At 39.0% G+C, this 144,179-nt stretch overlaps 2 long non-coding RNA genes and 1 pseudogene across 6 annotated transcripts; all 3 read right to left on the bottom strand.

The window, feature by feature from the left end:
- Positions 1–46,514: 46,514 nt before the first annotated feature.
- Positions 46,515–62,231, bottom strand: LOC102151540. 4 transcript variants are annotated; one of them, XR_005368637.1, is made up of 6 exons: positions 56,337–62,231; positions 55,761–55,906; positions 51,669–51,748; positions 50,962–51,137; positions 48,955–49,214; positions 46,515–47,815 (listed from the first exon to the last, which is right to left on the bottom strand). It is a non-coding gene; the product is annotated as an uncharacterized LOC102151540 (long non-coding RNA). The 4 variants fall into 4 exon arrangements; XR_005368635.1 differs by having other exon boundaries at positions 55,761–55,884; XR_005368636.1 differs by lacking the exon at positions 51,669–51,748.
- Positions 62,232–81,819: 19,588 nt separating this feature from the next.
- Positions 81,820–123,047, bottom strand: LOC111098549. Of its 2 annotated transcripts, none has more exons than XR_005368638.1 (4): positions 122,862–123,047; positions 94,408–94,529; positions 92,892–92,952; positions 81,820–81,953 (listed from the first exon to the last, which is right to left on the bottom strand). It is a non-coding gene; the product is annotated as an uncharacterized LOC111098549 (long non-coding RNA). The 2 variants fall into 2 exon arrangements; XR_005368639.1 differs by lacking the exon at positions 122,862–123,047 and adding an exon at positions 95,264–95,457.
- Positions 111,262–111,349, bottom strand: LOC119865553 (annotated as a pseudogene).
- Positions 123,048–144,179: the final 21,132 nt, after the last annotated feature.

Raw genomic sequence — 144,179 nt, 5'->3', positions numbered from 1 at the left:
CTGATTTAATGTAGCCATTTAGCTTTCCTCTGATTTCTGTTTGCATTTCTTTCTCTCTCCTTTCAATCTATCGTATTTTTAAATCTAAAGCATATTCCCTATAGACAGCATGTAGTTGAATCATATTTTCAATCTAGTGTATTTGCATTTTCATGGGAGTATTTAATCTTTTCACGTAATGTTAGTATTTATATAGCTTGGTTCATATCTGTCATTTTGTTCTTTTTAATATGTATCAAGGATATGATTTTAAGTTTGATTTAAAGTCCTCTTTTATTATGATTCCTTTTTAGGTAATGTGGAAAGCACAATATGTTTGTGGTCAGGACTTAAGGATTTGGGTCACAGTTTCACATTTTGTTATATTTATGAAGCCTGTCATTTTTTTTCATGTCAAATGGAAGCGGCCATTCTTGCTTTCCTTAAGCCATAGCACTTTTTTGGTGAAGGTGAAATTTGAACATATACCTTAAAGTGTTTCTGTCTGAAAGATGGCTATAACTAAGAAGACCAAGGATTATAGCAAAAGTTAGGAGGTGACACCTTCACTATAACTCCACTCTGATTCTAGCACTTCCTGTGGCCCACCACAACTCTACCCCAGCAGGGTTCACAACCACAGATCAGAGGTTTCTGCATTGTATAAATTTGATTCTGAAACCCCCTCATAGACTTGAGCACTGAGCAAACATATAGTAATTGTCTCCAACTGGACTGTATTGTTGTATCTCATAATATCTCTTGCAGGATTTGAAACCAGGGACTTCAGTTAGCATGAACAAAGGTGACCTAGTGACAGAGGAGAAAAACACATTGGGAATCATTGCTTAAATGAGTTTTTCATTCTAAAGCTCTCTCCTACAATGGGAACTAAGTTCAATATCCCCATTGAAGAAATTTACTTTCTTTTGGCAAAACAAACAAACAAAAATACAAACACTTTCTTTCCCTTGTGACTGGCCTAAGGAATACCTTGGATATAGGCCACTTACTTGAGTTTCAATTTTATCAACTGTAAGTTGTGGAAAGGATGATAGATTCTACTTCATGGTGTCATTTTTGAGATGCATTTTAGAAGACTATATAGAAAGCCGCACATATTTGGTACTCAGTGGAGATTATTTCTCTTACCTATCCACCCCCACCACCACACGCACACCTTCTTGTACTTTGTTACAAAAAAATCCATCTGTGAGGATTCTGTATGATACCTTGCCAGTCATTCATGCCTCAGAATAAGTAAACACAACCCTCATGTCAATAAATGCTTCCTTCAATGTCAAGGGTACTATTAGGATCAAGGATGAAGAAAGAGGCACCTGAGTAGCTCAGTGGTTGACCGTCTGCCTTTGGCTCAGGTCATGATCTTGGGGTCTGGGATCGAGCCCTGTATTGGGCTCCCCACAGGGAGCCTGCTTCTCCCTCGGCCTATGTCTCTGCCTCTCTCTGTGTGTCTGTCATAAATAAACAAACAAACAAATAAATAAATAAAAAAATAAATAAAATCTTAAAAAAAAGATGAAGAGAAATCTTGCACTATAGCATTGGTTGAAATCTCACTGATGAATGGGAATTAGGCAAAAGAGGGAAGGATAACCTACTTTATTTATATAGTGGAAGAGGTGGACACTTGGGGCTGAAAAGAATAAAATTTGAAAAAATTGAGGTATGCCTAAGAATGCCTAAGTAAAAGAATAAAAATAGAGATGAGGAAAATTAGGGTAGATTCCTCTCATACGTAATGACTTCTATTCATAATCTCTTACTCTAGGATTTGCTTTCCCTAGCATGTATTCTCTAACTGACTCTCTTTTATCTAGATCAACCACAAAGAAGGGGTGGGGGATGGAAAGCAAGCTATTTTAAGCCAAAACTCCATTGTATTAAATTTTCTAAAGCAAGGCTTATTCTGAGAAGCATGATTAAGTATTTGCTAGGAATACTTTGGAGGCCTCTACAGGGCAGCCAAGTTGTCAAAATTCTAAAGACACTGCATCATTCTTAGACTGTGACCTTCAAGGAAATTAATTGTCACTCCTGCTCGTCCTTCCTTGAAGATATTCCAAGCCTTCGGGTTTGTGGTGTTTTTGGCAGCATCTACCTAAATTTTTAGACTGTTAAATCTTAGTTGGAAAATGTCAATGTGAAATGAGATTTATGCCAGCTTGTCTAACAGGCCTGACAAGTAATTCAAATATTATTCCAACCTGGATGCTCTCACATCCACCAAGATGAAAATTAAGTACTACATGGGCTCAAAATGAGTATTTCCAAGTCAAAGCCTTCCTCAACTCCTGTTCTCCTTTCCTGTGTTTTTCATGATTTAGTAATAAGCATTCTGCTGAGAGAAAACATTTAAAATTCTAGGTAATGGTGTACATAATGCAAAAACAAAGGAAGAATCATCAAATGTGTCATATCAGTCATTTTAATATTCTTACAATGCTCTTTTTATACTGTTGTTCCCTCCAAAGTTGCAGCAACAATCCCTTAAAAAACAAATTCATGAACTACCTTCTGTGTACCAGTTACTTAGTTCAGTGTTGATGGGACACAAGATAAAAGCAAATTTGATTATTACCTTCAAAATATTGTAAAAAGCAGTTTAAGATAACAATGGAAGACGTGTTAGGGCAATATAGGAGTTAAAAAAAATCCAAGAATTGAGTAGCTCTACCATTCCTGGTTATTCAGAGTTATTTGAAAAGAACTTTTTCAGGCAGCCCGGATGGCTCAATGGTTTAGCGCTGTCTTCGGCCGGGGATGTGATCCTGGAGACCTGGGATTGAGTCCCACGTTGGGCTCCCTGCATGGAGCCTGCTTCTCCCTCTGCCTGTCTCTCTCTCTCTGTCTCTCTCTCTCTCTGTCTCCCCTATATAAAAAAAAAAAAAAAAGGAAAGCAAAAGTCCTCGGTTGGTTAAGCATCTGACTCTTGATCTCAGTTCCTGTCTTGATCTGAGGGCTGTGAGTTTGAGCCCCACAGTGGGCTCCATGCTGGGTGTGGAGTCTACTAGGAAGGAAGGAAGGGAGAGAGAGAGAGAGAGAGAGAGAGAGAGAGAGAGAGAGAAGACTCTACTTAACTATTATGGTTTTTATTTACTAGGTTTAGATTTATAAGAATCCTATTACACAAATTATTGTTATTGTTTGTTTTTTTTCTTTGCTTCGAAAAAATCTCACCCCATTGTCAAGCTAGTTGTATAACCCTGGACAAATCACGGAACCTCAGTTTTTTCATTTATAAAGTGGCAACAATAACACCAACTTTTTAGGATTACTGAGAAACTATTTTCGATAAAATAACATCTGAAAAACTCTTTGCACAGTGATAAGCAAAGAGCAAGGACTCAGTTGCATCAAGGCTGACTGTAGGGCCTTGATGTTTGCATTTGTGGTCTTAATCACTATGTTTTTATTAAGAGGGTAAAAAATGTAAACAATTTTAATTAATTGTTCCCTTTAAAAGTTTCTCCATTCAGCTCAACAAAGGTAACTGTAATAGTTATTACTATTATTCTATTCAACTTTGGGGTATGGCTGTATAAGCAAAAGAGGTATGTAACATTTCTATATGCAAACATTCAGTGGTTGATACTTGAACTTGAAACTTCAGCCTATGCCTCTCAGCTGAAGTGCTTGTGGAAGTGTGGCTTGATGTGGAGATTCAGTGCTGAGCCCTAACATGAAAAGCAGCTACCCTAGAGAGAGGCTCAAACTTCTAACACACTTTGTACAAGTAAGAAATAAACCTTTGTTGTTTTAATTAAGACACTGAGATTATCATAATAAACCTCAAAAAAAATATTGCTGGTAGCTTCACATTTGTAATCAATTTTCAGACAAGATTAATAAGATTAATATAATGTTTTTTAATAAGGGACTTCATGCTCAAGCTAAATAAAGGGAAAATATCTGGGTGCTATGTGGAGAAATACATTACTTTCCCAAGCATGAAAATATCTGACTAAAATCTCAAATAGTGAACATCAATCATTTGAATTCTATAATGAAATGCAAGCTCCTGTTCTGATTTCAGAATTTGGATTTTGCTCATTGTGTAGATATGAAGCCTAAAGAAAAAAAATTGGCTTGCGACACCCCATTCTTGCCAACAATGCCATCTGGCTTGGTAAAATTAATTCTCGGGTGAGAAACTCATGGAATTTCCAAGATAAACTTCTTGGAAACTTTTGGCAACCAGGAAGTATCCTTGGCCAGAACTCAAAGATCTGAGAAACTACTCTCAAACAGCGTAACTTTCAAAGTCAATGCTATGGGCTAGCTTTGTGGCTTGGTCAAATCACTCCTCACTTGGTCAAACCACTCCTCACTGGGTTTTAGTTTCCCAGTCACAAGATGGAACTGTTGGATTAATAATACTCAAGTTCTCGCCTAATCATATTAATCTATAACTTGTAGTTTAAAAAGAGAGAATAAAATATAAACCTCTATCCCCATAAGTTAGAACTCATTACTCTGGAGAAGCTAATTCATGTGATGAAATCTGAAACTATTCCTAACCAATCACAAAGAAGTAGTATGGATTTCCATTATAGCATATCAAGTAAAAATATGAAAATATACCTTAAATCAGACCATCTTCTTCATTGTATATCCATGGAAAATGGTGTCCAGCATACATAGTAGGTGCTCAAAAATTATTTACTGAATTGATGGATGGGTTGATTAATCTGTGGATGCTTAAATGGGATGGGTCAGTGATGAAGAAGTTCTTCTGCATTTTTGGTCTTATGTATGTATAATTTACTTTATAAAATGCTATTTGTGAGGAAAGATGTTGTGGGTCTAAACCGTAAAATGCTTGAACAAGTGGTTTGCAAAATAGAATAGTCAAGAGACCTCACTTGCAGAGCTGGCATCATCATTAGTGATGTAACCGCTTCACCACTGAACCTCAATGTTCTCATCTATAAAATGGCTATTAAAAATTTATCATGTCTTCTCAGTAAAAGTTGATGTGAAAATAGAGTGGGATGAGATATGAAAAGGCTTTGAAAAATTAAAGTAGGTGGCATTAAAATTGGTAACCAGGCAATGAAAAACAGCTCATATTTGTGGGAGTAGGAGGCCATTCTCAGAGGCAATGACCCCAAGTGCTTTCCGTGGGGGCTGGAAATCTTCATTTGGTTCTTTTGGTTCCTTGGAATTTGCTTTTTGTTGAGACTCCTAGGCTTTCTGTTCTTCTTTTAGCAAAACTGCCTTTCAGAATATCCCTGGCCTTAACATAGACATCAGATGCTACTTCTACTAACATTTTTTTCTATCTTGAAATTCTTTGGTCAGATTGCTTTCTTTTCCCAAACTCTAGATGTCAGTGTGTCCCCAGGCCCACTCTATGGGCTTTTTCTTGAGTATGCTCAGTCCAGAACTGTGACTTCAGTCAGCCCATCATCCCTAAAGGTCCATCTTTACCTGGCCCTGAAATCTAGACTCATTTCTACCCGCTTGCTCAACATTTCCAGGTGTATCTCTAATAGGCATCTTAAATTGAACCAACTCTCAACCCCATCTGCAGCCCCCATATCTTTTCTCATCTCTGCAAAAGGCACCAAAATCCCAATATCTAAGGCCCAAAACTTTGAAGTCATCTTCAGTGTTTATTTTTCTCTCCCATTCCACCTCTAATCTAGCCATGAAATGTTGTCTGTTTGCTCACCCTCTCTATCACCTCTTCTTAACCTAACAGGTCTCTCTGCTTACACTTTTACCTCACTACCAGAATATTTTTCACACAATGGACAGATGAATATTTTAATGATGTAAGCCAGATCAAAACATCTGACCCAGCTCAGCATCCTCCAAATAACTTCCCATCGGACTTAGGACTAAAACCTAAAGTACTCAAAGTAAACTAAAGATCCTTCACCATTGCCAGGTGGCCAATGCCCTGAAGCCTCAATAGCCTCCTGGTCAATATTTTAACATGCCAAGTCTCCTCTCACTTGGGGATTTTGTACACACTATCCCTCTGTCTGTGGTGCTTTTTCTCCAACATTATAGTTCACTCTCTTACTCCTTTAGGAGTTTCTCAGAAGTCAACACTTTGGAGAATCCTTTTCTGACTATCATCTTTGAGCTTCCCTTTCCTAGCTATCTTTATCTCTTTACCCTGCTTTATTTTTCTTCACTGTACTATCACTACTGATTTTCCTTTTTGCTTCTTTTTTCAGATGGTTTGTTTTTTTCTTCAAGTATGTATTGCATACAGATTTGCTTTTGTATAAAGAAATAAAGATAAGCTCTAAGAAGTCAAAATAATTGAGATCTGGTCTACCTTCTCTGAGGCGCATTTGCAAAGAGATGAAGTTTAGAAAATGAGCAAGAAGAATAAGACCTGCAGGCTCATAATTACCTCTTCTTGAATTAGAAAACCTGAGACATCGCATAAAGGAGCTTAGAATTTCAGAACTGGAAGGAGCCCTAGTTAATATGTATGTATGTGGAGAAAGAGAGGAGCCCAATTCTAACATTTTACAGAGAAAAAGTCTTAGAGGTGGAGGAGAGGAAAAGGAGTCTTATCCGATATCATTCAGTAAGCCAGAAACAGTATGGTGTTGGGGGAGGGGTCTCTTGATGTTCTATCATATTGGGGAAAGGTGCTACACAGTTGAATATCATTATAACTAAAGTTTCAAGCAACAATGGAAGGTCACCACAGTTCTGGAAGGAAGGGAAAGGAAAGATGTCAATATAAGAATACTTTTCAGCTAGAATTGAGCTATGCTATATGGCTAATTCTAAAAAACAATGTTTATCATATCTCAAAATACCACCCAGATTCTGGTATTACTATTTCATGGTTAGACTGAATTCTAGAGTGAATGACATCATTCTAGAAATGTCAGAAAGTTAAAACAAATCTGGATTTGATTTTATTCCATTTCCTTTCAGTCTGAAATCCTTGCCTAGTTTAATCAGAAATGGCAACCACACAAAAAAAGTCATTGATCACGTCAGATTTTTTTAAGCAATTTTTTGAGTCTGAATTATAACACAATGGGTCTTTAATCTTCTGCAAAATGGCCATTGCATCTGCTAAATACTACATAAAGCAATGTTATTAAAAATTAATAAGGTTTGTAATTTAGCTGGTATTGCCATTAATACTCATATTTCTTATGTTCATATCATTCTTCTAATTCCATTAGACCTTCTTTGCATAGCCATGTTTAGCCTACTCTTCTGTCATTTATATTTTTAATTTGTGAGTTACATCATATATTTCAACTGGAGAGAATGCAATGTGACAACATAAAATTCCAGTCAATGATAGTCAGTAGGATTTGTTCCTTTTATTAGCACTTGTAGAAAGATTCTGACTCCATTTTGATGCTCAATCACTGATAGCTTATAAGCCCAACTTCTTTTTTCCTTCTGCCCCACATCTGGTCAAACTGATAAGAAAGCCTCATTCTCCTTCCTTTGGCATGGGTGGAAAATTCAAGCAGTTCAGGCCTGCATATGGGGGCCTTTACTTCTACCCTCTCCACCACCACTGCCCTCCCCACCACCAATATCATAAAAACCCCAAGCCAGCCTTTGTTCCATTCTATTGCAAGCCAGCTTTGAACCAGCTTGGGCAGCTTGGCCTGCTCTCCCCAGAAAATCTCATTACATGAGTAATAAACAATTGTCTACCCACTAGGGTCATATGCAATATGATCATTCTCAACTTCTGATCCAATTTTAGGTAGAGGTCCTTTATTATGTAGGGTGACTACAACAATACTTCATGTGACATTCTAGAGGTTGCTTAACAATTATGTAGAGAAATTACCTAAAGTGAAGAGGAAAAGATATCCATTGGTCTATATCATTTTACTAAAGAAATAAAACTGTTTATCATGTTAGATTGAAATTTGCCACAGCAACCTTTCAATTTTATTGGCAATTATTTGCAAAGAAGTAAAGTAGATCGGGTGATCTAGATTTTCCTTTTCCTGAATATAAGGAAGGCTTAAGTAATTGACAATAATAAATTTTGTTACGACAGTTGTTTAAAACTTAGATAATCAAATTCTAATGAACACATCTATAGAATAAGAAATGGTACTTATTTAATAAGGTTATACTTTGGTAGCCTAAAATAACCTTTGTGTTTAATATTTAACAAAGATGCTCAAGGAGAACTTAGTGGTGGGAGTAGTTTAAGGTGGAATAGGACTAGTGGTGAGTAGTTTAAGGTGAAATAGGACTTTCTCCATAGGAAGTTTGTTTTTTCCAGGCAGATGAAACCAAGGATAAATAAATTTTCTCCACATGTTAAAGTACTTGACATAATAGAATCATTTTCTGCCAAGATTTTATGCTACTTTCAACCTATGATTTGTACAATAAAATAAGTTATCTAAAATTATATAATTTGCTTATTTATTTACTGATTTATTTTTTTAATTCTCATGTTATAACTGAGTTGACAGTAGTTCTCAGATGTAGCATATACTTTTTGTTGCTGTAAGATCTTTCTTTCTTTTTTCTTTCTTTCTTTTTCTTATGTTACTGTTTCTCTCCATGTTAAGGTTGCCAGATAAAATACAGGATGCTACTTACATTCAAACTGGGTGTTGGCAAATTGAACTCTAATAAAAAAATATACCAAAAAAAAAAGAGCCTATATATTCCAAAAAAAAAAAAACCCCCAAAATTTAAGATAAATAACACATTTTTTTTCAGGATACATATTTAGTATAGGTATGCCCCAGGCAACATTTGGGTCTCAAAACAAACCATTACTGCTGCTTTTCTACATAGGTTCCTTCAGGCTGTCCAGAGATGGAAGAGTGACCCTTCCAAAGGTCTTTTTAATTCTATATTCATTGAATATAGTAATTAACTATTATTTGTCTTTTTTATCTGAAATTCAAATGTAACTGGATGCCCTATACTTTGATTTGTTAAATCTGGCAACCCTACTACCTATCCCCCAAATTCAGTTCACATTGTTATAAATACATAGTCTTGTGTATCTAATATGTATCCTAAATATATATATTAATATAAGTATATATATTTAAGGTTTTATTTAAATATATATTTACTTTATATATATTTATTTTATTTAAGTATATATATACTTTAAGTAATATATATATATATATACATGTATTTATATTTAAGTTTTTATTTAAATTCTAGTTAGTTGGGGCATCTGGATGGGTCAACGGTTGAGCATCTGCCTTTGGCTCAGGTCGTGATCCCCAGGTCCTGGGATTGAGTTCCACATGGGGATCTCACGGGGAGCCAGCTTCTCCCTCTGCCTATGTCTCTGCTTCTCTCTCTGTGTCTCTCATGAATAAATAAATAAATACATTCTAGTTAGTTACCGTAAAATGTAATACTAGTTTTGGGTGTACAATTTAATGAGTATCCATAAGGTACTATGTATGCAAGTTCTTGTTTAAACTTTAAGTAAATATTGTTGGGCTCTTTAAATTGCATTTCATTTTCTCTTTAAGTATCATTACTTTATTACTTCATCCATATGGATATAACTCATTTCATCTGGCCAATACACAGTAACTCATCTAGCCATAGGTTACAATTGACACACATTTTCCCCTAAGAAAACCTAGATCATCTCAGTTTTTTGCAAACCGCAATGCTCAACGTATATTCTTGTGCATGTGCTCTTCTTTTCCTGTGTAAAATTTCTGCAAGGTATATATACTTAGGAGTGAAGTCCTGTATGGGGCACGTAGTTGTTCTTATTCTAATATGCACTTTTATTGTCAGGTGATTCTCCTAACCACTATTTTAGTTTATACTCTTGAGACCATAAGTATATTCATTTTTTATTTTTTAGATTCCACACATAAGTGAAATCATACAGTATTTGTCTTCCTCCGTCTGACTTACTTCACTTAACATAATACCTTCTAGATCCATCCATGTTGTCACAAATGGCAACATGTCATCCTTGTTATGGCTGAATAATAGTCCATTGCATATGTATATCACATCTCCTTAATCCATTCATTTTGGATGGACCTTTAGGTTTTCTCATCTTAGCCAACACAAACAATGCAATTAATGCTGCAACAAAAACAGAGATACATGTATCTTTTCAAATGTGTTTTCATTGTCTCTGTGTAAATACTCAGTAGTGGAATTACTGGATCATATGATATTCTATTTTTAATTTTTCGAGGAACATCCACACTACTTTCCCCTTTGGCTGCACCATTCCCAACAGTGCAAGAGAGCTCTCTTTTTTCAAGCCCTCACTGACAATTGCTATTTCTTGTCTTTTTAATTCTAGCCATTCAAGAAAAAGCAGAATTATAGCTATAGATACAGAGCACAAACTGATGGTTGCCGAGGGGAAAGGATTGAAGAATGGGCAAAATAGAGAACCTATTAGAAACTGACAATGAAGAGACACTCAACCTCATTAGCAATCAGAGAAGTGAAAGTCAAAAAAGTAAAATACTTTAATTCACTATATTGACAAACATAAAGCCATCTTATTTCATTTTATTTTTATTTGAGCAAAGCTGACACACAATGTTACATCAGTTTCAGGTATACAACATAATGATTTCACAACTTTGTTATTTTACTATTATTTTTATTTTAATTCCAGTAGAGTTAGCAGACAGTGTTATATTAGTTTCAGGTGTACAATATAGTAATTCAACACTTCATACATCACCCAGGGCTCATCAAGACAAGTGCATCCTTAATCCCCTTCACCTATTTCCCCATCCCCCCACCCACCTGCCTCTGGTAGCTATTAATTTGTTCTCTGTATTTAAGAGTCTGTTTCTTGGGTAGACAACTCTGTATGTTGTGCTTTACTCACTACAAGTGTAGTTATCATCTGTTACCATACAACAATATCACACTACCATTTCTATATTCCCTATGCCGTATATTTCATCCCCATGATTCATTCATTCCATAACAGGAAGCCTGTATCTCCCACTCTCCTTCACTCAATTTGCCCATCCCCCCCCACTCCACCCCACCCCCGCAACTATCAGCACAATCCTTTTTTTCTTTTTATAAATTTATTTTTTATAGGTGTTCAATTTGTCAACATATAGAATAAAACCCAGTGCTCATCCTGTCAAGTGCCCACCTCAGTGCCCATCACCCAGTCACCCCCACCCCCCGCCCACCTCTCCTTCCACCACCCCTAGTTTGTTGCCCAGAGTTAGGAGTCTTTCATGTTCTGTCTCCCTTTCTGATATTTCCCACTTATTTTTTCTCCTTTCCCCTTTATTCCCTTTCACTATTTTTTATATTCCCAAATGAATGAGAAATATGTTTGTCCTTCTCCGATTGACTTATTTCACTCAACATAATACCCTCCAGTTCCATCCACGTCGAAGCAAATGGTGGATATTTGTCGTTTCTAATGGCTGAGGAATATTCCATTGTATACATAGACCACATCTTCTTTATCCATTCATCTTTCGATGAACACCGAGGCTCCTTCCACAGTTTGGCCATTGTGGACATTGCTGCTAGAAACATTGGGGTGCAGGTGTCCCGGCTCTTCACTGCATCTGTATCTTTGGTGTAAATACCCAGCAGTGCAATTGCTGGGTTTAGGGCAGATCTATTTTTAACTCTTTGGGGAACCTCCACACAGTTTCCCAGAGTGGCTGCACCAGTTCACATTCCCACCAACAGTGCACGAGGGTTTCCTTTTCTCCGCATCCTCTCCAACATTTGTTGTTTCCTGCCTTGTTAATTTTCCCCATTCTCACTGGTATGAGGTGGTATCTCATTGTGGTTTTGATTTGTATTTCCCTGATGGCCAGTGATGCGGAGCATTTTCTCATGTGCATGTTGGCCATGTCTATGTTTCCTCTGTGAGATTTCTCTTCATGTCTTTTGCGCATTTCATAATTGGATTGTTTGTTTCTTTGCTGTTGAGTTTAATAAGTTCTTTATAGATCTTGGAAACTAGCCCTTTATCTGATATGATAAGATACCTAGGAATAAACCTAACCAAAGAGGTAAAGGATTTATACCCTAAAAACTATAGAACACTTATGAAAGAAATTGAGGAAGACAAAAAGAAATGGAAAAATATTCCATGCTCATGGATTAGAAGAATTAATATTGTGAAAATGTCAATGTTACCCAGGGCAATTTACACGTTTAATGAAATCCCTATCAAAATACCATGGACTTTATTCAGAGAGTTGGAACAAATTATTTTAAGATTTGTGTGGAATCAGAAAAGACCCCGAATAGCCAGGGGAATTTTAAAAAATAAAACCATAGCTGGGGGCATCACAATGCCAGATTTCAGGTTGTACTACAAAGCTGTGGTCATCAAGACAGTGTGGTACTGGCACAAAATCAGACACATAGATCAATGTAACAGAATAGAGAACCCAGAAGTGGACCCTGAACTTTATGGTCAACTAATATTCGACAAAGAAGGAAAGACTATTCACTGGGAAAAAAAGGCAGTCTCTTCAATAAATGGTGCTGGGAAAATTGGACATCCACATGCAGAAGAATGAAACTAGACCACTCCCTTGCACCATACACAAAGATAAACTCAAAATGGATGAAAGATCTAAATGTGAGACAAGATTCCATCAAAATCCTAGAGGAGAGCACAGGCAACACCCTTTTTGAACTCGGCCACAGTAACTTCTTGCAAGATACATACACGAAGGCAAAAGAAACAAAAGCAAAAATGAACTATTGGGACTTCATCAAGATAAGAAGCTTTTGCACAGCAAAGGATACAGTCAACAAAACTAAAAGACAACCTACAGAATGGGAGAAGATATTTGCAAATGTCGTATCAGCACATTTCTTAATTTTTAAGCAAAGAATCTCACATTTTTGTTTTGCACTGGGCCCACTGTCACTGCTTCTGAGGAGAGTATACATGAGTTGCACATGAGAATACACCTATAGCCACAAGTTGTAAAGAAATATTATTGATTTTTGTTAAAACCACTATTTACACAGTGCAGGGGCAGAAATAAATAGGCTATAAATAGGCTCTCTCATTGCTTACATTTTTAAGTAGAGAGGTTCCCCCCCCCATAAAATGTAAACAGAAGTTGCACTTTTTGCATGTCTAGGTTGGTCAGGTCTCTCCACTTTGGTTCCCTGACTTCACCAGACACTAGCGATGTGCTCAGATCCCCTCTGATCCAGTCTAACCTAAGATCTTCTTCAGAAGACTTTCATTGAACTGCTAGAGCCATTGTACTGGGTCTGCACAGAAAGCTAGAAGTTCCTAGGAGTTTATCCCCACAACCTCCCGCCACATACCCACTGATAATCACTGTTAGGGACAGGGCTTTGAAAACCCCATTTATTTTCCTTGGGTCATGATAAATTATTATAATATTATATTAATTTATTATAGTAATAACTAATCTCAATATATTAACATAATATAGCAATATGTTATGGTAATTTATTATAATATTATATTAAATTTAAAGATAATCATCTATAATCACTGAATAATAACATTAGAAGCCCTCTGTGAGATCAGAATAAGTACATTCAGAGGATTTTGTTTGAGATACACACCTTTTCTTTTGTCCTTTCTCTCGTTTCTTCCACTCGTTAACTGGCTTCCTCAGGCAGTAATTCCTTATCTTCCTGCACAACAATCCTTATTTGGGGGTCAGCTTCTAAGGAATTCAATGATCGGGTCTGGCCCTGGAGACTGGCCCCCTGCCCTCTCAGGCTGGAAGAATTCTGAGCTCCCACTAGGGGCTTAGATCCCAGAGAAACATGGGTTTGCAGGTTCTCATTCAGTTATCTCTGTGGTTTCAGAAGCTTTCCCTTTGTTACCTTTGCCCCTGAGGAATTCCCATATTTTCTTGTGCATTCAGAAATATATTTAAAATAAGTTTATTTTAAAACAATTATATTTATTTTATTTAAAATAAGTTATATTTTAAAATAAGTTTATTACATAAGTTAAATTACCCAGAATGCACATATTTTAAGGCAGCTGGGCTACTTTTAGAACACCTGGACTGCCATCCTGCTGGAAGTATAAGACTTTCTGCTTGTATTTCTAGATTTCATGCTGAATGCTTAGCTCAGCTCTCGATTTTATGCTGAATGCTTAGCTCAGACTGTATTTTCAGTATTTTTGGTTTTCTTATCAATGGATTAAAAATATACATGTGTACATATGCATATGTATATATATGTATATATTTAGCATCCCACACATTTTGTTCTGCATTGTTTCATTGTAATTTAGCTCTGAGTATTTCGTCATTTACTGTATATTTTCTTTAACACAGGGATTTTTTTTTAAGATTTTGTTTATTTGAGAGAGAGAACAAGAGAGAGAGAGCAAACAGAGGGAGAGGGAGAGACAGAAGCAGACTCCCTGCTGAGCAGAGAGCTCAATGTGGGGCTCAATCCCAGGACCCTGAGATCATGACCTGAGAGCTGAAGGCAGGTGTTTAAGCAACTCAGCCACCCAGGCACCCCCAACATGGAGGTTTTCTATAAGTACTTTGCTGGTTTAAAGACAGAAGTAATTTAAAATTTTATCTTTTTGGACATTAATGTCTAACTATGTATATCTTATGTGGTAAGAGAAATTGTATGGTACAATATTAATTCTTTAGAGATATAGAAAGGGAAATCCTCTTGCACCATTGATGAGAATGCAAACTGGTGCAGCCACTCTGGTAAACAGTATGAAGATTCCTCAAAGAGTAAAAAATAGAACTACCTTACAATCCAGCAATTGCACTACTAGGTTTTTACCCAAAGAATACAAAAGTACAAATTCAAAGGATACATGCACCACACCCAATGTTTATAGTAGCATTATTTACAGTATGCAAATTGTGGAAATAGCCCAAGTGTCTATTGTCTGATGAATGGATAAAGAAGACGTGGCATATATACACAATGGAATATTACTCAGCCATAAAAAATGAAATCTTGCCATTTGCAATGACATGGATGGAGCTAGAGACTCTTATGCTAAGCGAAATAAGTCAGTCAGAGAAAGACAAATACTACATGATTTCACTCATATGTGGAATTTAAGAAACAAAACAAATGAGCAAAGACATAAAAGAGAGAGAGAGGCAAACTAAATTTCTTAACTATAGAGAACAAATGGATAGTCACCAGAAGGGTGGTGGGTGGGGGGCTGGGTGACATCGGTCATGGGGATTAAAGATGCACATATTGTGATGAGCACTGGGTCATGTATGGAAGTGGGAATCACTATACTGTAAACCTGAAACTAACATTACATTGCATGTTAACTAATTGGAATTTAAATAAACAGTTAAAGAAAAGAAAATACACTGCATAAAAACAATTAGATACATCGGTGGTCTGGTACATGATAGATTTTTGTGACTGTTCCAATTGTTATGGAAAGTTCTCTGAGTATCTCTGGATTATTCTCATTAATCTACTCGTACATATCTATGATCCTGTTTATTTTTCTCTGTTCCATCACTTTCTGAGAGTGATCTGTTAAAATCTCTAATACAAGATTAATCACTACATTAATCTGTCACTTGTAACTTTAATATATTTTGGATTTATATATAATTGCATGCATATATTTGCTGATCTATCCTCTGGATATCTTACTGTTTTTCATAGTAAGCAGTGTTTCTCTTTGTCACTGATTATGCTCTGCTATTCAAATCTATCCTGTGCTCTACTGAAATTGCTACTCCATATTTCTTCCGATTTACATTTGCTTCATATTTTTAACTTTGTTAAAATTAACTGTGTTTTTCACTCTTGTATGTCCATTAAGAAGGTCTCCTACAGAAATCAGTGATGAAACAGGAGTTTATCACATGCTTCTTGTTTTTGTTGTTGTTACAGAATACAATCTGAGTATAGATGATCCCCAACTTGATGACAGTTTGACTTAGGATTTTTTGACTTTAGAGTGGTGTGAAAGTGACACACGCTCAGTAGAAACCACACTTGGAATTTTCAATATGGATCTCTACCTAGCGATGAGCAGTTTAACCCTCTGATCCTCCTTCATGACGCTGGGCATGGAGAGCAAGCCACAGCTCCCAGTCAGCTAGCTACTGCAAGGATAAACAACTGATACAGCGACAACCCATCCTGTACCCATACAACCATCCTGTTTGTCATCCGATATTGAAAATAGCATAAATTTCGCAAAATAAATATCATGTATCAGTGCACTAGAGATACTCAAGCAGTACACATTGGAAGAAAAAAATTGCAGCAACAGTAAAGATTTAACACTAGTGGGATTTTTTTCTATTAAGAATTTGTTGCACGCTCCTTCAGCTTTTAGAATGTTCAAATAAAATTAGCTGATCACAGTATTAATTGAGTGGTTGCTATATGAGAGGTACTATTCTTAGAGCTTTACCTGAACTACCTTGTGCAATCCTCAGAAAGATCCCATAAGGTCCTAAAGATTCTTTACTTCAGGTAGTATTCATAACACTGCCATAGGAGTCAGAGAAACACTGCAACCCATTCATATTGACTGGTAAAGAGCAACTCTAATTATTGAGACTACAGATCACCGAATGATCTCATTCAGCAGTAGACTGAGAGTCAAGTAATGGGGTCTGGAAGTGATGCTGGGAGGCAGGAGAAAAGATGGCCGTTGAGCCCAACTAAGGCTACAGGGATGGGTTTGATGGCATAGGCTGCTCCTGGGAAGCACACCACTGGCAGGGACATCTTCTGATCAGGTGACAAAATATGTGTCATTAATAGCAGCATTGTCAGCATGGACCAAGGTTCAGGCAACATAGGATACTTTAGCATCGAAGTGAATGCCCAGCTATTTTACAAGCAAGCATCCAGTCACCTCCTGGCTGCAACAAAGCATTAGATACCAAGGACTTAATGACAATCAATGTAATAGGGCTGTCGGGAAATTTTGATGCAGTTCTTATGTCAAATCATGGCCTAACAAGAGTCTCATTTAACCAGTTAAACAGAAGTTCACAATAAGAATTTCTAAAAATTAAATGATTTGTGAATTAATAAAAATGATTTGATAAGGAATTTACCCTGTAACATTTTACTAACACATTACTATATACTGTGTGCATCCTTAGAAAATAAAAGGGAATATGTTTCAATCTATTTATTTATTTAAATAGTAATTTATTTTACTAGGTGGTATTTTGAATACCACATCTGGGCTCTTATTTTACAGATGAGCAAACTAGGTACAGAATAGTCGAGTAGCTTGCCAAGGTTATAGACTAGTCAGTGTCAGAGCTGAGGTTCAAACACAGGCAGACTGGCTCTGATGCTTAGGATCCTAACCACTATGTTTTACTGCCTGTCAAGCTATCTTTCTAAGTTATTTTTCCACTGCTTTTTAACATGTCATTTTAATATTATTGCATGATGCTAAATTATCTTTTTAAGAGAATTACTGCACATTTGAAATTCTATTCTTTTGTCATAAATATCGATAAGAAACTGCATTTATGTTCTTTCATTACTAAAACTGTTTTTTTTTTCTTTTCACATATATACAAATCAACCCAGAAGCAAAACTATAACAGATATTTTCATTCTTCAACTGATTGGCAAGGCCTATTTAAGTAAAACACAAGTTTTTCTGAGCCAAATATCCTGCTTAAACTTATTTTCATTTTTAATTCCTAAATTTGTCCTATACCAGATTCACCAAAACACATGAAACATAGATTGAAGCTAAGATTTCTAAACCCCAAAAGACATTCATAAGCCAACCAGGTGAAGTATTGGGTATTCCAATTAAGTGATTTTCCTTCCAGCTGCTGGGGTTGACATTTCTTCTATTACTCTCTTTTGTGTTGTTTGCTTTTGTGCTTCCTTGCTCTTTTATGTTATTTTGTATAAGAACGAAGTTCCATTTGCTTTTATTTTCCCGGTGTTTTAGATAATTCATATATCTTGTTTTTGTAATTCTACAAATAAAAATTACTAAGTTTAAAAAAATACTTCTTAATCTCTAGTTCTCTAATTATCAGTGGCAAATGAAATGCTATACTTCTAAAATATAAGATACAGAAAGTCAGCACATTTTATTCACTTTCACCTTTATTACACCACTACAATACATACTTCACAATGTTCACAGAAGTAATCTGGAATTGTAAATTGGTATTATTGTTATAGTCATTTATTATTATATTAAATATCTTGTGCTTGCAAGTGGTATAAGCAAACATGAAAACACCAATGACCTTCCCTCACTTATGAAATAAAGCTTCATGAAGATAAATGAAGGTTTTTCTCGGACCACAGAGTTAACTGCTATCCTAAATTGAGTATTTTTCTTTCACTACATTTAAAAATTACTACATCTGCACTTTACTATAAATATGTGTATATATATATGTGTGTGTGTGTGTGTGTGTACATAGACATAATATATATCCATAAACCACATATAAGTGTTTTACATGCTTTTAAGCTTTATGAAAATGATGTATTCCACAAACTATTCCGCAACTTGCTTGTTTCACTCAACATTATTTTTTAAGATTATTTATATTGATATATGTACTTTCACTTGAATAACCTCAAAGTAATATTGAATAGAGTACAATTAATGTGGTCATTGTCCTGTAAATGGTCATTAGGTTCTTTCTTATTATTACAATGTGGCTGTAAATATTCTCATGCATATTTACTCGTGAACAAATATCTAGGGTCTGAAACTCAGAAAACAGCAGTAATTTACCCCCTCCAGGGCAGCTGGAGTTTCCAACTTCATTTTTGTCCTTGCAAACACTTGGCTTTGCCTGAATGTTTTTTTTTTTTTGCTTGGCTGTGACACGTAAAATGTATCTCATTATGGGTTTTATTTTTACTTCTCTGGTTACTAGCAAGCCTGGACATCTTTTCAAATTTGTATATTGTCCATTAAGGTTTCTTTTTCCTGTACATTACCCATTCATTTTTTTCTTTTTGGTTGCTTTTTTCTTATGAATTGATAGGAGTTCTTCTACTTTTTATTCTGGATACAAAATCTTTATCAGTTGCATGTTACTCAAATATTCTCCGAGTCTACTGCTTCTCACTGTATTTTTCTGCAAAAAGTATAAAATTTGAAAATAGCCAATGTATTCTTTTTTATTTAGTGACTTGGGGTTTTGGGAATCTTTCCTCCTTAAACATTTTTTAAATTTACTTTACACATTAAGCCGTTAATTCACTTAGAATGTACTTTTGTGTACCATTTGAAGCAGAATTATATCATTTCTATGTGTTCATAACAGATTATTAAAACAACATTATTGAATTAATCTACTCTCTCTCCAGTGGTGTTAATGCCCTCTCTGTCATATATCATATTTCTGCATATTTGTGGGTCTTTACCTGGGTTCCTTATCCTACCTAGTCCAATGATCTAGGTCTATGAATTGAGTTTGGGAACAGTTTTAAACTTGCTTAAATATTATATGTCATAATACATCTTGACATCTGACAATGAAGCTTATATAATATTGCAATTCAAAAATTTAAAGTGTCCCTTTGCATCAGTTTTGATCAGACCTTTTTCGTTCTAAATACGAGGCGAAAAATTCAGCTCAGAATGATTTTCTTAATTTTTTTATTATTAATGTTTCAGAACACTTACCACCCTGGATTTCTGCTTTACTCTTCCATGTCCACAGCTCTTTGTTTTCATCCATTTGTCTTTTCCTTCAGTATTCCTGGAAAGCTTATCAGCTGTGTCTTCCACATATCCGATCTAACATTTTATACTTTAAATTTGGCTTTCACTTTCTCCATGATAGCTTTGAACCTCATTTCATTTGCATTTCCTGTGGTCCTTCTTTATAACCTCTACCTTCTCTTGCAATTTATTTTCTTAGATTTCCCAGTCAGCTTATTACATCCTAATAGCATTCTGCACCTGTCTCATAGAGCTTTCTCTCTGCATTCTAGAAGGATTCCAAACAGAGTCCAAACATTTCATTCTGAGTCCAGCAGTAGATAATTCTCAGATATATCTTTCTCTTAGACTCCAGAATTTTCTTCTTATTCTCTATTATTTTGCCATAAGCTCTGTTTATAGGCTGGCCTCTGTACTCAAATGAGATGAGGTTTTGAGAGCCATTAGGTGTTGCCAGTTGGCAACAGACAGGGTACGTGACTTGTCAGGTTTCTGGCTGGATACTTGTCTCATGTCCACACCACTGGGCAGGTTATTATTTTAAGTTTCCAGAGTCTCCCAGGTAGAGCAGATATTCATCTAATGGAACTCATCTGCATTTAGACAGAAAGAGGGCATAGTAGTATCCTCTCAGCTCTCTTACTTGTTTCTTCTTTTGGTTTTTGTACTTTAAATTAATGGAATTTATGAAAATCTGTCACCCTCAGCATGTCGTGTCTCACTAGACCTTTAGTTTCAGAATGGTTACACGCCATGTCTAATGGACTTTGACACCTATATGTCACACCTCAACAGAGTAGTCTGTGCTCTCTGTCATCAATTTCCTATGCCATGCACTTTATCCACTCCCTTGGGACCAGCATCCCAACACTGCACTAAAACCATTCATGACAATTTACCAATGAACTTTGTCCACAGGGGCAAATCCAGTGATCAATTGTTAGTCCTCATCTTACCCTACATATGTAGAATTTGACACAGCCAATATAGTCTCCCTGTCAAAACACTTCTTTAATTGCCTTCTAGAAAGCTCTGCCTTCTTGGTTCTCTTCTCAGGCTGGCATCCCTCTCTGTCCCTTTCCATTTGTCCTCAAGTCACTGCCTTCTTAGTGTTGGCATGGTCCAGTGCTCCATGCATAGAATTTTTCTCCTTCACATACACTCACTTGCTAGTATCGCCTGTCTCATGGATTTAAATACATTTTATACACATATAAATTTTTACATCTACCCTGCACACTCCTCTGAATGGCAGACTCATTTATCCAACTGCCTGTACAATATCTTTATGTTGAGCATCAATAGGCATATCACACTATATGCATCCATAACAGGAACGACTATTTTCTCCCTCATATCTGACCCGAAAAATACCCTTCTACTTGTTGGTTAATGACTGAATTAGTCTGTTCAGGTTACCAGAGTAAAATATCATAAACTGGGGACTTTAAATGACAGAAATTTATTGCTCACTGTTCTAGAGGCTGGGAAGTCCAAGATTAAATTGTTAGCTCATTTGATTTCTGGTGAGGGCCTGCTTTCTGGCTTATAGCCAGCTGTATTTTTACTGCATCCACACATGGCAGAAACAAAAGTCTTCCTTTTTTAAAAGGATATCTGCCCTGTGGGATCAGGGCTCCACTCTCATGACATTATTAGTTATCCTTAATCACCTTCCTTTTTTTAAGATTTTATTTATTTATTCATGAGAGACCCAGAGAGAGGCAGAGACATAGGCAGAGGGAGAAGCAGGCTCCATCCAGGGAGCCTGATGCAGAACTCAATCCCAGGACCCAGTATTATGACCTGAGCCAAAGGCAGATGCTCAACTGCAGAACCACTCAGGTGCCCCTGCCTTAATCACCTTCTTAAGGGCCCCATCTCCAATACACTCCCATGGAGGGGGTAGGGTTTAGGGCTTCAACATGACTTTTGGAAAGACACAATTCAGTCCATAACAATGACATTTTCGTTCCTCTAAGTGCTTGATCAAAATACCTTAAAATATCCTTCACTTCTTTTTGTTTCTTATACATTGTACGTGCAATTTATTAGAAAATCCTGCTTTCCAGATGTTTCCAATGTCTTCAACGCTCTCACTATCATGCCTGCTCCCCAAGCAGCCATAACTCTCCACCTGGGAATAACCCCCTGGCTGGTCTCTTTACTTCTGTTCTTGACCATCTCCCTGCTGTTCCTTCATAACACAACAACTGGGATCATCGCTAGAAAAGATAAGCAGAAATATAACATTCTTCTCCTCAACCTTCTCCAGTGGCTTCCAATCCCACTTAAAGTAAAAGTCAAGCCTTTACAATGAGCTCTTACTCTCTACAATCCAGCTATCTGTGCCTCTCTGATCTCAATCATACCAATCTTGGTCTTCCTTTATTGTTCTTTATCAAACATTTCAACCAAGCCCTCACCTCAAGGATCTATGATTTGCTGCACCATCTTCCAGAAACATCTTTTTCTAGAGATCCCCATATTTTACACCCTTGAGAATCCCATGACAGCCTTAAATAAAAAGTCTAAGTCCCAACATTTCCTTTTCCCCTTACCATCTTTTATTTATTTATTTTATCTGTTGTCTTATCCTGTAGTAGAATGTAACCTCCATGAAGGCGTGATTGATTTTTTTGTCTTATTACCTACTTTATCTGGACCACCTAGATTACATGGCACACAGCTGATGCTTCATAAATGATGAGGAATTAATAGATGTACTAAAGGAGTAGCTGTTCACAATCCTGGTTGGCACATACCCTTGAATGAGTTAATCCCTTACATTTTTAAGTAGGCTGTCCTTTGTGAGAAATCAGTGAATTAGGATGGATAATGTTCTTCCATTTGACTCACCCCATGTTGGTTATCTTATCTTATCTTTTTCTTTTCTTTTCTTTTCTTTTTTTTTTTTTATTATTTTTACTATGAACCTGGGACCTGCTTCATGATAGGCTGCTAGCTATTTGCAATTTAAAAATAGAAATTGAAGAAGCAAACACTTAACTGGAAGGGTGTATTGCTCTATGCTGGGTCTAAGCTATGAGGGACAGTAAAGTTGGGGAGGGGTCCAGGTCATACTTGAGTCACTTCTGCTGAAGACTCAGTGGCAGCCGATAACAAAGCGAGGTAATTCCTAAAAGTGACTGGGCCAGATGTCAGGTTCCATGTGTGAACATCACTGTCCCACTGTGAAGGGCAGTCTTCTCTGAATCCAACACAGAAAATAGATGATTTTGGTGGTACACTGAAAAATGGGAGAGAAATGACTCACTCATCTTTGGGGATGGCATCAAATGAGCGTAGAGGTTTGCATTGCCTTTCTGAAACGGGTGAACAATGAACACTGTCAACTGAGCAGGAGGAACATTAGTACTATTGTCCTTTAACATAGAGAATACCTAGTTTCTACAGTCCAGTATCAGTAGGTCACAAATTACCAAAGGTAGTTAGATGCCTATGAATCTTCCCTTGGCGCTGGATTTGTGGAAACACACTCCATAGATTCAGAAGATGGATTGCAATTCCTTCATCTTCCCCTAAGAAGCTAAAGAGTAAGGCAGTCAAAGCAAATGTCTACCACAGTTCCAGAACAGACGCTGGAGAACATGAAGAAAACAAGAGTGATATGTAACATATTTTGGTGAACAAACATAGCCTTCGCTATCTTTAAAGGCATGTGACTTGCTGGATCAGTTTATCTTTCCTCTAGCTTTCCCAAACATGTCTCCAAGTAGAGTGACAAGATCAGAGAATATTCCTGCATGGAATGGTGGTATACAACTCTCTCCTACTGGCTTTGAAACCCATCACAGATTGTTCTTCCTCAAAAAGTCCCACCACACAACCCAGGGAGTCCCAGAAGGCAGACAATTTATCTCATTTTTGTTTGTAAACTACATCCCTGGCACAAACCAGGTATTCCAGAATATTCAAAAGGACTGTTGAACATAGGAATTAGTGAATGTGGATGTTTAAAAATGGGGATAGGCAAATATTTATTGAATAAATAAAGGAACAAATGAGTTCAGCATTTATTGCACATAAAGTATTTACACCCTTACTTTTCCCCACCTTCAAGCCATGGTCCACCTCCATTTCCAGAATCAATCATTATGTGACTTACAATACATTTTACATGTTCATTTTCCCTCAAGCACACTCCTAAAAGCATATGCTCCATTAGAAATGGATGAGTGCAGTCTATCATATTAATGGAACTACATAGAAAAATTTCACAACATCCCCATTGATGAGAAATATATTTGACAAAATTCAACACACAATTATGTTAAAACATTAAATAAAATATAAATTTGTAGATACACCTCTAACATAATAAAAAACACCTCTGCCCCCAAACTGGCATCTTCTTTAATGGGAAACACTATAGGCTGTATCATCTTTTCCACTGAAGTTAAGGAAAAGACAAGGTTGCCCACTATCTTCCTTATCATGTAACAGAACATTGATGACATTATGAGCCAATACGATGAGACAAAAGAAAAACAATTAGGGGCATAGGGTTTAGAGCATAAGATGTAAGTTAATCATTATTTACTAATGATAGAGATAAAAATCAAGAAAGTTCTCCTTTTCTCTTTTGCACTCTCTGCTGTCAGCACATCCACACGAAGCCTGCTTCTTTAGAGCAAACCACCTCTATTTGGCTTGGCAGTGGCAGTAGAAAAGTGCCAGGATGCCACTTTGTTTTGAAGCCCTAACTGCTGGCCCAAAGCTAATTGATTTCCCCTACACTGAAGGCTATCAAGTATCCTCCTGATTACACAATTTGCAATTAACCCTTGTGAGTGTAGATCTGCCCATCAGTGTAAGGAAATGAACAGTGAAAGCTAAGATTCCCAGATGCTCACCCAGAAAACTTAATAGCAGCTGCATTGCAATCGGCTCTCAAAGGTCTCTGTATTGCTACTGCACCAAAGTACTACCACACACTGGCATTACTTTAGGGTTCTGGAGGGCGGAGCCCTGAAAGGAGAAGCTGGGGCTGAGATCACGGTGTTGGCAGGACTGTGTTCTTTCTGGAAGCCCTAGGGGAGAATCCCTGTCCTTGCCTTTTTCCAGCGATTGCAGACTGTTCACATTCCTTGATTTGTGGACTTTCCTCCAATTTCAAAGGCAGCAAGGTTGGACATCATTCTCACACTGCCACTTCTCGGGTTCTCTCTTCTGCTTCCTTCCTCCACTTAGAAGATCTCTTGTGATTACATGGGGCCCACTCTGGGAATCCAGGCCACTCCTCCCATCTGGAGACCTGCTAATCAGCAACTGTAATTTCACCTGCAACCTCAACTCCCCTTTCTATGTAACCTAACATGTGCAGATTCTGGAAATTAGGACTCAGATCTCTTTGGAGGGCCTTCATTCTGCCTACCACAGGCTTTTAGATGAGAGGGCCCGAATTTTACAAATCAAGGCTCCGAGATCAATACAGGTAAACTGACCCACCTCAAATCACACAGCTAATTCTCATCCTGGTGGAGCATGGATAAGAATCCAAAACTCTCATCTCTCAGATCAGAGTAGTCTTCACAGAGCAGACCCAAAGCATATTGCATACGGAGTCCTCCCTCCATTAAAGAATTTTTAAAAATCACCCCATTTGTAGTATACAGACCATTTTCAAAGTGTAGTATGCCATATGGAAATTCTATATGCATTTTTCCTTTTAGATTCAAAATACAGTGCCTAATAATATTTTTAGTATACCAGGTGGTAATGAAGATGACAGCAAACACAAATAGGGAATTGAGGTTTTCATGGCTGTTTCTTCGAGTGTAACTTAACAAATCTGAGCACTGATATCAGAAAGAAGTTGTTCTATTAAACATACATTGAACTTGCACACATCTGAGGGGACTTTTGCCACAGCCTATCTCCGGGTTCAAATCTGAATTGACACTGCAGTTACCCTTCTTTTTTTTTAAATTAATAATTGTCTGGGCTTCTTTTTCTTGAAAAGGTCAGCATTCAGTAATATCATTAAGAGATACCACTCTCTCTTTTCAGGGACGCAGCGGGGAATATTAGCTCCTGGCCATAGAAATTAGGGAAGTGCAGAGGTCAACATCTTCTCCAGTGTGATACTCAGGACTGCCTCACACAGAAACTCTTCAGTGATTTGGTTCTGTTCTATTTTGAGCTAGAAGAAAAGGTGCTGTCAACCTCATTTAGAAGGTTATTCCACATTTCTACTCATTAGGTGCTCTTTTCACTTAATTTCTTCCTTTTTTATTATAACCCAATGCTCTTGGTTATTATCTTTCACTTCCATTCATACACTGCCCCATGCACTTGTCCAGATAATTTGACCGGTGGAAAGAACCAATTAGCTTCTGTATTCTCTATAGAGATCTCCAGCCTCTTTTGGAGAAAGATGAGATAAGCAGAGGAAGGAATGAAAAGACTGACTCCATGGCTGAGTGTGAGGCCTGGGATTAGAAGGAACAGGATTGTTCTCTCAAGAATCATCTGTTCAAAAAAAGAAAAAAAAGAATCATCTGTTCATTCATGCTCTGATGCCGATTAGGATTCTGTACCTGTGAATCCTTGAAAATCTCAGGTTTCAGACAGGGAGGATTGATAAGGATGCCATAGGGCTACTGGGGAAAAGTCAATTCAATGTAATTCTACTGCAAATCATGAGGTTCTTTTCTACGAACCAAAATATTATGATGATAATATATAACACATATAAAAATTTGTAACCATATATGGTGATGGATGTGACCTGGATTTATTGTGGTGATCATCTTGCAACATATACAAATATCGAATCATTGTGCTGTGCACTTAAAACTGATGTAATGTCAATTTATGTCAATTATGTCACAATTTAAAAAATATATTTTATATAAAATATATAATACTAAAATATAAAAGTATGTAAAAATAAGTTTGTGTGTGTGTGTGTGTGTGTGTGTGTATAAAATGTTAGAAGCAAGGGAAAGTAGACATCAATTCCAGCATCAGCAAGGGAAAAGGATGAGGAGCTGGGACAGATTTATTAAAAAAAAAAAAAAAAAAGTCCTTTGAAGGTGGTGATTGTTTGGTTCTTCATTGGGATCGCAGTCCTGCATGGGGTGGGGAGCCTAAGTGTAATACCAAGAAGTTTTACTTTTTTCTGTCTTTCTGGAAAGGAAATATAGTTTAACATGGAAAAGGGACTTTCTAGTTACACAAATCTTGGTTTGAAAATCACTGTAATACTCAGTAGCTAGGGGAGGTTTCAAAAGGTGTTTTATCATCTTTAACCCCAGTTCTCTCACTGGCAAGGATAGTGGGCCATGGTGTCTGGATTATAGGCTTGTTTGGTCAGTAAGATGTGAAAATACCCAGACACTTGAATCGTCCAGCATGAATCATGCAAATCTCAGGATTTCAACAAATAATTAAAATTCCATTCCTTGGTCTCTTTCTGCATCCCTTGTTTCCTCCTTTTTCCCTTCATTATGAAACATCACTAGAGGCAATAAAGTAAACAGAAATGTAGTTAAGAAGATAATATCCTTTGAACTATTATGGAATCTGCCGAACTTGTTTCCCCAGCTCTGTTGGCTCAGTTTCCCTTCCCGTCACCCACCACTAATTCCAGCACTAGGCTCCAAATTCCACATGGCTGTGTAAGTTTGATGAAGACATTTTTTCAGTTCAAAATAAGAGCTCTTCAGTGTGGGATTCAACACCATGCACAGCCTGGTGCCTGTCTATTGCTCCAACTCAGATATAAGACTATTCATTCATTCAACAAACATTGATAGAACATCTAGGATGAGCAAGGCACTGCATTAAGTATTACGGGATTAAACCTGATTCTGATGGACAAAGGTGGTAAAGCTGTCATTTTATAGATTTAAATTTTCATTATTCCAGTTTATTTTGCAAAATAAATATGCATGACTTTGTAATTATTTTTAAAAACCATACTGGGTCCATATTATCCCTCTTTTATTAATGAGGACAGAAAGGCTTGAGGAATTAAAGATTTTTTTTAATTTATTCATTCATAGAGGCACAGAGAGAGAGAGAGAGAGGCAGAGACACAGGCAGAGGGAGAAGCAGGCTCCATGCAGGGAGTCCGACGTGGGACTCCATTCTGGGTCTCCAGGATCATGCCCTGGGCTGCAGGTGGTGCTAAACTGCTGCACCACCGGGGCTGCCCAGGCTTGAGGAATTAAGTAAATTTCTCAAAATAAAACAGGATAAGAAAAAGCCAGTTTCCATTCCCACTAACAGTTCAAGAGGGTTCCCCTTTCTCCACATCCTTTCCAACATTCGTTGTTTCCTGTATTGTTAATTTTCCCCATTCTCACTGGTATGAGGTGGTATCTCATTGTGGTTTTTTTTTATTTTATTTTTATTTATTCATGATAGGCACACAGTGAGAGAGAGAGAGGCAGAGACACAGGCAGAGGGAGAAGCAGGCTCCATGCCCCGGGAGCCTGACGTGGGATTCGATCCCGGATCTCCAGGATCGCGCCCTGGGCCAAAGGTAGGCGCCAAACCGCTGCGCCACCCAGGGATCCCTCATTGTGGTTTTGATTTGTATTTCCCTGATGGCAAGTGATGTGGAGCATTTTCTCATGTCCTAGTTGGCCATGTGTGTCTTCTTTGGTGAAATAAGCAAAGGGTAGTGGAAGGAGAGGTGGGCGGGGGGGATGGGGTAACTGGGTGAGGGGCATTGAGGAGGGCACTTGATGGAATGAGCACTGGGTGTTATACTATATATTGGCAAATCAAACTTCAATTAAAAAAAAAGAAAAAAATAATCAAAAAAAGAAAAAGCCCAGCAGACTTTGAATTATAAAATTTAAAAATGTATGATTTTTGTCTTGGTTTCTCCTTGGCCTTTAGATTAAGGAAAATCTTTCTTGTCTGTGTTTTCCCTAATGAGTTCTGATAAAGATTTTTTTATGTTTTCAGAAATACTTTCATTAAGGTGACATTTAACCAAACACTTAAGGACACTTTTTTCTCCCCTCTATGCCCCAGTAAAGGAATTTCCTGCCTTAGCCAGAAAATATTGAATGATACCATTGAGCAGTATAGTTCCTGCATCTCTATAATTATTTTCTGGCCTGGAGTTCTTCTCCTTGGGAGGTACAGAAGCATTATTTATACATGACATTTTGAGGTTGGTAACCCTCTTCACAAATTTTCTTTCCTTCCAATGTCAAGGAAAAGAAAATCTCTTTGCATACTTTTTTTTTTCTTAATCTCAAGAACTCTTCTGACAAGTAATCAATTTTGACCCATTTGGGGATCACTCTACCCAATGAGAAAAAATGGTCTCTGTGACCTTGGTAACAATTGCCCCAATTTTCCCACCAGAACCAAGGAACCAATGTCTTCATGACGTAAAACTTGTCAAAATGTTCTCACTCATGTTAGCCAGGCTGGGTAGTGGCCTAATTTATGGTGTTTGTTTTGTTTTGCTTTGTCTTCTTTTCTCCTTGGGCTCTAGTGTAGAGTAAGAATGTCATGCTTCTGCCAATCAAGGGCATGAATGACAAATCAAGGGATAGGAATGTGCCCTATGTTATTTTAGAGAAACTGTCTCTTTCTCCTCTAGGTCTCTCCTAAATTGGGAGCTTTTCTCATAATTCTGGCTCTGAGGGAGCATATCTGCCTAATACCCAAAGCTGCTGGGTCCCCTGAACTCATGCTCCTTCTCTCTTTCCCTCCAGTGTTGTCTTTCCCAAAATGTTTATGACTCCAGATTACATGTTAATTTTTGTATGTGAAGTCAGATTGTCTGATGCATCTCTCTGCAATGTGGGCTTGGAAGCAATGTGATTCTGAGGCTGTCTTCACTGAGAACACGAGATGTCTGAGAGGGACTGTCTGGAGTGACCAGTCATCCAGGGTACTGCCTCTGATATGTGACACGAACTGCCACGCCCTTTGCTTGCACCTGATGGAAGACATCCAGGTGATGTCTGTATGGTCAAGTACCAAGCTATTTCTTTGGGCAAAACCAAAGCATAAGTTTGTTGGTTGCCAGAGTTGCTTCTCATCTGAGTCTATGTCACTTCCAGGTGTGCAAGCTTTTTGCTGCCAACCTCAATTTTGTTATCAGACCTCCTACCGTGGCTTTCATGATAGTTTCCATTTTCAATTCTGCGTCGGCTATTTTCATCATTCAGGGATTTCTCACAGTTGCCAGTGTATAATATGACTCTTTTGTGAGCATCATGTGCATGGACTGATTTATTTATATATCATTTTTGTCATTTTGCACTTGGCACAAGAGCAGGAAGCTGTGGTATATTTCAGACTGCCATCTTAAACAAATAAATTGAATATATGCTTTCTGTATGCTCAAGAATCCACAAATATCACCAACAAACTTTGACAGCCATTCCACCATTTGCCTTTTGCCCTCAACAGATTGAGCAGTTGAAACCATGTCTGTCTTTGGGTCTGTTCCAGGTTGATCCCCAATCTGTCACCAGAAGAGAAATAACAATGAAGCTAGCAATAGACCCTCATTTCTGAAAGAATTCCGCCTTTTAGAAATATTCCGTCAAAAATTTTAATTTAAAAGAGAGTATGAGGAGATCCCTGGGTGGCTCAGCGGTTTAGCACCTGCCTTTGGCCCAGGGTGCGATCCTGGAGTCCCGGGATCGAGTCCTACATCGGGCTCTCGGCATGGAGCCTGCTTCTTTCTCTGCCTGTGTCTCTGCCTCTCTCTCTCTCTCTCTCTCTCTCTCTCTCTCTGTCTAAAATAAATAAATAAATAAATCTTTTTTAAAAATAAAAAATAAATAAAAGAGAGTATGTACTGTCCATAGTAGGAAGCTGAGACATACGAAAGTTCAGATTGTCTAATGAGACTCAAGAATCAGAGATTCTATCTGCTACTAGGCCACACTAACATCTTCAAGAATACAGGTCATCACAAAACACTGGCAAAGCAGGGAGAGGCCCAGGCTCCCAGTGCAGCTCCCCAAGCTCTTTCTGCCTAAATCAGATGAGCTATGGCCCAAGTTAAATAATTTGGTTTCTAAGTAAAATGTGTGATCACTTCACTAATTCTCAAAGCTTCTCCATTTTATATTCAGTTACCTAGCTTATCCATCCTCTTCCAGGGAGGCACCCATCATGAATCCATGCATCCCAGATTTGTTTGCTATACACAAACCTAGACAACCAGGCACATTCTACTAAAAGCACTCCTTAGATAAGGATTCTCCTACAAACCATTGTTTGATTGACAGGAGGTCTTGTATTAGTAGGTTAAAAGGCAGTTAGACCAGGTCACAAGGCTTCTTTCTCAGGAATGTCTTTTCACAGTTGCCAACTTCAGCACCATCTTCATAAAAGGACTTGTTGCTCATCTCCTCCCTTCCCAGCAAACAATCAGCATGAAATTGGCTTTATCTCATGAGGGCCATGATCACATTCAGTTCTAATTCAGCAGGTATAGAAAGAAACTAAATAGTTGTTGTTTTTTAAATTTTTTTTCTTAAATCTTGAAAATTCAAATAAAAAGCACAGATATAGAGCAGTTATGAGAATTATTCTTTAACTACATAGAACATATTTTTCTTTATTTCATCTTTTTAAAAATATGTTTTGCAAAGCATCTAGTTGGCTGCTCCCTTCCAATGTACCATACCATTAAGCCCATGAGATTGTAATTATTATAATTTCACTTTTAAAAATTAAGTTTCCCATGTTTAGTAAGTAGCACATTTACATAGAGGAAAAACTGATACTTCTCAAAGTCAGATATAGAAAAGAGCTTCCATGGTGGTTGTCAAGTCCTATCCTTTGATAGGAACTACCTGGAACACTCTTGAGCAGGATTCTGAAGTTAGTTATAGATTTAATATCAACCAAAAAAAACTCTATTGTTAATTAGTAATTTTAGTCATGGGCATGGATCTTACCTATTGATGATCTAAGTTATCAATAGACATAGTAATTTACAATTTAGTTGGAGTGAAGAACCTGAGAACAATTTTGATAGAGATCAATAACATGGTGCTGTCTGCCCGGGACATTTCCAGTCTTTGCCCATTGTCCCATGTAAGCTTTCATAGTAAGTTTTATTATCATTCACTCTTAAAGTTGTCCTGTGAAGAGACTATGTTGCATGGTTGTCCTAGTGATAGAATGCAAGAAACTTAATGAGGAGGCGTTAGACTGAGGGTCCTGTTAGGAATCTAAAAAAGAGGTTACAGAAAGTAAGATTTCATTAGGGACCATAGGAACAGTCAAATGTGGAGAGATAGGAGGATTATTGTGAAAAAGAATAGCCTTGATGAGTCTTTAGATCCCCTCAAACTTGAGATTCCTGATATAAATATCTTATTTCACTCACTGAGTTATCAAAATCCAGAGAATAAGAGTTTAATTGAATTATTCAGTTGCATAGCCTGTTTCTGGCAAATCTACTGATTCCTGGATCAATGTCTCTTTCACATACATAAGGCTTGTAACACCATTTTTTTTACCATTTGTTTTAGGACAGCTGTAGTGGGTTGATAAATATCCCCCAAAAGTTTGTGTTCACCCATAACCTCACAGTATGACCTTACCTGAAATAGGGTCTTTACATCCAGATGGCTAACAGACACATGAAAAGATGCTCAACATTCACTTATCATCAGTGAAATACAAATCAAAGCTACAATGAGATATCACCTTGCACCTGTCAGAATGGCTAAAATTAACAACACAGGAAACAGATGTTGGCGAGGGTGCTGAGAAAGGAGAACCCTCATGCACTATTGGTAGGAATGCAAACCAGTACAGCCACTCTGGAAAACAGTACAGAGGTTCCGCAAAAAGTTAAGAATAGAACCCTATAATACAGTAATTGCACTACCAAGTATTTACAGGAAGGATATAAAAATATTGATTCAAAGGAATACATGCACCCCAACGTTCATAGCAGCATTATCAACAATAGTCAGACTGTGGAAAGAGCCCAAATGTCCATCAACTGATAAATGGTTAAAGAAGATGTGGTATATATACAATGCAATATTAGCCATCAAAAGAATGAAATCCTGCCATTTGCAATGATGTGGGTAGAGCTAGAGTTATTACGCTAAGTGAAATAAGTCCGTCAGAGAGAGATAAACACCATGATTTTACTCATATGTAGAATTTAATGAAACAGTTGAACATGGAGGGAAAAAAGAGAGAGAAGCAAACCATAAAACAGAGTCTTAACTCTAGAGAACACACTGAGGGTTGCTGGAGGGAGTTAGGTGGGGTAATAAGCTAAATGGGTGATAGGTATTAGGAAGGCACTTGTGATGAACTCTGGTTATTGTTAATTAACTGGAGTGTAAATAAAAACTTGAAACTAAAACAAGCAAACAAACAAAAGAAATAGGATCCTGGGCAGCCCCGGTGGTGCAGCAGTTTGGAGCCGCCTGCAGCCTGGGGTGTGATCCTGGAGACCCAGAATCGAGTCCCACATTGGGATCCCTGCATGGAGCCTGCTTCTCCCTCTGTCTGTGTCTCTGCCTCTTTGTGTGTGTGTGTGTATGTGTGTGTGTGTGTCTATGAATAAATAAATAAAATATTTCAAAAAAGAAATAGGATTCTTACAGATGTAATTAATCTCAAAACTAAATCAGCCTAAGTTTAGAGTGGATCCTCAATCTAATGACTGGTATTCTTTTTTTTTTTTTTTTTGTTTGTTTATTTATGATAGGCACACAGTGAGAGAGAGAGAGAGAGAGAGGCAGAGACACAGGCAGAAGGAGAAGCAGGCTCCATGCACCGGAGGCCCGACGTGGGACTCGATCCCGGGTCTCCAGGATCACGCCCTGGGCCAAAGGCAGGCGCCAAACCGCTGCGCCACCCAGGGATCCCCTAATGACTGGTATTCTTATAAGAAGAGGAGAGAACACAGAAAGACACAGACACACACGGAAGAATGTTATGACACCCAAGTGAAAATCAGGATGATGCATCTACAGTTAGGGAATGCCAAGAATGGCAGACGACCAGAAATTAGGAGAATGGCATGGAACAGATTCTCCCTCACCATCCTCAGAAGGAATCAATCCTTTCATGCCTTGATTTCAGACTTCTGGCCTCCTATTCCCTCCTGTGAGGGAAGATACTTCTGGTTTTTAAGCTATCTAGGCTGTGGTGCTTATTACAGCAACCCTAGGAAACTAATATACCAGCTCTCCTCATTCCACATAGATTTCATAAGGTCTTTGAATTGTAATTTTTAGAGGGCAAGAATAAGATTATGTTGGTTCATGTGTCTTTTCTATTACGGAGGAATGAATTTCAGTAGTTTTTTTGATGGGATGGCTAGAAACCCAGAAAAGCTAGAAACCCTGCTGCCTTGTTTATCTCTACTTTCTCTATTCCCTCTCCAGCCCCCCAAACCTCCACCCCAACCAAAACCAATTTCTTGGAGAGCTATATATAAGAAGCTGTGGTCACATAGAAAACAAAGCACTATTTTATTCACTGGCATAGCATCATGTAATTCCTAGAGCAAAGCTCTGGTAAAAAATTAGACTAAAGTGTGTATCTCAAGTTTAAGGATTAGATTGGACCTTTTGGTTCTCTCCTTAGTTTGTCTTAGGATGGAAAGTAGACAAACAAATCATAGATTCTGATTGAAGGAACAGTTCTTTCTTTCTTGGCAAAGAACTAGGAATTAAGTGGAAAAAGGTAGAAGCTTCCTATCATGGAAAAGAATACAACAGTGGCTTCCTGCGCCTACCTCCGCTCTCCAAATTGAGCCAATGTCTTGCATGTAGTGGGGCACTCAGTAAGTGTCTACTGAAATACCAAAATCAGTTCAAATGATGCTCTTAAATTATTTTACTGTCCAATTTATTGGACCCTGTGTTGTCTCATTTTTGCTTAGATAGAAGGGAAATCCCAATGTGTTTTTATGTCTGCTTATTCATTTAAGAATATATAAAGAGACTGTTCAATTGTAGGGGCTTTTTGATGGGCCCTCGATATCCAAAGGTTAGGGTAAAAATAGTTTATGGAGGTCAATCCAATGGGGATATGTATAGAAAAATAAGCAAAGATCTATGATACTTGGGATAAATGCCATCATATGGATATGTTCAGATGTCCACAAAAGCACAGGGGAGATATACCTAACTCTGAATGTGAGGAGAAAGAAGATTAGGAAAGGTGATCTCTGAGATGAGTCTTGAATGATAAACACAAACTTTGATCAGAAGAATAAAGGACAGGGGATCCCTGGGTGGCTCAGGGGTTTGGCTCCTGCCTGTGGCCCAGGGAGTGATCCTGGAGTCCCGGGATCTAGTCCCACATCAGGCTCTCTGTGTTGGGCCTGCTTCTCCCTCTGCCTGTGTCTCTGCCTCTCTCTCTGTCTGTCATGAATAAATAAATTATAAAAAAAAAGAAGAATAAAGGACAAAAAGTAGAATATTTGAGTATAGAGGAGAGTTTGCACAAAATCTTGTGGAAATAAAATAAGTTGGGTGGAGAGAGGAGCCACACACAGTTTAGACTTTCTATAGCACTGGGTGTGGGTAAGCAGAGGATATAGACAAAGTTAGAATGGCAATCAGCAATCAGAGGTCCTGCCACTGAGAGTCAGGAGTGGCTGAACTGCATATCAAAAGCTGAAGATTCATGATATCCATGGTGATGATGGCATCTTCAAGCAAAGACTAAATGAAGTTAGTTTTGGCATATTCTGATTGAAGAGGATTCACTTAAAAAGTACAGTGTTACTTACCAGAAAGTAAATTCATAATAAGTTTTTTTAATAAATGAACTATATAGAAATAATTCATCTATTTTATTAATAAAATTTATATTAAAACTAATATGTATGACTAGTGTTCTAAACACATTTAACAAAATATTATCTCTCATAATACAGTAATCCTCCAAGGTAAGAACCATTATTGTCTCCATTTTACAGACGGGGGAACCTGAGGTATGAAGAGGTTACATATCTTGCCCAAAATGAAATACCTGGTCAGGCCAGGATTCAAACTGGGGTTATTAAATCAGGAGCATGTTCATTTATACCAGTGCATTACCATTTAATTAGCAACAGACTACCATGACATGAATGATGTGGGTGCCCCCACAGATTCTGAGCTCAGTTAGGGCTGAAATCCAGGATATAAAATCAGGGGTGGCTCTACCAGGTTTAGAGAAGTCCTAAGTGAAAGCCACACCTGAAAGAACTTGTTGTCCTCTGCCTCTACTCGTTTCTTTTTCTGCATAGCCTAATCCATCTACCTTGCTCTCATCATATTGTCACTGTAGACAATTTTGTGATAGGTATAACCTCATCTTAGTAGTCACTAAATGAATGGTTCCTTGTTTTTTCAACCAGTTTACATTTCTTATGAATTGACATATCATCTTGAACTAGAGTCTGAGTTCTTGTACCTTTCATAAACAAACCACTCTAAGTGTGTGACTCACACAGGAGCAGAGTCTGGCTAAGTTCTGATTGGTTGAAATCACTTGTGCCATGATAGATCTAAGCATATGGATATCACATGCTCTGTGGTGCATATAACAGCCTTTATGTGCTCTATGTGAATACTTGGCAATGTATCTTTCAATAGATCCTGCAGATGCCCTATATGCAATATCTTCCCTTCTAAAAGGCCAAGGCAGTCACAGAGAAATTGAGGCTAGGGTCCTTGTTAAAGGCTGCCCAGCTTCCAAATTTAGCTCCACTCTGTTAGCTGTTCCCCCTGACAACTCACTGATGTTCGTAAGCCCCAGTTGCCTCCTCCGAGGATGATCATTATGCCTAGGGATTTTTTTGAGGATCAAATTTGATACTGCACACAAAATATTTACTATAGTCCCTGGCTTATCTAAGCACTTCACCAACATTGGTTACTATCATCATCATTATTATTATAAGTGGCTGATTCCAAATACATTTATATTATGTTGATTGCTAGGCTGCACTTAGGGCTGAAACAGGAACATCGAGTTTTGCAATGATGGAGTGAGTGTCCCAAATTTCCAAGTAAGCCAGAGGAGATGTTTGTTTGCAAATTCAGATGTGCAGTGGTTGGCTCTCACATGGTGGCTAATTTTATAAGTTAGTTTACTTAAAATCCATTCCTGACTCTACCCTCCTCCCTCATAGTAGGAAGGGGACTAATACTTTATTTTCTTAGCCCAGTGTTGAGATTGAAATAGGAGTCTTCTGGAAAGAATTTCCCTTCCTAAATGAAAAGACAAAGCCCATTTAGTGCCCAGATCTTGGTTTCTAATGCTGTTCTCCAATAGAACAGACCAGGGCTCCTAGGGAGAAATGGTTTATTCTAGGATTGGAACCGGAAAAACACAAGATGAGCATGAAGAATCTGGTGCCAAAAAGTAAGGAGTGCTCAAAACAACAATAGAGGTATACCAAAAGGACACAGGAACAAACTGAAGGAGCTCCCAAAAGCCAAAGCTAAAACAATTTGAGCAAAAAAAAAAAAAAAATACTTAAGGTAATACTGGATTATAGTTCAAAGTATAAAATAAAAATGTCAATAAATGTATATGAACATAAAGGACGGGTTATATAAAAGAATTGTAGGGCAGCCTAGCTGGCTCAGTGGTTTAGCACCTGCCTTCAGCCTGGAGCATGATCCTGGAGACTGGGGATCAAGTCCCACATCAGGCTCCCTGCATGGAGCTTGCTTCTCCCTCTGCCTGTGTCTCTGCCACTCTCTCTGTGTGTCTCTCATGAATAAATAAATAGCATCTTTAAAAATAATAATAATAAAATAAAAAAAAGGGAGAGGAGAGACAAAGGCTCTGTGCAGAATCTAAATCATGCCCTTGTGCCTTCAGTGATAGGCTTTCATTCCATAAGTACTTTTGCACTATTATTCATGACAATAATGCTGCGATGCTAAGACTGGTCGCTGTCTCATCCCAGTTCTCATGCTGAATCTGCTCATACCCCCCAGAGCACAGTTGCAGGCATATTTCTTTCCATACATCGACCATCATCAATGACCAGGGCTCATGCACTTAGGAGAACTCAAGGATGGTGAAGGTGGTTGTTCCATAGGGTAAATTAGTCAAGGACCAACCAAAGGGTAAGAATGGATATCTGTCCACAGGAAGTTCTGACTGTGCTTTGAACACTAGTGACAGCATCACTAGTGTAACCCCTCACATGGGACAAGGACAGCGCTCACTCAAGAGAAACTGGGCCTTCCTGAAGTGCTGATTCTACTCCTCCCATACAACTTTTCCAATTCTGGGTACCCTCATCTGGGAACCCCAGTTTCCTCTCCCTTCGCACATTGTCTATGTCCCCTTCCTCTCGACAAAGCCTGGGGAAATTATTTTCTCATGTCATGGATGGAAGCCTTGCTCCTCTCTTCATATATTCCAATGTATGCCTTAAGTTATTTCTATTGATCACGGTTTAGGATTTTGAATCTCAAAACCATCTTTCTGCTGCCAAATCCTTTATCTGAGGCACTCAATAAACAGCCTCGCTTAAAGAGAACCAAATGATGACAGAGCTAGAAACAAAAAATAGCTATTTCAAAAACATTCCACTTCAATCTCTCTTTCCTCCTTCCCTTCCTCCAGGCCTTGAAACACGTACATATTCCTATGATCATAATGCAAGATAGAAAGTCTCCAGAGCCTTACAGCAGGCACAGATGAAATGGGGGTGCAGATGAAGGAGATAACACTGTCAGCTTCCAGACAAACCTTGAAGGATGGGGAGTGGACGTGCAGGACTTAGGAAAGGCCCCTCTAGGCAGGGAGCAGGGAAGTGTCCATTCACAGCAACTATAGCTATATATGGTCGATGTGTTTGGGCACAGGCCAGAAATTCGGACTTTGCTGACAGTGTGAGGACCTGCTGAAGGTAACAGAGTAGAGGAAGGGTGATAGAACGATGCTTTGTAGAAATGAACTGCTGAGATCTGAAGGACAAGGACAGGCAGATGAATGAGAACTGAACATGGAAACAGTTAAGACTGGTCCAAAAACTGTGCTATGACATGAGAGATAATAAAGGGCTTAAACCAGGGCTGCGGCCACAGAAGTGGAGAAGAGTATGATCAACCGAAGTCTACTTGCAGTTCTCACAACTGGAATTCTTTACCAGCTCGCTGCGTGCCAGACACAAACTTCAAGTTTTACCTGGACTGTTATGTTTAATCCTCACTGCAAGCCTATTACACAGACAAAGAGACTGAGGCTGGATGACGATCCTTAGAACAGTCCTGGGCTCTATCTCATTTCCTAGTGTAATTATTGAGATAGCTTCTCTCTGAGAAGGCCACCCACTGTCATTCATTTCCTCTTGAATGTGTTATTTCCCCATCAAGAGAGGTGGAGTCTATTCATCTAGCCCTTCACTCCATGCTGTGCTAGGACTCCTTTGGACACAGAATGTTGTGGATGTAGCATCCTGCCATTCTAGGTATCACTTTTGCTCAGACCTGCAGTTGCCACCTGTGTCTCTTAGAGCAGTTGCTTGTGTGCATGCCCCTTCTCAGAACCTAGCCACCATAAGAAACCCATGCCATGTGAAAAGGCCTTAGGTGCTCAGGTTGGCAAGCCAGTGGAAGTGCCAGTCAATAGCCAGAATCAACTGCCAGTCATATAAGGGGTGTCATCTTGTATATCCAGCCGAGTCGAGCCTTCAGATGACACCACTCCAACCAAAACCCATAGGAAAGACTACAAGTGCAAACCACCCTCCCAAGCTTGGCTATCATGGGAATCATGATCATTTCTGTTGTAAGCCACTAAATTTTAGGGTAGTATGTTCCACGGTAATAGATAACAAAAGCAATTACCGATAGCACCTGTCTCTCAGAAGTGCTCTGCTGGGGACAATATATTGCATGGTTAACCTGCGTCAATACTCAAACCCAGATCTGTCTGTGCTTTTAACCATAAGTTCACTACATAAGAGAGTAAATGGTGTGTGGGTTTAAACTCCCTGGGAAAATAAGATGTTTAATAATCTCTTCACACATCAGATTACCAGGCACTCTGTAAGTATGGAGTTAAATGCCTGTTAAGTGAATCATTAAGTAAATGAATGGGTGAGAGTTAGCAGCCCTTGGTTAGTTGGTAAGAGTTGGGGAGACCATCGTACGCTTTTTTTTTTTTTTTGCAGAAAAATAAACCAGTGAATACATTTATCAGCTCACAACATGGTCCCACTGCTTATTCTTCAGCTTAAGCTTTAAACATTGTGGGGAGGAAAGAGTGGCTGAAAAATCTAGAATAAAACCTAATATGAGGTTTTAGTAAACTCTAGGGTAGACCTTTTTAAAAAGAATGATCTGATTTTTTTTCTAAAACAGAAATTATGCCTGGCCTTTTTAATGGCTCAGACCTTCCTCAAGCACTTTTCTCATAAATTTTAACATTAGCATCCTTGGTGCTGCTAACTGCAGGTAATGTGTTTTTTCAACCATATTCTTCTCCTAGAGCTCATTAAAAGCCCTCACTCCTCTAATGATTTCTGGGCCTCCAGTCAGACTTATTAGTGCAAAAGGAGCAATAGATGCCTAAATGTCAGGTCTATTTACCAGCTGAAAGGGCTGTTACTGGAGAGGCATTTGTCTTTTGTGGGACGTGCTGACTGTGGCTAGTTAATTCCCATCTTCCTGATGGGAAACAGTTTTCCTGAATCCAAAACTATTTAGTCCCACCAGGCTCCAGCATGGAGAACTGCACTCTGGGTCATAGAACTTCCCAGTGTGTTTTTAACTGAAGGAGTGATTACTGATGTTGCCTCAGAAACTTCCCAGCAGGCTAGATATGCCTCCTGGGCAGGCACTAAACCTGCAGTTAGCATTTATCCCCCAATATAAATATGTGTGGAAAAACCAAAATAAGGCACTAGAGATGCTGAGCGTAGCACCAAGAAACAACATAGTTCCTTTTTGAGATGGAGGTCATGCAGCAGATCCCATCGCCAAAACAAAAGCCTAATGAAACATTTTAGATATAGGAAAAAATGTAGAATAACAGAATAAAAATCTGTGCACCTAGCACCCAGTTTAAGACAAAGATAATTACATATACCTAAAATTGATTTTTTTTTTTTAGGGTCAAAAGAGTCTATGCATTCAGAACATTGCCTGGCTATTAAAAATTTAATTAAAAAGCACAGCACATTGCTTAATGCAATAAATGTCCACTCGCTTCTCTTTCTCTCCTTGCAAAATGTGTAAACAAGCTCTCTGGCAGTGAGACTTCCAGATGGAAAGATGTGTTTGTGGGTAAGTTTGGGACAGTGAAATTGTTACAAGTGAATAAAAGCAATTACTACTGTTGTACTTTCCAAATGAAGTAATGTATTCTTACGGGAGACTTATTTCCCCTTTTTATAAGTAAAGATTTTGTACTGAAAATGCTTTGGAAAGCTCCCAGGGATAATTCTACTATTCAAGTACAGTCTTACAGATTCTGAGGGTGGAGAATGAATAATTAATTCCACTCATTGTGAAGGTTTTTTTTGTAATCTCATGTTTTAGTTCAAGCTTGGGGGGAGGGGGGATATGTCCTTGTGAATCTGTAGAGAAATTAGCCAATATAAGAATCAAGAAATCAGGCGAGATAAATAAAAAGAACATAAAAGGGCATAACAATAATAAGCTACTTTCACTGACCAGCTCTCAGGTGAGACTCATTGTGTTAAGTACTTTACGGATATCAATCTGTTTAGCCTTTGTAGTAACTTGGAGTGTTAGGGATTGAGATCCATTTTTTTTCAGCCGAAGAAATCAATCATTAGAGAGGTTGAGAACATGTCTGGGATCACGGAAGTGGGGATTTCCTATAGCAGGGTTCAAATCCATGTTTTTAACCACTCTGTGTACCATGTACCATTCAGAGTATATTGCCAAAGACAATCCTCCAGGGAACAGCTGCCTAAAAGATTGTTTTTTTTTCCACACCAACCCCTTCATTTTACAGATGAGCAAACTGAGGCTAAATGGGGCAGCACTTCTACAAGATTACAGAACTGAGGCAAGGATTCTGATCCCTGAATCTGACTCAATTCAGGACGGTGTCATTTCTTTTTTTCATACGTCTGAAATGGAATAGATCTTTTTTGCTTCTGAAACCTGTTTCCAGATCCCATGAGGGGCTGGTGTTCTCAACCCTGGCTGCACTGTAAAGTCATCTGGAGAAGATTTAAAATATGACGAACAAAAACGAAACCAGAGTACCACCCACGAGACTTTTGTATGATCTACATGCACACAGCGGCTCACTTCAATTCTAGGTCTTTGACCTTGGATCCAAAACTTCTGCATCTCAGTAAGTGGCCCAGTCAAGTTGTTCAGGCTAGAAATCTAGCATCTACCCTCGATTCCTCTCTTTCTCTTCCATCTACAACCAAATCATTGGGTTGTGTCACGTGTTGGGTAAAAATATTTGTTAAATGAAGAAATCTGACATTTATTGTGTGGGTCTTCATTTGGAAGGGCAAAGTTTTATAAATTACATATGTTTGTGTTGGTGTACACACAGACCTTGTCTAGACTACCTCTTCTGCTGTTCCTATGCATTCCTTCTCTGAGAGGGTCAAATTCACTCTAAAGACAGACTTGTTACTCTGAATCACACCCTGACCCCATGATGAGAGTGTTTGGGCACTTTTGAGCTCTTACTCTTCTCAGTTTTATTCTTCCTACCTATCACTCCTGCCTGTTTCATCATTGGCATATACACAGGTAATTTGTGCTGCGCTGAGAATTCTCTGCTCTGCAAAGAGCTGACAAAGGTTCTTTAAAGCAATAATCGCCGCCATGTTTTAGTCAAGCAAGCAATAAAGGATTGCCAAGATTGATTAAGCAGAGAAGTCAAGCAGAGGCCTCTCATCAGTCATGAGTGCTGTCTGTCTAGAAGCTACTGCTACAGAGAAACAGATCCCCCTCCTTTCCTACCCTAGACCTGCCCTTGCAGACCTTAGACTCCATAACACCCATGTTATGGAGGGCCAGTGACAGCTAACAATGTAAAACCTATACAGAAGGACATTTTTCTCTTTGGATGTTTATGAGGTCACGTGGAAGGTACAGTCTCAAAGTTTGTGCTTTGTATTTTTGCCTGAGAAGTAAAGAATTGCTATGGCAGTGCTATTAAATAGAAGCAAATATGAGCAACATATGAAATTTTAATTTTTCTAGAAGCCTTATTAAAAATAGTAAGAAAGGTGAAATTAATTTTTTAAGATTTTATTTATTTATTCATGAGAGATACACAGAGAGAGACAGAGACACAGGCAGAGGGAGAAGCAGGCTCCACGCAGGGAGCCTGACGTGGGACTCGATCCTGGGGACTCCAGGATCAGGCCCTGGGTTGAAGGCAGGTGCTAAACCGCTGAGCCACCCAGGGATCCCTGAAGTTAATTTTAATCATATATTTTACTCATCCCAATATATAAAAAATTACCATTTTCTTAGATAATAAATATAAAAAATTATTAATGAAATATTTTACAACCTTTCTTTATAATATGTTCCCTTTCTACATGTCCAAATGGAATGGATCCTTTCTGCTTCTAAAATCTGTTCCTGGGATGCCTGGGTGGCTCAGTGGTTGAGTATCTGCCTTAGGCTCAGGAGTAGTGATCCTAGGGTCCCGGATCGAGTCCCACATCAGGCTCCCCACAGGGAGCCTGCTTCTCCCTCTGCCTATGTCTCTGCCTCTCTCTGTGTGTCTCTCATGAATAAATAAATAAAATATTTTTTAAAATGAAATGAAATAAAATAAAATAAAATAAATAAAATAAAATCTGTTCATCCAACCATATTCTAGATTCAATGCATATCTTATGCTTATAACACATCTCAATTTGGATGCTACATTTTCAAGACTTTAAGTGAAATGTTGTCCTACCAGAGCAATAGTTACATTTAATGGAAAAATATTTTAATTTTTAAACAAAATTAATTAACATTAAATCAAATTAGAAATTTAGTTTCTTGCCTACACTATCCACACTTCAAGTGCTTAAAGCCGCAGATGGCTTGTAGCCATTGTATTAGACAGCACATCTCTGGAGACTAGAATATGGCTTTTACTTTTATGGTATTCACAGGACCTTTTAATCAGTCCTTGTTAAATGTTACTGACTGGTTAATAACTAATAAAAATATAACAGATCAGTAAAAGGGGCGGAGAAAGAAAGAAAGGAAAAAAAGAAAGAAGAATAAAAGAAAGAAAGAAAGAAAGAAAGAAAGAAAGAAAGAAAGAAAGAAAGAAAGAAAGAAAAAAAGAAAGAAAAAAAGAAAGAAGAAAAAGAAAGAGAAGAAAGAGAAAGAAGAAAGAAAGAAGAAAGAAAGAAAGAAAGAAAGAAAGAAAGAAAGAAAGAAAGAAAGAAAGAAGGAGGGAGAAAGAAAAAGAGAAAGAGAAAGAAAACTTAGAATAAGATAGAAAAGTAAGTTTTTTTGTGTTTTTTTTTTTTTTTAGGAATAAAAGTAAGTTTGTTTTACATCTCATAAATTCAATTTCCTCATCTGTGAAATGATAAGTGCCATGGCACCTTCTACAATTCATCTGTGGACAAATGATTCCAGACCAAGCGAGTTTGGTGAATGCTGCAAAGTACATACTAATCCATCTTACTGGAGGTTCACAAAGCAGATTAGCATTACTGTTTTCATTCTAGGACCAAATATATAAAGAACAATCCTTACTTCATATGCTTACATCTTTGGTCTACAACCATTTCCTTTTCTCTTTCTTTTAGCAATATTACAGGCATGTATAAGCCTACTACTCAATCACAAGTCCAAAACTTTTGTAGTACCTTACATTTCTCAACTAAGATAGCCCTCATCCCAAACTCTATGCTTATTATTTCCTTTCACTTGATATAGTCTATATCACAAATATATACTATTAAGGAATGCTACATATAATTTATTACATATACATACAGTCGTGGTATAGTGAGTTGCTACACTACATAAAATCTTGACACTTGCCTAACACTGAGTCAGGTTTTAAAGTCTACACACTTACTAGCTCCTCCAATCTCTAGTCAAGCCCTTATCATCTCCAAATAGATGATTTTATTATTTTTCTGAATATATTTTGCCTAACTTCTGTCTTTCCCCTCTTCTGTCCATTTTCACACAGCCCTCAGAGTCATCTTTCTAACGCACAAACTAATCATAGAATTCCCTCCTATTCATACATTTCAGAGATGCCCCGAGGACTGAAGGATAAAATCCAAAATCCTTGTAAGGACGGTGGCAAATGGTTTAATGCCCTAACCCCTCCTATCTCAGTAAGACACTATATTAAAATATGGTTTTGCCTTCCCCCTCGCCTAACTGTGGAATCTGTTTCTCCATCCTCTTGAATCTAGGTTAGGCTATAACTTACTTTGACCAATGGAATATGGTAGAAATGACATAATGTGACTTTGGGGTTAAGCTTTAAAAAGTCCTATTTCTTCTACTTCTCCTACCTCAGAAAACATCCCAGAGACAGCCAGGGAAGGCAGCTGAACTAACCTACTGGCAGACGAAAGACCACGTAGAGAAAAACTGAAGAATCTCAGCCAAAAGCTAAAACCAATGGCCAAACATGTGAGTGAGGTCCCTTTGCAGCTTCCAGTACAGCTGAATCTCTAGCTGAGACAACACATATGTGAATCCAGGCAAAATCAACATAGGAATCTCCAAACTCTCAGACCTATTAACAATCATGATTGTTTTAATTCACTAGGTTTTGGTATGGTTTGTTGTATAGCAATGGGTAACTGTAAAACCTTTTTTAAGATCTCCTTGAAATACTGAAGGTGGTACATAGTAGATGCTCTCGGGAAGATAAAAGAGCTGATCTTCTTCTTCTTCTTGGGCAGCCAGAACTAGAAGATCTGACTCAAAAATAATTATGGATGAAGCTTTTGTGTCATAGAGTGAACCTCTAATCAAGTTCATAAAAAAACCTACAAAAGTTTTGATTTGATTTTATTTAAATTCGATTAACATATAGTGTCTCATTAGTTACAGAGGTAGAGTGCAGTTATTCATCAGTTGCATGTCACACCCAGTGCTTATTATATCATGTGCCCTCCTTAATCCCCATCATCCAGTTACTCCATCCTCCATGCACCTCCTTCCAGGAACCCTCAGTTTGTTTCCTATGTAAGAGTCTCTTATGGTTTTTGTCCTTCTCTGATTTTTGTATTATTTTATTTTTCCCTCACTTCCTATGCTCCTGTTTTGTTTCTTAAATTTCACATATGAGTGAAATCATATAATTGTCTTACTCTGATTGACTTATTTTGCTTAGCATAATACCCTCTAGTTCTATCCACGTCATTGCAAATGGTAAGACTTCGGATTTTTTTATGACTGAATGATATATATATATCATATATATGATATATATATATATATGATATATATATATATATCATATATATACCACATGTTCTTTATCCACTCATCTGTCGATGGACATTTGGGCTCTTCCCATAGTTTGCCATTGTGAACATTGCTGCTATAAACATTGGGGTGCAGGTGCCCCTTTGGATCACTACATTTGTATACTTTGGGTAAATACTTAGTATTGTTGGGTTGTGCAGTAGCTTTGTTTTTAACTTTCTGAGGCATCTCCATACTGGTTTTTTTTTTTTTTTTCAGAGTGACTGTACTAACTTGGATTCCCATCAACAGTGTAAACTACAAAATTTTTAAGAGAATCATATTGGTGAAAATGCTGACAGTTTGAATTAAAAAGGACAAAGGTAGTTCAAAATGGGCTCCCAGTTTTCTATATTCGGGAAACAGGCTATAGTAAGCTAAACATCTACAAACATGGGTCATTTGTTTTCTTTTGTTTTTACAGCTCTCTTGAGACATAATTCACATACCACAAAATTCATTCATTTAAAATGTACCATTATTTTAATTTATAAATTTGAAGCCATCACTACAATAAATTTTAGAATATTTTTATCATCTCAATCGGAAAAAAAAATATGATTTAGCTAGCGCCTACCATCCCCTCCTCCCTACCCTCCTTTCCATCCCTAAGCAACCAATAACCTATTTTTCTGTTATTTGAAGGACTTGTCAGATTGTTTTCCAAAGTAGTTGTGATTTTGCTTTCCCACTAGCAGTCCAAAGGTTTCTGGTTTCTCCACATCCTTCCCAACACTTATTATTATCTTATATTTTGACTCTAGCCTACTGGGTATGAAGTAATATCTCACTGTGGTTATGATTTGCATTTACTTGATGACTAATGATCAACAGCATATTTTCATATGACTATCAGCCATTTGTATGTTTTCTTTGGAACAATGTCTATTGAGATCCTTTGCCCTTTTTGTATTATTTCTTATTTTTATTATTCAGTTGTAAGAATTCTTTATATAAGAAATCTTTATGTATGTACAAATTCCTTATCAGATATATGATTTTCAAATATATCTGTAGTCTTTAGGTTGTCTTTCTACCTTCTTGATAGAAATCTTTGAAACATAAAAATTTTACTTTGATGAAGCTCAATTTATGTTTTTCCTCTTGTTGCTTATGTTCTGGGGTCATATCTAAAAACCCATTGCCAAATCATGAAGATTTACCTCTGTATTCTTCTAAGAATTCTATAGTTTTAGCTCTTACACTTAGATTTTTTAATCCATTTTGGTTAATTTTTATATAGTGTGAGGTAAGGATCCAACTTCATTCTTCTGTGACTATATCCAGTTGTCCCAGAATCATTTGTTGAAAACATTATTCTTTTCCCATTAAATGGTCTTGGCATCTTTGACAAATAATAGTTGTCCATATATCTATATACACAACTTTTATTGGAGTCATGAAAAAGAATGGACTGGGAGTCTTATATAAATTATATGGAGAAGAGTGGTGCCTCTTTTCAGTAACTCCTTTCCTGGAAACAAAAGATGGGGTATTTATTAACTATCACTGTTTTCTAAGAATACAGAGCTCAGATAAAGTCCAACATTGTTAATCTCTACTTTTGCTCAATACGAAGGAATAGAGTAGGTTTCTGAACAACTAAAGGACAAGCATAAACCTTCTGAGTGAGACAAAGTAGGATCTCTCTAGGACTTTTGTTGGTGTTGTTGATATAAAATAAGTTGAACCATCGGTTTGAGAGGTTACAGCAAAAGTCAATTGTTTTAGAATCCAGAAGTCCAGACATCTTAAACAGGGATACCTGAAATTAAAAAGAGAAAATATTAATATAAAAGATTGAGTTAAAGCAAATAACTAGGAATCGACCCTGTGAGTCACAGATTTAGTGGATTCCAAGAGGCTGGTGGAAGAAAATCTTTTGATAAAGCAGTACTGCTGTGGAAATAAATGAAGGCCACCCAAATGAGAATGAGCAAAGACTATTTATTTAGAGCTTGCTATCATATGGGAGTCAGCCACCATCACTTACTTCTAGCAGAGACTCAAGGCAGGAAGATTAGTGGGCGACCTGTATAATAGACTAAAAAGGAAAAAAGACTTTAGGTATGCCCTGATAGAAAGCAGTTGGCATGAAGAAGTTGGGATGAAACTAACTAGAATTAGGGTATGCTATGTAACTAATTAGGGGAGCATTTTTGGCTTTTTATAGTTGGTCTTAAATCGGAAATGAGGAACAAAAATTAGGGAAGCAGGCAGTTGTTGGTTAACCAAGATTTAACCATTGGGGCAGTTGCTGCAGAGATGGTGATTTGGCTTACCAGGCTAATTGCTACTGAGGTTATGGAAATTTTTCTGTGTAGGTGCAAAAAGAAACACCATTCCTTATAGTCTTATTAGACTATTCCTTATGGTCTCATTTGATGAGACTAGAATTGCCCAGAGGTTTTATAAAGGGATGCAGTCATAGATGGCATATCCAGCTGTCAGTAAGACTGAGGGTAGTGGCTACTATTTGAGATAGTCTAATGATGGAATTATGATGAATATGTTCTGACCTAATAATTACATAAGGAGGGGAAAGAATGGAGAGAAAAAGCCATTATGTGTGAATAACAACCAAGGGTCTATAGGAAATAAGGATGATTATTAACAGACATATAAGACAAGAATCAGACAGAGGTCTAGGTCCAACACTCAAGGCAGAAACTACTCATCATCTGAAACCATCTATTGTTCCGAAGGTATTCAGTGAGCTGTTTCCTTCCCAAGATGATGTGTGTTTACAAGATCTCTGAATATCCTCAATGTGAATTCCCCAATTAGAGTAGCCTTCCAATTGTGTGAAACTCTGAATTGCTTCTTTAATCTCTTCAATCATAAAACATGAAACCAAGCATTGACTCTCTGGCATTTTACTATTTTATTTGTTATTAATCATACCTGATAAAGCTCCTTCCATTGAGATCAAAGGCAGTGGTTTTCCTCTGATGTATCTTCCAATAGACAAAATATCTTAGTTGAAGATCATAAAAAGGAGCACCTGAGTGGTTCAGTGGTTGAGCGTCTGCCTTTGGCTCAGATCGTGATCCTGGGGTCCTGGGATCAAGTCCTGCATCAGGTTCCCCACAGGGAGTCAGCTTCTCCCTCTGCCTGTGTCTCAGCCTCTTTATCTGTGTCTCTCATGGTTAAATAAATAAAATCTTAAAAAAAAAAAGATCATGAAGAGATGATTTAGAAAAATGATTTAGGGTATCATCTTAACCATTGATGATAGAACTGGGTGTATAATACAAGAGTCCCTTGTAAATTTTTGCCATGTCACCATGCAGTAGAGTGAAATCTAATATTGGAGATAAAATTCTCAAATATGTGCATCTTGCAGTCACTAGTTCATAGGGGGATATCTGATGTGTCCCTGAGGGAGTGAACTGCATAGCTATAAGAGCTAGTGAAAGTACTTTTGGCAAAGAGAGCTCGAGGATTTCTCAAAGTCTTGTTAATTTAAATTTAAGAATTTCCATCAGTCTTTTTAACCTTTTCAGGAAGGAGATTGTGGGTGATAAGAACAGTATAGCTTTTAAGTAAAGGTAACATCTTATAGAATTGTCTTACAAGGCTGTCGGTTAAGTGTGCATCCTGACTTCTAGATATAAAAGCTGAGATGCGCCAGGTTGAAAACACAAAATCAAGCAGTTTTTTAGTGACCATGATGCCCGTAATTTTTCAACAAAGGAATGTTACAGCACATCCTGAATATAGATATACAATAACTAAAACCTTTTCAAATCTCATATAGGTAGAAGCTAGTTAAAATCCATCTGAAGGTGTTCAAAGTGCCACCGAGGGTCCTGGCTGTGACTCCCCTTTACAGTTTTTCCCGGATTAAGCTGTTGATAGATGATACATGACTTGAAAATAACCTCAGCTGTCTTTTTAAAGTTTTCTCACCAATGTTAAGATAATAATCACTTCATCTCTTCCATGATGAATAGTTTCATGAAGAAATTTAGTTAATACCCATTTTAACTTATCTGATTTAACTAGGCAGCCATTTTGAGAGTGCCAGAGATTATCTGAGTGAAAGATGCAACCAGATCCTTCTTTTTCAAAAACTGGATGCTATATATTGATGTTTTTAATGGTCTCTTTGAAACCCTCCAGAGATATATCCTTTGAGGGTTTAGGTAAGATCATAACCTTCATTAAGGCAGCATTTTTAGCATAATTACCTGCTAGAGCATTTTCTTTAGCTTCTGTATTATCTCTTTTTTACATAGGCCTCAATATTTATAACAGCCATCCTTCTAGGAATCTAAAGATTTCTTAATTTGCTGTCCATTTTTAGGAGGAAACCAGCAGAGCTGAGAACTCCCTTTGCTGTGATTAAAACATCCCAGTGTCTTGTACTTGTCCAAAAGCAGATCTGCTATCTATGTATTTGTGTCTGCTCTCTGATCTTTAGCTAGTTGAAAAGCTCTAGGAAGTGCAATAAGTTTTGCCATGTGGGCTGATTTTACTTCATGTAGGGGACTTTATTCTAAAGAATGATCTTCTTAAATTACTGATAGTATATTCTGCTTAATAACTCATTTCAGGTGAAGAATCGTCCCTCAACAAATAATACTAGATCAGATTTCTAGGTGGGAGCTATAATATATTGTTTCTTCCAGGTACAGAAATCTCTCTAAGGGAAATGAGACAATCATATTGTTGCCATTCTTTTAGGAAACAGGGGAGTGGTAAGTTTCAGGGTGTTTCAGACGTGAAGAGTGATGTGAGAGGAGAGAGTAACAGAATCTCTTAAGAGGTTAACCAGTTGGCTGAAAAGTACTGTGTGTTCTCAGTCAATAACAATGTCTGTGTTGCATGAGGAACCATGAGGTTAAGTAGAGAGCCTAGAACTAGTTCAGCAGAAGCATCGACAAGTCTTGCCATGAAACTGATTACCTTAAATCAAAGGGAAAAAGCCTTTACAGCTGGGTCAAAGGTGAGTCAGTAGTAAGCAACTGGCTTTTGATGATTCCCATGAAATTGAGTTGAAACCTTAAGGGCTTGTAGAAATTGTTCATGCACAATTCAAGTTCAATTCAGTTCAGTGAAATGGCTTTTGTAGTTAGGAATGCCTAAGGAAAGAGACTATTGTTAGACTTTCTTTAGGGTATAGAAGACCTGTTTGGGCTCCCAGATCAGAGTCTCTTACTGAAGACTTAGACAATTCATAAAGAAGTGTTGCAATCACAGAAAAGTTTGGCACCCATAGCCTTTAATTTCCAGTTAAGCCTAGAAATCCTCCTACTTGTCACCTTGAAAGAGGTCTAGAGTAAGTTTGGATAGTCTTTAATCTATTGGGAGAGTGTTTCCCTACCTTAGAGGGGTCATTTCCTAAATAAAGGACAGTGTTCTGAAACATTTGTCATCTACCTTTTGAAACATTGTGTTCTTTTCCTATTAAGGCTGAGAATAAGCAAATGATCCTTTTAACAAGCTTCCTTGTTCCCCGAACAAAGTAAAAGATTATATTATATTATATTATATTATATTATACTATATTACATTATATTATATTATATTATTAATCAGAACTGAATAGCAAGGGAAATTTGGATCTTGATTGATTAAGGATATGAGAGAAATAATAGATGGCTTCCGTGCACCTCTGAAGCATGACCTCCCAGGGATGTTGTCCTCTTCAGTGAAGGCAAAAAGATGTTGATTCTCTTGGTCTAGAGGCATGCTGAAAAAGGCAAGGGAAAGATCTACCACAGTGAAGCAAGTGGCTATAGGCAGAATAAATGACCGGGTGGTATTTGAATTACATACTACATAGAAACAAAAGATAATAATTTTGTTGATGGTCTTGAAGTCTTCAACAATTTATAACTTCATCCTATGGTTTCTTTTTTGTCAGGATGAGAGTGTTACAAGGGCTACTACAGACTATGAGATCTTTGAATATAAGGTTTTTAAAATAGCTTTAAGCTCTTCCTTTGTGTCTGGCCTCAAAGGATATTGGGAAAGTTTGGGTGATGATTTGATAGGGTCTATCTGAATTGTAATAGTTCTCCTCCAATTCCATTCCAATTCCAATGTTGGAAATTTTAGCCCATAAAGTGTCAGGTATGGTGTCAAGATCTTTATCAGAAGTATGTAGTAAATATTACAGAGAAGGCAAAGGTATATCCAGAGAAACCCAATTTGATTATAAATAGAGGAGTCTTCTCAAATCCCAAGAAATAGTTCCTCTCATGTGTGTTTGCAAAACCCACTTGCATAATATATATTTCCTTACTAACTTTCCAAGGATGGCAGAGAGAAAAAAAAAAAGGAATATTTTTCAGTCAAGGATACAAGGGTTACAGTTAAGGGCTGTGAATTATGTAAAATGCCTGCTTCAAGATTTGTGTGGAATCAGAAAAGACCCCAAATTGCCAGGGGAATATTGAAAAAGAAAACCAGAGCCTGAGGCATCACAATGTCGGATTTCAAATTGTACTACAAAACTGTGATCATCAAGACAGTGTGGTACTTGCACAAAGACAGACACATAGATCAATGGAATAGAATAGAGATCCCAGAAATGGGCCCTCAATTCTATGGTCAACTAATATTCGACAAAGGAGAATAGACTATCCACTGGAAAAAGGACAGTCTCTTCAATAAATGGTGCTGGGAAAAGTGCAGAAGAATGAAACTAGACCATTCTCTTACACCATACACAAAGATAAACTCAAAATGGATGAAAGATCTAAATGTGAGACAAGAATCCATTAAAATCCTAGAGGAGAACACAGGCAACACCCTTTTGAACTTGGCCAAAGCAACTTCTTACAAGATACATCTATGAAGGCAAGGGAAACAAAAGCAAAAATTAACTAGTGGGACTTCATCAAGATAAAAAGCTTCTGCACAGCAAAAGAAATATTCAACAAAACTAGAAAACAACCTACAGAATGGGAGAAGATATTTGCAAATGACGTTATCAGGTAAAGAGCTAGTATCCAAGATCTATAAAGAACTTCTTAAACTCAACTGCAAAGAAACAAACAATCCAATCATGAAATGGGCAGAAGACATGAACAGAAATTTCACCAGAGAAGACCTACATATGTGCACATGAGAAAATGCTCTACATCACTTACCATCAGGAAAATACAAATCAAAACCACAATGAGATACCACCTCACACCAGTGAGAATGGGGAAAATTAACAAGACAAGAAACAACAAAAGTTGGAGAGGATGTGGAGAAAGGGGAATCCTCTTGCACTGTTGGTGGGAATATGAACTGGTCCAGCCACTCTGGAAAACTGTGTGGAGGTTCCTCAAAGAGTTAAAAATAGAGCTACCCTATGACCCAGCCATTGCACTGCTAGGGATTTACCCCAAAGATACAGATGCAGTGGAAAGCCCAGATGCCTGCACCCCAATATTTATAGCACCAATGTCTACAATAGCCAAACTGTGGAAGGAGCCTCGGTGTCCATCGAAAGATGAATGGATAAAGAAGCTGTGGTCTATGGATTCAACGGAATATTTCTCAGCCATTAGAAATGACGAATACCCAGCATTTGCTTCGATGGGGATGTAAATGGAGGGTATTATGCTGAGTGAAGTAAGTCAATCGGAGAAGGACAATCATCATATGATTTTACTCATACGAGGAATATAAAAAATAGTGAAAGGGATTATAAGGGAAAGGAGGGAAACTGAGTGGGAAAAACTAGAGAGGGAGACAAACCATGAGAGACTCCTAACTCTGGGAAACGAAAAAAAGGTTGCAGAAGCGGAGGTGGGTGGGCAATTGGGGTAACTGGGTGACGGGCACTGAGGATCAGGGCACTTGACAGGATGAGCACTGGGTGTTATACTATATGTTGGCAAATCTAACTCCAATAAAAATATATTTTTTAAAAAATTAAAAAATAATTTAAAAAAATTTTTAAATACCTGCTTTTATGTGCTATGTTTTCTCTGAAGAAGAGGTTGAGTAATGATGGTAGAATTTAAAAAGAAAGAGTATTACTCATTATCTACCAGGAATTAATGAGGTTCACCATCTATATTTGTAATTCACTTTGCTTGCTTAAAACTAATCCAGAATAGTGAATGCATTTTCCTTTCTTATTGATCTAAATTGAAGGGAGTTTTTTGTTTTTTTGGTTTGAATTTTGTTGCGGTGAGACAATTATTTTTCCAGTGCCCCTTCTTTTTACAATATCTACAAGTGTCCTTATCAATGGGTGGCTGGTTGGGAAGTGGTCTACTTAGCTGTTTGATCTTTAGGGCTACACATTTAAGTCTTGTCTCATTTTTATCCTAAAGCCATTTCAAAATGTTATGTCAGGTGTTTTACTTCAGATAACGGGGCTATTTCCTGTTATAAGTTATTTCTTCGAATTAGGTACTTAGTTTCAGGTTCAGCTCCATTAACAAAATGAAATAAAAGGGCTGCTAGTCAATCAGCATCTTCTTTCACACCCACGTGTTTTTGGAAGATATGTTTTAGTGTAACCTAAAAAGCGTCTCATAGTTTCATCTTTTATTGCATGATTGATTTATGGTTCAATCAATGTTTATTGATTGAATCAATGTATGGTGTCCGGGAGACTTTGCCCTATTTTTTGAGCTTTTTTGTGACCCTCAAGCTTATTGTTGGAAAGAGGGATGCTGTAGGTCCCATTCTGTGTAGGTCCAGTCAGCTTTTACCATATAGGATTCAGCATCTGAGCTTCCAACCAACTCATGTACAAGTTAATATACATCAAGTAACTCTGGGTCATATGCACCAAAAAGAATTCTAAATTCTTTTATGAGTATTTGTTGATCTTGTTTAGGTTTAAAGAAATCTGGATTTACTCAGGAAATTACTTTGTTGCTTATGTTTGCCAACTTCCTCATAGCTTTGGTCAAAGAATCTTTCAGTGAAGTAATATTTTATTTAAACTTTCTTTGGAGGTCTCTGCATACCAATCAAAAAGTGTTGCCCATGAGGACTGAGAAGTCATATTCCTTTATTTTTTCAGGAATCTTTCAAATGAACAATTTTGTGGAAGTCAAATGCTCTCCCTCATCCTGAGTGCCCATTAAAGGCTTAAATTGTACTAGGGAAAATTATGTCATTTGGAAAGATAAGTATAAAAGTAAGCACTGTCGTGAGAGTGGATATACAAAGCAAGAGTTTTCCCGGAGGAGGAGAAGACTGAGATTTAGATGATTCCATGAGAGCTGCCAGTGCTGGTAGAAATGAAATGGTTCTGCAGTTCACATCTCAAACTCCAAACTCAACAATCTGTGCCATCTAACACATGGAATATCAGAGAGAATGCTCTTTCTCAATCAAAAAGGGAAAACAAAAAAAGCCCTCAGGACCAAAATTTAAGACAGAAACAGCACCTCATCCACTTTTACTGGTGACCTACAACAAAACTTGTCCAAATGGGCAGTTGTGGCAAGAAGAGCAAACTCATAGGTCTGTGAGGCTGGTGAGCAATAGGCTTAGAAAGCATATGCCTATGTTCTACTATGATTCTTCTTCTTAGATATAACACTTTTAGACGGTACTCCATGGGACAGTAACACAAATGCAAAAAAAAAAAAAAGAAAAAAGATGAAAAGAATAGCTTGATTCCACCAATGATGCCAAACAAATGGGTGGGCACTGATAACAAAACCTGGGTACCAAACTCAGAAGAAATGACCAAAGAAATCAACATGAAGAGAGTAGAGTTCAGGTCTGTGCTGACTTACCACTTATTGTGGACTTGACAAGCAGTGAGCAGTGAGGCACAATGGGTTCTATGTGCCTGGTTGAAAACTGGAGGCCGTGGTGATGGTCGGCGCAAACTATATCTTGATGGAAACTCTGAGAAATCTGTAGTAATAAATGAAAATCACTGAAATGAAAACAAACAGATGCTATTGATTCAGAGCTTGCTATAGCAAAGGAGTTACCACCATCACCTGAGATGAGCAGAAACTCAAATGCAGGTAGAGTAGTGGAAAGCTCTAGAGTAGAAAAGGGGAAGGTTTCAGGTAATGCCCTAACTGGAGACTGTTGGCTTACAGAAGCTAGAGGACTAACTAGAAGTGGACCATCTTATATGATTGGTCAGAGTACATATTTGACTTTCCTATGGTTCATCCTAAGTGAAAAATATGAGCAAAAATTAGAGAAGCTGGCAATTATTGACTAGGCCCTGATTTGGGACTGATGTTGATCAGGTTATACTAAGCTGCTTAGACTAATTGCTATAGAGGCTGTTGATCAGGGCTCCATTTTGTATATGGTCTGGCCATTATTTGTTTCTGTATTCAGTCTCTTACCACTCATTGAATTTTTTGAATCCGAGACACCAGTTGTTTTGGTGGTGTTGTCCACAGCATTGGTTACTACTCCAGTAAGGAATGGATAACCTGAGACTTTCACCAGACTTGCTTGGTAGTCCAAACAGTGGACTATTCAGGGAAAGAACTGGACCATGAATGGTTAGTTGGCATGATGAGTCCTTCTAGTTTTATAAAAAGTTCTTAGACTTGAGCTTGCAATAACTCTTCAGATCTTGCAGGCAAAGACCAGTTACAAGGCAACTTTAGAGTCCCAACAAAAACTTGGCAATCAATTTGTAGTTCTCAATGACTCAATGACAAGCAGGAGGCAGAAAAATTGAAAACCTTGCTTTTAAGCTATGATTAGTTTGTAGCCAAATATTGAAGGAACCTGGAAGAACTGAAGAACTGAAAATTTGGTAAGAGTTCACAAGCTGTGCAAGGTGAGAAAATGCAATTTAGAAGTAAACACCGAAATGGTTTTTCAACAGGAAATGAGAAACCTTGGTTACCAGACAAGACAAAGTTTGAATATCCATCAGATACCTGCAGTTTATAGAGGTGTAAAATAGCCCAAAGACAATGAATAGGGTCAGAATCTGGTAATCCAGAAGAGCATGCCATAGTTTCCCATTGAAATACAAAATGCTCTCTTTAGTCCCTTTCTTCCCTTTGATCAAAGACAATCTCAAAGAAAGATCATTCTTGATCACAAAACAAAGCTGATCTCATTAGACATGGCCCAGCTGTTTACATAGATGCAGCAAGAATGACAAACTACCACATAGGTCTTCTATTTTGCTTTGAAGGACATTTTCATAAAGAACTTCAGATTAGACTTTCCAATGCCTCTTGAGGATAGGAAGCCAAGCCACAACTTCACCATCATTTTTCACCTGCAGTACCTATGATTTGGTGGAAGTCCTCTTTTCCTGAGGTCCCCAAAATGTCCTAAGCTTCCTGAGTCCGCCAGGAAGTGACCTTCCTTGCTCACCTATAAGGCTGAGAACCCTATAAAGCCAGTTACTGGGCCAGTTTTCCCAAGAAGGACTTGGTAAGTGTTGGCCCCAGAAAGTCAACCTTAGTCCTGAAAAATGTCTGGTCACATCTGTTGAAATGAGCATCACTTGCAAATGTGATGTTGTAGACAACGCCAGCCTTGATTGCATAACCAGTGTTGCCAATTCTGTCCTCATAACAAGGTGGACGGATTCTTACTGAATCTATGCAAATAACTAGAGTGCCATGAAAACAGGAATCCTCAATAAGAATTCCCCAAATTGGCAGCCCTGGTGGCTCAGCGGTTTAGCGCCACCTTCGGCCCAGGGCCTGATCCTGGAGACCCGGGATCGAGTTCCACGTCGGGCTCCCTGCATGGAGCTTGCTTCTCCCTCTGCCTGTGTCTCTGCCTCTCTCTATGTGTCTCTCATGAATAAATAAATAAAATCTTAAAAAAAAATTCCCCAAATTTAGAAGGATGAGTCAGAGCAGAAAAGATAAGGGTTTCATTTTTGCTTTACAAGAGCATAGTCTACTCAATTGTTATGAGTAATGAATAGCTCAGCAGAAAAGAGAGAGTGGTTCCTTACAACCAGAAAGCAGAGCATTAAAGCATCAGCACTGTTCCAAACAAAGCCCATATCTATGCAGTTTATTCAATTCATTCAGTGCTTTATAATTAATTCCTGTTCCTACTTGATCTTGGGTTAGTCATCTCATGAACACATCTGCTTCTTGACTGGATGTCTGGAATTCCTGACTCAGTCCACTGGTAGGATCTCATAGTTATTGAAGTAATACTATCAGAAGCCTGGACCCAAGAGTACCTGGCACAGTCTTCTTCACCAGGCTTTTAGTCCTTTGTTGAAGCAATTCCAGGTGCTTTCATGGAAGCATCAGAAGTAAAACAAAACATGCAAACTCTCTGTAGATGACAAAAGACTAGAAATATCTATTGTTTACTTACTATGAGAATGATCTGAAGAGAATTCATTACAAGAATAATGCAATTACGAGCATATCTGATTGTTTCTGTGGCATGCAAAATGAAATCAAGTCAATCCAAAAAAGTTGTTGACAAAATATGTATAAACACAAAGATTTATGCCTATTTTCAAAGAAGAGTAGAGATTACACCTATTTTATGAAAATAGATTAACATCATCTTACAGACAAATTATAAGATATAAAAATTCCAAAACATTAGATACCATATACACCTAGCACAAAGTTAGACTATACCAACAATATATCAAGATTATCAAGTAAATAGAGCCAATACATCTAACGTAGGTTCTAAACATCAGTAGTAAATTAATAAAACTCTATAGATAAATGATGTGAATCCCCAATAGAATACTACTGCCCCAAATACACTAGATTCAAGTTCAAAAGTAAAGTTACAACCAAGGTAATGTGTTTTAAAAATAATTGAAATTATGTCCGCTAATACAATACTGCTTTTGTCTCATAGGCAAAGCAACACCAAGACTGATAAATAGAAACATATCATGGACAGCAAAAGCATTGATCATCGTCTATGACCTTCCCATATACAATTTTTTAAATATTTATTTTAATAACATCTTACCCACACAAATTTAACCTAGGGAAGTCTAGGCATTTCTTCTGATTTGAGAATATTTCCCATGCAACTCATCGTCAGTAACATACCAAATAACCCTCATTATTCCTAACATTTCTCTTTTTACAAGGTGAAAGAACAAAAATCATAGTGACTTTTGGGAGACCCTAAAATTTGGGTGCTGACAAGGCTAATCAAACTTTGAGCTTGATAAAACTTTAGGACCACAAGGCCTTCAAACCCATGTATATTTTCTGTGCTTAAACTTGCTCACCCATCTCAAGTGCAGACCCCGCCCTATGTGCTTAGCCACAAACCAATACTTCCTGCCTTGACTTCCCTGTTAGTACAATATTTGATGAATATTAAGTTTTAAGAACGCACTCGCACACCAGCTTTCGCATCCCCACCTCCTACTCTCCATGGCCACCTATCCCAGGTGTCTCTGCATTTAAAAGCTTTGTCCACCCACCCCTCCCCAGAGACATTCTTGACTTAGTCTTCATGCAGCTTCCTATAATGATATTTTCTTCCTACTGCAATAACTTTCTTAAGGAAATCCTTCAAACTAATGTGCAGATTGCATTTTTTTTCTTTGACAGTTATGACGTTGTGACTCTGACAGAATGCCAAATAACCTCAGGATCTTGCTTTCTTCACCCCAGGGTCAACGCCATCTTAGCAGATGCTGGGTCCTTTCATGGCTGGGATGGGAAGTCGGGATCCACAGTGGTGAGTCTCACTCCTGGTCCAGTGTTCCAAACATGTGTCTGTTTTAGTATGGTAAAGACTGGGCTTTATTCTTCATTTTTGTCTTTTTTCTTCCTTCTATTTCTCTCCTTCTTCTGGCTTTCCTGGGTGTGATTAAAGCCTCTGCCTCTCTCCTGGGATATCATACCTTGGATTAAAGTCCTTAGCACCAACAGGTATTCCTTTCATTATCAAGGGAAATTGTCAATCTAACCATAGTTCCACACACTCTTCCCTGTGTGGGGTAAGCTTGGACATTATTCACACTGATTTCACCCAATCTCTTCAAAATGACAGAATTTCACTGAAAAAAAACAAAAAAACAAAAACAAAAACAAAAACAAACAAAAAACCTAGAATTTCAATGGCCTCTTTGGGGAACTTGGGATCTTTGCAAATTTGTTTATTCTGAGTAGGGATTTTGAATCTCATGACTCCAAGATCACATCCAAACAGTGAACTGCTTGTATTGTTTGGTACAAAGAAACAGAATAATGTCCCTCTCACAAAAACTTTCAGAGACCACTGCTTCCTTCAAAAACCAAGTCCCTCCTCAGTGTCTTCTAAGACCTCTGCCTTCCCATCACCATCGCCTAACTTCTGCTTCCTTTTTTCCACCCCCAACTTGTCCTTCAGCTCCCTAGAATCCTTTGTTCTTCCCCTGTCAACACGTCTACCGCCTCCTCTCCATTATCCACGCTGCCAGTTCTTCCCTCTCTCACTCAGGGTCCTCAACTCCCTGTAGACACCTGAAGTTTAAGTGCCCTGCTATTGTGGGGGCTCTGAGGAGTTCTACTACACCAGGAGAAAAAGCCTGCGGCTGCAAAAGCTAATTGGAACAGGCTGCATGTTTTCTCCGCTCAGATGGGCTTCAGAGACACCAGATGGCCACTTGGTTTCTCCTCCATCATTCTCCCAAAATGCAGCCCACAACCTCCACAGGATTACAGGTCAGGGCAAAGCACATCGTAAGGGTCTCCTCCACAAATACTGGGGGAGCTGCTTTACCTCTTACATTGAGCAAGTTACTTCAATTTGCCCCATCTGCCAGAAATACAATCTTTGTAAAAATGTAAAAGTAAGGCAAGATTAGAGTCAGCTCTTTTGTATGAGCCAGTGAGTTTTGAGTTTCCGTGTTTATAACTTGCACCAGGGCTAAATTTTTTAATTAAAAATTAAAGCTATAAGCTTTTTGTGTCTATCTCTATGTGTGTATATATATGTATATACATATGTTCTATTATGCATGCATAGTATTTTCTTACCTCCAAATGGTATTACCACATTAAATTCTAAAATCCCTTAAAAGAGATCCTTTTGGATTGGCTAAGAGATAAATAAGAGTTTATAGAATTTTGACCTTCCTGGAATTCCCAGAAATCAATAAAATTAAATCTCTAATTTGTTGAATATGGGGGGGAGTATTCTTATAGAAACTTACTAAAAAGTTTTTAAAATTCAAGTTCATATGATTTAGGTAAATCTTTGGCAAATGAGACTATTTCTAATGTTGTTGGTTTAATAAATACAGTAATGCCTTTGAGTTTTCAGCCTTGCAAAAACACTTTTTTATTTTACTCAAGTGTGTTTTTCCTAAACTCATTCAGGTGCTTACATTTTGCTTGATAAAAGTATATTCTAACAATATGTTTAATATGTTCATGGCATATCATGTCTCAGAATTATTATGTTGTATTTTTTTCTCTGTAAAAAATATGCTTATACACTTTCATAAATTAGATATAATAGCCAGTCTTCTCTGAAAATATGATTAATTACTCTGGCATGTTTTGTCTAAAATTTCTTGAACTGACTTTTTAAAATGTCACATAAAAATCTAATTTCCTTATTAATTGTACTATTTTTATATATTTTTAGAGTGAACTTTGATCAGATCTTTCACCTTTAAAAATTATCAAAAATACATCAACCATGGCTATTTTAAGTTTTTTGTTATCTACAAGTGGTTATGTGTTTTAGTGTAATGATTCCCGAAGAGCCTTGCAAATCAGCTCCAGCTGTGTGCTTCCTCTTAAACCAAATATCTTAGAGACCTGTGGAAATGACCATTCCAGGTACTCTTGGGTATAGGCTTCTAGTGGCATTGCTTCAATAAATTGGGGACCACACTGTTGGACTAAAGTCAGGATTTCTAGAACTCTAGTGGAAAAGAATATGAATTTATAAGACTGCTAATCCAAGTTAGAGCAGAACAAGAATTAATTACATAGCACTGGATGAACTGATGATTCATGATTATGGGCTTTGTTTGGAACAGTGCTGATGCTTTAATGCTCTGCTTTAAAGGAACCACTCTCTCTTTTCTGCTGAGCTATTTATCACTCATAACAATTGAGTAGGACTGTGCTCTTGTAAAGCAAAAATGAAACACATATCTTTTCTGCTCTGACTCATCCTTCCAAATTTGGGGAATTCTTATTGAGGATTCCTGTTTTCATGGCACTCTAGTTATTTGCATAGATTCAGTAAGAATCCGTCCACCTTGTTATGAGGACAGAATTGGCAACACTGGTTATGCAATCAAGGCTGACGTTGTCTACAACGTCACATTTGCAAGTGATGCTCATTTCATCAGATATGACCAGACATTTTTCAGGACTAAGGTTGACTTTCTGGGGCCAACACTTACCAAGTCCTTCTTGGGAAAACTGGCCCAGTAACTGGCTTTATAGGGTTCTCAGCCTTATAGGTGAGCAAGGAAGGTCACTTCCTGGCGGACTCAGGAAGCTTAGGACATTTTGGGGACCTCAGGAAGAGAGGACTTCCACCAAATCATAGGTACTGCAGGTGAAAAATGATGGTGAAGTTGTGGCTTGGCTTCCTATCCTCAAGAGGCATTGGAAAGTCTAATCTGAAGTTCTTTATGAAAATGTCCTTCAAAGCAAAATAGAAGACCTATGTGGTAGTTTGTCATTCTTGCTGCATCTATGTAAACAGCTGGGCCATGTCTAATGAGATCAGCTTTGTTTTGTGATCAAGAATGATCTTTCTTTGAGATTGTCTTTGATCAAAGGGAAGAAAGGGACTAAAGAGAGCATTTTGTGTTTCAATGGGAAACTATGGCATGCTCTTCTGGATTACCAGATTCTGACTCTATTCATTGTCTTTGAGGTACTTAGCACCTCTATAAACGGCAGGTATTTCATTAATATGCAAACTGTCCTGTCTGATAGATGCTTAATTAGCTCCCTTTCCCATTATGGATAAACTACCTACTTATAAATTGGACTTGGATCTGTTACTTTACAGAGATTGTCAACTCTTACCAAATTTTCAGTTCTTCCAGTTTCCCTCAATATCTGACTGCAACCTTTCAAACTAACTTGTCCATCTTTTCTCCCCTCCCTCCTGACTTCAAGTCACTGAGAACTAAAACATGATTGCCCAGATCCTTATTAGGATCCTACATTGCCTTGTAACTGGTCTTTTTCCTCAGGATCTGAAGAAACACTGTATTAGTCCTTGCAGGAACCCTACTTCTACCTGGACAAGCTGCTGTGTGGGTCACTAAGAAAGTCCGGTGAAATGTTCGGGTCATGCATGCCCTCCTAAGGGAGGGAACCCAGGCTCTGGACTACATAATTAAGAGCCTAATACAATTCAGGGAGCAGTGCTGCACAATCAAACTCTTTCATCCACTGACCTCCTGAATTTCACTGGACTAGATACTCTTTGGGTTTGACATCTGGCTCTTTAATAAATTCCTTTGCATTTTATCTTTTTTATTCAGGCATCCCACTGAAGGACACAGAAACAACTGACCTTTGCCTGAACATCAAACAGATGGTTCACTAGTCTTCTGCTAGGGATAGCACTGAGAAAATGCTGATATCAGGGTCTGTTTTGCTCAGCCATCCCCTCTTTCAGTTATTCCTGAATTGTTCATGGAGAGTGTCTCTGAGCCCACCTCAAACAAGGAGAGGGACTGAAAAGCTGATGAAACTTTGTGCTTCACAGGAGTTTAGGCTGCTTCGCTGAAGACCACTAGGCCTCAACTCTAAATTCACTTCCCACACTTTAGTTTGTTTACTTCACCTGAGACCCAGAATCCCAAGCCCACGTGTTGGAGCACAAACTAACTTTCCAGCTTTAGCTTCTCTATTAGTACAATATTGATGCATTTCATTAAGTTCCAAGGCTCCTCCCGCACACCAGATGTTAGCATGGCATCGTTCTTGTGCTTTCCACAGACACCTATCACAGTGTCTCTGCTTACAGAAGCGTTGCTCCCTTCCCCTTGCCTGAAACTGTTCTGGCTTAGATTTCAAGCATCTTTCTGCAATGGTTTTGCTCAATAATGTCTTTCCTTACTCAGGTTCAGACTTCACTTTTTTTTTTCCTTGACAATTTCCTTGGCAAAAGATATCATTTAGGATTTGATTTCTGGAAGGTGAAATATAAAAAGCAGTCAGGAAGTTTGAACACTTGATTAAACGGGACCATGGATTACTAAGAAACAATAGTTGGTCATCTAGTTAACCAAAACAACAATATAAGTTTTAAAGAAGATATATGAGTTATGTGACTATAAAGGACTTCAGTTCTTTTTAAGTGAAAAGGCTTTGTTCTCTCAAATAATTAAAGATATGACAAAGTCAACAATATAGGAAATTATTCTAATAAGACCCTGAATGGTTGTTTTATAGGCAGATTATTTTCAAGGTAAAAAAATATATATATTTTACAAGCACTTATTAAGAGAAGACCAGTAATCCAAAAAAATTTGTTATTTTAATAGAAAACCAAATGTTAGTTTTGAAATAGTATATTTAGTACTAATACTCTTACTAAAAAAATCTTATAAATAAACTTGTAAACCTTAGCCAGCTTTGACTATAAGAAGTAAAATTCCCTTTCCATGAACCATCTGCAACTTTCTCTATCCAGACAAGTTTTATCATATACTTCTCTCTCTCTCTCTCTCTCTCTCTCTCTTTCTATCTCCCTTTCTTTCATTTTAGAATAAGTCATTTTACTTTGGAACAAAGCTTCCCTTGTTTTCCTTAACAAACTACCTCCTGCACACATTGCATGCAAAGCTGTTCCTCTCTATTGCTCTCACTCCTAATAGAGCCTTATTCACATATATTGATTCTAAGTTTTTGCTACAGCCACTTCTATTGCATGGAGAAGACTAGGAGGTGGTGTATGAGAAGAGGTATTCCCAGGGCATGTGTTCAAATGGCAAGGCAGATCTTATTAGAGCTACTGCAGTAAAGGAGAGACTTCTATATAGACCTGAGTCTTATCCCATACAGCACAGTCAGCCAGAGATCTGCAGCCAGTGAGCCAATTGAAGGGGTAGGTGGATGGAAAATTATTGACAGAAAAAAAAGGGGGGGGGGGGTAATTATTGACAGGAACTTTGTTAGACACCAAAATAGGGATATTCCTGCTAAATTGGCTTAACGGGATTCTTACTAAAAGCAGGCCAAGGGTTTAGATATCCAGTGCAGGGTACGAAGAGTTCAATCAGACATCAAGGATAATCAGATATAAAGGATGATTGTCAACTAACTAGCATAAGATTCCTTGCTAAAATGGGGCTCAGCAGGCCAAGGTCAAGGCCTTATCTAGAAGAAGGCTCAGAGGAGCCTGACTAAAGTCTGGTCAAGGAAGGAGTGTTTGCTAGTAAAATAACTGTAAACTGTCTTTCATACACCAGTATTTTCTAGCAGACTAGCAGAGCTTATAAATATACATCTCATAACTTTTTATAGCCATGAATGTCCCTCATAGTATAGCTTCTCAATGTGGCAAAAATGAACATGTCCATTAACAAACTCAAATAGATAGCTTCTCTGTATTATATAAAAATGAGAGGCAAAAAGTATATAAAAATGAAATTGTTTAACAATTAATGCTTCAGTATTTTATTCCTACTTAGTTATGCTCTAGGTATCTAATGAATATTCATGAATTAACTCAATTAGCATCAGCCCAAGGTTTTAAGTTACCAAATGATTTTGGAAGCCTTCTTAAAGCTGACATTCTACACAACATAGTTACTTTTGAAATTAAGTTTGTCCAAATAATGACTTAATTTGACTAAATATAAATTTACATTTTTTATAATCTTGAAATATAGTAACTGAAATGATAGCACATTAAATCAGCAAAACTTTATAAGTTAAGGAGAAATATGCCCACGTAAAATAAAAAATATATGTTTGTATTACACTTAATGCTGACAACTCAGAGGATATAGCTATTTTTATTAAACCAACAATATTAAATTAGTTTCATTTGCCAAAGTTACCTAAATTATGTAAACTTGAATTCTTAGAACATTCAAGAATGTATTCTGAGCACATTGAAAGTATTCGAAATTTAATTTTTTTCAGTATTTGAGAATTTTTAGGAATAGTGCCATTTGTGTAAGACCTTAGTTAGCTCTAAGTCAAATAAAACACAGCTCTTTCTAAAAAATTTGTAATCTATTTAGTAATACCATCTGGAGGTAGGAAAATACTACATACCTATAGACACATAAACATACATCTAAATCTAGAAAACTTACATCTTCGATTACAAAATTTCATACCATATATCAGGGGTAAACCCAGAAATACAAAACTCACTTTCATATACAACTCATTTTCTTCCTAATTCTTACTTGATTTGAGGTCAAAATGGAGAAAAATGGACAACAGAGAAGAATAACAAACTCCATTTTCTGTCATCTTTCATTCGATAGAGACAAAGTATCTATAAACCAATATTCATTTGCAGAGATAGCCAAATGGTCTAACTATAAAACAAACAAAACAAAATGAAAGTCTATCACCAGAAACCAACTAAAGTACTCAGAAAGAATCAAAATTAAATTCTTAGCATGCTTCCAACAGACAACATCTGGAACATAGGACCAGAATCAGGACTTACCTTTAGACCCTTAGGTTGCCAGCCATAACTACAGTACAAATGGCTCCAAATGGCCTTATTACCTGACTGGAGCAGATGGGAATCTGAAGGCAAGTTCTGATCCTGAGTCATAGCACCAAACTGTCAAAGACAAAAAACAGACAAGTTAGGAGAATAATATGATATCACAAGCAGTATCAACCCCAGTCTAAATATCTTCGGAACAGCTCAGCTTTTATACACATTTTGCAAATGAGGTGGTTTACACTGTGGTTTTTGCAAACTGAAAAATAAGCCCTAGTCATCAAAACAGGAAATGGTTGGTTTTCCCAAATATGGTTAACTTCAGAGAACAAAGAGGTTTAATCTCCCTTAATCAATCATGAGATAAAGAACAGGAAGCTGAAGTGTCTGTTTTGCCTTGTCAGCAGATTCAGACCAAAGGAGAAAGTTTGCTGGGTTTTGTCACACGTGATCAAAGATCTGGTAGCAAAGAGTTCAAGCAGAAGTGACAACAAAAGGAATGAAATTTCTAGCCACCCCTGAAGCTAGGCTCAGTCATGTCTCCTTCCTCAGCCTAGCACACTCTTCTGGCTCTTCTGTATGGAGTGCACTTACTTTCCATGCTCCCCTCCACCACACACACACACACACATACACACACACACACACCTCCTTCCACATAGCCTTCCTTCCCCTCTTCACACTTCTACCTACATCTCTCCATTTCCAGTGATGGCAGCCCATCACTCTATCACCTGATCCCTTCAAGGCCACTGTAATATCTCCTAAATGGTCTCCTTCCTTCCAGTCTTTTCTCTCACAATTCAATTTCCATGGAGTTGTCAAAGCAAGCTAAAGTGAAAATCCGATTTTTTTACTAATCTGTTCAAAAATTTCAATCTCTCTTCCAAAATGGTCTATACCTGCATAGCAGAAAATTCAGGCCCTTCACATTCTGACTCACCTCCATTCTTTTGCCAGCCCTGAGCAGACTCTACATTCCAGCTCTTTTGAATATACAATATTCAATATCCAAACACCCCATGCTCTCCTCCATGTCCAGATTCTTGCTTATATTTTCCTTCTGCTTCTACTGCCTTCTGTCCATCTAGCTAAGTCCTTAAAGCACATCCACATGAAGTTTAGATGGCATGTACTCTGGGTTCATCCCTGGGTCCGTTTGTTCTCTTAGCCTTCCCAAATCTGAACGGACTGGAATTACTCTCTCCTTAGCATTTGCCATACCATTTGGAAAATTCCTCTTTCTTTGCCTATCTCTGCAAATAAACCAGAAACTCCATGCAAGTTGAGACCATGTGTTTTCACTGCTTTTTCATGGCAAGGGGAGATAGAGGGTTGTGGTACTGGGCGGGCATCTGTTTCCAGAAAGCAGTGCCTGGCACACCACAATCATGCAGTGAACACTTGTGAAATCACTGAATGGATGAACTTACCATCTACCTTTCCAGTTATATAATATGGTGGGATGATGCAACACATCTCACAATTGTGTTGTGGAAACAAAACAAGCGTATGTAAAGCAATTAGAAAAAAACTAAAGACTATGAGGTAGAACATGAAATAGATTTGTTTTTACAAAGACTGTCGCATTTCACAAAGCCTAATGAACACTAGCACCCACCAACCAGCCACCCTAGGGGTCTGGATATGCACTTCTCTGGGAATTGCCTTTCTACACTCAAAAAACCAGAAGGAATTCCTCCATAGATCCTGATTTCAGAGACAGTATCTGAGCAAGTTGCATTCTTGAAAATCTGCTTCATTCCTTTTTAGTTAACCAACGTGAATATCCTCCTGGCTTTCATGACTATGGGATGCATTCTCCAAAATCAAATTTACAATTACAATGATTTTGGCACCACACAGTGCCCTGTGCATAAACAAGACTTGATAAATACTTGCTGAATCAGTGACTTGCAGAATAGCTTCCCATCACTTTGGGAATGAATGTGATTTCCTTAATTTCCTTGATTTTCTTCTCCTGAAACATTCCGCTTGCAATGCCACTCATGATTATTCAGACCATAGTCAAAAGGAAAAAATAAATCTTTATCCTGTCTAGCCATATTCATAACCATGAGTTACGGAGGCTGAAATATTTTCCAAAGCAGTATGCTCTGAACCTGCCGAGCAGCACCACAGGTAAATTGCCTTTTAAAGAAACTGCACCTTGGCGGAGAACCTTCATGGGAATATTACAGTTCTGAGGTTGAAATGATCTTCATTTAGGTCCCCCCCCCCCCCCCGCCAGAAGCAGATCCTGATACAAAGATTTATTGCGAATAGACTTGGAATAAGATCCCAGGAAATCTCAGGAGGAGGATGGAGAATGGGGACAGGCAAGAAGGGGCAGCCAAGAGAATGCCCTTGTGGGAGACTGGGTCTCTGCCTCCGGGGGGCAGTGTAGTACACATCTCAGAGACGACTGGAGGACTCCGAAAATCTGGGTCATTTCAAGCACTAAACCCCATTAGATGAGAACTGCTCTGAGGATATTAATTCCCCAGCATTTACAGCCCACCTGACACCAGGCCAAGCATGTTAGCTTGCTAGAGGAAGCTCTTAAAAAACCACAAGTTCTTGTAGCATAGAGTAGTTTCTTGAACCACTGAGTCCTCAGGAGACACCGATGAGGAACAGGGCCAGTGTCTCTAAGCCATACTTTGGTATAGTCAAGTTCTGAATTGCAAGATGCATTCACGGAACTTAGACTCGGTCACATTTCAGCTGAACCAAGGCAACGGCACCTGAAATAGGCTGTCTCAGCCGATACACAGCAAAAAAGGAATTATGAATTTCTTTAGCTTCATTAAATTTCTGCAATGCGTGCCATGCAATAGCTGGATTTCTAAACTCTTCTCCAAATTTTTATTCACTCCTTTTGTACCTAAATGAGACCAGTTCCCTCAAGCAAATGAAACATGCTTATCTTCTCCTTGAAAGCTTGATTCAATCCATCCTTTCAGAAGTAGACCCTGCAGTAGGGAGTCCTGTGCAAGGGATGTGTTAAGAAGTGCTCCCACAAGAAAGCAGGAAGGGAGAAAGGAAGCAGAGGAGGGAGGAGGAGGAAGCCAAGCAAGGGTGTGATGTCCATGAAGCCCCAGCCTGCAGCCCGATCCCTCAGAGAGCTCTGAAGTATAAATTACACTCTCATATGCCATTTGCAAATATCTTCTCCCATTTTGTAGGTTGCCTTTTAGTTTTGTTGGCTGTTCCTTTGCTGTGCATAAGCTTTTTATCTTGGTGAAGTCCCAATAGTTTATTTTTGCCTTTGTTTCTGGATGGTCACAATTTCTGGGGGAAATGTTATGAAGAGAAAGTTAGCAGAGTAAGGTAAACTTCTGCTGCTGCCTTTGGACCTCAGACCACCAGGTGGTACCCATCCTCTTCCTTCTCTGCCACTCTTCTATTTTTTAAAGATTATTTATTTATTTAAGAGAGAAAAAAAAGGGGGGCATGAGAAGAGGGAGCAGCAGAAGGAGAGGGAGAAGCAGGCCCCCCGGCTGAGCAGCGAATCCCAGCCTGGGGCCTGATCCCAAGACCCCAGGAATCATGACCCGAGCCAAAGGCAGACGCTTGATGAGCCGAGCCTCCTCTAGCTCAGGTGCCCCCTCTATCACTTCTTTTGGTTTCCCTGAGCTCTGGTGGATACTTCTTGCCTTCATCCCTGAAGAGTCTGGGCCCCCAGTTGCCATGCTTTTTGAGGCCATCGCATGGGAGTCCTAAGAGAAGCCCCAGTGGGTTTCCTGAGCACTAAACATATCTCTGCCTGCTTCCATCATATAGCAGCAACCCCTGCTTATGCCCCAGTAACTCACCTCTTTTACACCTCTCCTGATGCCATAATCCCGCTGAGTTTCAGCCCAAGATCTCACCTTTCCACAAAGCCTTCCAGGTGCTTACAGACCTCAGAACTTTCACAGAACTCCCTGCTAATGCCTCACATCTGGCCTGCATCACATTCTACACTGTGATTCCTCATTTGGTTGACTTCTGAGTGTATGTCTTGTCTTTCCTGTGGGAACCTGACCAGTGTTTACTGGCTACCTCCAGGGCCCAGCACAGACTGTGTGCAAGCCCAGGGCTTTGTGAATACCTGTTGGATATGCAGCTGAACAGCTTACAGAATGGCACCTCTGCACCCTCGGACTGGATCCTGACTTTCTCATCAGAAGTCTTGCTTCCCACACTTCCCTAATTCACTTGGCTCTCAATGACACTTTCTATCACCAAGTTCACAATCATCTCTGCCTCTCTCTCTCTCTCTCTCTCTCTCTGTCTCTGTCTCTCATGAATAAATAAATAAAAACTTTTAGTCATAACAAAAGCCAAAAGAAAAGAATAATAATTTTGATAAATTTAACTTTTTCACATTTTGAAACCACCTCAAACCCTTAAAAATATATTTTAGATATTTTATTACAAATTACTCATAGATGGAGCCATCTATAAATTTCCCAACACAGAGAAATTTTCTCTTTTTTGTCATTGTTTTGACTTTGAAGTTAACAAACCTATTTTGTTTGAGGATAGTGAGTATTTGTGAAGAAGCCAAAGAAGATATTTTAAATAATCACATAAAAAATCAATTTAACTTCCTGTGAACACTTTTTTGGTGCCAGGAACTGCCCTAGCTATTTTATACAGACTGGATTGTCCACAAATCTTTCTTTTTTTTTTCCCCTTCTCCTTCCTGAAGCTCATATGTTGCAGTGTTTTGAAACATGGCATAGTCCCTTGCAGAAGCCTGAAAAGAAAGGGGGAAAACTCAAGTCACTTCATTTTGCAATTAATTACTTTTTTGGGGGAAGGCCTTGCCTTGTAGTGGTAATATTTCTCTATATATATTTATTATTTCCGATTGTTTCTGTCTTATATACTCTACCTAGAAACAAAAGAACGTATACAAAAATAGAACTAATCTTGACTATGTGACTCCAAGTATGTAATCTACTCTCTACAAGCAGTACTGGAATGAAATAAAATATTTATATGACTATAATAAAAGGTAAGATATATTGAATGCTTGCCATGAGCCAGGCATTCTGTTAAGCACTTTATATACCCCATCTCATTCAATACTCCTAACAGGTTCCAGAAATAGGTACTGTTATTAGCTCTGTTTTACAGATAAGGAAATTAAGGCTCAGAGAGGCTGAGTTACTTCCCAAAGTTCTCAGAGCTAGTAAGTATAGAGGCAGTGAAGGGAAAAGAGCCCTGGTCTTTTCTTTACAAGTCACAACCTCACCCCTGATCTTGCTAGCCAAGGGATCAAAAGTAGGGCATCCCGGGTAGCTCAGTGGTTTAGTGCCGCCTTCAGCCCAGGGCCTGATCCTGGAGACCCGGGATGGAGCCCCACGTCGAGCCCCATGTCGAGCCGCACGTGGGGCTCCCTGCATGGAGCCCGCTTCTCTCTCTGCTTCTCTCTCTGTCTGTCCCTCATAAATAAATAAAAACTTAAAAAAAAAAAGTAAATCACAAACTCTATGTCTCTGTTCCTTTTTTTTTTTTTAAGATTTTATTTAATATTCATGAGAGACACAGAGAGGCAGAGACATAGGCAGAGGGAGAGGCAGGCTCCCTGCAGGGAGCCCAATGCAGCACTCAATTCCAGGGCCACAGGATTACACCCTGAGCGCAAGGCAGATGCTCAACCACTGAGTCATCCAGGTGTCTCTGTCTCTACACTTATTAACTATAACCACTGACATTCCATACAGTTTATTCACATCTATCTACCCATCCATTCGTCTGTCTTAGAACATTTAACTTTCATTGTGTGATATTTTGTTTATAAGAGTTACTGGTAGCTCTCAAAGAGCAGAAAATATGTCATATTCATCTTCACACTCATAGCTCCCAGGCCACTATTCCATATGCTTAAATATATTAACTTACTTAATGCATATGATACCATGTGGAAGGTTTTATTTTTATTGCCACTTATTTCACACTTAAGAATGTTATTGGACTCCAAAGACAATTATATAAATGATGTCAGATGGATCTGAACCTAGGTTGTCTGGCTCCAGAATCCATGCTTTTAATGACCATAATATCCAAGAAAGTAACTTACTTTCTTTTTAAATCCACATCTAGTTAGGAGTTGGTTTTTAAATCATTTGTTTCTCCCCTTTCTCTTGACTCTTTCACTCTTGTTTTTACTCTGTGATTTGTATTTAGTCTTGTGTAATCAGGCATGTGACTTTCATTGCTCTCTATTTTAAAAATCCCAGGTATTAAGTCTCATATAGGTATTCATATTACTTTCTCATTGATCTTTCTTAAAAGCATGATTGAAAGAAAAATGCCTTCCCCTGATTTTCAAGTCTTATTGCCTTAAAACACGAAAGGTAGCAAAATTGGCCACCTCAAAATATACCAGTTTAGCATATGGATCATTTCAGACTGAAGGCAATTAAGAAGGAGCAGGCAAAAAAAAAAAAATGTTCTGTGCTCTCCTCTTATTTTCCTAAAAGCAAGACACAAATTTACCCAAGTGTATCGCCTCTCCCTTCTCTACTGAAAGGACAAATGTTAATCACCAGAGACGATTTTAGTCCCTTATCCAACCTGGAGGTGACACAAAAGAAATCTACAAACCAAACTGTGGTCACTAGACTTTATCTGCCCTTAGTTTTCCCTTGTAGTTGTTTTCACACAATTTGTTGCCCCTGGAGGCCCAACGTCATTTTCCTTTGTCTTGTCACTTCCTAAAAAGTGTCTTTCCTTACTAAGACCAGGTTCTATTTTTTTTTTTTTAAAGATTTTATTTATTTATTCATGATAGTCACACAGAGAGAGAGAGAGGCAGAGACACAGGCAGAGGGAGAAGCAGGCTCCATGCAGGGAGCCCGACGTGGGATTCGATCCCGGGTCTCCAGGATCGCGCCCAGGGCCAAAGGCAGGCGCCAAACCGCTGCGCCACCCAGGGATCCCTAAGACCAGGTTCTAAATAAAACTCTGAGTTACTCATCCTGAGTTTCTCCTACGCATATGTAAGATAAACATGTTACTAAAACTTTCTGTTTTTCTCTTGTTGATCTGCCTCTTGTTATGGAGCTCTGATATGGGGCCTTGAGCTAATGGTCAAGACAAAATTCTTGAGCTGTTTTTGGTGTGAAACATTGTTTTTATTACAGCATGGGGACAGAACTCATGGGCAGAAAGAGCACTGGGATTGTGAGGGGCGATTGATCATATGCCTTTAAGTTAGTGGGGGTTAGGGACAGTGTTATATCTCTAAGGAATTTGGAAGCAAGGCTTCCAGGACCCTGAGGGGTAGCTATACCATTAAGATAAGGTTATTTACTACTTTTAGTAAAACACTAGACCTGAGACCCTTCTGATGTATATCAGTAGGCCATATGTTTAAAGGATGATTGCTGACATATATGGGGCTGGAGGGATATTTACAGTTATCAGAGTCAAGTAACACTAAACAGAGCAAAGCTCTACTGGTAAAACATTAAAGAAGTCCATGAGGTAGCTGTAGAAGTGTTATAACCTGTATGCCTCAAGAATCCTGCCTGGAGACTATAAGCCACAGGAAAGTCCAGCCTTTGTTCCTTTTTCTCCCATTGAGCCCTAGCTGAAAACCTAGAAGGGTAGACAGAAAAAAATTTTTTTTTCCCCTACAAATGCAAGATCATAATCTCACACAGTTTCAAGAGGAATGTAAATAACATGAAAGATACAAGAATATGAGTGACTCTAGATTTTGCCTCTTAGACTATGAGAAGTCCATGGGTGAGATAAAAGTCAACACAAATCTAAGATAAACAAAACAATCACCATGAGCATTAGGTCCCAGATATGCTAATTTCAGTCTTGCAAGACACAGAAAACATATAATACATAGAACCAAAAAAGATCATTAACTTCTTAAAAAGATGAAAGTAATAAATAGTTCAAGAATAAAACTAGTGACCTCCATACCATGGCAGCCACTCTGGAAAACAGTATGAAGTTTCCTCCAGAAGTTAAAAATAGAGTTACCCCCACACCCCAGCAATTGTACTACGACCCAGCAATTGCACTACTGAGTATTTGCCCCAAAGATACAAATGTAATGATCTGAAGGGGGCCCTATACCCAATGTTTATAGAAGCAATGTCCACAATAGCTAAACTGTGGAAGAAGCTGAGATGTCCTTTGACAGGTGAATGGATAAAGAAGATGTGGTCTATATATACAATGGAATTTAGCTCAGGCATCGGAAAGGTTGAATACCTACCATTTACATCAATGTGGATAGAACTGAAGGCTATTATGCTGAGTGAAATAAGTCAATTGGAGAAAGACAGTTATCATATGGCTTCACTCATATGTGGAATATAAGAAATAGTGCAGGGGATCATAGGGGAAGGAAGGGAAACCTGAATGGGAAGTCATCACAGAGGGAAACAAACCATGAGAGACTCAACTCTGGGAAACTGAGGGTTGCTAGAGGGGTGGTGGTGGGACAATGGGATAACTGGATAATGGGCATTAAGGAGGGCAAGTGACATGATTAGCACTGTTATATGCAACTGATAAATTATTGAACACTACATCTGAAACTAAGTATATGTTGGCTAATTGAATTTAAATTTAAAAAAGAGAAAAAAAAGAAAACTAAATGAGATATCATCTTAGAAAATAAACACTTTTAATTATTTTTTTAAATAAAAAAGGAAGTGGTAAAGCATCTGAAGAAAACTAGTCAATTAGGCATTTCCTTGTGAAAAGTTTAAAGTATAACCAAAAAAAATATCCAAAAGAATTTCTGACAATCAAAACAACCCCAAAAGATGCATAGCGAGAAACAAAGGAATCCAAGCCTAAAACAGAAACAGATTCACTTTTTAAGGTGACTTTTATCATTTACTTAAAAAATCTGCATTAGGAAATATAAAAGTAACATTTACCAGGTCCCACATGACCACTCTCCCACAAATTCTTAACATATTGCAATTCACTACTATAGGCATTACCAAAATCATGTACATGTACCTTCTACCCAATTGTCTTGGATCCACTAGGAAGAGATGTTCTTGTGGCCACAAGCTAAACAAATTCAGAATGGAATGGAGTGAATACAATGTAGAATGGAATAGAGTAGAGTAGAGTAGTGCAGAACAAAGTTCTAGCATACAGGAGCAATATTATACAAGGTAAAGGATGGATGGATGGATAATAGATGATTGATAGAGAAAAGAAGAAAGGAAAAGAGAGAAATATGGAGAGATTTCAATAAATGTGTGCTTAAAAAGGTTAATCACAGTGTTCTCTTAGGATGTTTAGCTTTGGAAAGTGATACTCCAAGGCTGTCCACAAACCAGCACAAGTCTGTAAACTGTTTACCACCCATCTGTGACAAGACGAGTACTGAAATTAAGAGTAAGTCTGGCAGAGAAATTTCATGCCTGTTGAATCTAATTATGCCTTTTAATTTTTCTGCTAATTCATTTTTATGATCTTTTATAAAAGAATCAGGCTGTGATGGATGAGAAATTTAAAAAAATAAAACTGTCCCTTTTCCTCGGGTAGCCTGAGAAGCAAAGCATAAAGTTATGTTTGGTTAAGGGGATGCCATGGATTCCTCCTCTCTCTGTGGTTGTACAAATCCCCACTTTCACCTTCCCAAGAATTGTTATTATTCCCTTGAGCTGTAAAAGAGACGAGAGGAGGTGGATAAGGTGAGGGAAAGGGGCAAGTGGCCTTCCCGCTGAGCAGCTACAAGCTGGAAGAGTAAAGGAGGTGCACCCTCAGAATCCCGGGGGGAAGGGCAGTGTGAGGCTGTAGTCTGTCCACTTACACCACCTGGGCTGATAATATTTTTCTTGCTTCTCCACACAGGTTTTCAAAACTTTGTCCCGGACTTCATTAAATCACTCACGGACACCACAAGGTAACCTTTCCCGTTAAGGTCTAGGCTAAAGGGCAATGCATTCATGGGAACCCTTTCTGGCTTTGGGGAGTTAAAGCAGTATCTATGATCTGCACCCTTGTTTGGTGGCACCCATCCTATGGAAGTGGTTTGCTGTCTGTGCAGGGCAGAGCGGACCGTCAGCGATGTATGTCTGTACTGGAGGTGCTCGGGGGTATGAAGAGCTAAGTTCTTTCTGCAAAAACAGCATGTTAAGTCTCAAGCTTACACCTGCTTCTTCCCCCCAATATATCCTGCTTAGCTCCAAACCACAAAAAGTACTTTCTCAGATTTGTTTACTTTGATGTCAGATTTTCCGAGAAGAGACAAGGGCTAACTCTTGAATTCACGTCTCCAAAAATTGATAACAGGTCACTGACCTTAGGGAGCATCAGCCTGGCCCCCCCATTCCCATGACCCTACTGCTTGCTCCACTTGTCTCAGGACCCGCTTTAGTTTATATATTTGAATTTATCCACTGTATAAACTGAAAACTGTAACAATAGAATTTGGAATAAGGAATGGGAAATCTAGGGGCACCTGGGTGGCTCAGTCAGTTAAGCATCTTCTTTTGGCTCAAGTCATGATCCCAGGGTCCTGAGATGGAGCCCTGAGTCAAGCTCCGTGCTCTGTAGAGAGCCTGCTTCTGCTTCTCCTTCTGCCTGCTGCTCCCCCTGCTTGTGCTTTCTGTTTGTCTGTCTCTCCCTCTCTGTTAAATAAATAAATAGCTCTAAAAAAAAAATTAGAAATCTAGTAATTTACTTGTACCTGTATAATATATATTATTTTACTGTATCTATAGTGATTTATTTCTGTGTCTGACTCCCCTAGTGGATAGAGACCTTCATGGGGGTGGGTGGTAGGCTATGTTCAGATTCTGGTTTCCCACATAATAAATGCTTGGTAAATGTTTTTAAATTAATAAAAATGGGAAGAAAAAGATTTTTAAGACATAGGACAAAAACTAAGAAATTTAAAACAACATAAAAGGTTTATAGCAACTTAAAAATAAAAGCACCTAAGTCAGACGTATTTACTGGACAATGTTTCCACATATCTGAAAAAAAGAGAGAAAAGGAATATAAGAATGAATGATTATTTTGGAGGCAATCATATGTGCTGGGCACCATGCTCAGACTTTACACTTAAAAAAAAAAAAAAAGGAGATGGGTCACCTGGGTGGCTCAGTGGTTGAGCATCTGCCTTTGGCTCAGGTCTTGATCCCAGAGTCCTGGGATCAAGTCCTGCATCAGACTCCCCACAGGGAGCCGGCTTCTTCCTCTGCCTGTGTCTCTGCCTCTCCCTCTCTGTCTCTCATGAATAAATAAATAAATAAAATCTTAAAAAAAAGAAATCAATGTACATCTGACACACACACCACGCACATACCACACCCTAGATGCACAAGAAAACACATATCTATGAAGACGCAAAGTCTCCACAAGGTTGAAAGGAGTTTTTAAAATACCTGTATTGTTTGTTTGTTTTTAAAATACCTGTATTGCTCTAAGTAACCGTCCATTTCATGATATTGGGTCTAAGTCCCATCATGCCCCAGCTACACTCCATCCTAACCTTCACCACCAGATCAATGATCCTAAAATGGAAATTTATGATACATCCACTAGTCCAAAACTTCCTTATCCACCAGACCCCAACCTTGCCATAGCAAAGAAAAAGATAAAAACCCGAAGTCATGAACAGTGGCCCCATCCATTCTTGAGGTATCTCCACTTACTTTTTTCAATTCATAATTATTTTTTAACTTTTAAAAAAGATTTTCTTTATTTATTTTAGAGAGAAAGAGTGTATGCATGCAGCGGGAGGGGCAGAAGAGAATCCCAAGCAGACTCCATGCTTAGCACAGAACCCAACATGGGGCTCGATCCCATGACCCCGAGATCACAACCTGAGCCGAAATCAAGAGTCAGACATTTAACTGACTGAGCCACCCAGGTGCTCCTTTTTGATATTTACATCAAAACTTTAAAATTGTAGAACATTCATAATGAAATTTACTCTTTTAACAAGTTTTTAAGTCTATAGTATTGTTAACTATAGGTACAAGATTGTGCAGCAGATATCGAGAACTTAACTCTTCTCATGTAATGAAACTCAATGCCCATTAAACAGCAACTCCCCATTTCCTTCCCCCAGCCCCTGGCGGCCACCATTCTACAATTCTATTTTAGGATCCTCTTGCAAGTAGAATCACACAGTATTTGTCCTTCTGTGACTGGCTTCTTCACTTAGAATAATGTCCTCCAGGTTCATCCACAGTGTCACACTTAGTTTCTATATTTTCTGACTTCTCCATGTTGCCTATTAACTGACCTCCAATGCCCAAATGCCCACTCCACATGCTCTGCACCCCTGCATTTTTCTATTCTTGTGCCTTCATGAAGCTTTTCCAGATTTTTCCAACTTAGGCAACCTATCCCTTCATCATACAATACATGCCACCATTTCCTGAAAACTTACACTTCATTAGGGCTTTTTTGAGGAGCTTTACTTGTACTGCAGTGTACCGGTCTGTGTGTTTCTCTCTATATTTCCAGTTAGGTTAAACATGTATCCCATCCAACATTTATATCCTTCATATCCTACTTAGCAGAGTGCCTTACACATAGTAATTATGCAGTAAATATTGTTTAATCGATTGGATGGTTGTAAACTTCTTAAGGGAACGTTTTACTTACCTTAATATCCCCAAGTCTAAGATGTGCTTGATGTATAGTAAATGCTCAATAACTGTTGTGTTGTGTATGAGGAGAAACAGAGAGAAAGTGAGATCATTTTTTGAGAGCACTTTGCTAAATACAATTCTCAGTTCTCTCCTTACTTGACTGAGCAACAGCATTGACCCAGCTGCTGGCTCCTTCCTACTGGAAACACTTCCTTCACCAGTCTTGAGGATCCCCTGCTCCAACTCAGCCTGATTTAGTGTCCCTTTGTCTTGTCCCAGCCTCTTCACCTTTTAATGCCTCAGAGCTCAATCCCTGGCCTCTCCTCTCCTCTCCTCTCCTCTCCTCTCCTCTCCTCTCCTCTCCTCTCCTCTCTTCTCCTCCCCTCCCCTCCCCTCCCCTCCCCTCTCCTCTCTCTCCTCTCCTCCCCTCCTCCCCCCTCCTCTCTCTCCTCTCCTCTCCTCTCCTCTCCTCTCCTCTCCTCTCCTCTCCTCTCCTCTCTCCTCTCCTCTCCTCTCCTGATCTGAGAGTCACCATCATTGGTTCCCCAGATTGTGAAAATTGGTGGCTGAGGTTGATTCCCCCACACAGCAGCCAGGGAGACCCTTTCAAAATGTTACTCAATTCATGTCACTGCACTTTCACAACGCTGCACCAGCCCTCCACTTCACTCAGAGAAAAACTCAAAAGTTTGTATGAAGCAATATCTAACAGGATTTCCCACATACCTTTCCAACTTCATCTCCCTGTGGATTAATTTCCCTGTGGCCCACTCCCCTCTACCTACAATGTCCTCCTTGCTATTTATCTCAGTCATCTATTGTTCCATAACAAACTACACCAAAATTAATTGGCTTAATACAATCTGTTGTGTCTCGATTGCTCTGTAGGTTGATTGACTTCAGCTGGGCATTCTTGCTTAAGGTTTCTTGTGTGGTTACAGACCACTGTCAGCCAGATCTGGAGTAATCTACTGGTTCAAAAAGCAAGGCCCCAAAGATGACTCATTCTCATGACACACAGTTCTGGGGCTGCAGACCAGAGAGCCTCCATATGGCCTCTCTGTGCACCTAAGCCTTCTCACAGCATGGCACAAGGTGGGGTGGGGGGGAGTTGTCTATGTTCTGGAAAACAGTGTCCCAAGAGCAAGTGCACCAGGAACTAGGAAGGAGAAGTTTCCTGCCAATTAAGACAGGGCCACATCTAGAACTGGCATGGTGACACTTCTGCTATAATCTATTGGTGTCGGCAGTCACAGAACCTGGCAGGATTTAAGGACATGGAGAAATAAGTTTTCCCTGTTCATGGGAATGTGGCAAGATCGCATTGCAAAAAAAGCATGTGGGATGCGAGATATGATTGAGGCAATCTTTGGAAAATGTACTCTGTTGTGCTATTTTTCAAACACAACAGCTACATTCTCACTTCAATGCCTTGCACTAGGCTTCCCTCCACCAGAAATGCTTTTCTCTCAATATCAGCTTTTTGTTTCCTCATTGTTCTGAAGTCTTTGCTTCTTCACTTACTTTAACTCTGACAATACGCCAATGAGCCTACCCTTGACTGCCTTATTTAACATTATTCATAAACACTCTTCGCTACGGCCAAGTGCACACAATTGCCCATGGCATATCCATTGAACTTTGCTTGACCAAATTGTAATCGGCCTTCTCTGCTCCACACAGGCCCTTAAACGTTGGCTTGACCTCAAGTTCAGGCAAATGCTAAACTACTACAGTGCAGAACATCCGCCCCTAAACAGCTAATTCTGAGAATCTGTTAACCATAAAGAAAAACATTTCACTGTGAAAATGCCCCAGAGATGCCACTTGTCTACCCCACCCACTTGCCCTACCCGCCCCCACAGACTTCCTGCTAGTTCTGCTCACCCCACCCTATAAAAGCCTTTTATTTTTGTTGAATTTTGAGATACTTGCAGGTGTCTGGGATCAGAGAATTTTGCCTGATAGAATAGTCTTTTTAAATAAGGTCTCCCTTTATCTAAGTCTGTATTTACTTCGATTTGACACTCAGCACTCCCAAGCCTTTATACCTTGCACCATTTTTTCATATCACTTATTCCCTTCTAACATACCATATATTTATCTATTTATTGTGTTTATTGCCTTTCTTCCTCTATTAGAATATGAACTGTGTGACAGCAGGATGGTTTTCTACTTTGGCTACTAAATTTCCATCACCCAGTGCACCCAACTGCAGGTGCTCAAAAAGTATTTGTCAATTTCATGGATAAACTCTCATGTGCAATGTGATGAAAGCATATTCATCTAATGCACAGAGACACAGAATAAAGAAATATTTGCTACTGATCTTCTAAGATCTTATTCTCCACCCCCAGATAATTGAGTCTCTGACATGTTCCTTGAGCCAGATTCTCATTTCAATCATGTGGTTCCTATAAAACTCTTATTGGGGCTGTCATATTTTTCTTAGTCTCCCCTGATTTCTTTCCCTCTCTCTTCTGGAAGTTAGCTCAGAAACTGAAGCCTGGTTATATATGTGAGTCTTTTTTTTTTTTTCTGGTGCTGTTAGCCACTGGATTTTCCATCATTTTCTTTTGGCATGCTCCTGCCAACTTATATTAGCATGCTCTATTACATGGTTTCAGATACTGGCCTGGACAATCTTTCCTCTTGTCCAGCTCATCCTGTCCACTCGAGCTTGTCCAGCCTCATTAGGCAGGTACATGGCTGTTTCTGACACCTCCTAGTCTTCCACATCCTGCCTGAGTGATTTAAGTCCTTCGTAGACACTTCCTGAGGAAAAAAAAAAAAAAGAAAGAAAAAAGAAAAAGAAACATGATCTTTGTGATCATGCATGAGGCAAAATTTAAGGAGTGAACTTTTGTCAAAAAGATCTCAGGGTACAATGATTTTATGTTCCAAGCTATGCTTCCACGCCTAAGTTCTAGACGGAGAAAGAGGGAGAAAAAAATGATCATATGATCATGATGAGTTTCAGTTCGTGATCACAGAATTCATCTTGTTATTACACACTGCTGCTCCTTTAAATAAAGTACCAGAGCCCCATTAAAATGAATGAGATACAGATGCTTCAGAACTTCATCCAAGCATTGCTAAGGAGTTGGTCTGTCTTATCTAATATATAAAATGTATCATTAGGCTAAAATAGTAATTCTCAATGGTTGGCAGTTTTGTCTCCCAGAGGATATTTGATAATATCTTTGACATTTGCTTGTTGCCAACTGAGTAGTGGTAGGGGCAGGGCTTGGTACTGGCACCTAGGAGGGCAAATCCTAAGGTGCTGCTAAACATCCCACAGCACACAGAACTTCTCTCCACAACAGAGAGTTGTCTGCCCCAATATGCCAGTAGTGCTGAGGTTAAGGAACTAGGCTAAGGAGCACCTGGGTGGCTCAGTTGGTTAAGTGTCCACCTCTTGATTTCAGCTCCAATCATGATCCTCAGGGGTCCTGAGATCTGCACTGGGCATGGAACCTGTTTAAGATTCTCTTTCTCCCTCTTCCTCTGCATACCCCCCCCCCAAAAAAAAGAAACTGAGCTTAAAGTATCAAAACTATGGTTCAGGTATGAGGACTAATAGATAAATAATGGAAGAGGTTGGAAAGCCCAAGTACAGTCTCAGCTCTACATAAAAGTATCACATATTGTAAAGATGTCTCATTTATTTGATAAAGTATTCAATAAATGTGAGTGGGCCAATTCACTAATGAGATTGCAAAGGATAGCATTAAAACATTATTTTACACAAAAAGTGGTTCATTTTTTTTTTATAAACAGGAGTAAAAGAAAAAACTAAGGTAAATAACTATTTAACCTTAGGATAGACAAGTTATTTATAAAAGTGACATTTATTCCATCCATCCTTTAGGGTCCGGTTCAAGTTTGAGTTCCTGGACCACGTTTCTGGGAAGTGGCAAGAGGGTGGGAATAAATTTCTATTGCCCAACAATGTAAGTTTCGGCTCTGGGGAGGCTGGCTTATGCCTGTAGATAAGCAAGAGGCCTGATTAAATAGGATTTTGTCAAAGGAGCTTAAGTTACACTGCTCAGTCCATGCTTTCAAACAAGGATAAAGAGTGTTCCCAAAGCGATATGGATGCTGGAGCATTAAGTCCTAGCTTCAGTGTTCAGCTTCTGTCTAGAGAACACAGCCATCCAGAAATGCACGCACTTCTTCCCCTACTCATGATTGCATAATTACATTTTAGCCCTTGTGCCTGGTTTGTTTACTCCCTTGAAAATCATATGGGTTGGCTCACCCTGATTGATAAAAACAAAATCAATGGCTACAGTGTCATTTTCCAAGAGAAAGGGGGATATATTATATATGAGAGAGTAAAAGGACACATTTAGAATGTGATACCTCCAGCTAAAGACAAGGACAATTTTTCTTTAATATGGCTACAAGTCTTCCTCTTTGTTTGACATTTCTTCTTTAAGTTCCCCATATAACTATTTCCCTGTGGACATAGCTAGAGGAAAGATGCTCTGGTCTGATCTCAAACCAATAACATGCAGAGCTGTATCTGCAACTATTTTCTTCCAAGAGGCCACATACAATCCAATGACAGTTTTGGGTGTGTTTGGAGATGCTCTTCTAGTCCATTGCTCCTCATTCACAGACAATCCGGGCAGAGAAGTCCACATTGGCCTACAACCTTGTTCAGAATCAGAATGGGGAGCCAGTTCCATTCCTCCTTGCACATAAGTGTAGAGGCACTAACAGAAGGGGAGAATCAGGGTTCTAGAAAGCAGATGAGGTTCCTTACAGAGAAAAAGATAGCCGAGCATAATGGCGGTGACTTATGTGTTAAATAAGGAGACAGAGTAGCAAATTAGACAGCACACCCTATTGCATTTCAAAGAACAAAGTGCTTTCCAAACCTTTGTGCATAAACTCAATCATGGGATTTAAGCATGGAGATATTTTTTAGGCTACAGGAGATGAACGTACATTGGACAAACTTTCCTTGACCACACAGTGTTCCTGGAAGAGATTTCTCAGCCCATTCAAGTCCTCAGTTTGTCCACATTATCTGTCCCACTCATTTGTATTTCACAAAATTTCTGGGGTTTTTGTTTGTTTGTTTGTTTGTTTGCATTTCAAATATTTTGAGTTGTCATTTAATTTTGCATGTAGCTGTTTTCCACATATGCCTTGAGCAACTTGAGGACAGGGGGTTTGGTTCTTTTGTGTTCCCCAGAGTAAAAAGCATCATTCTTTTCCCAAAAAGAGTGGCATTTGTGATTTTAAACTATAATTGTTTAATGAAGCCAAACAAATGAGTGGAAGATAGAATAATCTCATCTACCTAGAATTCAGTGCTCCAAGGGTCTTATCTTATATGAACGAACCATAAGAAAAAGAAAAGCTGTTTCAAACATTCAAAATGGATGTTATTAAGTTCATTTGTACCATCCTAAATGAGCATAACATAACTAAAAGGGAAATCCTGAGATTGTTATAGCTGAGAATTATTTTAACAATGCAACACAGGAATTAGTATAGGGTAAATAACCTTTGACTCAGTGAAACAGATTTTTTTTCAGATAGCATGAAATTGGATTTTTTTTTCTTTTCATCAAAAGCCAACTAGCCTAGAACCGTACAGAGCTGTATAGAGCAGACATTATTCCCAGATAACAAGGAGTTCTAGCACTGTGCTTTTGCCAAATGTACTCCGGAGGGGAAAAAAAAACCAAAAACTTATGTTTCAACATTTTCATGGGTATGTGCAGTAGGTAGTAGGAACAAGAATAGCTAAAAGAAATGCAATAAGTGAAGATTCTATCCATAATACAGGGAATTACAGACAAAGCTTTCACAAATTCTCAGAGCTAGACTTTCAATACAGGTATAAAGTCATGCTTCTATGAAATAGAATTATTTGGCATATCTGGCAGAGACAAGTGTGAAATACAGAAGAGAGCAAAACAGAAAGAATCAGGCATGAATCAGTATGAACATCCAGATAGGAGCAGGAGAGCAATATTACCTATAACATGTTATTAAAGGACTCACCATCTCCTAAGGGTGGAGATGGAAGGTGTCAACTGGTTATCATGGCTCCATTAGGATGTCATCTGTGCCGTGAGATAGAAGCACTGTGCTAAAGTCAACCATAGTTGATCTTATGTATTAAATCAGTCATTCTTAACTAGGTCTTTGTGTTATCTTTAAAAAGCATCAAGTAAAAAAAGCACTGTTTAGGTATTGTTAGAAACAGGTTTTATAATAGCAGTTGCAGGTTCAATTTAGTTGTTCAGAGTGATGGAAGTTCAGAAATCGAGAAAAACTGACTCAGTAATTTTTCTCTTTGAAGTTCATAAATAGTAATTTTTCTCTTTGTTAGTAGAAATGCAAACAGGGGCACCTGGGTGGCTCAGTCAGTTAAGCGTCTGCCTTTGGCTCAGGTCATGATTCCAGGGTCCTAGGATTGAGCCCTGCATCAGGATCCCTGCTCAGCAAGGAGTCAGTCTGTTTCTCCCTCTGCTTGTGCTCTCTCTTTCTCTCTCTCTCAAATAAATAAAAATCTTTAAAAAACATGCAAACCAAAATTAAAAGTCGATAAAAATAAATACATTTTGTTAAATTTTAAAAGCATGCATTTTAAAACCTAACTTTCCAAAACCATTTTCTTCTGTTTACTATTAGTAACTTAAATAGGAGTACCTTAAAAAGGAATACTTTGGGTGTGGTCATGACACAGCATGGGTTCTAGAGTGCTCCCTGTTCCCTTTACTGTAAACAACTATAAAAGTGGGCAAAATAAGCAAAGCATTTTTGAAGAAGCCGGAGAGGAAGAGAGTGGAGTCAGTGCAGAACTGTGTACTAGCAAAAAAGCAGACACATGTGACAAGCTCAATGTTTTCTCAACCTTCTACCTTGGGGACCTTCCAGGTTCCCATATGTCACCAGGAAAAGAGCCCAAGGAAAGGACGGCACTCTTGTTAAGCTGAGGAGGAAGAGATCGGAGTGGAAGGCTCCTGAAGCCACTAGAATTCACCAGGCAGTGTACTAAAGAGAAAGGCACGGTGCAGATAGGAGTTTCCAGAATGCCACCTGGGGAAATGGATTTCTGGCCTAGGGCTGGATGGTACATATATAGAGAGTTTCTTCTAGAGCGGGAAGGAAACACTGCAATGCTTCTAGACTTCTGAGTACAAAGGAAAGAAATTAGCGTTTCAATTACTAAAAAAAAATATATGGGAACATTTGGAGATTAAACAACACACTTCTAAATGCTGCAGGGGTCAAAAAGGAAGTCACAGAGGACATTGAAATATTTCAAATGATCATAGCAAAAAGGCACCGTGTCAATAATTTTTGGAAGTATCTAAGATTGTGCTAGAGGAAAACTTACAATTTTATCATTTTTTATTTTGCACCCAAATATTACCAAATATTTGCACCTCATGCTCTGTGTTAATCACACAGATGAAAACAACTCAGTCCATCACACTCCCACTCTCCAGTTCAGCATATTTGAGGTTTCATAGATGGGCTTTGCAGATGATTCAGCTGTGAAACATCCACAAGTTCATCTAGTCCAGCAGTGTCTGAAACATAGTAGGAACTCAACAAATATTGGGGCAGCAATAGTTACCAGCTCAGTGGTTTAGCGCCACCTTCGGCCCAGGGCCTGATCCTGGAGACTGGGGATCGAGTCCCATGTCGGGCTCCCTGCATGAAGTCTGCTTGTGTCTCTGCCCCCCTCTCTCTCTCTCTCTCTCTCTGTGTCTCTCATGGATAAGAAAAAAAAAAAAAAGGAACTCAATACATATTTATGGAATAGATGGTTGAAGTGCTTGCTTTAACAGATGAGGAGGCCGAGAGGCAGGAAAGGACTTCCCCAAGGCCACCAAAGCCCTAACTGCTATAGAACGTGGGTTTGGGTCACACCTCTGTGGACTGTGGATTTTGTCCTCCCCAGACAATGTTTTCTGTCTTAGCCAGATCACATTTTAAAGCTTCGACCCCCATAACTTGAGTGAACCTTAATAACTAATTCTGTTTTTAAATTGTGCTGGCGGACCATCAAACAAAGGCATTTCATGAACATTCCTTTTCTCTTAACATCAGCTTGCTAGCCAGGAGTCTGATAAGAGGTGAGAAAGAAGAGCGGTGATACACACAAAACTAACACTAGGATTTATGCAGCCCCACTTAGCCCAGTGGAAGTGAACTGCGGCCACCCGCGCTGGCAAAAGCCAGCTTTCTCAAGGTTGCTCGCCTCCCAACACCGCTGTTTTTGGTTGATTAAACCTGTGGAACCAAACTTTCTTGGGGCAGAGCTGAGATTTAAGTGGAAGTACAGGTCAATTTTCTACCAGTGGAGAAATTTCACTGAAAAATCACATTGAAATTGAATTTGAAATGGACAATTTTAATTTTGAAATTGAAAATCAAAATTGGAAGGAAATTTTCCTTTTCCACCGAAATCACGGAGAAACAAAAAACACTGTCATAATCGACGAGGCTCAGGAAATGGTCAGATTTTGGCAACTCAGGCCAGAAGGGAGGCAGAAGTAGGAAGCGAGTGGCTAGAGGGGCTGGCACCCGAGAAGGCATAACATGACCTCCCAAACAAATCAAACAATAGCAGGCATTACATAGCATGAACTACATGTCCGGAGCTGTTCTAAAAACTTCATAAAACAAATATTAAAATACTCAGTCCTCACAACAACCCTACAACATAAGTACTATTATTAACCCATTTGACCGATGGCAAAGCTGACTCAAAGGTCAGTTAAGTGACTCACTTAAATTCATGGAGCCAATAGGTGGTGGAGTCAGGCTTTCGATCCAGGAAGTCTGGTTCCAAAGTCTATGCCCCCCCATGTTACACAAAGAGTCCCTGTTACTATGGATACCAGCTCCCAGGTGGATAAGCAGACCAGACCTTGAATTCTCCTCCACAGGTTGAAACCCCACAACACAATAACAGGTGCTCATTGAAGTGCAAGCTTTGCAAACAGTTAAGTGTATGGCAAGTACCAGTGATAACCAGTCCTTCCTTCCCCCATTCACTCCTTATTAGTCATTCGACCCATTAAGGAATGTGCGGGTAGGAACTGAATTAGTGTTCGTAAAGAACGGAAGACAGCTTTTTGAAAGAGAACCACAAATATTTATTTAACACCTACCAAACACCAGTTTCACAGATTGGATACTGACTGGGACTTAGAGAGTATTTACATGGTAGGTGGTCTGTGATCAGAAGGTCTGCGCCAGCCACATAGACTGCCCCTGCTTTTATGGGGCTTACAGTGTAGAAGGAAAGACAAATATTAATCAGTTAATCCATCAGAGAATGTATAGCTGCAGAGCGAATGAGGTGCTCTGAAGGAAAGAAAGACAGGTCTGTTATTAGTGATTCACAAAGGACACTGAGCCAGCCCCAGGACCTCAGAATCCCCTGCCTTGAGAAAAAGATGCTTGGCTGAAAGCTGGAGGATGAAAAGATGATACAAGAGCCACGCAGAGGGAGTTCCAGGCAGAGCCAGCAGCACTCGCAAAGGCCAGAGGGAGCAGCCCCTGGGGCTGCTGGCCTGATGGCCCCAAGGGAGCAGGGTTGGGGAGGTGAGGCTTCAGCAGGAAGCAGAGGCAGGCCAAGCAGCATCTGACAGCATTGGGATCTTTGTGCAAAGGACATTGACAACGTAGTGGCATGAAACGAGGAGCACTCAATGCATCCAAGGAGTGACTAAACAAATAATGAAACATGGATCCTTTGTCCTCTTCATCCAAACCTCCAACCTCAAGGCTTTCACACCAGCCCACAAAATTAGGCCAGCAGGGGTCCTCACCCAGCCACCAGATCATAGACCTTGGGTATCAGCGGAGAGTTAGACAGCATCTGGTCCCACACCACCTGCTGGGCAAACATTATTATCTCGCCCCCTCTGCAGCCCAGGCAGTCTCTAATCTCTGCAACACTGGATATCAGGAACCAGCGTAGGCTCAATAGCTGGCAACCAGCAAGTCAAATCGTCTCTATGAGTTCCATTTCTGCAAATTCGCAGAAGGCGACTGTGGTGTCAATTGATTATGAAGATGATGCAAACAGATGTTTCCAGCACCATACCCAGCCTTTGGTACATGTCCAATAAGTGACAATGTAATCTGAATTCAGCCATTTGTGTGGAGCTATAACTTTCTCCCATTTGCTTCTCCCAATAGGGGATGGCTATTAACCACCCCCATCCCCCGCCAAGCCATTTTGCAGATGATGGAGCAACCAAAGCCCAGACTGGTGAAGTAGCCTGCCAGTTGCCAGCAAGCCTTGGAACCAGAACTCAAGCCCACTTCATTCTGCTTTTAACCGCGAGACCAGCCAGACTCTGCTCTCACATTTAGTTGGAAGAGGTGCCAAGAATCCTTTGCACCTGTTGGAGGCTCACAGACCCTGAGGAGGCCTGGGCAGGTAAGAGCAAATATTTTGTAAACATGGGATGGTGAGCTAAAGCCCAGCCTTTCTTCGTGAGCTGGGGGAGTAAGGGGCAAGGATGCATGCCTGAGCTGGTCCTGTGTGGAGAGAAGCCTCCCACTGGCTGCTGTGCCTTCATGAGCTCATGCAGCCCTGAAGCTGGCATCTGTAAGTGTCTGGGCTGATGATTATGCCAGCCAACCCCGCAGGGGCTTACTCTGGCGGAGACGGCCACTTGAACATTCACAGCTTCCTGGGTTGTAGGACATTTCAAGGCTGGAGTAAATGTGCTATCTTTTCCCTAAAGCCTCTCTCTCCTTCCCTCCCTCTTGCAGTCTCCACCTCAGATTGGGAATGGTGGAACAGACTGAAGTTTTGGAGAACATTTGTATTCCCCGGGCCAGCATGTTTGCAGGATCCTTTCACAGTATTGGAGCCCGGGAGCAACACAACCTGTCACCAACCTCTGAGCTCCCTTTACCTGCACGTCCCTAGTGAGTACATCATAGATGTGCAAAAACTAATTCCTAAAATAGTAGGAAATTAATAAATGCAGCTCAGAAAGTGTATACTAGGTTTGATTGCATGGAGTTATATTTATAAGCAGTAAGACCTGACTCAGAATCTTCTCAGCGTGAAGTGTGTTGTAATGGCCTACTCTTCATCTAAAATCCTGAGTGATGCTAACCACACTGAACAGTCAAATTTCTGCTTGCTCTGAAACTATTCTCACTCTTGCTCTCACTCTCTCTCTCTCTCTCTCTCTCTCTCACACACACAGAGTATCTTTCAATCTACTTATGAGTTTCAGCAAGCAACTGTTGAACAGTTTAGCAAGCTATGAGTGACTTCTTGTTTGCTATCAAAGTAGGCAGGTACATGGTCCTAGGAAATGTACATGGGCTTTGGTGGCATATGGTGAGCCCACACTCTCTTGATGTGTCATTGGGGCAGTTACTTAACTCTGAAACTCTATCTCCAGTGGTAAAGTGAATATGATAATAGGAATTGAGTGACAGAGAGAGAAAAATCATGATGCAGTCATAAGGGGAAAGGATCCTAAGCTCAAACCTACTTCACTATGGTGAATGCCATAGTGCTTCACCCAGCAGTCACCCTCTCAGGATAGAGAAACCCATTCCTGTAGCTGCTGGGGGCATGGGATGCTGACAGCTCAGAGCTCAATACCTCCCCAGGAACTGCCCCCCTCTGGCCTTGCCCCAAGGTATATCCTTCTGGAACAACCCTTCTCCTGGAACAACTTGCAAGGGTTCAAATGTGTGGCCCTCTTTCTCAAGTCAGGGCAGCTCTGAGGCCTCCCCACAACGCCCACCCCACAAGTTCCAGAAATGCTTCAGGCTTGCAGCAGCCACCCTACCCCAGTCCTGCTTCTCTCCCTCTCTGACAGATGCCTTTACCTCTGTAAAAGCCTCGCCAGCTAAGTTTCCACCAGAAAATCTCCATTTCAGAGTCCATTTCTTGGATAGTTCCTATGAATGTCACTCCTTATAGCAGACAGATCTTCAGAAGTTGGATAATTACACATGATGGGGTTGGAATTCTTAGAAGAATCTTGAGATTTAAAGTCCAGGCTTCCTCTTGGCCTCTGTCCTTATATATGATAATGGGGTGAAGGAAACCCCAACACAACAGACTCCTATGTTTTAGCTCATTAGTAGTCACCATATTCTGGTTGTAGTAGTAATTTTTGTCAAGAAGTTGGATGCTTCATCATAATCAGGGTTTTGTCCAGTTTTCTCACCACAGAGGGACAGGCAGTCTAGGTCCCACTCAGAAACACTAAAATTTCTAAAAAATCTTCTTGAGATTTTTATTGCAAAATAATCTTACTGAACTAATACTAAATATAAACTTGAGTGATCAGAATTTGGGGGAGGTCATTGTACAAATTGTTAATGGTCTCTGCCATTCATTCACTTATTTATATTTTTGTATCCACCCATCCACCCATTCATCCATCCATCCACCCTACCATCCAACCACTATGTATTGTATACATTCTATGTGCCATGAGACATTTTAAGCTTTCCATACATGCTCTCCACTCATCTTCCAACAACAATATGAAGCTTAGGCCCAGCTAGAATTGTTCAAGATGACTCAGATAGGAAGAAGCAGAGTGAGAAATATAATCCAGATGCTCCCAAAGCTTATGCTTTCCTAATAGTTGTATCATATTGCCTCCCCCTCCCCAAGCATAGCTAAAATAAAACTCGGATTATGAAAAATGATACAAAGTACTATCAGATACAGGAAAAATTTACGTATATATAGGTGTCCCACGTAAGCTTTCCTGGAGAAGGCACAAGTTGGTCTTTCAAATGACCAAGGCTCATTTTTAGATAGAAAACTCAGCAATTTTGCTTGAAAGTAAGAGCATGGAAGGGGCCGAGGGCTCAGAGTCCTTCAGAGTTCTGTCTTCATCTGTTAATAGCTGTGTGACCTTGGAAGCCTTTCTTAGCCTCCCTAAGCCTTCATTTGGTCAACATGAGAAACCTCATCGACTTCTTGTAAAGCTTGAAGAAAGCATGAAATACATCTAGTCCAATACCTGAAACCACAGTGGACATTAACAAATGCTTGATTTGGGCCAACTCAAATCTCTAGCTTATAGTAAGAAATGGAGGAAAGCTCATTAGTCAGTTTCTCTAGTTTGTGCCTTAAAGAAGACTAAGCCAAAGGAGGACTTTGTTCTTGCCCTCCTATCTCTTATCACACTCTTGGTCATGAAGATCATACATTCACACACGTGCACTTGTGAACACACACACGTGCATACACACGCATACACCATATGCATACACCGTATGTTATGACATACGGGTGCATAACAGTGCACGGACACTCAGGCATGAGCCACAGGCTCGGGGGAAGAAGTACTTGGAATGTTCTGGCACCGTAATAAACCTTCACATGAAGTACAATGTGTAGGTTCTTAATTAAAATCTCTAAAGAACTGTTGTAGTTGGCAATATCGTCACCCAAAGCCATATTTACGTTGTTAATTATTCTAGTTACAGTGAATAAGAAACAATGCCCAGGCTTCCCATAAAATTTCCAAAAATTAAACCAGGGAAATGGGCAATAAATGTCATTTGAAATGGTACTGATGCCAGTTAATTGCAAGACAACTGTAAAATAATGGGGCATGAGGTGCTTCAACAATGCCTAATTAGTAACTATATGGACATTTTCTTGGAAAAAAATGGCAATTACATGGTGCAAACACTTAGGAGTCATCATCAAAGGCCCTTTACCGATATTAGCTAATGAATCTTCCCCACAACGCCCGGCAGGAGGCAGCACACGTCCTCACCCCTAGGGAGGGAGGGAAAAAAAAAGCCGAGATGTAAATGATTAGTCCTCTTCCTGCTTTGCTTGTCTAAAGTACAATTTGACACTCTCCACTGAAACACACCCATAGGGATCCTCAGGCAAGGAGAGGAGGATTTCTTTCCCAAGAAGTGCCCTGCCCAGGTGCTGTGTTGGGTTCATGTGGTAAATTCTTGGATTCCTCCTGTTGGCCAGCCATGCCTCCCAGCTCCCCGGCTCCCCACACTGAGCTGCTGGCCCAAGCGCAGGTGTGCTCTTGAACACATCAGCTTTTGCCCTTCTTCTCAGCAAGAAAGTTTTTTACCTCAAACATACGAACCCAAAGAAGGGGTGCAGGGGCACCTCTTCCTGTTAAAGCCACATCCACTTTCTTGGAACATAGTTTGCAGCTTTGGGGTTCAATCCAACTAGAAGGTTTAGCATTATTTTGGAGTATGGTTGATTGTGATGAGGTGAAAATATGAAAAAAGAATGAATGATATCTTGTATGCAGTAATAAATCCACATTAAAAACTTATGAACAACATGGGGTACATAGGTGGCTTAGTCGGTTAAACATCCGACTCTTTTTTTTTTAAGATTTTATTTATTTATTCATGAGACACACACACACACAGAGAGAGAGAGAGAGAGAGAGAGCCAGAGATACAGGCAGAGGGTGAAGCAGGTTCCACGCAGGGAGCACGGCACAGGATTCGATTCCGGGTCTCCAGGACCACACCCCAGGCTGAAGCCAGAGCTAAACCTCTGAGCCACCCGGGCTGCCCAAGCATCTGACTCTTGATTTCAGCTCAGCTTATGATCTCAGGGTCCTGAGATCGAGCCCTGTGCTGGGCTCTGTGTTTAGCAAGGAGTCTGCCTGGGATTCTCTCTTTCCCTCTCCCTCTGTTCCTCCCAGCCATCCCCACCCCCACCGCATGCTCTCTCTCTCTCTCTCTCTCTCTCTAGCAAATAAATCTTTTAAAAAATTTATGAACGACAATGAGAAAATGAAGAAGAAAGGGAAAGATGGAAAGGAACATAAAGAGGGAGAAAAAGAGGGAAAAGTAGTATGAGATGACAAGGAAAGGGAAGGAAATTTGGTGCCTTCAACTCTTTATAGCAGCACTATGAGGTGAGTATAGTTACCATTCCCATTTTATAGATGATGAAACTGAGGTATGGAGAGGTTAGCCTGCAGGGTCCTCTAGCCAAGAAACTGGCAAACTAGGCCCTAAACCCATCTACACTTGGTACTAAATTATTAGTTTTTCCCACAATACTGGCTTTATGAGGAGTTTCTTTGCCACCTTCCATCCTTCCTTGAAGTGCTTAGTTAAGCAATGTCCAGTGGGCAAGCAGAAAGCATTCTGGAATGTTACTATCCTAACAAAGTATTTGATGAGCTGAGATCCAGTTCCAGGTCAAATCCAAGTACAGTTTTCTTAGAGCAACACATACCTTTTACAGAAGAAGATTCATTATTCACTCTTCAGTATCACAATGGAGGGAAGACCACATAACATTGGAAGGATGAGCTTTAGGATCCAATAAACCTGAAAATCCTGGATCCTGTTCCTTATCTATAAAATGAACACAATAATAGTACCTACATTGTAAGCTGCTGCAAGGATTAAGTGAGCAAATACTTAGTGCCTGGCATATAGAAAGCACTCAGTAACTGTTAGCTATGTTTTGCAAATACACTGCCCCGATTAATGATCGCTAACGATCATTCCTTCACTCATGGTATAGTGCACTGATGAACTACATTGGCTTTGGAGTCACACAACCTAAATTTTGATCCTGCATCATCTAATTGCTCTCTATGTAACCGTGGGGGAGCTGTATAGCCTCTGTATGCCTTAGTTTCCTCATTAGTAAAAAGACTATGATAGTAACATCTGCTTGATTTTTCTTTTTTTATTTTTTTTATTTAAAGATTGTATTTATTTATGCAAGACACACAGAGAGAGGCAGAGACATAAGCAGAGGAAGAAGCAGGCTCCTCGTGGGGAGCCTGATGCAAGATTTGATCCCAGGACCCCAGGATCATGACCTAAGCTGAAGGCAGATGCTCAACCTCAACCACTAAGCCAACCAGGCATCCCTGCTTGATCTTTTAATAGGGCTGTTTGTAGGGTTGAAATGAGACAATGTGTATAAGGCATTAAGCCCAGCACCTGGCCAGTAATAAGAGAGCGATAAATGTTAGCTATTGGTTTTCATTCCAAATAGGCATATCTAGTACACAAGAGGGACTTGGTCCATGTTCTAATCCTATATACAAAAAAAAAAAAATTAATTTGAGACTCACTTGCTCAACAAACATCTAATGCACCCCTACTCGATGGTAAGTAGTATCCTATGGGCTGAGATTCAGATGTAAATAGCACATAGTTCTTGCTCTTAGCTGAGAGAACCATCTTCCAGTAGAGACAATGCGGTGAGGATCTTTAGAAAGGTGGGCAGACAGGAGACTCTTCTAGAGCATCCAAGAGTACTGAATAAATAAAGTATGTTGCAGTTCATGAAGTCTCCGGAAAATACATTTTATCCAACTTTCTTCCTTCCCAAGTAAGAGTTCATTTCATCTAAAGTGCTACTTCAAGAATGACCCACTGATGACTCCCTTTCCCCCAAGTGGCAGCCTGTCTTTAAACATCGCTACCAATAGGACATTTGTAAAGCAGCGGTTGCCACTGTCTGATAGCTCTGAAGTTTTTCCACTGAGTGGTTACCTGGTCCTCTTGAAATGTCACCCTTGGTCACCATCCCTCCTCTGGAACTGGGCGGAGTCCATGAACCCCCTCCTCTCCAGGGGCCTTCCCACATGTCCACCCCACGTCCCAGTCTTTGGTCTTTGTTTCTTTAAGGTGAATTCACAGACGTGCTGTGATGGAAGTCCAACAGATACCAGCATCTTTTCCCAGTGGTGAGCCGCCAGGTGCGGGGGCCACTGCCAGACTGCGCCCTAGGGCTTGGCACCATGCTCTGGTCTCAGCACCCGAGTCAACCCTACCCACATTTGTCAACTGGGCAGCTCTCCCACAGTCCCTTCTCCTTCATCTTTACTGGTGACCGAACTGTGCTCTAATGTCAGCCTCTGCATAAAAGAGCTGTGACCAAACCTGCCGTTGGGGCCTTAAAAGGTTTACCAGCCGAGAAAGTGACTATGTTAGGAATTTCTAGGCCTGAAACAGGGCCAATGGGGCTCCTCAAAGCATCCCCCATCAGGTAAGGCAAAAGCATTCTGATCTCAATCACAGGTACTCTTCCAAAAAAGAATTGCTCAGTTCTCCTGTAAATCCCCAGGACTGCTCACCCTTTCTGTAGATGGGACTCGTGGGCTGGCATTGATCAATGACTGTCTTTGGTGTCCTTTCCCTCCTGCCTAGAGAGCAAAAGTACAATGATGTCCTAAGCATTCAGCTTTTCCTTCAAGGCCTTCCTGAACCGGGTTCCTACTCATCTGCCCAGTCATATTTCCCACCACATGCACCCTACGAGCTCCCCAAGCCCCAGCTGACCCGTAGCCTCGTGAATAGCACTTCATTATTATCTTTATGTTTAGATTAGTTTTGAGATCTTTTACGACATTCAGTTATTCACTCCAAAATTTGATATTACAAGGCAGGGTCTGCTAAGGGTACAGCAAGAATTATTTAATTTTCCCCAAAATCACATGAGGCAGGTATGATAATTTACTTTTTTTTTTTTAACAGATGAAGAAGCTAAGTCTCAATGCCATTTAGCATCAAGCCAAGATCACATGGTTTGTGAATGGTAGAGTCATTTCTATCTGCCTCCAAGCCTGTGTCATCAGCCCCAGGACTCTGCTCTTCACTGATGCTCCTGAACTGCTGGAAGCTCAGGAGCAAAAGCCACTGAAGACAAGTTCCCGGAAGCCAAGCTCCTTGCACAGAGCAGAAGGAAAGAATTGGTCCTGTGGGGAGGTGATGGATGGAGAGAGGACAGGAGACTGCAGGCAAGCCAAGCACAAGGTGGACCAGCGCTGAACTGACACCCCCTGGTGGCACACAGGGGAGAGACGGCTGGTGGGAGCTAGGTTTAAAGGGCCCTTGGGGAAGGAATGAGCACTTTGCAATGGAAAGGTAGGGCTCACTTGCAATGATGCAGATGGAACTAGAGAGCATTACACTAAGTGAAATAAGGCAGTCAGGAAAGGCATATACCAGATGATTTCATTCATATGTGGAATTTAAGACAGAAAATAAATGATCATAGGGAAAAAAAGAATGGCAAACCATGAAACAGACTCTTAGCTATAGAGAATAAACTGGTGGTCACCAGAGGGCAGGTGGGTGAGGGGGATGGAGGACATAGGGAATGGGGATTAAGGATGCACCTGTGATGAGCACCGGGTGATGCACATAAGGGTTGAGTCACTATATTGTACACCTGAAACTAATATTGCACTCTATGTTAACTACCTGAACTTTTAATAAAAACTTTAAAAATAAAACCAAAAAAAAAGGAAGAAAAAAGAAAAAGAAAGAAAGGTAGGGCTCTGTGTGGACACAGTGAGAGGAGGTAAGCATGGGAAGCTGCCCACACAAAGGCCTGAATAGTGAAGCATTCCTTAAAAAGAAACAAGGAGACCTGAGTAGCTCCGCCAGTTAAGTGTCCAACTCTTGGATTCAGCTCCGGTGATGATCTCAGGGTCATGAGATCGAGCCCTATGTCAGGCTCCATGCTGGGCGTGGCATCCAGAGAAATTCTCTCTCTCTCTCTTAAAAAAATAAATAATTAAATAAATAAGTAAATAAAAAGGATTTCAAAGGCGAGTAATACCCTTTCTGCCAGAGGATCCCTCAGAACCTTGAAGGAAAAGGTCCTAAAGGCACCAACCTGTTCCCAGCCCATCTCCCAGGTAGGCAGCAGTTATGGTGCCCTCTCCCCTATCCTCCATTCAAAGAGTAACATCTGGGGTCATCATCAGGGAGACACACAGAGACTGGATTGTGAAGGCATTCGAGAGCTCCCCTCTGCCCTACCAACCTTCTTCCCACCAAGCTCCCATTCACCTCCACAGCAAGGAGATCTTTGTGAAGACCAATATCAAGCCCTGCACACAGTAGTGAGAATTTATTAAAAATCTAAAGATTACAACAATTCCCCTGATGGTGTCTTCAGGCTTGTACAAAAAAACAATTTCATGAAAGCTTACGATACAACATAGAAAGTGTCATGAGTGAGGCATGCACCAAATTGGGACTGGCAGGCAGGTTTCATCTGGATCATCTGCTCTGGCTCATTAGTAGTGGCTTCCTGAAATGACTTCTAAAGGATTCTAAAGTTGAATCCCGGCTCAGCCAAGAAAGTGTGCCATCACTAATTAGTAACGTGTGCCAGAATTTTAAGGGAGGGGAGTGAAATTTAAGGGAGGTATTATGGAAGCAGAGAAAGGGCAATGAACACATCCCTGGGGGTTAGGGACGACCTATGGAAAGTGGGGTCTGAGATGAAGGGAGTTGAGGTAGGTAAAGGTGCTAGGGGAGGAATGGAAGGGAATACTTCTCCGACATAGAATAGCTTAAGCAGAACCATGACTGTGTGGTAAAGAAGAGTGTGTTCAGTAGTTGAGTCTGACTCAAGCGTAAAGAGGGAGAGTTAGGGGCAAAGGAGCTTGAAGAATAGACTAGAATCGGGTTGCGTGGGACTGTTTGCCCCTCTGATACACAGCTGACTTGGCATCAGAAGAATCATCATATATATGCTTATTTAACAGGGGCTAGTGTTCTATACACCCTAGAAGTGTGGGTAATGGATTACCTGTCCACTTCACACTAATGGCTGATTTTTAGCATCCCTCCAGTGTTTCTCCCACTTGAAAGAGTGAAGTTCAACGATACAATGTGTTGAACAAAATTAGAGACATGAGGGCTAAACCTTCTTGAGGGAGAAAACCAGAGCTGTTGAATATTTCCAGGAAAGTTCATTAGAACCAATTTCTCAATCCCTACTTCTACATTCCTGACATACTGTTCTTGAACATCTCTGAAAAAAAGGGGGGGGCTATGAAGCAACCACTTTTATTGCAGAATCATTATAGTGCATAATGATTTCTACATCAGCATAAATTGAAATGTATCCCCCTGTCATCACCATCCCTAGTCATTGTCCTTCTCTCTGGAGCCAGATAGATAGAATGGACATAACCTCTCTTCCACAAATAGATATTTGCATATTTGGACATTTCTCATGTTTCCATCCTTATTTCTGGATCTTCACTTCCTCATCCTAAAATTTTACAGCTCTTCAGTTGCTGCTCTTTAGGAGGATGTGCAGGTTCCTCATCATATAAATGTCTCCTCCTGGACGCACTCCAATTTTCTAGTGTTTCTCGTAGGCTCTCGCATCTAAATCTGGACAGTCCTAATCATTTAAGATTGCCAAGCCTTTAAGGAAAGGATAGATAATTCCACAGTCCCCCGTGAGGTCTTCAGCAGCAAAGTCTTCTATGCCATAGAAATGCCAGAGACCTCTGAGAATCAATCACTTAGTGGATTCTCTGCTATTATGGGAAAATAAAACAGTGACCCAGGAATATCTACTTATATTGATTGACTCTGAAGGGTGTTAATATCACTTTGATTCTGCATGTGAGGAGGATATTCACCCACACTTCACTCCCTTAAGAGACAAATTTCCAAATCAGCCATAAGGTTAATTCTTAAAACATGTTCATCATCAACTATCTTATGTGCCAGTCCCAATCCAGATGGCATTTGGCTTAACACTTTATTAGCTGACAGAATGGAGATCTCTAAAATTGAGACTTGTTTGGCTTCTTCTTTATATACATTTGGACTAATTTTCAGTCCTCTAATTAAACCTTTCTATGATTGACAGAAGCATGACAAGCAGATCTGCTGACGGAACTAAATACTTTCAGTTTTCTCTCCAAGACAATAGACATCCAGAACATTGGAGAAAAGAGAAATGTTGGTAAAAGTAAGAAATCATTTAAAAGGATATGAGCATAAGGATAGCACCAAGAAGAGGCCTTTGACTGGATGGAGGAAGGATCTTGGGAAATGTGTGGACAGAAATGGTTATCTGCTCTTCTCCAGGAAATTAAACTCCCAAGACAAATACACAAAAACGCCCTTAAACAATTGTCCTCACTCATGGAGTCAAAACCACTCTTTCCTGAGCCCCACAGCATAGCATGAAAGAAGTCAGCAAGCAGAGACCATGGAGTCTGTAGGTGTGAGTGTGAGGACTGACTTGCTTCTTCTTGGCAAAGCATGTTAGTCTTCTCTCTGAACCTCAAATACTGATAGCCAGCTGCTTACATCTCAAGAATTATTGAGTGAGCTTCAAGTTATCTAGATTGGTAAATAATCTTTGTGTTACTGGGAAGTGTTATATAGAAAGGTCAGACATTAATAATACCAAATTCTGCCTCATGTAATTATTCATACATACCACCCACTGGAATATAAAAGCCAGACAGCAGGATCTGCTGTCATCTCAGCCTCCTCTGTATCTAGTATAGTCCTGGTCATGCATAAGAGCTTGAAAAATGTTTGCTGAATTGACGTCCATTGAATTGAATTACTAACCTGCACAGTCTTTGGGGACAATTGTAGAATCTCATTTTACATCATCACCATCACCTTGCTCCGAGCTGACAGAGGAAGTGTGCAATAACTGGTGAGTGAATGAGTGAATAAATTGTGAGGACCTGGAAAGATGGTTCTCAACTCTGAATGCACTTTAGAATCACCTGGGGTGCTTTTAAAAATCAATCTCTGGGACCCTGCCCCAGAGATTGATTTATAAGTTCCCCAGGATATTCTAATGTACCATCAAGGTTGAGAACCAATCACTGCAAACAATAGGAAAATAGAATGAAGAGTCCTACCCCCATACTTTTTTTCTAACCATTCTAGGTTTTAGATTCTTGAGGGAAATAAAGCATTATGAAAGCTATGGCACTCTAAAATGGAAGAGTGATACAGTTACTGCTTTAAAACACCGTCAAGAAGTGGTTTCCATCAGTGCTAGCTGATGAACCCCTTGGCAGCTCTCACCTTGGCACACACTTGACCTGGATATGGCTGAGCTGTGAAGGCAAGATCAAACACCATGGCCATTTCTCAGGACATCCACTAGCCCAGGTGTTCTAAGAGGCTGCCACCTTGTGGCCACTCTGCACACCCTGTGCCCAAAATTATAGCAACTTCCTTACAACAGATTTATCTCAGGCTGCTATAGGTTTTTCTCTTTCTCAAATTATGTGCAAAGCCTACTGGTATATATTCCAATATTTCTGGAAAATTAAATAAGGATTTCTTGATTCTTCACCATGGGTTCTTGGTTCTCCATGCTGAAAAGAATGCTTTGAATATTAACAGCAGGCACGATATTGCAGTTATATGAGCAGGTGATTTCTTTATCACCACTGAAGAGCAAGTGACAGATCAAGAAACAACAATGTACTCAAAAATAAACCAGGCTTCATTTCTAAGGGGAAGGTACTGGTTATGTCAAATCCATTTATAGGTGTTTACTTCCATGAAAAAGAAGTGGAACAGTAACATGGCCATCATTCTCATCTCACAGGTGGAGAGAATGAGGCCCCAGGAGTGAATCATGTTTGTCAAAGTTGTGTGGCCAACTTTTAGATGAACTCAAATTGAGAACCAACCTTTTAAATCAATGTCTTCAGAAAATGAAAGTCCTTTTTATCTTAAAAGGAAAAATTCAGGAACAGAAATTCAAATGTCAAGACTGGATATAAATGTGTGTAGGTGGGAGACAAAATACACATATACACACAGACCCACATAAATTTTTTTAAGAATTCATAGTGAGGATTAATTGAATAACAGAAAATTTTACTTCATGAACAATTTTACTTTATAATACTGTTAAAGAAAAAAAATTTTAAGGACACAAACGAATTCAAACAAATATCTGTATTTTCAAGTTTTGTCAGACCTGCTATAATGAGTACATAAGATTCACTGGAAAGTGAATCAAAGGGCATCTGGAAACTAATATGAAGTATGGATTTTATGCTTCACACCAGACTGCTTCTGTAAGTGGATTAAATGTGCAAAAAGTGGAAAGAGCTGTCCCTGGGTCCATAGAGACCTGGCTTTGTATGTCAACCCTATCACAAGGAGCTACAAAATTCTGCAGAATTTGCTTGACTTCTTGGGCATCAATTTCCTCCCTGACAACTACGAATGGTAATGACAACCTGCTAATAATTCTTATTGCTATTAAATAAAATAAATATCCCCAGACACAGGTCCTCAGACAGGTAGTACCAAAATATTAAATGAATGGAGAATTGTTTCCTTCACGTACACTATGATTTTTCTTAGAATATTGGTCCCGTTGATCACATTGCTGATGAGTGGGGTACAAAGTGGGTTACTACACCACTGTAGATGTCAAGGATTTTTATAAGGGTGCTAGAAACAAACCATTCACATCATCAGAAAAAAATATGAAAAGGATATTTCAGACAACTAAGAGAAGTCAGGGACATTGCTGAAGGATAAGCATGGTCATCACAGTGGGTAAATTGCACATTTGGGTGCGGTTTTAGGAGGTAATTTTTGGAACAATAGCCTTAGAAAGCAGCCTGTATTCAGCTACCAAGAAGGAATGGCTTTTGATTCTTACCTGACTGTGTCGTGAGCCAGCTGGTAGCTAGAAAGTCAAATCTTAAAGGAAGGGGTCTTGGGCTTCAGTAGCCACAGGCCATGCACTCAGAAATTGCTGTTGAAGGATGTGACTTCAGAAGCTTAAAGACAAAGGCCTCCCTAAACAAAAATCTCCAAGCCAGACATTAGAGGTGGAAGAGGTGAATTTCAATTGAAACTAGGAAATCTTCCTAAAGGCTACCTATGAAATACTTTGTCCTCTACCTTATAATGCAAATGCTCATATTCATCTTATTTCTTTTGTTTCCCTGCAGCACTAGTAGGATGAAGGAAGGATGATGTTTGTGAAATGAATGAACACACAAAATTTTAAAAACTGATTGTGACATGTGTAGTATCTCTCCTTAACACATCGGGATGGAGAGACTAGACATAAATGAGCAAAGCCTTTAAAAATAAAATCATTATCTGTTTTAAGAATGAAGTCTAGACTTAGTGACTTAAAGCACTAAAAGCTATTGGCATTAAGATCTAATCAGGTTACTTAAAGGGGATAAGACATTACTACAACATATCAAGAAATGTCAATCTCTGTAATATAGGAGATGCTCAATCGTGATTTGTGTTCTACTCTGGCAGAATGGATACTTACCTATAACGTGTGGTTGGAGGGGCACAGGATGATCCCAGATCACCTTAACCTCAAAGGAAAGGATTTCCTTATCAGGATTCTACAGAGCCTGATACTGCCATTTTTTTCCCAGTTTAAGGACCATCCCCAAAAAGATTCCAGTAAAAAGCAAAATATGTTGCCTTCAAAGAAGCCCCATTTGGCCTGGCTTACTTTATCATGTATAAAGGAAAAAACCTGAAGTGGAAAGCAGGAAGAAAGAGAAGAAAGAAAAGGAAGGGAGGTAGAGAGGCAGGCTCCTGATACCTACCCATCCAACCTCTCCACCTGAACTGTCCAACATGGTAGCTTCTACTCGCAGATGGATATTTAAATTTAAATGAACCAAAATTAAGTAAAGTATAAAATTCAGCTCACCTGTCACATTAGTTCTATATGAAATGCTCAAAAGCCCCATGAGGCTACTTAATAGCTACCATATTTGTTAGGGTAACTCAGAGCATTCCCATTACTGCAGAGATTTCTTTTCTTTTTTTTTTTTACTGTAGAGATTTTTATCAGACAGTACTGCCGTAGTGAGTGAGTCCTACTGAAGAGCTGTATCATATTCTTGAAAAGTGGTGGACAAGCACATTCTACTAGCGGGGGGGGGGGGGGGGGGGGGGGCGGGGAACATAGTATCTTGTCCTTCTTAACTTTGATGTATTAAGACAAAAAAAAACAAGAAGGTATTTTGTTGCAGATTCACTTCCAGGGGAAAAGGACAGGATGGGTCCCAGAGAAAAAGATTTAGCCATGACAAGCTAGTATCTCTTCCTCAGCAGCCCCAAATGAGAACAGTTTACCTCTGGGCAATAAATGGAGAATGACATTGAAACACACATTTTTCTGTAGAGCTAAAGGACTCTGACCATGTATTGTACACAATATGAAGTTCTCATGGCAGAGTGGGATCCTTTGTTATCTTTATAATTTCAAGGTGATGGAACACCTCCATATATTTTATAGATAGAGTGGCTGCTACCTGACCATAAGGATTTTATGGGAATCAAGATTATGGAGGCTGGATTTTTTTTTTAAGTAATCTGAATTCGAACCCAGTGTAAATGACTCAGAAGTCCAAACCTTTAAATCATACCATGTGTCTCTATGAGAAGGAAAAAAAAATCATGACAGGGTTATTTTAGCCAGAAATAAGTACATGGAAGGCCACTATGGCAGGACCCTCTACATTGCATTGACAATGATGGGGAGCTTATGACCTGATCATAGTTACAAAAGACTCACAATATTTATGGCTTTTCTGGATCTCAGTGTCCTCTTATGTAAAGAGGTTGGACCAAAAGATCTTAAGCTCGTTTCAATCCTACATAATTGTTGAATACCCTATATTTCTATTAAGCATTCAATGTGAAGCCTCTCAAGTGAGGATTACTTTATTATCTAGTAAAAATGGTTTTATTGGCACATATTCTTTTAGTGCTAAGAATGGACATCAGTGCACATTAGCTTGTCACAAAATTGATGGTTAACAAATTAACTCAGTAGCCAATTTCTTTAATGCATGTGAACCCTGAAAGGATATCTTAATTAAAAAGAAATTATTTTTTAAAATAGGGCTATTGTCAGTTTTTGCTAGATTCAGTACCTGGAAAATGTTAGCATATATATGTCATCTTCGTGTGCACGTGTGTTAGTTTCTGCCCCTCCTGTTCTCCCAAGCGAAACATGTTTATGCTTGAAGCTGTTTTGTGAATCCCAAGAAAGCATTTGAAGAAAATTAAAAATCTCTGCCAAAAACTATAACCATCACCAAGCTTGGTCATAAACTTTAATTGGAAAACTGATATTATGTATCTTTATTACATTTTGAAAGCATGAATAATATATGTAATCGTCCAAGGGCTGAGCTATGAACGTTGCTTTATTATTCACACATAAATAAAAGTGTACTGTATTATCAATTAGTGTCCAGCTTCTTTCGAAAAGTGAGAATAAAATCTGTTAAACCTCAACTGGTGATTTACATTCTCAAACATCTTTATTCACAAGCCTAAAGAGCAGGCTATTAACAGTCGCCAAAACAGTTGCCAAGACAACTTATCTCTGGATTTAGTATTCCTGCATCAGGAAAGACGCCTACGAGGAATTTAATTAACTAACGCCAAATCCTCTTTGGCCAAAAAAAGATGGATTTTCCTTTAACTCAAAGTCTCTAGAGAATGAGATTCAATGGAATGAGGGTAGACACAGACACACGAGACAGACATACACACAGTCACAGATGCTGGGATTTAATTATAGTAGAAGGCTAGTTTTCAGGTGGGGTTTACATAGAATCTGCCTCGGTAGTTCATGCAAGTTTATTGAATAAATGTAAATAAATATGTAGCTAGGATGCTATATATATATATACTTACATTATATATTTTATATATAATATAGGTATGTATCATATATAAATATATATTTACATTATAGATTCATATACATTTATATATTTGTTCATATGTAATTCATTCAGTTGTTCATTAATTCATGCACGCATTCATTTTTCATTTACTTTCCTTCCTCCAACCCTCTTCCCAGAAAGAAATAGGCAGTTTATGGAAGTCAACTGAAAGAATATTAAGGATCAAACACGAATCAGATATAAAATTGATAAGGAACTTTAGAACTGTTAGAACTAAGCTTCATAATTGGTTCTGAGCTTCCAGGTAACCATGGCAATAATCAAAATAGAACAAATTATATGGTTTACATTATTGCTCACAGAGGGGAAGGTTTCAACTCTCCTGAGTTCTAACATTATTTTGGGAGGGGTTGTTTGAAAATCATGTGTATTTCTGACTAGCATTATCAAATTCCTAATATAAGTGCCATACTTTGCGTGTAATGTTTCTTTCTCATGTAATCCTCACTACTCATCACTAAAGCCCACTACCTACTGAGCTAGTAGAAAGTGCTATGAAGCTTGCTTAATAGTATAGTTAGTATATACCTGGATGACACAGCCTTCTTTCCCGCATGCTGCTCCTCTAAATTGGTGTCCAATCCAAAGCTCAGGATGTGAGGTTGAGCTTTAACACACTATCTCCCATCTTTTAGGCACCTTTTCCCCACAATGGGCAATAGTTGGCTAATTTCCCCATCCCATAGAAGCTCCAAATACACATGCTAGCAATACCAGAGCTACATAGTGTTTTGTCCTTTTTAAGCATCTTTGCATATTTTAATCCTCACAATGAATAAGAGCAAGAGGACAAATCCTGCTTCTCCATTTATATGCATTAAGAAACATGGTTTCTGTTAAAACACAAGTTTTTGATTGCTACTTTAGTGCCCACACTTCATATTTCCTTTCTTCCCGTAAATAATCTGGCAACTAAATCATAACTCATGCATCTCCAGGATATTGTTTAGTTCATCAAACTAGTCATTTGCTAAATAGGAACGTGATGACTTAATACAGTTTCAGGATATTCCTAATTGTCTGCCTCAGGATGTAATTTTGAGCTAGCAAAGTCTATCAGGTAGTGTTAGCCCTCTGACTTTGCTCTTTTCAAAAGATTTTGTTTTTGTTTTTTGCTATCCTAGATCTTTTTGCCTTTCCATATGAATTTCAAATCTGTTTGCCAGTCTCTACTCCCCCATGCCCAAAAAGCCTCCTGGAATTTCAACACAACCCTCCTGGATTGTGTTGAATTGTGTTGAATCTTCAGATAAATTGGAGATAATTGACATCTTAACAACATTGAATCTTCCAATCCAAAGACAAAGAAAATGTCTCCATTTACGTAGGTCTTCTTTAATTTCTCTCATCAATATTTTATGGTTTTCAATATACAGGTTTTACCCATCTTTTGTGAGACTTATCCCTATTTCTTATTTTTGTGCCATTAAAAATGACATTTACTTTAATTTCCAAATATTTGTTGCTACTATATTTAAATACTATTGAGATTTTTCTCCAGCAACTTTGCTAAATTCATTTACTAGTTCAAATATCTTTTTTTGTATCCGTCAAATTTTCTACATAGACAACGCCACCTACAAATAAAAACAAGTTTATTTCATCATTTCCAATCTGGTTGCAGTTACTTTCATTTTTCTTGCCTACTTGTACTAGCTAGAACCTCCAATACAATATTGAATAGAGCTATTGAGAGCAGATGTCTCTGTCTTGGTTCTGATCCTGAAAGGGAAATGACTCTGCCTTTCACCACTAAGTATAATATTAACTGTATGGTTTTTTCATAGATGATCTTTACCAGGTTAAGTTCTCTTTTTTTCCTAGTTTTTATTAGGAGTTGATGTTGCATTTTTCTCTGCTCTTATGCAGTTTTCTTATCTATGTATACTGATCAGAACTCCGCTGAAGACTGGTGAGGGGAGCTTTTGTAGCTTTCCAGGGGTCTCTCTGTACCCTACTCTCTCTCTCTGTCTCTCTTCAGTACTCCACTCTGTAAACTTTAGCCATCTTGGCTTTCTTGGACTCCCACATCCATTTTTCCAACATGGACACCAACGGGCTCAGCCTCAATTCCTCCCAGCAGCAACACAACCTGAAACTCTCTTAAGGCAGTAATCTGGGATAATGGTAGAACTCATCTCATTTGTTTCCTGTCGTTCAAGGATTATTGCCCTTTGCTGTGTGACGTCCAATGTCTTAAAAATTATTGTTTCATATGTTTTGTCCAGTTTTATAGTTGCTTCTGCAGGACACTTAACATAGTCCCTGTTTTCCATCTTGGGTGGAAGCAGTAATCTTTCCTGGGATTACTGGGATTTTCACGCATGCACATGCTTTGGCCTTACTCTAGACAGAAATCATGGGGTAGGTCTTGAGAATCTGTACATTTTTAAAACTCCACACTGAATTTATTGACAATCCTGGCTTGTATAGTCCAGATTTACCCTTACTTTATATCTATTGAAACCTGAGTTCTATGGGTTGAGTCTTAGTATGACTAGGACTCTAGCCCTGGGTTCTCTGCCTCTTTAAGTTTAGTTTCTTCTCCTCTTTCCTGTATGCACAACCAATGTAATGTCTGCTGCAGTAGCACTAATGCTGGGAATGCTAATTTAATTTCACATATTTTAGTAAGACTTAATATCCTCGTGTTTAAAAAAAATAACTCTAATATAAATTGGGCTGCTGGACAGAAATTGAGTGTTTCTTGCCCTGTGGTAAATATTAGATGAGGAAAAGACAACAAATAGTTCTATTATATATATGTAATCATCTACCTAGAGAGGAAGCCATCAAAGTTTGGATGCAGTGAACATTTGCCAAGATTTTATGTGATTGGATACCTTCCCAAGATAATACCACCACGGTAACTGCACTGCCCAATGGTATTGGTTACCCGTAGACATACTTTAAAACACAGCTGGGTAGTTATGTCCTCATGATGTCCTCTTGAAAAATTCTAAGGGGCCTTAATCGCTCCCATCCCTGAAAAGCTAATGTGCAGGGCACATAGCAGTATTTTTGCCTTCCTCACAGTGTACAAAGAATGTGTATTTGTACAATGACACCTGTACCTTCTCAAATGAATTACCCAGGTAACTGATTTCATGGAAATTACTGATTTCCTATTTCTCCTATTCATTTACTCTAGAAATATTCAGAAATTTAGAATATGTGATAATGTATTACATAATATGAATATACGATTATGAACACATTTATGACTATGTAATTTAAATATACATAAAATATGAATATAGATTTATTTCTTCTTTTCTGGTATTCTCCCTGGGAATATCTGAAAAGCAGATAACTGAGCTATATTAAGTTTAATTAATATTAAACAGAATTAGGTTGGCATGTCCCCTGACTCCTGTGGTGCCAGATTTCTGATCTCATGGGTATCTAAACTGGCTTACAATGGATGAATACGTGAAGCGTTCTTTCCATTTGCGATTCTTTGGTAATGAGCACACCCTGATAGTAATTCCTTAGGACTCTCTGTACCCTCTGATATACCACTGATTTTTAGGGAGTCAAAAAAATCCCTTTGGCAGTGCCTAATCCCTTTATGCAAATCTTAACTCTGTGAAATTTCATCCTTTTGTTCTTCAGATCATCTTTAAATTATTCATAGCCTGACAAACAATATGTAAGCAAAACAATGGAATTTTGTTATAGCCCAACAAGTTGCTTTTAAGCCCAAATGCTCTTTAGACTGTGTGATTTGACTGCTGAGGATTTAAAAGGTTAGATGGATTATGTGTACACCCACAGCCAAAAACTAAGACTGTCAAAAAAAAAAAAAAAAAAAAACTAAGACTGTCCCACCAACCTTAATAAGAATCTTGGTCGTGTGCAAACCCAGTTGATGAGGAACTCAACTCTGTAATGGGGTTTAAATATAGGATCTAGGACAGCCCAGGTGGCTCAGCAGTTTAGCACCGCCTTCAGCCCAGGGTGTGATCCTGGAGACCTGGGATTGAATCTCGCATCAGGTTCCCTGCATGGAGCCTACTTCTCCCTCTCCCCGTGTCTCTGCCTCTGTGTGTGGTGTGTGTGTCTCTCATGAAAAAATAAATAAAATATTATATATATAATATATTATATATATATAATATTTATATATATTTATAATATATTTATATATATATATATATATATATATATATAATCTAGCCCAATCCCTTGATCAGGAGAATCTTACTAGAAAATAGTAATCATGGACATATTTTGTCTCAAAGAAGCATTAGAAATCATCCAATGTTATATTTCTCAGATTGGTTGAGAAGAGGGACAATAATCAGAATTATCTGGCACAGTGAGGAAGAGAATGGAAGAGTATTGAGCATATACATTTTGTCAAAGCTCCAAAGAAATCCTTTTCAACTTCTAAGAATTTACAAATTGCTGATCCAAACAACGCTTTATAGCTCAGGCTACACTTTAAACCATCCAGGGAGCTTTCAAAAATCTTACCATCCAGGTCCATATCACAGGCCAAATTAGAATCTCTGGGTTGAACTGAGATACCAATACTTTAAAGAATTGCCTAGGAGAGGTTGGGGATCTAAAGGCCCATACATAGTGTGAAATGTGCTCACACTGGACCCAGGAGAAGTACCCAGCTCATATTTGAGCAGCCACAAAGAGTCTCTCCCTTCCCTTTATACACCTCTCCAATCAAGAATTACTGTGCCTGGGGATACTTGGGTGGCTCAGCAGTTGAGCATCTGCCTTTGGCTCAGTGCGTGATCCTGGAGTCCCAGGATCGAGTCCCACATCGGGCTCCCTGCATGGAGCCTGCTTCTCCCTCTGCCTGTGTCTCTGCCTCTCTCTCTGTGTCTTTCATAAATAAATAAATAAAATCTTTTAAAAAAAATTACCGTACCCTCCAGGGAAAGTGTTATCTTTAAATTAAATTTTTTTAAGTATGGTAAAATATACATATAAAATTTACCATCATTAACCATTTTTAAATGAACAGGTCAGTACTGTTAGATATATTTACATTGCTTTGCAACAGATCTCTAAAACTTTTTCATCCTGCAAACGGAACTCTATATCCATTGAACACTGATTTCTTATTTCCTCCCCTGTTTACCCCCTAGAAACCCTCTTATTTTCTATTTCTAGGAGTTTGACTACTTTAGATACCTCATAAAATGGGATCAGACTGTATGTGTCTTTCTGTGACTGCTTATCTCACTAAACATAATATCCTTAAGACCCACCCATGTTACGGCATGTGGCAGGATTTCCATTTTTTAACTGAATAATATTCCACTGCATGTGTATACCCCATTTTCCTTATCCATTTATCTGTCCATGGATATCTGGATTACTTCTACCTCTTGGGTATCATGAGTAAAGCCACAATGAACTTGGATATACAAATATCTCTTTGAGATCCTACTTTGAATCATTTTAGATATATACCCAGAAGGGGGATTACGGGATCATATGGTACTTCTATGTTTAATTTTTGAGGAATCTCCATAGCTATTTTCTTTAGTGGCTGAACAATTTTTAATTCCCACCAACAGTGCACAAGAGTTCCAAAAAATATGGGAAGCTTCCTGAATTTGCATGTCATCCTTGCACAGGAGCCATGCTAATCCAATTTTAGTATATGTACTACTGAAGCAACCACTAAATGAAAATTTTTCGAGATAATTTTCATAATTTATAACAAAGCCCATGGGAGTGGAAGATTGCATCTACCAAATTTATAAAAAAATGCATATTGCATAATTCTTTTCAAGAGGAATCAGATCAATGATCAAGGAAAAGTTACAAATAGGGAGCCCTCAGAGCACAGTCCCAGACCAGAACATCAACCTCATCTAGGAACTTGTTGAAAATGCAGATTTTCAGGACCCATCTAAGACCTAGTTACTGACACAGAAATTCTGTGGGTGGGGTCCAGCAACTTGTGTTTTAAAAGCCTTCCAACAGTAAGTGCCTGGATGTTTCAGTCTGTTAAGCCAAGGACTCTTGATTCCAGCTCAGGTCATGATCCCAGGGTCCTGGGATCAGCCCATGGTGGGCTCTGTGCTCAGCAGGGAGTCTGCTTGATATTCTTTCTCTCCCTCTCCTTCTGCCCCTCCCCCTGCTCATGCTTGCTCTTTTTTTCTCTAAAATAAATAAATAAATCTTTTTTAAAAATAAAAATTAATAAAAGCCTTATACCAGCTATTGAAACATACAAAAGTTTGAAATGCTCTTTCTATTATGATTTTATGGATCTTAGAAACAATCCTCTAAGCTCTAATATTTTTTCTACTGGTGCTGGTAATGTAAATAAATTTATTCTTTTTTGTGTGTGGTTTGTTATTTTTTGTTTGTTGCTTTTGTTGTTTGTTTGGTAAAATAGCCTTACTGTAAACATCAGTAATGTCAGGATCAAAAGTAGGTTTAAGCAGTAGTTTAGCCTATGAACTGTAACTATATTAACTTCTTGGTCATGATGTCTTCTGTAAATGGAGGAAACTAGGTCAGAGATAGTGAATGTCTGACCTACATGCCACCACCACTTTTCTAGAGCCAAGGCCAGCTTTGCTAATTGATCAAGACATACTATCCCAGGGACCCGTGGGTGGCTCAGAGGCTAAGTGTCTGCCTTTGGCTCAGGGCGTGTTTCTGGAGTCCCGGGATTGAGTCTCATATAAGGCTTCCCGCAGGGAGCCTGCTTCTCCCTCTGCCTATGTCTCTGCTTCTCTCTCTCTTTGTGTCTCTCATGAATAAATAAATAAAATCTTAAAAAAAAGACACACTATCCCACCCAGTCTACATAGAGTTCTAGAACCCTTCTTAATACAGCCTTACCAAAGAATTAGATGCACATCATGAGATGAAACCCATTTGCCACCAGATAATCTTTGTTGTCTTTCTAGCTATGTCCTCAAATAACTCCAAATGGACTCCAAACACTATACATTCTAGGGTGTTCTCTAGATCTGCAAATATTCAACAAGCTTAGTTTTCTCAACAGTAAGACACTACTAATGTTATCTACTTCTCAGGGTCCTTAGGAAGATTAAATGAAATATATTTGAACCTGCTAGAACAGTGCCAAATGCAAAGTTTTTAAAATATCATTAAACCTTAATTTCTGCATTCTTTATATTTTTTTTTTCTGACCACTCACCTTACCCTTGGCCAGCAACTGCAGCTGATTGAGCTCAGTGATGCTCTAAGAAGCATGCGTGCTCCTCGTACTGACCTGACAATAATGAGGATTGACTGATTTCTTAGCCTTTGCTCCTATTACAGTGTTTCCCTCATCACTCTGCTTACCAAGTCTACATATTGGTTGAACTAGTACCTTTGGGTGAAAAAGGAGCCCTTTTACTTCTTATTTAATCTCACAACAGCAAAATCAAAATAATTATCTTATCCACCACAAACTAAACTCCACATGCATATTGCATATTTCCAGCATTTTAATGCTGACAAAGTAAGATATTAATGAGCAGGTTTCTCTCCTGGATTAGATGTGAAGAAGTTAAGAATTATTGAGGACCATGCATGCACAAAAGCTCTATTAGCCAGTTTGCTGTTATATATGATTTATTCCACACAAGAAGACTTTAAGATATGCATAACTACATTGTTTCTGATTTACAGATATGAAAACTGAGGTTTAGAAAAGTTAAGAAATGTGTAACCAAAGTCATAAGCTTGAAAGAAGGATCAGCTACCTAATTCACTGCAGATCATGAAGCCAAGCCTCTGCATGGAATCCAGGCTACTATACAGGTTGTAGGCCCATGATGGTGCCACAGAATGTTCCAAAATCTGTGTCATTTGTCTATTCCATTACATGGGAGAACCAAATAACTTAGTGGGAAGTGTATCTTAAGAGCCCTGGCTCCAGAAAGAAGGTTAGGAGCCACAGGGAATAAGAGGAAAACCCAGAGATAATCCAGTCAGCTTCATGGCTTTAATGAAGCCTAGCTCTGATCTCAAGGAGCAGCCCGAGTAGATGAAGGAGCACTGGATTTGAGTCAGAGAAACCTGGGCTCAGATCCTGCCTTGGAAACATTATTTGCATGAACCCAAACAAGTCACCCAGCCTTCCCAAGCCTCTGTCTCCTCCATTGAAGAAGTGAGGGGCCATCACTTTTTCTCGATTCACAGATTTAACCACTACATGGGTTGAAGCACATAATTGCATACAGTATGCAAATGAGGATACTGCCTATGGAGCCATTAACTATAGCCCTAATGCTCTACCCCAACTATCTCTTGTATTCAATGATTTGAGTGAATGCCAGAGGGTCTCTGGGGCAGGAAGAAAATCTAAGCTATGTTCAATACTGGAATGTGACATAGAATGGCAGATGACTTTAACATTAACAATGAATGATTTTGAGATTATATAGCATCTACCTATATATTGCAAAAAATGCCTTTCTTTCCTTTCTTTTCTTTCTGCCCCTCCAAGAATGTCAGCATCACTTTGTTGGCTTTGGTCCAAAGAATTATGATCATGTTGGAGAAGAAATATGTACAAGCTGTCCAGTGTGCCAAGACAACCTTTTCTCCTTAGCTATTGTTACATTCACTGTTCTATAGCATCCTTCACATAGTTCAACAATGTCTGTCTGCAGCAGTGACTGAGACATGCCTATAAACAATGGTTTGAGAGGAAGATATACCATTCCAGGGAGCAAGCCATTCTCTCTCCATGCTGTAATCTGTCAGGATTACATGAGATAATGAGTGGCCTTGAGTCCAATGCCACAGGTCAAGTTCTTAAGGCCCACATCATGCATACTCATGGATATTCTTGTGAGACTCTTCCATAAGAGAGGTGGACAAGATTACAAAGGATTCCATCAGACACACAATGTACCTAGTACTAGATCTCCACTAAGTTGTGGAGACAGGTGTAATACAACTTTATTCCACTCCAAAAAGTCAGTCCCATTTCCTTTGGCCATTTCCTAGCAAAGCAAGAATAAATAAAGATTTGTCCCTGAGAATCTGGGGCTCCACCACATTGAGGCTGTCATTTTTATTCACTCTGCTACTGCACTCAGCTGAAAGTTGTTGAGCTCACCCTTGCCTGTCTCCATGAGGTCAAGGGCAACTGATCTACCTTCCTCCTACCTTCCCAACTACCCCAGAACCCAGGACTGATATCCAGCTTCCCATACTTCCCTATTTGGTCCCTAAGATAATAATTACTCTCCCTCTTCCCTTTGATAATTCCCCATTTATTAGGCATTCATTCAAGAGACATTTATTGAGCACCTTGTATTAGCCAGGCACTATTTTAGACACTAGTAATTCAAGTGAACAGAAAATAATCCCTGCATTCATATAGCTTACATTTTAGTTCCAAGGTCTACTTTATTTCCTCCCCAATTATTGATAGTTCAAAGGATACTCACTCTATCTTGCCTGATGACCCCAAATGTAACCTCCTAAATAAAATAGCGTGAGTTGGTGTATTTTCAAGATCTAAACTGTTTAGTGTTATTTATGGTCACCATGTAAAATTTCAAGAGAAAAAGAGAAGAAGGTTTGACACCTCAGGAACAGAAGCCCATATTGGAACTCAGTTAAAATAGGAAATAATGCTTCTGGATACAATATGGAGAGTATTTCTTGAAGCAGTCATAATCAAGCCTCTGTAACTGGTTAAAAAAAAAGGCTTCACATAAACCAAATGATGACAAAACCCAAGTAGCAAGGCCATGGAACACTTCTCAGCAGGTGTAATCTATGAGGACAAAATTAAATGATGGAATCCATTGTTTTATTTTACTTTCCTCCATCCCATGATAATTCCAAGAACCCAGGCATGGCTCTCTTAGATACAAAACCAGTGGAGTCTTGGATGAATGGATTCACTCATTAAGTGCTCATTAAAAGGAAACAGAACTTTGGAAGCAGGAACCATGTGGTCCCCACATAGAGAAGCTACAACAGTGTTCCAGTCGAAAGCCCAAAGGGGGATGAAGCTAAGAGCTCAGAAGAAGAGAAGCAGGGTGATAGGAGGGCTGGCCCAAGGGAAGTAGTGAGAGTAGAAACTGAAGGCAGATTCCAACTGTGAGTCAAGACCTAGATTGTCATAAGTTCATGGGAGAACCTCCTCCCCCTCCCCCCACCAGGAGACATGCAGGGGACTAGAGAAAGAAGAAAATAGAGTGACTTGGCTTCTGCAGTTAAGCAGGTCATGGTTGGGGCCTAAGTTGTTATTTTAAATTCACAGTGTGAAATCATAATTATCCTGTGATGTTTGTCTTGAAAACCTAGCTGTTTCTGCCTCTGCCATTCTGAGAGTGAGAGAAACTGATGGAATCATTAGTGGACGCCCCAGTATCGTAGGTGTCTCTGTCACCATCCTCACCAGATCCACATTTTGTTCTACTTAGTGAGTAGTGGGTGGGCTGTAACTGACAGAAGAATCTAAATTACCATCGTGTCAAGCACAAGTCTAAACTAGGTCTGCATGACTTCATAGGTTTAGGGCAAGGGTTAAAAAAGATCTAATTTTAGCAGATAGAAATGTGCAGAAGTGATGAGAGCCAAAAAAAAGATCCTTATTATTCAATAAGGGATCCTACTGAGACACCTAGAGCACCTTGAGTTTTTAATACCTTTTAAAAATCACTTATCTTCAAGCTTGTTTACTACCTTATCTTATTTATGGTCAGAAAAACCCAGCCTACCATCTCAACCTTGTCACTAGCTGTCTGACCTTGGTCTAATTACTCTTCCTTTTTGGATCTCAGATTCCCAAATGAAAGCAATAATAACTACCTTTCAAGGCTGATGTAAACATTAAATGAAATAGTACAAGTATGAAGGTTTAGTAGGCTACATTCTATTGTAGCTTCTCAATATTTGCTTAATGATAAATGATTGTATGAATGAATAATCATTAAATGGGAAAACATTTCTTTCCTTTTCTTATACACTCTCATTCCAGAGTCATCTAAGACATGAACATGAAAAATAAAAACTATTTGTTTTTTCATCTGAATTTATAGTTTACGAAATGAGGCTTTATGTATCTCATTTAATCCTCATAAAAGCCCTTGAGAGACAGTCTAGGCAGGGGTTGTCATTTCCATCTTACAGAAAGTGATGTAAAGGGCAGTGATTTTTATTATCTAAATCCATTAAAAGAAGAAAGGAAGGAAGAAAGAAAGAGTGGGAGGGGAGAAAGAAGAAAGGAGGATGGGAGGGTGGGAAGAAAGAAAGAAAGGACTCAAGCTCATATCTTCCAACACTAATTCCAAATTCTTTCCATTTTGAAAACTACCATTCCATATATCCTTGAAAACTGAGCAACTCATCTGCCATCATTGGACCAGGTATTAACACAATCAAAATAGACATTTCCTTCCTGACTAGAACTGATTAATGGCTACATCTGTCTGCAATATCACTCCTGGACAACACAAAGGAGACTTTTTCATATAAAGCTGTCAGAAAAGATTCAAACTCCGAGAAAGCAATCTGTTAATTATCTTCAGTTGTGCTAACTCCAAGATGGCTTCTAGGGGAGAGAAGATTAAGACACACAGTCATTTCAAAGTGACATTCTCAGTGTTCTGACCTGCCAGTCAGTACCTAGAACAATTGCAGATGAAGCCATGGGTAGGTTTATGATGAAGAAGAGCTTTCAGATTAGACATCAAAGAGGTAGACTAAGTCAGAAAATCCAAGAACCCCTGGCTACCTAAATGGAACAATGTCCTGAAATCAAGCAGAAAAATTATGAGTGAGGGATGCATAAATATTTACTGAACGTCTACTGCATACTGAAGTGAAAACTCTAGATATAGTATCCAATTTAATCCCTCCATATACATGAAAGTTAGATATTTTTAATCCTTATTGTACACATAAAATCCCGTAGCTCACAGAATTTAGATAACTTGTCTGAGTGGCTGAGATTCAATTTAAATCCCGACCTGCCTGAACCCAAAGCCCATGTTTTTATTGCTGACCAAGAATTTTCAACTAGCAGTCCACAGAGGAGAGTAGAGCTGACAGTAGAAAAAACTACAGTTATTCACATCCCATTCTAACTCCAATATCCTGATTCCATACATCCAAGATGGAGCCCATATTTCTGTATCTTGAGCAAGTTTTCTGGGTTATTAAAAGGGACACCTGAATATGAAAAGTTATGCTATGTTGCCTACTCAGGAGACAAGGACATATTTCTTACAGATGTGGTACTTGATGTATTTAGCACTTAGCTGGTGTAATAGGTATAGATTGCACCTTGACACCCAAGGTACAATAAAGATCCAATTTCCCTATATTTGCAGATCAAATTATTCTCTTTCAAATTCTCACTTACCTTCATCAATTGGTGATTTTTATGACCTTACAACATGCTAGAAGCTCTCAAGATTATTCAAAAGTTAGGAAGCAGCCTTTTCTTCAGACCCCTCACAGTGTTGACCATTACCCAACTGGCCACATAATGTAGGTTCTCCCCATTCACACCAGCCAGGGAGTCACCAGGTCTTCCCAGAGACACTCTGTGGCTCCCAGGCTGGGTCGTGAACTCGCATTCTTTTAAGACCTGACACTCCCTGTGTACTACTAAGGTTCTCACTTATCTAAGGAAACTGAAAGTGCAATTATTCTTTCCAGTCTCAGGAAAGTTCCCTTAATCTCCTCTTAACCCGCCAAGCAAAGGAGCCCTTACTTTTAATGCTAAGACCACTGTCCACTTGTCTTTCTTCACACTTTGTCCTTAACAGGGACACAGAATGGTTAACTAGGATCTATAAACTATTTTAGGTCCAAGAATTAAAAGTAGCAAATTTTGTCTTTTATGGGAATCAGATCAGTGTAAAAATGCATGAGTTAGTCTTATATCCCCAAGGCTGAAAAACTACTTCTTCAAAGCAACAGGATACAAAACACAAGTTTGGGTCTTCCTATTCTGCTACATTAAATTCTCATTAACCCACCTTGCCACATTGTTTACAGACTTGGAGGCAAAATGAGATAGCATTCAAATCAATGTGCATGCGCTTGGCCATAACAGGTGCCTAATTTCGAGTGAGCAAAATATGGAAAACAAAACAACTAAAAAACATGGCCCCTCACAAAGCTTCTATAACCCTATTGTGAAATGACTCGGAACTTTCACACAGTGAGATTACTTTCTTTGTTCTATTATTCACCCCCTCCTACACTCTTTGAATCTAGGTTTTCTACCCTGGCCCTCCCCAAAAATTTAAATTAAAATACTAACATAGAACAAACTAAGATGCGGCAAGGTACTCTGAAAACTGGAAAACTTTATAACAATGTGCCACATTTTCTAAAGAATAAGAAAAAAGTAAGAATTTTATCACCTCACTTCTGGCTTCACCTTATCTTTCCACCCTAATTTTTTCTTTGTCCCACTGTCATTATCCACTCAGGCATTAATTGGTTCTGACCTTATTGAGTTCAAGGTAGCTGAGGATAATGCTTTAAATCCTCTCTGTAATAAGATGAGATATTAAACAAACAAGCAAAAATCATAGGAACCTTATTTCCAGGAATCTGCCATGCCAAGTCAAGTGCTTCATAGAGAAATATAACCTTTAAGGGAGACAGAAGAGGTAGAGATTGAGGAATAGCTTTAAAGGGTCTGGATGGAAGAGAGAGAACAAAATAAAGAGAAAAAATCTACAAGAAGGGGTAGGATTCGAACAAAATGTCATATATAATAGACAATGGTGATGCCTGGTCAGATCACTGTTCATATTGGCAAGCAGGAAAAGACAAAACTGGAAAATACAGGTGGCTAATAGACTACAAAAACTGTATGAGAAAAAAGTATATGCGATGTCCAAGTGGGATTTATTGCAGGTATGCAATACTGATTCAATATGTGAAAACCAATCAGTGCAATCAACTTAACTTTTATAAGGCATTAACTTCAGCTAATGACAATGTATCTGTATTCATTTATTCATTATAATAAATGTACCATAATAATATAGGATGCTCATGATTGGGGGAATGGGTGAAGAGTATGTAGAAACTCTGTGCTATCTTCATAATTCTGTAAATCTAAACTAAAGTCAAAATTAAAAATTGAAATTAATTCTAAAATTAAAAGTAAGTAAATAAATAAATAATTTCTTTTTCCAAAAAAAGATAAATCAGGGAAATAAAAGTTATTACAAGTCAAAGAACTTTACAAGTGACCAATTCAAGGCCATTCAACTGGTTCTGACTGAGTTAGAATCAGATTTGAGATCTGAGTGATTCTTGGCCTAGTGAAGTAAACCAAAAGAATCAAATCAAAACAAGTGATAAGGAAATGCAATGCTTAGAATATCTTCTTCCAAATAAAAACAGAGATTTAAGGTTATCTCCCCTTATGATTTTTAGAGAATATAAATGAAGCTCAGCCAAAGACAATGTGTTAACCAATGATGATGCCAACAGGAAGAAAAGTGTTTGGAATATGTTTCTTTTTCAAATTAGATAGATTTTCTTGGGTTGGCTTAAGGGACATTAAACATTCCACCCCCAAGCCCTAGAAGAAATGATTATATTACAGACATGAAATAACTGTTCTTTGCAATCATGAAGTATTTCAAGATTTATAAAGAGCATTGGGTTTGTCAAGAGATCATAGTTACTGCTTCTGACTTTGAGTCTAAAGCTCACCGGCTGGGATCCCATCAGGGCTGTGCACTCTGCCTGTGTTAGCTCATTCAACTCTCACAAGAATGCTATGAAGTCAAGACATCAGACATGTTTTCAAGGTTGAGCAACTGCCCTTCCAAGTGGTGAGATGACTTGCCCAAAGTCATGCAGGGGAATTAGAACCCAGGTATATTGGAACTCCTGAGTGGCTCAGCAGTTGAGCGTCTGCCTTTGGCTCAGAGCATGATCCTAGGTCCAGTGATTGAATCCTGTGTCGGGCTCCCTGCGGGGGCCTGCTTCTCCCTCTGCCTGTCTCTGCCTCTCTCTCTGTGTCTCTCATGAATAAATAGAATCTTTGAAGAAAAAAAAAAAAGAACCCAGGTATATTTATTCAGAAACTATGGCGACTTTTTCACTCTGTGACCTTAGACAAATTATTATTTTTATTTTTCAAACACTCTATAGTGATTATCATGTGCTGGTCACAATTCTATACACTTCACAAATAGGAATTTATTTAATACTCATAATCATTTATTAGGTAGATGTTATTAATATCCCTATTTTCAAATAAAGAAACTGACTTCATCTTCTGAGCCTCTGACTCCTTTTCTAAAAGGGATTTCTAAAATCTCCCACAGTTTCGAGCAGTCATTGATTCAATAAGCAGTAAGTCTCCAAGGTCAATCTCCCCAGCTGTGTGCCTCAGACAAGGCCATTCTGAGGACTGACCAAACTCCTTTGAAGTAGCGTCTATAAATTCAAGCCAAAACAATGAAACAAAAACTCATCAAATTTAATTTTCCTTGGGAAAGTTATAGCAAGCAGAGAGATGGCATCAGGTGACATTTGTGCAAGTTGCTATTTTAATACATATTCATTTGAAAGAGTAACTGAGAATATAATAAAGACGTGAAAAGATCCAAGAAGTTTCTGTTAAAAGGACTCCATCTTTCTTGCACCTTTTACTTAATAAAAAGAAAAAATAAGGAGGACGGCAAGAGAGGGATGGAGAGAAAGAAAAGAGGGAGAAGAAAAGAGAGAGTAGAAAGAAGAAGGAAAGGTGGGAGGGAGGGAAGAAAAGAAGGCAGGAAGGAAGAAAGGAAGAGAGGGAGGGAGGAGAAGAAAAAAGAGAGAGTAGATAGAAGGAAGAAAAGATGAGAGGAGAGAAAAAGAGGGAGGGTTAGAGAGAGTAAGACAGAAGGAAAGAAAATTAAGAAAAGGAGTAAAATAACCCTTATAGAGACTAATGGAAAACTGAAATAAACAACATACCAAGAAGTGTAATAAAGAGTGTCAGCTAAACCTGGGATCAAATATTTCTCTCATCCCTTAAGAACTATATGACCATCAACAAGTTACTTAACTGCTCTAATAACAGTTTCTTTACCTGAAAAAGTCAGAACACTTTCTTCTTTCTGGTATTTTTAAGTAAATGAAATAGTGTATGTGAGTAGTCTAGTAATGTGCCTAGCACCCAGCAAGTACTAACCAAAAGTTAACTCCATAGATGTCTCACCTAATGGTGAGCCTAAAGAGCTGACTGTGCCCACACTAATAAAGTGAGGTTTAAGAACATAATAAAAAATGCAAATTGAGAACCTTAGTTTGAACCATCACAACAAAAGTAGTATTTGGATGGCCATTCTCAAAACCAGATGGAATCAGGGGAGCCTTAAATTTAGAAAGAATTATTCCTGCACTGAAGAAAACATTGGGAACTCCAGTTGACCCATCCTAGCTAGTTCAGATTCCTTAAAAGAATGAGTAAAAGGAGGCTCAGACTGGTATATCTTAGATATTCTAAGCACTGTCAGCTCAAGAAAATATTAAGTATACCAACGGTTTCTTCAGTGTCATTGTTCAGTCATGTAAAATATGAACATCAAAGTCTGTAAATTATATTCTTCCCATTATGAGGCATGGCCTGTCTCCTAAGTGCAAATGCCTGAGACTTCTATCAGGTAGGCTTTAGATAAAGAACCTATATATTCCAGAAAATTCTTCTGTTTCCATCCTTCAGGCAACATTTCATTTATGCTCACACCATCAAACAGTCTTTACTACTAAAGGTCTGGGTTCAAATTCCAGCCTTTTAAGTTATTAACCTTGTGTACATTATACAATCTCTCTGAGTCTCAGTTTTCTCATTTAAAATTTAAAGTGAAGACTATTGTCTTTATAGAGAATCAAACGATCTGATACAAATAAATTGCACACATTCATCGCACAACAGGTACTAGCATATTTACTCACATTGATAATTATTGTCATCTCTGAGCTCTGTTCTTTATGAATGTTCCCAAACAATTCCATTAGGAACCCATCATGTTCCCATGCTCAGACACCATATCTAAAGTCCTGTCCTTCTGAGATGGTTTCTAATTTCCTAATCTAGATGACTTCTGGTAAGTCCTTCACCAAGAGCTTCTAGGAAATACTACCATTGGAAATTGTGCAAAAGAAAAAAGTCCTATCCTGCATTTAAGCAAGATTAAGAGTTAAAAATAAATGTCTTGTCACTAACCTTGCAAAGGGAGAGATGGTTATTCCACATGTTGGTTAATGATTAGGAAGAATATGCTGGTAGCTAAGGGGATTGATTTGCAGATTATCAAATGACTCAGGTTAATCAGAAGGAAGGATGGCCACAAGGAGAACCAACACCAAGGTGTTCAACAATGTGCAGAAGCGAGTACATAAGGTAACTCACGTTGTCAAGAATAACATACACGAAACGAGCATTCTGGAATTTGAAGAACTTATGATTCTATTCATGCATTCTAATGGCATCCTGGAGATAATTAAAATGTCTCAAAAACTAGTAAGTGAGATGTCAAAGCAGATAACTCAATAGGGATGTCAGCTTTCTGTATAACAGCCGTCAAAACAGTGACTAAGATTTAAGGCTGGAATGATTTTCTCTTTCCTTGGCCAATTGATGGGATGACAGTGCCTTCGTTTTGCTACTCAATAAAGTGTAGCCTTTGGAGGAGATGGAGGGGCAAGAATGGTAGGAAGCTGAGCTGCTTGGACCAATATATCCCAGTAGGTTCAACCATGAACTGTTGCAAAGACCTAGTTTTATCTCTTCTTTCTATGCCAGAAATAACTTCCAAAACTGCAAAAAGTAATTCATGTTCTTCCCTGATCAAAATTCTTCAGAACAGTAACATTTTTGGGGATGCATAATCTTTTGTGACCTATCTTTCAATCATCAGATGTGCGGCTTTTCATGAGATTTGCCAACAAAATTAATTGACCCCCTTATCTCCACCCTTTACCCGTATCTGTTCTGTGTATTTATCTGAGATACCGTTGAAAATTTTATGTCCCAGTTCAGAGTCCCAGGAGGCTCACTCTTACATGTCACACCATGTATGATGATGTAGCAGTTAAGAGCATGGACACTGAAGCCAAATCACATGAATATGTGCACCAATCCAATAACTAACTATGGAGCTCTTGTCTATGAGTTAACATTCTGAGTCCCAGATTCCTTCTCAGTAAATCAAGTGTAATAACACTACCTAACTCTTAGGATTGTTATGAGCATTTAGTCTGTTAATACACATAAAGTTGCTAGTAAAATAAATGTCATGATTTGGGATTTAACAAACACAGTCATCGTGGACTCCAGTCTTTGTGGTGGTTCTGTGGAAAGAACACAGGCCTTGGAGTTACGGAGACCAGATACTGAAGCCCATCTCATCTGCTAATCATCTATTTGCCACTTAAAAACACCCGAAGCATTCCTGCACCATTTCTTTTATGCACTGGAAATGAAAGTCTCTACAGCACAGAGTTTGAGGAGAAAATAAGATCAAAATCACAACATGCCAAAACCACAATGAGATATCACCTCATAAATATTTGGATGGCTTTTATTAAAAAAAAAAAAAAAGAAAGAAAACACATACACAAAAAGATAAGGAGTGTTGACCAGGATGTGGGGAAGAGGGAACCTTTATACTACTATTGATGGGGATGTAAATTTGTGCAGCCACTAAGGAAAACAGTATGGAATTTCCTCAAAAAATTGAAAACAGAACTACCAAATGAAACAGCAATCTCACTTCTGGGTATATATTCAAAGGAATTGAAATCAGGACCTCACAAACATCTGTATACACATGTTTACTACAGCATTATTCATAATAGTCAAGACATGGAAATAACCTCAATCTCTATCAGTAGGTGAGTGGCCAAAGAAAATGTGGTACATACAATGTATACAATGTACATACAATATTATTCAGCCTTTAAAGAGAAGGAAATCCTGTCATTTGTGACAACACAGATGAATCTTGAGGACACTGTACTAAGTAAAAAACAAAAAACAAAACAAAACAAAAAAATGAAACCAAGACACAGAGGAACAAATACTACATGATCCCATCTACATGAGAGATCTTAAATAGTCAAACTCATAGAATCAGAGAGTAAAATGGTGGTTATCAAGGGATGGGGGAGGGAAGAATAGGGGAGATGTTGGTCAAAGGGTACAAAGTTTCAGGTATGTAAGTTGAATGAGTCCTGGAAACCACTGTATAGCACAGTGCCTGTGGCTAACATCATTGTATCATATACTTTAAAATTGCTAAGAAAATAGATCTTATGTTAAATGATATAATAATAATAATAATAATAATAATAATAAAGGCGGCGGAGGGAACTTTTGGAGGTGATGGATATGTTTATGGCATTAGTTGTGGTGATTATTTCATTGTATATATTTATCTTCAAACTCACTTGTATGCATTAAATATGTGTAGCTTTTTGTATGTTTATTATCATGTCTCAATAAAGGGGTTTTTTTAGAAAAAAAGATTGGAAGTCATCACTTCCAGCCTTACAACAAGAAAAAGACTAAACAAATGGAAAATCAATAACTTTTCTCACACCCATCAAAGAATTGAGGTCACAGGGCATCTAGAAAGACAGCTGAATTCTAGAGAATCACATGCTAGTGGAAGAAGATAAAACAAAATCATGTAAAATACTGCATTAAAACTAGAGAAGATAGAAAAGGCAATATAAACTAAGGAACATGTGCAGCCATCTAACTCAAATCTATGAGAAAATAAACATTCCTATTGATTAAGTGCCAGCAGCCCTCAGGACCTGGGTTAGGTTCCTTGTATATATTATCTCCATTCTCCCATCAGCCTCTGAATGTTATCTTTATCTTTGTCTTCCAGATCAGAAAACTAAGGCTTAGGCAGGAGAAGTATGCCTGATGTCCCACGGTTAACATATGCCAGAGCTGGGATTTGAATTCCAAAAGTTGTCTTCTTTTTACCATACCAAACCAGTGGTTCCAAGGGCCACACTGACTCCAAAGAACAAATCTATAAAAAATAAAAAATAACAAATTCTGGATTTGGATTAGTAGGAACAGGCCATCCGACTGAACACGCAACAAACAAGGAAGGGCCCAAAGTCTCAGGAGTTGCTTAATTCTCATTTGTCTGCAAGATCACAGACTTGTTTAACATTCCATGACAGTCACTGGCAATCAACATTTACAACACTGAAACCTGGGCTTAATTATCGAGGGTTTATTATTCATTTCAGCCACACGTATTGAGCACTTATTGAGAGATATAAGGCCCAATGCGAGGTTATGTGAAAGAAACAATGATGAATAACAATTATGACAATATTAAAGCCTTACATTTGTAAGGAGCTTTACTCTCAACGGAAGACTCTCACATATGTTATCACACATAATCCTCACACACCAGTGAGAAGTAATTTATTATCCCAATTTTGCATATGAGGAAGCGTGTATATCTATGATATCGTGATTTACAATAAGAATTATATGTTTGGCCTACCTCCTCTTTTCTGGCACAGAGCTCCTGAAACGTTTGTAATTTCCTAAGTGATAAGAATCATCAAGGTGTCTTTTGTTATGTTAATGAAGTTACCCCAAAAGGAAGGGGTTCTGAGAGTAGAGAGTCTCAGGTTGGTGAACACTGGAGGTGTGGGAAGAATGGCGTACCCATACCCGGAGAGGGTGTGGAAGTTCCATTCCCCTTCCCACATACCTTGTCCTATGTATCTTTTTTCTGGCTGCTCCTGAGTTATATCCTTTCAAAGTAAATTGGTGATCTAGTGAGTAAAATATTTCTGAGTTCTGTGACCTGCTATAACAATTAATCAAACCCAAGGATGGGGTCATGAGAACCTCCGATTTGTAGCTCAGAAGAACAGGTAACAATCTGAACTTGTGTCTGAAGGTGATGATGGCTTTATAGAAATAATCTCTACACCTGTGGAATCGGATGCGCTCTCCAGGTAGGCAGCGTCCAAATTGAGTTAAGTTATAAGTCACCCAGATTATGTCAGAAGAGTACTGACATTGGTTGGTGGACACACCCATTCGAATTGGGTATGAGAACACAAAAAAAACGTGTGAGGTCACACAGTCAGTATTTGGTACAACTGAGTTTTTTTTTTTTTTTTTTTTTTTTTAAGATTTTATTCATTTATTTGAGAGCACATGAGAGAGAGAGCATGAGCTGGGGTAATAGAGAAAGAGGCAGAAGCAGACTCCCTGCTGAGCAGGAAGCCCAACACAGGGCTCAATCCCAGCACCCCGGGATCATGACCTGAGCCAAAGGCAAATGCTTAACCAACTGAGCCACCCAGGTGCCCTGGTACAACTGAGATTTGAACTCATTGTTTCTCATAGGGAAAAAGCCATTTCCTGAGTTCTCAGGGTTTGTCACTCTATGAAAGAGAAACAGAAAAAGAACTTGAATGTGAGGCAGAGTGTTGAAAAAAATCTTATGGAAGATAAGGAAAAGGAGAGATAGGCACTGCCCTCCCTTCCCTCTCAATTTTTTTCCTCTGGCTTGGCAGCCTAACTGGGGGGACTAAACTTTCCCAGCAGAAGACACCATTTGCACTGAGGCAGCTCAGGTATACAAGAGATGCAGTCCATGGAAGCATGTAAGAACTATAAACAGATCTAAACTCAAAAGGACTCGGACTGTAAGGTTTGTAAGGGAGAGATTCTGAATAAAATGAAGAAGGGTTTTTTTTTTTGCTCAAAACCTGACCCTGTCATGGACAAAGACCATGAGCAAATTAGAACTGGTGCATTAGTCTACTTATGAGACAGGACTCTGAATAATTTATATCTAAGCCTTGGCAGGTGGGAGGCCATGCACCAATACTGTCTGAACTCAGAGTAGGTCTCTAAACAGCTATCAGAGCCTTTCAAGGCTGATGGCTATATATGAAGGGAAAAAAGGAGACACAGCTAAAGAATTCCTCACTCAGCTGCTGCGCTGCAACCCTTTGCACTTTTGTGTCTGAGGAGATGGATTTCTGCATTTCCCAGGGAGACTGGGCCAAGTGTCAAGGGCCAATGATCCCTCGTCTCATGGCATGAAGTATGCCAATTGATATCAATATTTGTTCTAACTGATTCTGATTTATCTCTTTCTCATTCTGAGATGCTATGATGACTCAAGGACCTATCTGGGAATATGTAAGAATTTGGTGGGTTTCCCTGGCACATTCTGCACCTTACCTCCCAAGCTACTCACAGCCTGAGCAAGAGGATTGAGCTACTTGGAGGTGGGTGGCAGTGGAGTTCTTCTGATGATTAGTAACAAAGGTCAGGAATAGATGAGTAGGTGAACTTGGAAGACATATAGGTAAGAACTATGACAGTGAGTAGTAAGGCGCTCTATATCCAGCCTAGCATGTACTGGAGAGAAAAGAGAGAAAGAATCTCCAAAGCACTGCATACAGGTCATTTCTGATTCACATCATTGCATTTTCAGCAATGTTTTGCCTAGGTAGTTTATATCTTTTCAAAACTACCACTGCTTCCATATACAAATGAGCCCATGTGTGCCATTTGGTCTTCTGGAGTCCTTGGCATAGCCATATGTAGTCTTTCTACAAGTAAGAGATGCCTTCTATGTTTTCCTGCTGGCTACCATTGGACTGCTAGAGTTTCTACAATATCCTTGGGAACTCCTTGGCACATTAGATTCTAACAGTCCTAACAAGCACGATGGCTGTTTTGTCATCGATTCTCAAGCATGGCCATGGCCAACTGTTGCTGAGCCTCAGATACAAAGGTACAAAAGCTCCATGATGGATTATCCTTTCTATTATAAGAAAAAGAATACGAATACCTCTTATCTTCACAGGAGACAAACCTGAGTTCACAAAGAGACATATGCAAAATATGGGCATCATGCTCTCTCATGTCTAAGATTTTCTCATTCAACCAAGTTTATCTACTTGGTTCTTCCCTCTGTTTTCTTCCAGATGCTCCTTATTCTCTAATGCAGCCCTAGCCTTGTTATTTTCTAAGCGTGCTTTAATTTCAATGGTCAAAACAGCTTACTCTAAAAATAAAACTCTTATTCTGCTATTTTTTTAACAGATGGGATTATCAAATAAAAGTCATTTAGAGAGAACGCAAAAAATACCTAAAATAAGGCAAAATTTACCACAGGAAAATTAACTCCAAACACTGTACAGCAGTCTGCTTGTAGCTAAGCTATTTTGCTACACAAAATATGAATGACTACCCTTTTTTTTCAAGTGTTCTCTAAACATTTATTCATATAATGTATACATAGAGTTTAAAATTTTTTGAGGAAAGATCTTAAATGCACTTCATTTGGGTAGATCCTTTGAACAAGGCCATCTAAAGAGAATGCTACTTCATTCTTATCTGTACAGGGAAAAAAAAACTTACTTAGATGATGGAGAAGGAGCTAAAAAGTATTCTCTGTCCCTGCAAGCACACAATCAGAAGAAATGTACATTTATGAACAAAAAATTATGAAGTCAGACAAGATTCTGTTAAACACCAAATTTCTTCCACTCTGATTCAGATACCAGAAACATTTAAGGCAATAATTTCAAACCCCCGCCCCCAGGTGTCCTGCAAAATGTCATTTCCTGGTGACCTACCCACCTGAAGTTGACTCCAGTGTCTTTTTGACATCAGCAGTGTTTTTGGTTGTCAAAGACACTTGATTTCCCTCTTCCTCTGGCTCCTACTTGATGACTTTCATTGATAATGGTATAATGGCTCCTCAAAATCTTTGCCGAAAAGTAAGGAAAGCATTTCAAATTCACTTTACAAGTAAAATGAAGGGAGAAGGATGAAAGAGTTTATGTGATTCCCCTTTGCCAATGATACAACAGCCTCCTTCTCTTTCCCCATCCAGGTGGCACTACCCTGGGCCCTCCCCTCCCTAAGCATCCAAATTCTACCTGTCGATTGAGAACTAGCTTGTAGCCCACCCCACCCATGAAGGCTTGTGTGATCATTCTACCATGATTAACTTCATCTATCTGTGGAAAAACTTCAACAGACTGGGCACCACCACCTAACGTTAGAGTGTATACTACTTCTTTTCTGTGCCAGTTAGTCTGTTTTTCTGTCCATGTTGAATAAACTTGAATCAGGAACTATATGATACAGCAAAGTGGAATAATATGGAATTGAGAGTCAAGGACACTGGGTTTGAATCTCAGCTCTGCCACTTGGCAGAAGTATTAGTTGGGAATTGGTTTTTTAAAAAAAAAAAAACAAAACCAGAAAAACCTGTACTAACATTGGCTTATACAAATAGATATTACTTTTCTTCACATAACATTGCCACAAAAGGCAATACAAGTTTGCTGCAGCTATTCACAGATATCATTAAGACCCTAGACTCCTTCTGTTTCATTGGTCCCCTTCACTTGCATCCTCATGCCTATAGACTCGTGGCTACAAATGCCTGCTGAACTTCCAGGAATTACCTCCAGGTCCTAAGGAAAACAGCAGGGAAAACACAATGGTAGTTAAAAAAAAAAAAAAAATAGAGTGTTCCAGTTGAAGTGGTCCATTTTTAATCAGGAAACCAAAAGTTTTCCTGGAATCCCCACCAGCAGTCTACATGTCATTGATCAGAACTGGGTTTAACAACCTCCATTAGCCAGAAGAGGGCTGAAAAGAAAAGAAAGGAACTCAGGAAAGTTAAATAATCTCTTTCAACCTCAGTTTCCAAATCTTCAAGATAGGAGAAAACATTCCTGCCTCGGGTTTTCTGAAAGTTAGTGACTGGCACATAGCAGGTACAGGTGCTTGATAAATTTTAAAAAATAATAATAAATAAATTAGAAGTGTAGTGTAATTATTGAACACCTTCAATGACCTAGTCACAAAAAAAAAAATAGATGCCATTTACAGAGCTTACTTTGAGCTAATAACTGTGCAAAACCCTGTGGATAAAAAGATAATTAAAACATAATCTTTGCCCTCAGGGAAGCAATAATCTAACAGGAAAAACATGTAAGTTCAATGAAATGTAGCAAGTTGCTCTGTGACTATATTTACAAAGGGAAATGGGGAGCATGGAAGAAAGGGACTAATAGTACCTATGGATTTAGGGAGGGCTTCATGGAAGAAGTGACGAACAACTGAAACATAAGGAAGGTGTAGGAATTACCCAGGGAAAGAAGAGAGAAGAGTATCCAAGAGGAGATATCAACATATGCAAAAGTACACAGCTATGAACAAGCTGAGCAGTTTCATGGTAAGGCACAAAAAATGACAGGCATGGATTAAAGATGACTCACTTTCTTTTTTTTTTTAAGATTTTATTTATTTATTCATGAGAGACAGAGAGAGAGAAAGAGAGAGAGAGAGAAAGAGAGAGAGAGAGGTACAGGCACAGGTAGAGGGAGAAGCAGGCTCCATGCAGGGAACCCGATGTGGGACTCCATCCTGGGACACCAGGGATCACGGCCTGGGCCGAAGGCAGGCACTAAACCACTAAGCCACCCAGGCATCCCTCAAGATGACTCACTTTCTATTCCTGAAAGTTACTGTGGTAGTATTTGAATATGTGCCAAGCCCTACTCCACCTGGCACACAAGCCTCGCCACCTCCTACAATTCACATCCTGTGTAATCCCTGTCCATTTCTGGGCTGGATCATGTGACTTAACTTCCAACAAACAGAATACAGCAAAAATGATAGAACATCACTTCCATGAGTAGGTTACAACAGACTATTACTATTCATCTTGCTGGTATTCTTTCCCTTGCTGTGTGTCTTCTCCAGCATTTGCTCTGTTGGAGAGGTCATGTGGCAAAGAATAGAGAGCAGCCTCTGGCTAACAGTCAGCAAGAAATGGAGACTTTCTGCCCAACAGCCCATAAGGAGCTGAATCTTGTCAGCAACCACGTGAGTGAGCTTGCAAGTGGACTGCCCCATTTGAAGCTCAAAACAAAGGCAGGCCAAGGGGATAACCTGGTTTGAGCCTATCAGAGCCCCTAAAGTGAAGGCCCCAGTTGAGCCATGCCTGGGTGCCTGATGACAGAAACTGAGCTAATAAATGGTTACTGTTTTTTTTTTTTTTTTTTGAGGGGGGGTAGGTTTTATTTGTTTTTTCTTTTTTAAAATTCAATTAATTAATATATAATGTATTATTAGTTTCAGGGGTAGAGTTCAGCTATTCATCAATTGCATATAACACCCAGTGCTTATTACATCACATGCCCTCCTTAACTCATTTCCCTTCCCCACGGCCCTCCAGCAACCCTCAGTTTGTTGCCTATAATTAAGAGCCTCTTATAGTTTGTCTCCCTCTTCTGATTTCGTCTTATTTTATTTTTCCCTCCCTTCCCCTATGATCCCTCTGCTTTGTTTCTTAATTTCCACATATGAGTGAAATCATTATTGTCTTTCTCTGATTGACTTACTTCACCTAGCACAATACCCTTTAGTTCCATCCATGTTGCTGCAAATGGTAAGATTTCATTTTTTGATGGCTAAGTAGTATCCCATTGTATATATAGACACATTTTCTTTATCAATTCATCGGTTGGTGGACCTCTGGGCTCTTTCCATAGTTTGGGTATTGTGGACATTGCTGCTATAAATACTGGGGTGCAGGTGCCCCTTAGGATCACTACATTTGTACTCTTTGGGTAAATACCTAGTAGAGCAATTGCTGGGTCATAGGGTATCTCTAGCTTTAACTTCCTTTTTTTTAAGCCACAAGGTTTTGGAGTTACTTGTTACACAGCAATAGCTAACCAGTTACAGTTATAAGATTTTATTAAATGTCTATGCGATACCTCACTATTGTCATACTTCCCACATAAGAAATTCTAATTTATCAAATTGATCCTACTCTCTTTTTCTGACTATTTCTCCCTCTCCCCTGGCCTTCCTATTGCCCCACCTCCAAGCACTATTGCTGCACACTCATCAAAAGTACCCTCCCCATTTCTTCTCTGCACACCAAGTTCTAACTCCTGAACTGAGTCCACCTGGACTACACCACTTCTCTCTTTCTAGACATTAGATTCCTCTGGACTCCTGCACCTTTGGTCTGTAGTTCACTCTCTACCACTTGAATCCTTCATGGACTTGAGGCAGTTTTGTATCATAGATATTTTACCCAATATATTATGCTCTAATGTGTACAAAGTTTCTAAAAAAACATTTTGGCCAACCTTCTATTTTCTTTTGCATATCTCTGAGGCAACAATATTGGTCTTCTAGAATTATCTGAACATATAAATAATGAGAGGATTTTTAATATGTATTCATTCAATTATTATTTATAATGTATCTATGCTGCTGCTCCAGGCACTATATGTAGTAGAAGTTTTTTAAAAATGGCCCCTTCTGTTAAGCAACAAATAATCTGGCAGGAAAAAATTTTAAAAATTGCTCTAATTGGCCTCACTAGCAGGATCATCAGACAGGTTCTTTACAAGAGTCACAGGGCATAAGAGCTACAGGTATCATTGGCGGCTTCCCTGAGAGTCAGGCCACAGAGAGAATTTGGTATACAGAAGGTTTTTTAAGAGCACCCTTGCGATCAAGCCCTGTGGAGAAGGAAGTAGGAGTGGACAGAGTGAGTAATCAAGACATAATATCAGCCATATAGTAGTATCATTGAACACTATGGGAAGCTCTGGAGCTAGGATGGCCCTTCAAAGCAGTCCCACATTGGAGCAGGATGGCCAGGCCCATCTACTCTGCTTCAATCATTCAGTGAAAGTGGATAAACCAAAAGGGATGTGAACTCAGGTGAGTCAGCTGTGTCCAGCTGAGCAGCCCTGAAGGGCAGGTAGCTGAAGACCATGTGCTAACAGCTCTTCCAGCTGCTGGGGAAGGATGCCCTTCCTTAAAAAAGAAGATCTGGGCATTACAGAATCCATCAAACCTGGAGATAAAGAAGTAGTGACTGTGCATTTGCAAGCCTGATTGGACAGGGATGGAGAAAGGACAATGACTACATATATACCTGAGGGAAGGATTCTTTCTGGTAGTGCTGCTTTGTTTCATTTTTCGATTAGAAGACAGGATATGCCTGTATGGCAGGAGAAGTTGACAATATAGGAGAGGAGGAGGATACAATTAGCAGACTCATTTATCTTTCGCCATATCCACATTGAACTTTTTACACTTCAATTATAGTATTTAATCCATTATAATATACTTAGCCCTCCCCACTCTACTGTGATCTACATAAAAGCAAGGGCCAAAACAAATTTCAAATTGTATCCTCTGAATCTAGAACTGTATATGGCACATAGTTAGCGTGTTAGGTCATGCTAATGGAGAAACCTAAACCTTCTGAATATTACTTTTTAATTAGCTTAAAAGTTGATAAGAAGAAATATCTAAACATGTGTTTTTTAAAGTAACAATATCCCATACCTACTGTGCAAATGCATCTTTCTGCTGGTGTGGAGCAGGGGGAAAGGCACAGATGTTTCTTGCCATAATTATGCTAGATAATTAACAGACCTGGATTCTGGTGGCCCCCAGGACCTATCAGCTTGTCAACTCATTATATAAATAAGAGAATCCAAATTAATACATATGCAACTCAGGATTTTATACTTATAATGAGATTTTGAGATATCTCAAACTGTCTTAAAGACTTTCTTCTTTATAATGTCTTTTTTCTCCTCTGAAGTATCTGCTGTGAAAGATGATTAACACACAGCTTATTGGACTGGAAACCAAATAAATCAATGTTACATTCTTTAAAGCTAGAGTGCTCGCAAGGAACAGTTTTTACAATATTTATTTATCTTCCATAATCTCCGATGGACAGATCTTTACAATTGATCTGTCAAGGGTCAGCAAAAAATGAAGGAAATTCTTCTCACAGTTAACCTTCATGGGACCTTTATTTCTTGTTGGTGTTTGTGTTGTCTGTTTCCTCTGTGGCTGGAAGGAAAAAGCAGCATTACAAGAAATATTTGTCTATGGCTTTCATTCCTAGAGCTCCAGAGGAATGTAAAAGAAGGTGGTATTAATGGAAGAGCATTATTCCAGATTCTTATAATTCTCCATAGATGCATCTAATCCAGTGTGGGATGTGATAAAAGAATACTGATCAGCGACGTGGATCTTTAATATGAGCCTGTGCAGTACTCACCCTTGGGGGAGTTTATGATTATGTAAATCTCTGATTCTATATCAAGAGGTTTGGATATGTGCTCAACAAGCAAAATACCAAATAGACTGTTTCATTCTAAATATTAGACCCTCAATACTTATATTTCAAGAAGGAGAAAATGCCATAAATAATTGCACTGTATTTGGGGAAGTTTTGGCTGTCAGTCCTAAATACAACTTTGATGACCAATGAAACTTCTTCAAGATTGTTGCAAGATAGAAATAGCCAGAAAACAGAACCATTTTTAAATCAACACATTATAACTTAGTCAAGTTCTTGGCCAACTTAATGTGGTCCCTTTGAGAAACTACAAACATTCCCCACAAAGTTGCCATTGCTCTGGACATTTTGGGTGTCCCCCATCCAGAATTCTTTTCAGGTGATGAAACATGCTTTTAAATAGCTTCTGCAGCAGTAACAAGATCTGCATACTCAAAAGTGGATTTGGTTTTTGAAGTTTATTTATTATTCTTAAACAGTCAAAAGCCACTCAGAGCTGAGCTTAAACAAAGAGCTAGATGACCAAGGTGGGTCACAATCCAGTCTGACTTTGATTTTATGGACTAAATTACTTAGTAGTATTCTCAAGAAGAGAACTACCTGGGAGGATTGCAGAAATAGACCAAGTGAGGGAAAACCAATAGAAATAAATGTGCAACCTTCCCAAGAGAAGATCTTTGGAAGAGAAAAAACTGCATTCATGAGTCCAGGCGTGCCTATTAAAAGCCCTCCTGTTCATGTATTCACTAACTTAGCAGCATGTCTTGGGAAGTGTTGGGAAGTGGAAGTGACTACCCACCAAGCCCTGAGCACAGTCTTGGGAGCTGGAGACATTCAAACAAATAGGACCCCCTCTCTTCCCTAGATTGCTCACAGCCCAGTTGGTGAGGCAGATATTTAATGGGGGGTTATGGAAACTGGGAAATCCCTTTGATAGACACATGTGTGGGCATCATAGAACCACATGAGACTGTGACCCAAAATGGGTTATGACACCTTTAGTTATAGTCTCATGTTTCTGGTAAAAATTATCTTAATAGTATTTTTAATATTATAAAATAATTACATTTATTAATTATAATATACAAATAATATTTTTTAATTTATTTTTTATTGGTGTTCAATTTACCAACATACAGAATAACCCCCAGTGCCCATCACCCATTCACTCCCAACCCCTGCCCTCCTCCCCTTCTACCACCCCTAGATAGTTTCCCAGAGTTAGCAGTCTTTACATTCTGTCTCCCTTTCTGATATTTCTCACAGAAGAAATATCAGAAAGGGAGACAGAACGCAAATAATATTTTTAAAAACAGGTTTTTTTATTTCTTCATGAGAGACACAGAGAGAGGCAAAGACACAGGCAGAGGGAGAAGCAGGCTTCCCACAGGGAGCCCAATGTGGAACTCGATCCCAGGACCCCGGGATGATGACCTGAGCCAAAGGCAGATGCTTAACCACTAAGCCACCCAGTACAAATAATATTTTAATATATAATATAAAATACATGGGATCACAAAGAATGCAATTATATTGAAATGTAGTTACCAAAATATTTTAAATGTATGTGCTTGTTAGTTAACTTATTAAAATAAGACCAAACAATGGGCCTAATAACTACTATAGTTAACGAATAGTGAAAAATATAGTCAATATTTTGAGATATTTGCAATAACTATAATATCATTTAAAAACTCTGTGCTTCCTTTGGTAACAAAATCTCAAATACTGCTAATAGCAGTAGCATTTGTTAACTACATTCATATTTAAAACAAGTGACCAATTTCAGTGAGAGGTTAATGAAAATAGAAATAATTTTGCCATGTTTGGACCCCCTGAATTTCATCTGTGGATCATTTGAGGAATGGTGCACCCTTGTTAAGAACCCATCTAATGCATAATACTGAAGCTGAGTCTCAAATTAGTGGTGAGGCAAAGGAGCTCAGATAGATACATGAAGACCTCCCCAAGCACTAAGGGCTGCGTAAGCAAAGGCACGCAGGCCAGAAATGGCATGGCATCTTTGGAGGACATTCATGTCTTTTCATTATTAATAAGTGGTATTTTGTAATATTATTTCTAGAGCTGACAACATATGATTTTGTTTCATTCTATTATTGTATGTTTGTGCATGAACCAATGGAATATTATCCACAAATAGTTCATTTTCTAGGAAGTGTCAGCTTTGGGACAACTTCCATCCTGTTTAGTATGGCTTTTACAGTATTACTCAGAGGAATTGCACAGGAGGGGACCTGGACTCTAGTCCTGGCTTCTGATATTATTTACCTCATTACAGGAAAAAAATATTAATTCACTTACTTATTTGTTTCATCAATACTTCTTGAACTCCCATTCTGTGTCAGGCACTTTGTTAGCCTCTAAAGGTATCAAGACGACTAGAGTACACCAACTTGACATAAGAGTGTGAATACCCACAATCACAGCTAACAATGAGATAATGCATGAAAACCACTTAGTCCACCTAGAAAGCATTCAATAAATTATAGTAGTTTTTACATTCAATTGGATCCTCAGAAGGAAAGCAATACATACACCTATCTGGAAGGCATCTGGGAAGGCTTCCCCTTAAATGTGACTTTTCCTTTCTGAGCCTTACTTTCCATACCTTAGAAACAGCAGGATTTAGACTAAACTTCTGGTGGCTTCAGTTGCCTTTCTCTGCCCCACCATTCCTCCACCTTATAGACCGATGGTACAATTTAGGGTGGAAGGAGTCGTAGTGTTCAGTAAAGGCTGATGTCACAGGTCTGGGTGGCCCAAGGTCTTCAGGATTGGCTTTCAACTACCTCTTGCAAGATAACCTCTGAGCTCCTGGAATACCCTGCCTGATAATTTGGATACTTGAGGACTTTGGATACTTGAGGACTTGGGCCACACCAGACAGTTTATGCTAACAGTGGGACTTATATTGAATGCCTCGTTATGTATGCCTGGGACTTTGGGCTAGATCGTATCAATTTGACTTCTAATGGGGCTGGTGTCTGTGTACCTGAAAGCCTAGTAACTGTCAACTCCAAGCCTTGGATAATCTTACCTGACTGATAGTATTCCACTCATGTTGTCACACATTATTGCTGGGAGAATTTAGTGCTGTCCATCTGACTTCTTTAAGAGGAGACAGCTGAAATTTTGCACCTAGTCTCTCCTGGATTCGGCCCTGTGTGCCTTTTGCCTTTGCTCATTTTAACACATATCCTTCCCTTGTAACTGTAATCAATGAGTATAACAGTTTTTCTGAGTTCTGTGAGTCCTTCTAAGGAATCATCAAACCTGAGTGTGGTCTTGGGGAACCCCAACACAGGAGAGTAGCTTTTTCTCTCAAAGCCTTTCCTGCTTCCTTCAGTCCCAGCTGTTCCCTGATCCTAAGCTACTCTACACCTTGCAGCCTCTGCCTATATCACACATGAATTTAAACAGTTATTTAACTGTTTTGTAACTGGGTACTTTGTTAATCAACCAGACTCTTAATGCTGCTTACATCTTGCACTTCCACAGATTCTGCACAGGCAGGGGTGGGCACACAGTATAGTCTCAGCCCATACTTGCTGCAATGAAGTGAGTTGTCTGGCAGAGGCAAGAGAGGAAAGAAAAAATTCTTGCAACTAATCAACTAGACCTGTTAAGAAGGAAGGAACCAGGACCTTTGCCTTGGTATGGAAGGCAAACAAGTTGGGAAGTAAAGGGATCAAGTGAGATTAGTCAAGTTTGAGAAGGAATTGTCTGCCTACAATGAAAACGGGGAAAACAAATAGGAAATCTGTAGTAAAGAGATTACAAAAAGAATATATTGGAAATTCCAGGTTGAAAGGAGAGATGAGAGGAACAAAGTAATGTAGCCATAGACCAGGTCCTGAGAGAGAGATGGTTATGCACAGAGTGGGGGGCAGAGAGGAGACAGAGATGACGCATACAAACATGATAAACATGACCTGTCTTGGATCCTTGGCTGGCTACGGTGCTCTTTGGCATTTTAATGCTATCAGTGAGATGGGAATTGATTAGCCAGGGGTGGAAAGGGGAAAGGGGAATCTCTGGTAGGTACACACCCTAGTGAGTTCAGGTCTCGAGGGCCCTGACTGGAAGCAGCCCCAAGCACAGACTGAGAAAGGATCTTCCCAGGCTTACAAACATGTTACTCCTACCAACTTCTTGTGTGTGGACTGGTTGGGGCAGTGGGGGTTTGGAGGGGTGCTGTGCACCAGCCTGACAACAGACCTGGAGGTTGAAAAACTGAAGGACCTGGCAGTTTTCTTCTTATAGGAAGGCCTCACCCTAACCTTGCATTGATGTCCTGTTTCTCTTCAGTCCAACAACAACCTACCATGTGTCAAGCAACAGAGACTAGACTCTCAAAGCCCTGGACAAATTCCTAGATCTTGCCAAGAGGGCATACCCAGACATTCCCCTACATAATCTCTGCTGAGTTTATTCTCCAGCAGGGGGTTTGCTTGGCCAGTTCATGGCACAGGCTAGAAGTAGAGGGGAGTAATCCCCGGGGAGCCATGCTTAACCAAGGAGGGGTTCAAGTTGGTAGACTCCAGCTTCACTGATCCTCAGTGGGACTGGTGTGAGATGTGGGACTGGTGTGAGATGCATTCTACAGAGTTTATAAAGGAGTTTCTTAGGGGGATTACATCCCTGTGCTCATAGCTATAACCTGCACCTTAGTGTACCCTTTATTGCTCTTCCTCTTTTCACTGTCTCATTCTGTATGACTAACAATGCTCTAAGATTACTTTCCCAATTAACTACTTGAATTCTAATCCTTGTTTTGGGGGCTGCTTTTAGGAGAGATACAAACTAAGACACCATATCAGGTATGAATGAAAATAGAAAGAAGATAATATTTTTACATGCCTACTATATAGCTAAAGATTTCATTGGTATTACCCTCATTTAATCCTCAAAACAACTTGTCAAGGTAGGTATTGTTATTTTCCTTATTTCGTAAACCAGGAAACTAAGGTTAAGAGAAATTAAATAGCTTGGCTCAGAGCACTAGGCAGAAGGTGGCAGAGCTGGAGGTCAAATGAAGGCCTAATTCCAAACCACATCCCTTCCTACTACATCACACAACATTTCTGATCAGCAGTGACACAAGACTGGTGGTTATCCACCGTGGTGTTCGGAGGGGATTAGAGGGAAGGACCTCAAAGGCCAGGGATTATTTCAGAGGTTTCTGTAATCAGTCAGCTCAGAGGACCTGAGAACCTGATGTGGCTGGGTCAAGGAAGTGTTCAGGGAGAGATTTTTTGAAGATTTTATTTATTTATTCCTGAGAGACAGAGACACACACACACACACAGAGAGAGAGAGAGAGAGAGAGAGAGAGAGAGAGGCAGAGACACAGGCAGAGGGAGAAGCAGGCTCCATGTAGGGAGCCTGACGTGGGACTCGATCTCAGGTCTCCAGGATCAGGCCCTGGGCTGAAGGCAGCGCCAAACCTCTGATCCACCTGGGGCTGCCCTCAGGGAGAGATTAATGTGAGACTGGAGACATGGGAATGTCAGAGTCCGGTAATATATAGATGTGGAGAGGAAGAGAAAGAAAGCAGTAAGCTGTCCCTAAAAGAGAAAGTTAGTGCACTATACCTATGTGGGACACTCTCTCCCTCTCGTGACCCTAAAGGATCTCTAGGCACTATGAGGAAGAAGTTTTGCATCTGAATGTGGGGAACAGTGTTATCAGATGACTTGGCTGTCTTCCACAGGACCTGTCAACTGCACTATTGGAGTCTCTGCCTCCATAAGTACATCATCAATTAAGCAAAAAGAGACAGAGAGAGAGAGACCATTCAGGATTCAGATTACTTTCTTCTGGTATGGAAACTCTCCAGGGCTGAAGCTCCATTTGGACACTGATTCCAAAAGCTCCTCTATCCCCATCATGGACCAAACAGAGACCAGGGATGTGCAAAGCCTATCTATTGCAAAACGACTTTGATAATAAAGACACCAATTTTCCCATCAACCCTCATAAATCTTGAATTCCCAGTCTTAAAAATACCCCAGTGTGTGATATTCACCAGATAGAACAAACAGAGATGGACTCAGGTTCATATTAATATATAAATATGATCCAAAAGAGCCAGCAGACAGGAAGTGCTGTCCCAGCTCTGCCATGAAGGAGCCATGCAGCCTCAAGCAGGCCCTTAACCACTCATGGCTTCAACTTCATTTCACTTTTGAAATGTATTTGGGTTAAATCATCTAATCTCAAAAGTCTGCCAGATACCAGCCCCAGTGAGTTCTCCAGTGATTGGGCCAATAAAGGAGTCTCTCGGAGAATGATTAATTGAAACAATAACAACAGGTTTAAAAGCAAAAACTGTGCTATTTATCGTGCAAACAAGGGACAACTGTATATCAGACAGTGGGGAAGAAATTCATCTCTGCCACAGTGTCCAATATTTCACTTGGAAATTAAAATTAAAGCTCTCCTGGTAAGACAGAGCCTGAGCAGAAGGAAGCGCACAGTAGTCATGACAGCACCAGCCCAGGAGACCTGCCTCGCTGGCCCCCTGAGGCAGTATCTAGATGCTACAGAGCATAGGGCAGTGAGAAATAAGGAGTGGAGAAGAATTAGTGGTGGATAGAAGTCATATCCATCTTCTGCTGAAATAGTTCAGACTCTCACATGGATCTGTGAAGGTTTTAATCCTTTTGGAATTTTCCCTGACAGTCAGTTTATAGCCCTCTACAAAATTCCAACGTGTCAATACTCCAAACGGCTCTGAGTCAAGACTTGCTGGGATATTGGCATCTTACACCAGAGCACAGGAGGGAGTGGGAATGCAGAGGAATTCCACAAAGGAACTGGCCAGTTGCTGCACTCTTGGTGGGGACAAGGGGTCAGCTGGTCAACATATGTGTATAAATTACCTGAACATAATCGCAAATCAAGCAGCTGTTGGAATATATGCTTCACAAAGACCTATTCAATGAGTAGAATCAGGTTACAGACATCCGCAGGGAATATTCGAGAACAGGTGATGACTATTATCCCAGATAGTATGTCTATTTCAGAACAGGAGCCAGGCCAGCAGTGGAGAAATACGGACTCTGAGCACAGGCCCTAAATAAACTTAGGTAGGCAAGATGTCAAGAATCCTGCCAAATATAGAAGGTAAGATTTCCAATTTCAATGTTGTAATTGGAATGAAAGCCAAGACCCTAGGCTTAGCAAGGAGTGTAAAATGGGGCAACACTTAGGTAAAGGATGACTCCTAAGTTAGGTTCATGCCAGCAAAATGATTGTTGCTGACCTTCCTGATTATCTCACCAAGCCCAATGGTTTCAGTTACATGGACCTGAGGAAGAATAAAAGTTGAAAAATCAGGGAATCACCCAACCTCCACTTTACTTGAAATAATGAAATCTCAGACAGAGTGACATGGCATTAATTCTCAACCCTGTAGTGTCCTTACCTCTATAAAGGTGCAAGACATCAGTGTGAGATGCCCTAACAGATCTAGTCTGTCAGTAAAGTGGACGCCCATCATAGTTCAGTATGTTCCTATATAAGATTGGATAGTTCCTTTATCCCTTCATTATTATATTTCTTTTTCATCTCTTGTTCTACCAAAAATTTTTCTATATGCTTATTTATCATGATCCTGAAGATGGTAAAGCCTTATATAAATAGTATCTATTGTATATTGCATGCAACTTATATGCTATATACTGTGCTGAATGTTTTTCTTCTTTTTCAGGTCCCACAACAAAACTGTAAAATAAAAAAAATTATTTCAATTCTACATATAAGAAAACTGAGGTCTGGATTGTATAAGGAATTTGCTTAACATCACAAAGATGATAAGCAACAGAGTGATAAGTAAACTCCTACCTCCCCCATTTGACTATATGGTACTTTTTACCTCCCTGCTTTGCTACCCTATAAAAATTTTCTGAAAATGGCTCAAATGCATGAAAGATCCATCAAATATCTGCACCTGTAATGCTTCTCAAAAAAGAACTAAAATCTTTGCTTCAGACATTTGGGGATAATTGATTACTTAATATATCAACAGCCCCTTATCAATGAAGGAAGAGAGTACTTAAGGAGGAAAGCAAGCAGAACTTTTCAGTCAAAATTCTAACTTGGGGCTTTCTTTGGAGAAAACTAATGTGATTTCACTGAAATGGACATTAAGGAATATAAAACAGGTTTGGTGTGGGATTTAAGTGGACAAGCAACAGTGCGCTCTGAATTTATACTTAACTTCCAAGAACAAATTGTCAATCAGAGTCCAATTCCAAAAACATGTGAAAGAAAGCTGAAATGCCATCTTAACAAATCTGCAGAAATGGACATGTCCTTTCGAGAACAATCATCACAGCACAAATACCAGAGTATATAAGAGCCTAGAAATGTAAATCTGAATGTCACAGGGACATTTATATTTTGCAAAAGTCATTTCTAGAAACCTGCCCTCAGAATGACAGAGTGATGCTTAGAAAAGTGAAGGTCAGACCTCATCTCTCCATCCTGGATATTTGCAAGATCCAAGACATTAAAAGTAAAGCAGACTAGATGAGCTACCAAAAGGGGACCAGAGTGCTCTACTGATCTACTTATCCTAAATACTACACAGCTCAGGGTGTTCAAGCCAAAAAAAAAAAAAAAGATACTCAGGAATTTTCCCAAGTGAAACTTTCAGCCAATAAAAATGTCTTCATGGGCCAGTGTTCTCCAAGACTACCATTTGGGAACCACTGAAATCTAAAAATAAGGACAAGTTTAGAAGACATGTGATTTAGGTCTGACCATCACAATTGTACTTCCATTTCCATGTGATGTAGGACCAATTAGTCATCTTCTCTGTGCTTGGGTTCCCTACCCTTAAAATGATCTGATAAAGCCAAGGGCTGCCAAACTCACAAAATCTCCTGGAGGGCCAAATGAAATGAAGGATATAAAGGCATGCTGTCAGATAATATGGTTCATATGTAAAATAATGTTAGTATCTCCCTTAACTGAATTCTTTTCCAGTTTTTCTATTTTTAATAACTCATTTATAGTTAAAATTATAAATATCACCATCAAAAAAAAAAACCCATAGAAAACCCGAGTATGTAAAGAGTTGCTACAAGTTAAAAGCAGATCCTTCTGGGGAGGTTCCTGGGAGTAAGGGTGAATAGGCGGGGGATTTATGTATTTCATTATTGCTCTTTAGGACCTTTGATTCTTTGATAATTGCACATCTAACTCTAAGTAAACAATTTGCAGATAGATAAGTATTGATTCACATCATCTCAATTTCTTTTTTTTCCCAATGCACTTACATCACTATTTTTGTTTAGCTGTTGACTAACTTTAAAATTTAAACACTGAATTTGATTCCTTTATTTTATTCA

The sequence above is a fragment of the Canis lupus genome, chromosome 13, assembly GCF_011100685.1.
Source record: "Canis lupus familiaris isolate Mischka breed German Shepherd chromosome 13, alternate assembly UU_Cfam_GSD_1.0, whole genome shotgun sequence".
Classification (NCBI taxonomy): domain Eukaryota; kingdom Metazoa; phylum Chordata; class Mammalia; order Carnivora; family Canidae; genus Canis; species Canis lupus.
Note: the sequence above shows the minus strand (reverse complement) of the source record. Positions and strands in the feature narration are given on the sequence as shown.